The sequence below is a fragment of the Canis lupus genome, chromosome 26 (genome assembly GCF_003254725.2).
Source record: "Canis lupus dingo isolate Sandy chromosome 26, ASM325472v2, whole genome shotgun sequence".
In the NCBI taxonomy this organism is placed as follows: Eukaryota; Metazoa; Chordata; class Mammalia; order Carnivora; family Canidae; genus Canis; species Canis lupus.
In genome coordinates, this window is record NC_064268.1 from 22,886,187 (window position 1) to 23,025,092 (window position 138,906).

At 49.6% G+C, this 138,906-nt stretch overlaps 7 protein-coding genes and 1 non-coding gene across 27 annotated transcripts; 5 read left to right on the top strand and 3 right to left on the bottom strand.

Annotated features, from left to right (window-relative positions):
• Window positions 1-5,350: 5,350 nt before the first annotated feature.
• Window positions 5,351-10,902, top strand: GAS2L1 (growth arrest specific 2 like 1). 3 transcript variants are annotated; one of them, XM_035706245.2, is made up of 7 exons: window positions 5,351-5,496; window positions 5,931-6,043; window positions 6,225-7,074; window positions 8,443-8,550; window positions 8,646-8,742; window positions 8,834-9,005; window positions 9,573-10,902. In XM_035706245.2, the coding sequence occupies exons 3-7, from the start codon at window positions 6,331-6,333 to the stop codon at window positions 10,606-10,608; spliced, it is 2,157 nt and encodes a 718-aa protein (XP_035562138.2). In that variant the 5' UTR covers window positions 5,351-5,496; window positions 5,931-6,043; window positions 6,225-6,330; the 3' UTR covers window positions 10,609-10,902. The 3 variants fall into 3 exon arrangements, with proteins under 3 accessions (XP_035562138.2, XP_035562140.2, XP_025330239.3); XM_035706247.2 differs by lacking the exon at window positions 5,931-6,043 and having other exon boundaries at window positions 5,364-5,496; XM_025474454.3 differs by lacking the exon at window positions 5,351-5,496 and having other exon boundaries at window positions 5,731-6,043.
• A 147-nt stretch (window positions 10,903-11,049) lies between these two features.
• RASL10A (RAS like family 10 member A) lies at window positions 11,050-13,370 on the bottom strand. The gene is made up of 3 exons (XM_025474455.3): window positions 13,086-13,370; window positions 11,936-12,060; window positions 11,050-11,694 (listed from the first exon to the last, which is right to left on the bottom strand). Exons 1-3 carry the CDS (start codon window positions 13,302-13,304, stop codon window positions 11,427-11,429), a joined length of 612 nt encoding a protein of 203 aa, XP_025330240.1. The 5' UTR covers window positions 13,305-13,370; the 3' UTR covers window positions 11,050-11,426.
• Window positions 11,668-14,985, top strand: LOC125753766 (translation initiation factor IF-2-like). Its single transcript, XM_049102132.1, has 3 exons — window positions 11,668-11,758; window positions 13,033-13,588; window positions 14,635-14,985. Exons 1-3 carry the CDS (start codon window positions 11,668-11,670, stop codon window positions 14,738-14,740), a joined length of 753 nt encoding a protein of 250 aa, XP_048958089.1. The 3' UTR covers window positions 14,741-14,985.
• An 8,241-nt stretch (window positions 14,986-23,226) lies between these two features.
• AP1B1 (adaptor related protein complex 1 subunit beta 1) lies at window positions 23,227-105,789 on the bottom strand. 7 transcript variants are annotated; one of them, XM_049102065.1, is made up of 22 exons: window positions 105,700-105,789; window positions 59,309-59,371; window positions 56,145-56,250; window positions 53,578-53,713; window positions 52,176-52,421; window positions 50,772-50,962; window positions 49,561-49,782; window positions 46,774-46,894; window positions 46,211-46,306; window positions 45,096-45,211; window positions 44,590-44,755; window positions 38,703-38,801; window positions 37,906-38,165; window positions 36,850-37,051; window positions 36,061-36,081; window positions 35,368-35,511; window positions 29,586-29,731; window positions 27,273-27,402; window positions 26,895-26,979; window positions 26,079-26,165; window positions 25,818-25,991; window positions 23,227-24,249 (listed from the first exon to the last, which is right to left on the bottom strand). In XM_049102065.1, the coding sequence occupies exons 2-22, from the start codon at window positions 59,343-59,345 to the stop codon at window positions 24,134-24,136; spliced, it is 2,901 nt and encodes a 966-aa protein (XP_048958022.1). In that variant the 5' UTR covers window positions 59,346-59,371; window positions 105,700-105,789; the 3' UTR covers window positions 23,227-24,133. The 7 variants fall into 7 exon arrangements, with proteins under 7 accessions (XP_048958022.1, XP_025330254.1, XP_048958021.1 ...); XM_025474469.3 differs by lacking the exon at window positions 105,700-105,789 and adding an exon at window positions 80,120-80,282 and having other exon boundaries at window positions 25,818-25,972; XM_049102064.1 differs by lacking the exon at window positions 105,700-105,789 and adding an exon at window positions 80,120-80,282.
• On the bottom strand, window positions 28,891-28,987 carry LOC112677067 (small nucleolar RNA SNORD125). The gene has a single exon (XR_003146835.1). It is a non-coding gene; the product is annotated as a small nucleolar RNA SNORD125 (small nucleolar RNA).
• On the top strand, window positions 33,247-34,714 carry LOC112676786 (40S ribosomal protein S27-like). Its single transcript, XM_049102069.1, has one exon. The coding sequence runs from the start codon at window positions 34,392-34,394 to the stop codon at window positions 34,644-34,646; it is 255 nt and encodes an 84-aa protein (XP_048958026.1). The 5' UTR covers window positions 33,247-34,391; the 3' UTR covers window positions 34,647-34,714.
• An 11,015-nt stretch (window positions 105,790-116,804) lies between the features above and the next one.
• NEFH (neurofilament heavy chain) lies at window positions 116,805-125,386 on the top strand. 12 transcript variants are annotated; one of them, XM_049102063.1, is made up of 6 exons: window positions 116,805-117,754; window positions 119,602-119,801; window positions 120,828-120,952; window positions 122,570-123,197; window positions 123,342-123,383; window positions 123,840-125,386. In XM_049102063.1, exons 1-6 carry the CDS (start codon window positions 116,881-116,883, stop codon window positions 124,776-124,778), a joined length of 2,808 nt encoding a protein of 935 aa, XP_048958020.1. In that variant the 5' UTR covers window positions 116,805-116,880; the 3' UTR covers window positions 124,779-125,386. The 12 variants fall into 12 exon arrangements, with proteins under 12 accessions (XP_048958020.1, XP_048958012.1, XP_048958014.1 ...); XM_049102055.1 differs by having other exon boundaries at window positions 122,570-123,695; window positions 123,756-125,386; XM_049102057.1 differs by having other exon boundaries at window positions 122,570-123,695; window positions 123,798-125,386.
• Window positions 125,387-131,070: 5,684 nt separating this feature from the next.
• LOC112676329 (coiled-coil-helix-coiled-coil-helix domain-containing protein 7-like) lies at window positions 131,071-131,295 on the top strand. The gene has a single exon (XM_035706433.1). It carries the CDS (start codon window positions 131,071-131,073, stop codon window positions 131,293-131,295), a length of 225 nt encoding a protein of 74 aa, XP_035562326.1.
• The last annotated feature ends 7,611 nt before the right edge of the window (window positions 131,296-138,906 follow it).

Below are 138,906 nucleotides of genomic sequence, written 5' to 3' on the forward strand. Positions count from 1 at the left end.
CCTCCCTGCTCACGGCAGCCCTGCTGTACCCAAGGTTTGCACACACACACCCCTGCACACTCTCCAGCCCTCCTGGACGTACACCCACACCTCTGGCCTCATCTTCTTATATTAGTAATAGGCCTTGTTCTCCCACCTTGGGGAAGCCCCTCATCAGCCCTTCTAGATGCCAGCTCATTTTTCTGTTCCCCGACTGCCCACCTCTCCCTTTCTAGAACCCACTTCTGTCTTGCTTCTACTGATACGGTAGCTCTCAAAGTCCCCAGTGACCACAGTGCCAAATCAGTGGTTCGCCCTCAGTCCTGCGGTGGCTCCTGACCCTCACTGCCCGGCTGACCTCCCAGGTACCAGCTCCTCCTCAGCGTCTGAGGGGCTCACAGAGGGCTGGTGCCGGCCCCTTCCTGCACCCCAGCTCAGCCAATGGGAGCACTTCCCACCTCGCCCGGAAAGTCCTAGAACCTTACAGGGTCCTTTTCACCTCCTCCTGTTGGCCCAACCCTCCCACACGCTCTCTTCAAAGTACAAAATAGGGCGCCTGGGTGGCTCAGCGGTTGAGCGGTTGAGCGTCTGCTTTGGCTCAGGTCGCGATCCGGGGTCCTGGGATTAAGTCTCGCATCAGGCTCCCCCACAGGGAGCCTGCTTCTCCCTCTGCCTGTGTCTCTGCCTCTCTCTCCGCATCTCTCATGAATAAGTAAATAAAATCTTTAAGAAAGAAAAGTACAAAATAAATCACCAGCGCCTCCCACCTCTCGCCTGGCTCCCCGCTTCCCTCGGCCTCTCCAGCCCTAGCCCCACAGAGGCCAGAGTGACTTCTTGACACCTTAAGTCACTGCAATTCTCAAAACTGTCCCAGGGCTTCCTCCACACTTGCCACGACCCGCAAGGCCCTACTTGCTCTGGCCCCACAGGCCCCCGTGACCTCAGCCGCCCCGTCAGCCTTGCTCACTGCAGCCCAGTCACACAGGCCAGTGCTGCTCCTCCAGGGGCCCGGGAGGCTCCCGCCTCAGCCTTGGCAGGTGTCGGAGGCGTCAGAGCCGGGGTGCACACCCCGAGGCCCAAACCTAAGCAGCACATCAGGGCTCTTGCATGGTGCCAGGCCCGCCTCACCACTTGTACTTCCTGAGAAGTCTTTGAGGTAGGCGTCTACCCGCCGCCCACCCCATCTCCGGGGAGGTAAGGGCAGTCTCCCCGCGGAGGCTGTGCTCCCCACAGAGGGACAGGCCCGGGGCTCTGGCAGCAGTGCTCAGCAGTGCCGAGGGATGACAGGCCACTGCCGCTGGGAGCTGCTGCATTACTTGGCTCCTGCCTGGAGCTTGAGGCTGCCCCGGGAGTAGCCTGTGTCCCTCCCCAGAGGGGCTCGTCACCAGCACTAGACAGTCCCGCAAGAGGTGTTTATGTCCTAGGTGCCGAGGCCTGGGTGGAAGCATGTATGCCAGAAGGCCCGATTTCTCTCCGCCAAAAGAAACGTCTGGACTGACTGTCCTCAGAGGACCTGAGGCAGCGTGAGTTCCACCGCCTGTCTCAAAGGGCTGCATGAAGCTGGTCGGTGCCCCTGGATGTGGACGGGGAGGAGGGGGAGGAGGGGAGGAGGGGAGGAGGGGAGGAGGGGAGGAGGGGCCCCCCCGGCAGCCAGGAGCAGGAGCAGGAGCAGTAGGAGGGAGAAGTCGGAGAAGAAGTCTCGCTTACTTTCCACACCCTGGTCCAAACTCTCCAAGAGCTCTGGGTCGGTCACGCTGAGAAAAACAATGTCCATCACGGCCTCGTGGTCCCACAAGGCTACATGCTAGAGTCCTGGGCAAAGGCCGTGGAGTCCGCGCGGAGACGGATCTGAGCCCTCCCTACACACGAACAGTCGGCAGCGAGTGGCTCACCTGCTCCATGGGAAGGAACGTGGGGCCAAGGACCGTGCAGTGGCCGCTGCAACCGGAGCCAAGTCCCCAGACACCCAGACAGCAGGGCCAACCGCTGGCTCTTGAGGCCGAGCTGCCAGGCACAGGCCAAAGCACAAGCGGTGGGAGGGAGGCAGGCTGGAAAGCAGGCCCTCTTGGGCTTCCTGGTTTTGGTCCCTCTAGCGGAGGGCACAGGAGGCAGCTCGGGAAGCTTAGGGTCACTTGTTCACCCACTCAACCAGGGCTGTGCCCATAGGCTCAGTCTAACCCGGCTGCCCTGTACCTGGGCCGAGTCCCGCCCAGAAGGGCTTTACCTGAATACTCCATGGCCATCGTCTGACCTCCACCTGCAAGCACCCGGTTCCCTGGCACCCAGCCATGCAGGCAAGAAATCTGGCCATGTGCCCCCTGGCCATGGGCAAGACCATGCCTGCGCTGGAGGCACAGCATCCTGTACACCGAGGTGCCCTCTGGGGCTGTGGGAATGGGTTCAGGACAACCATAGCCCAAACCTCCTGTCCCTCCAGCAGTTTCCGAACTTCCCTTGGTCCTGCAAGGAACAGGAGAGGTCACCATACAACGGAGGAGGTCAAAGCTGAGGCCCTCCACAGCCTGGGCCAGGAGTCTGGCCATACCAGTCAACCCTCTGCCTGCCACCTGTCATCAGAATGTCGGAGCCCGTGGTCTGGAGTGGGCCTCTGTGACGGCAGGCCACAGCCCCTTGTGCCCTCTTCCTCAGAGGAATAGTAGACACCTGTCCCGACTGCTAACTAATACCATTTTCACAACTCTATGATGAGACTGCTACTGTTGTCCCACTTCACACATAGTACAACTGAGGCACAGATAGCTTAACCATCTCATCCAATGACCAAGAGCATGGCCTGGGTTCAATCTAACCTCTCTTATGTCTAGAGCCCTGTAGTTCAGCAAGGTAGATATAAGCAGGAATCAAATTCCTGCAGCTGCTGACCACACACATCCCTTGCCCTTTCTGGGCCTCAGTGTCCCCAAATGGTAAAATGAGAACACAGAAGGCCATCATACCTCATGGGATTATTTTGAAGACTAAATTACTTCGTCTCCACACCTTGTTCTTTTTTTTATATATATATTTTATTTATTTACTCATGAGACAGAGAGAGAGAGAGAGAGAGAGAGAGAGAGGCAGAGACACAGGCAGAGGGAGGAGCAGGCTCCATGCAGGGAGCCCGACATGGGACTCAATCCCGGGTCTCCAGGATCACACCCTGGGCCCAAGGCAGCGCTAAACCGCTGAGCCACCCGGGCTGCCCAGACACCTTGTTCTTTCCCCTGAAACCTGAGTTCCCTTGCCACATCTCCAGCAGCTCCCTTCTCCCCAGGAAGCAGCAGTCCCAGATCTGAGTCATTCTTTTTTTTTTTTTTTTAATTTTTTAAAAGATTATTTATTTATTTATTCATGAGAGACACACAGAGAGAGAGGCAGAGACACAGGCAGAGGGAGAAGCAGGCTCCATGCAGGGAGCCCTATGTGGGACTCGATCTGGGGTCTCCAGGATCACTCCCTGGGCCGAAGGCGGTGCTAAACTGCTGAGCCACCCAGGGATCCCCGATCTGAGTCATTCTTGACTTTGTTCTCACATTCACACCCAATTCACCAGCACATCCCATCAGCTCTCCCCTCAAATACAGGCCAGAATCCACCATCCTCCACCATCCCCACTGGCACCACCTGGTCTCCTCTGGGTTCCTGCCCTGCCCGCCACAGCAACCACAGGGAACCTGGTAAGACCTAAGGCCACCCCTCTCCCTTGCTCTAAATCCCTCCATGGCTCCCATGTCCCTCCGAAGAGGCAGGCCCACAAAGCCCTACTCCTTCTGCCCCCAATCTCTCTATCCTCATCCCTCCCTCCATCCCAGTCTCACAGGCCTCCTTACTCTTTCTTGATCACACCAACCACATGCTGACCTCAGGGCCTATACACTGGCTGTTCCCTTTACATGAAATACTCTCCTTCTAGCCATCCACACGTTCCTGCCCTTAGCTCCTTTCCTGACCACTGATTTATAGCTGCAGGCTCATCCCACCCCACACTCCCAAGCCCTCACCTGGTTCCATCACTAGTCCTTCACCCCTGTTTCAGCCCAGGGGCTGCCTTCCTACCACACTGTGAGCCCCTGAGAGCTGGCTCTGTTTCCTTCCCCACTTTTTGCTCTCGGTTCCCAGTGCCAGAAGAGACCCAGCACACAGTAGGTGCCATGTAAGTGTCAGCCAATACTATTACTAGTTACCAGCCTTCCTCACTGGTAGGGGTGCTGTAGGGGAGGGTAGATCAGAACCCGTACCACTTGGGTATCTAGGACATGGGCTGTGAGCCCACTGAATACTGAGGGCTCAGGAGGTGTACGTGATCAGCCTGGCACCAGAAGGACTAGCACACAGTAGGTACTCAACAGATGCCCCTGATCCTCGAATGTGGATATTCCCATAATAGCCATGTTCAAACCCTGAGTCCACCAGCTGCTCTCTTGAGCCCTAGTGGGCAAAAGATAGTCCCTCATAGAGGTGACTAGGTGACTAGTTTAGGTCAAGGGCACAGAGCAGGCCTGGCACACAGCAGGCGCTTTAGTAGAGCACAGACTTGGCTATTGGTGGTCGCGCTTCCCCCAGGCGCCGCCCTGGCCTGGGAGGCTGCACCGCGGCCAGGCCCAGCCTCCCCGCCCAGCCAGCAGCAGGGGGCAGAATTTCCCGCGGATCCCAGCCAGCTCCCTCCTCTGCAGTTTGAAAAGAAACGAGCAGTGATTAACCCTCCCGAGCCAAACTGACCCATTCAGCTTCTAGTCCTCCTTTCCCCTTAATTCTCTGCGCGACCTGGGCAGCCTCCCCCAAGGGCGGGGGCCAAGGTGTCCGATCCGCAGGTCTTAGCCACCTGCCGACCCCGCTGGGCCTCAGCGTCCTCAGCACAGAACCGGGCTCCCCAAGCCTCAAGGTTAAAGGCGAGCATTCAGCGAGGAGTGGCCCGTCCGGTGGGCCTAAGGCCATCTCCCCCTCCCCGGGCCCGCACTGCAGGTCGGAAGCTCGCACCCGAGTCACGCGGGCCTCCTTTATCTGCCCTAGGACGGTTCGCTCCAGACGGAGGTGACTCTGCAGCCCGCGGCCCTATCGCTTCCTGAGTCTTCTGGGGACCAGGCCGGGCCGCCTTCCCGAAGGGGCAGCTATCCGGGCAGGGGGCGCAATTAAAAGCGCCCAGAGCTCTCCCCAAGAGACCAGGGAGGTTTGGAAGGAGCCTCAGGGACGGGCCGGGCGGGCAGGGCGCGTCGGGGCCGACGGGGTCGCCCGGGGGCCCCAGTCCCGCCCCCCCGCCGGGACGCCCAGCCCCTCCCTCCGTCCGCGCGGCCGGCCCGGGAGCGGCGCTGCCCCTTTAAGAGCGCGCGGCCCCGCCCGCCCCCCGGCCGGATCCGAATTCCAGGGAGGCGGCGCGGAGACGGCGGGCGGGCGGGGCGGGCGGGCGGAGGCCTGAGCCGCGGGGCCGGATCGCCGGGCTCGGGCGGCGCCTCCCTGCGGCGGCGCGGCCCCGCTCGGCCCCGCCGCGGCGATGCTCCCCGAGGCCGCAGGATGAGCCAGGTGAGCGCGGGACCCCAGCCCCCTGCCTGGCGCGCACCCCCGGCCCCGGCCGCCGCGGCCTCCGCTCTCCGGGCTGTGTGACCCCGGGCGGCCCCGCACCCTCTCTGGGCCGGAGCCCCGGGCCCGCCCGAGGCCCCTGCGAGCCCCGGCCCGCGGGCGCCCGGCCTGCGGCGCCGGGGAGGCTCCGCGGAGGAGGCGGGGCCTGGCTCCGGCCCGCGGGCTGGGGCTGCCCGAGGCTCTGGGACCCGCCGCGCCGCGCCGCTCCGCCGGCCTGGCTCTGCCTCCCGCTGCCCCGCGACCTTGAGCGAGCGCTTACCCTCCTGCGCCTCAGTTTCCTCATCTGTTAAATGGCACTAATCTCACCGACACTCCGCCTTGGGCAGGGCCACTGTGGCTACTGTCGCTGCTAGTATGTCGTTGTTGTGATGACACAGCCCTTAGGGAAGGGGAGCGGAGGGAGCACCCAGGAGCTTCGCGGAGGAGGCGGGCCGGGCACCAGCCCCGAGCGATGGAGCTAACCGTTCCTGCCGCGGGGACCCGGATGCCTGTGAGTCCGCAGCTCTGGGCCCATCTCCGGGGCTCCGCTCTTCACCTGCCACATGGGGCAGTGAGGATGTGCGTGCCTGGGAGGGAGGGAGGACTCAGCCAAGTGGCCCGTCGCCCGCCCATCTCCCAGAGGGAACTAGCGAACACTTACACTGAGTCCTTCCTACAAATTATCTCACTAGGTCCTGCGAGGAAGGTACTATTATTGCACCCATTTCACAGACGAGGGGACTGACGTTCGGTGAAGTTCCCCACAGCCAGCACGCAAAAGCAGGCACCTGGCCTGAGATGACAGGCGACCTGCAGGTGGTCAGCGGCCTGGTCGGTACCGAGCACTTCCTGGGTCCTCACCGCAATCCTGTGTCCCTGCCCACCCACAGTGACTTGGCTGGCCCGGGCATGGCGGACCCAGTAGCGGGCATCGCGGGCTCGGCCGCCAAGAGCGTGCGGCCGTTCCGCTCAAGTGAGGCCTACGTGGAGGCCATGAAAGAGGACCTGGCCGAGTGGCTGAACGCCTTGTATGGCCTGGGTCTGCCCAGCGGTGGTGATGGCTTCCTGACGGGGCTGGCCACGGGCACCACCCTGTGCCAACATGCCAATGCTGTCACCGAGGCCGCCCGCGCTTTGGCTGCTGCCCGCCCGGCCCGCGGTGTGGCCTTCCAGGCGCACAGCGTGGCGCCTGGCTCTTTCATGGCCCGCGACAACGTGGCCACTTTCATCGGCTGGTGCCGAACAGAGCTGGGTGTGCCTGAAGTGCTCATGTTTGAGACCGAGGACCTGGTGCTTCGAAAGAACGAGAAAAGTGTGGTGCTGTGCCTGCTGGAGGTGGCGAGGCGTGGGGCCCGCCTTGGCCTGCTCGCCCCTCGCCTCGTGCAATTTGAACAGGAGATTGAGCGGGAGCTACGCGCTGCACCCCCGGCCCCCAATGCACCCACAGTGGAAGAGGGCACCACCGAAACTACCACTGCAGCAGGGGCTCCCTCCCGCGGCCCCCGCATGACACCCAGTGACCTGCGCAACCTCGATGAGCTGGTGAGTCCGCCAATGAGTGCGCGCGCCCACCGCACTGCTTACGCCCCCACTGTGTGCGGGGGATGGAACAGCCTGCCCCATGGAGTGTGTCTATGTTGAGCATCAAGTGTATACCTGGCCCCAGAGAGATGAGCGGACCCAGAGAGGGAGAGGTGCTGGGTGAGGTCACAGGGCCCAGCTGGGCCTGGGAGAAAATCTGAGCTCCCCTGCATGATCTCCCCACTTCCTTTAAGGGCTGCGCGTGCAGACAAGTGCTGTATGCTCCTTCATCCAGGGGGCCGCATGATTTGGCCCCTTCTGTATCGAGTGCTAGACGGCTGCATCCACGACACCGCAGAGCTCGAGGTTGGGTGGGTGCCGGTGACGCTTGGCTCTGAGCAAGGTGCCTGGCACACAGGAGGCTCTCCGTGAGTGCCTAGGGAAGCTCCCAAGGGCTCTACAGGCCCACCCACTCCCCAGGGCTCTGCGCATATCACTTATCTGGGAAGCCAGGCCCAGAGCTGCTGCAGCTGCTGCTGCTAGGAGCCAGAAGTCCTCTTAGGAGGACAGGATTAGCTCGACTGTGAGCATAGAAGGTGCCAGACCCGGCCCCCAGCTCCCTCCTCCTTTTCCCAGGACCTAGGTATTCCTGACACCCCCGCAGCCTGGCCAAGAGTTTCCTTCTTATCAGGAGGTTAGGACCATGATGTGCCTATCTCGGGGGTGGGGGGTAGCCTGGATGGCCATGGGCAGAGGCTGCCACCCCACCCCTGTCTTGGGCCAGGGTCACCCGAGGCTCCACCTGCTGCTCATTTCCTCTGGCTCCACTGTGGGCTGGGAGGCGGGCAGGGCTGCCCACATAGCCAGCCTGGCAGCTCCTGGCCTGGGGGCGGGGACCATGTGGGCGGATGTGTGCTCCCTGGGCCTACAGCCTGTGTGTGCATATTGGGGTAGTGTGTGTGTGCATCCTACGTGTCCGTGGCACGGATGTGGTGTGGGTCCCCTGCACCCGTGTCCCATGGCCTGCCTCCTCCCAGGACCTGGCCTCCCTGTGGGCCTCAGCTTTTGTCTGTGAAGTAGGTGAAGGGGGAGTGAGGACAGGTTCCAGACTCAGGGGCTGGAGGGATGTGCTTTGCTGGGGTCCCAAGCCCTGGCCTGACCACAGAGCCACCACCCTTTCCTGGTCAGCTCCCTGACCTCTGATAGCCAAAGAGGAAGGGGAGCTGCTGAAAGGTCAAATGTCGAGCCTGCACCCAAGTCTGGGGCAAGCTAATCTGTGTCCCCTCTGCCCGGAAGGACCTGCTTCCTCCTCAGCCTGGAGCTGCTGACATCAGGCCCCAGGAGGAGGGACTTGATCCCTGACCTCCAGCCTCTCCTCTCTGGCCTCAGGTGAGGGAGATCTTGGGCTACTGCACCTGCCCAGACCAGTTTCCCATGATCAAAGTCTCGGAGGGGAAGTACCGCGTGGGAGACTCCAGTCTCCTCATCTTTGTGCGGGTAAGAGCTGGGGGCTGCCCTGCAAGCAGCAGCCCACAGTGGGCGTCCTGGCCCACCGGACCGGCTGTGACTCGCCCCACGCTGGGCTCCCACAGGTGCTGAGGAGCCACGTGATGGTGCGTGTGGGTGGTGGCTGGGACACTCTGGAGCACTATCTGGACAAGCATGATCCCTGCCGCTGCTCCTCCTCAGGTCAGTACCCGTGGCAGGGGGGCGGGCGGGCAGGGCACGCCTGTGTCCGTGGCACCACCCTTCACCTGCCACCTGTTCTCTCACCCTGCAGCCCACCGCCCGCCCCAGCCCAGGGCGCGCACCTTCTCCCCGCAGAGGGTGTCGCCCACCCCCAGCCCCCGTGCTGGCAGCCCAGCCCCTGGGGGCGAGCGGCGGAGTTCCCGCCAGGAAGTGACGCCCATTAGCTTACGGGGCTCAAAGGAGGGGACTGAGACGCCCCTCAGGTGAGAGGCAGGAGGACCTGGGGGTGAGGGGTCTAGAGGGTGGGGGTGGGGGTGGGGGTCGTCCACCCTGGTCCGCCCTGGCCTGGATGACGAAGGAGCCTGTGCTCCAGAGTGACTCACACCCTGGGAAAAGTTCCCGTGGGTGGGGGCAGGCCTGGCTTCCTATCTCCATGACAACCCAAGCAACCGAACAACACAGCTGGGGCAGGCCCTGAGGGCTGGGCAGCTGCCAGTCCTCCCCGCTTCCCTCTGGCCTGCCCAGGAAGCTGGAGGCCTGGGAGGGGGAGCTCGGAGCCGGCTCCTTCCGCTGCCTTGAGGGCGGGGGGCAGGGGGGGGGGCGCCCTGGCTGACGGAAGCTGCAGCCGAGTCCTGAACTTCTCTCTGGAAGTCCCCAGGACTGACCGGAGCCCTTGACGGTCCCCACCACCAGCACCCACCAGCACCCACCACCACCACAGGTGTCTTCCCCGCCCCCGACCGCTTGGCTGCTTGTTCCTTCCTCTCGCTGCCCCTGCAGCCTGCCGGCCTGGCTCGCGTTGTCCCATCTCTGTCGTTCCCCTGCCCCAGGGCCCGGGACCAGCTGCCACCGCACCCCCGATCCCGCCGCCACTCCGGGGACAGCGACTCCTCCGCCTCCTCAGCCCAGAGCGGCCCCCTCGGTGTCCGCAGTGAAGATTCAGGCACTGGTTCCCGGAGGGAGCGGCCCAGCCGGCGGTTGACCACAGGCACCCCGGCCTCGCCAAGACGGCCCCCCGCCCCCCGCAGCCAGTCCCGAGACCGACTGGATCGGGGGCGGCCCCGCGGGGCCCCGGCAGGCAGGGGAGCCCAGCTGTCGGCCCCCAGCCCCGCCCGGCGGGCCCGGAGCCAGAGCCGCGAGGAGCAGGCGGTGCTGCTGGTGCGCAGGGACCGAGACGGCCAGCACTCCTGGGTGCCCCGGGCCAGGGTCGGTGGGGGCTCAGGCAGGAGCAGCCCCCAGACCCCCCGGGCTCGCAGCCCTGCGGCCCCCCGGCCTCTCCGGGTCTCCAGCCCCAGTCCCGAGTTGGGCACCACACCGGCCAGTGTTTTCCGCACCCCCTTGCAGCTTGACCCGAAGCAGGAGCAGCAACTGTTCCGGCGCTTGGAAGAGGAGTTCTTGGCCAATGCCCGAGCCCTTGAGGCTGCTGCTGGTGGGACCCCTCCTGGACCGGCCTCTGACCCAGCTCGGGCCCCAGACCCTCCGGCTCCTGACTCCGCCTACTGCTCCTCCAGCTCCTCCTCTTCATCCCTCAGTGTCCTGGGTGGCAAGGGTGGCCAACCCGGGGACTCTGGCCGGATGGCCAATGGGCTGCCTGGGCCCCGAGGCCCGGCCCTGTCCAGCTCTTCCGATGAAGGCAGCCCCTGCCCCGGTGTGGGGGGCCTGCCAGAGGCACCTGGGAGCCCGCTGGCCGGCCTGGAGCTCCCGAGAACCTGGGCACGGGGCCGGATGGACACACAGCCAGACCGAAAACCCTCACGCATCCCCACGCCGCGGGGCCCTCGCCGCCCGTCTGGACCCACAGAGCCTGGGTCCTGGCATGCCCTGCACTCAGTGAGCCCAAGGGCAGAGCCGGATTCCTGGATGTGATGAACCAGCCCAGCTGCCCCCAGGCCCCCTTCCTTCCCTTCCTTTTCCTTTGTGGCCTTAACCCCTCTGCATCAGGGAGCCCCCCCACCCCTGCCTCTCGGGTACCAGACCTCATGGGACCAGACCCCTTGGGACCACATGGCACAATGGGACCTCTGTTGTACATTCCGGTTGGGGGATGAGCGTTGCTATTTAATTACTAATATTATTGAATGCCTTAGAGGAGGCCAATGAGGACCCCTCCTGAGGTCCTGTGGCCCTGCAGAGCCTGACAGTAAAGTATTGTTCCAGCCACTTGTGTCCACTTCTTGGGGCCATCACACCTTTCGGGGGACCCTTATTACATGGGGATTCTGGCATTAACTGCCTGGGAGCAACGCCCGCCGGCTCCAAGCTCTGGGGCTTCTGACCACGCTGTGAACCCAAGAAACTCGAGGTGCGTGCGAATTGTTCTCCCCCTTTATTACCTCCTGAGAGGAGGCGACTTAAGAGTTTGTCCAGTGAAGCCGCAGGAGCCACCTGACAGCTTCCAGTCGTGGCCAAGTCCCTTCCATCCAATGGGAGTGTAACCCCATGAGGTCCCAGAAACGACTGCTCGAGCCGGATGTAGCTTGGGGCCTGGCTGGGTCCACTGAGGCTCAGAGAGAGTCCTGTCGCCCAGGAGACTGAGTGGGCGGCTTCCTCGTCCCATCAGGGAGGAGACTGTGTCCTGCCCAATCCGAGACAAGTCGGGCAGCTTCGTCCAATCCAGGTACCCGGTTGTTCCAATCAAACTGGGCCCCTCCCGCCGCCGGCCTCGGCGTCGCGGTCCAGTTCAGTCACATGAGGCTGCAGCGGGCCGGGTGCAGCGCCCCCTGCAGGCGCAGGGCCGGGTGCGCAGGGCGCGCGCGCACCAAAGCGCAGCGCAGCAGCTCGCGGAAGAGACGCAGCACGTGCCAGTTGTACTTGGCGGAGCACTCGAGGTAGCCGCAGCGCCAGCCCCTGCGCACCAGCGCGGCCAGCGCGCGCCGAGGCCCGAAGCGCAGCCGCTGCCGGTCCCTCTTGTTGCCGACCACCAGGATGGGGGCCTCGGGGGCGCCCGCCGGCCTGCGGGCCAGATGGGAGGAGGGCTGCCGTGCCGCGCGCCCCACGGCCGGCCACTCCGCCCTCCGTGGGGCTGGACGCTCCTGTGGCCAGAGTCCCAGGAGACGCCGGACCTCTGTGGCCCAGGGACCGAGGCCGGCCAGGCCCGGGGAAGAACCCACCCACTCCCCTCGGGCCAAGGCCCGGCCAGTCTGGCCAAAGCCCCCCCGCCTCGGCCCACGCACACCTGCGGCCGCGGCCCCACCTGGTCTCCGAGATGCGCTGCCGTAGCGCCTTCACGTAGTCGAAGCTGTCCGGGCTGCAGATGTCGTAGACGAGCACGAAGGCGTCCGTGTCCTGCAAGCTCCAGTCCTTGGAGTCCGGCCACTCCTGGGGCGGGAGGCCAGAGTTTGCCAGAGACCCTTTCTCACCCTCCGAGCCTCTGAAGGGTCTCGACGCTAAACCCACAGTTCATCCTCCGGCCTCGGCCCCTGTGTGCCATCTCCCCCGAGCGCCCCCGGCCCACTGTCCTCACGGTGGCCAGCTAACACTTTGTAACCGGTGCCTGAAGCCTGTCTGCTCCCAGCCCTCCTTCACCTTCAGCCTCCCCTCTGCCCACCCCTAGCTTCCTCCTTCCCCTTCCAAAGCTCACCTGGGGGCAGGCCCCTCCCTCCCTCCCTCCCTGGTTACTACAGCTGCCTCTAGGACAAATGTCAAAGCACTGGACTCAGGGACTATTGATTGTGGGCAGCTGTACCCCATAAGCAGGCCTCCCGGCCTACGCACACTCTGTTCTTTCCACCTGCAAGGCGTTTGCCACTTCTTTCAATCAAAACTTCACTCATCCTTCCGAGGTCACCCCAAATGTCACCCCCTCCAGGAAGCCCCGCTTAATCTTGCATCCTCTTTCCTCTTCACCTCTCTGAGCCACCCAGCTCCAAGAATTCAGAGTCTGTCCTGGTCTTTGCACGAATTGCTAAAGGAGTCTTTGCCCCACGTCACAGGCATAAGGGAGCAAAGAATGATCGCCCTAGAACATACACCCCTGTGTCTGGCCCCGTCCTCCCCCACTGAGGCTCTGCTTGGGGCCCCCAAGTGTCCCACGCTCACCCTCAGGGAGGCACAACCGTGCCGGCCATGCACTGATCAGAACCACCAGCGGAGGCAGGCAAATAACACAGGCACTTAGGTGAATGAGAAAAACCCGCTTTTCCAAATCGCTGGGCCTGGGGCCTGATCTTGGGCCACCGCAGGCCGGCAAGGAGAGGGAGACCCGCAAACCACCGGGACACGTTCCTCCTTCAACCCAGGAGCGCAGCCGGCACCGGGGCTGGCCGGGCTGATGCGCACGTGTGCACCCAGCACCCCCGCCCCCCGCGCGCTGTCACACGCCCCTGCCCGCCCCCCGCCGCTACCTCCGGTGCCCCGGGGTTGTGACCCGGGCGGGCGCCGTCGCCGTCGCGGATGCTCAGGTCGTAGACCGCGCCGTCGAGCAGCACCGCGGGCCGGTAGAGGCGTGGCCCGTCCGTGGGCCGGTGGCGCTCGGGGTAGTCGCCGAACAGGAACTGGCGGATGATGGCCGTCTTGCCCACGCCCGGGGCGCCCAGCACGGCCACCCGCAGGCTGCCCCCCATGGCCCGCGCGCCCTGCCGCGCCCCGCGCCGGAAAGCCTCATGGGCCAGCCGCGCGCCCTGCCCCGCGCGCCCTGCCCCGCGCGCCCTGCCCCGGCGCCCGGAGAGGCCAGGCCGGAGGGCGGCGAGCGGCGCGGGCAGGTGCGGGGCCGGGAGAGGAGCGGCGCCTCCGCCGCGGCGCCTCCGTCCCGCGGTCGCTCCGTCCCGCGGTCTCCGCCGCCGATCGCCGCCCCAGCCCGCGGAGCCGAGCGAGCGAGCGAGCCGAGCCTCCCGGAGGCGGCGATGAGGTAACCGCCGGCCCGCCCCTGCCGCCCCTCCCGCCTCCCCCCACCCGCCGGCCGCTCCTCCCGAGGGGTCGCGGGAAGGTGACTGGGCGCGGGGCGCCGGCGAGGGACCCCGCGCCCCCGCCCCGCGCTCCTCTCCTCGGCTCCAAAACAGAAGCGCCCCCGCGCGCCCACCCGCCCGCGCCCCCGCCCGCGCCCCCGCCCGCGCCCCCGCCCGCGCCCCCGCCCGCGCCCCCGCGCTGCACACAGACCCGCCGGCGGGCTCCGGGCTCCGGCCGCTCGGGGTCGGATGTGGCCCCGCCGTGTGACCTTGGGCGAGTCGCCGCGCTGCTCTGGCTCCTTTCCCGAGACCCTACTACGGCCGGGCGCTTTACTGGCTGTTGCCTAGCGGTCACGGAACCTGCAGCCCTATCCTGGGTATCTGCGATTCAGAGAAGAAAGCAGGCGGGAGAGGGGACTCTTCAGGGCTGGGGGGCAGTGGGTGGCCCCCGACGCCCGGCCTGTGGTCGCCTGTGAGGAGCCCTCCCACCGCTGTCCCGTGCACAGAGGTAAATGTCCAGCATTAAAGAACATCAAATGGAGGTCATCCAGGTGGAGCTGGACAGAGTGTGCTGAGTCTGGTACACACTGGGTCACAATCCCCTGTCCCAACAAGGCTGAAAGATCCAGAAATTTGGTCAACACCGCCTCCGTCACTGCTAAGGCCAAGTTTTGCGCCCAAGCCTCCACCTGTAGCCTCCTTCACAGCCCCAATGCCCCTCTTCCTGGAGTTGGTAAGAAGCTCCACCAGCACTACAGCTGCACAAGTCTGCGTGTGCCGGGTCCTCTGCTTCTCCTGGGCTCCCCCCTGCAGAGGGGAGCTCTCCCACTTCTCCGGCCAGATGCCCGGCTGCTGGGGGGGTGCACAGACACGTCCGTGCTTCTGCCTGCATCTGCCAGGTGTTCCAAGTCTTCAAGCCCAGGGAGAGGGGACTCCGGGTTTCATCTTCCTTTCCTGCCAGAATTCTTTCCCTTCACTTACCTTCCCCACTCCCTTTGTAACATTTCAGGCTTCTGGGTTTTGTGAGCTGCCTCGATTCCCTTGGGGGAACAAAGCTGAGCATAAATCAGCTAAGCCCCCCTTCCCTTTTGGCATTCGGGAGGGTGCAGAGCTGACATCAGGATAGTCTTCCTTATGGCCCTGGCTGGGACGCACATCTCTGACTGGAGCACCCTGTCTTCTTGCTCCTTGGCAGTAAGCCCACCCTTGGGAGCTAGTTCTGGGTGTCCTTCCTCTGGAAAAGCTTCCTTGCTTCACTTTCCAAGAGAGTGCCCTCTTGGGCAAGGCTTCTTCAGGACCAGCAAATGGAGCTCTGGGGGGGAGGGGGGTGCAGAGGGGCATTTCTGAGTCCCATTTTGCTTTCTCAGGTCATGGTTTGGGAATGATGGAGGACACTCTGGACAGGGAGTGTCCTAAAGCTCCTACAAAGCCCTGCAGACCACACGGGGGTGACCCCTTTCCCAGGAAGCGTGTGCATCAGCACCCTAGCAGCAGTCCCCGTTTAGCAACGGCCTGTGAGGTGCCACGTCCTGACCCATGGCTGCATTGCATCTTGAGGCCCAGCAATGGGATGCAAAGGTTTGCTTGATGGGCAGCCCCGGTGGCGCAGTGGTTTAGCGCCGCCTGCGGCCTAGGGCCTGATCCTGGAGACCCAGGATCGAGTCCCATGTCAGGCTCTCTGCATGGAGCCTGCTTCTCCCTCTGCCTGTGTCTCTGCCTCTGTGTGTGTGTGTGTGTGTGTCTCTATGAATAAATAAATAAATCTTTAAAAAAAAAAGAAAGGTTTGCTTGAGATTGCCCCGCAGGAAGGTGGCAGCATAAGTACTGGAACTCAGGACACTGGGTCAAGTCTGAGTTTCTTAGCAGCCCAATTTTATCTGAGCCCAGGGACGAGATGGCCTTCGGGAGAAAATCAGCTAGAGGCTGTAGCCCTGTGGGGAGGGACTTTGAGGAAGCCCCTGTCATCCGTGTAGACTGAGCTGAAGCTGAGCTATGACAGGTGTGGGCTGCCCAGTTGCCAGGCTTCCCGAAGACTAGCAAGCCAGAGAACTTGGGCTGGGATGTGAATTTCAAAGTTTCCCTCATAGGTCCCCTCATTCCTTCCCCAAGGAGAGGCAGCCAGGGTGCTGTCTGCTGCACCACGGCTCCCAGGCTCCTTACATGCTTCCATCTGGTGCTCCAGAGAGGACTTGTCAGGCCTCCATACATCTGTTCCTGTGGCACATGGGACCTGGTGCTGGGCACACAGTGGCCGAGCTGTTCCTACCTGCCCTCTGTGGCTTGTGAAGGAGCCAGGCAGGCAACCAGACAGACATATGGAAAGAGGAGCTCTGGGCTGGTTTAGGCCTGAGGGCTGAGGGGACCTTGGAGGGGAGGGCACCCACCTACCAAGGCTGCGGGCTCAGGAAAGGCCTGATGCCACACCTAAGCTGAGCCCCAAAGGGGTAAGCCACAGAAAACGGGGTGGGCTGAGAGGCTATTGAGAGGCCCCTGGCAGGGGCAAGCACTGGGTGGAGAATCCTGAGCCCACAGCCTCCCAGTGCCAGCCCGCCGAGCACACCCTTCCTGACACCTGTGCCCACATAGCTTCTTCCCAGCTGGCCCAATTCCAGCCCTTCCCTGGGGTCAAGCACCCTGGACTGCATCTACTCTCAGGGGCATTTGCTCTGAGTCCCACCTCAACCTTGAATCGTGGTCTGTCCTGTTAATCACAGCACCATACCACTTGTCCCAACAGTGACTCACCACCATGCCCCCAGCCCTGGATAGGGGGTGCCCACTTCTCAAATGCTTGGTCATCATTATAACATCACCCATTGAGTGTAGTGGTCAGCCTCTTGAAGGCCTTCAGGACACAAGGAGGCAGGACAGAGCGGCACTCCCAGGCCTCTTGAGTTTGGAGGTCTCCTCCTAAGAGTATGTAATCTGCACGATAAACTCCCTAAGCCTCAGTTTCCCTCTCTGTAATGGCATAACAATGGTCTTGACTTTACACAGTTGTGAGAGGAGATGAGATAAAATGGAGAGAAAAACAAGACAATTTAGTAAGGTGAGGGGGATAAGATTTGTACATATAAAACAATTTCATTTTTATATGCAAATAGCTATGGTTACAAAACAATGGAGGGACATGTGTGTCTACATGGCTAAGTCTGCACACAGTTATTTCCTAGCTCTGTCTGCTGAGAGGGCCTAGAAATGGCCACCCCAGGGCAACAAACATACCTAGCACCTAGGTCTTGGTTTCTTTCTTTTCTTTCTTTTTTTTTTTTTTTTGGTAGGTCTTGGTTTCTAAGGCCACTCGCCAGTGAAAGCAACCATGCTCCTTGGAGAAATAGCTGATGCTAGGGTTGGGACAGGACAAATACAGGAGCATCTTGTCATGCTGGAAAGTAAGGAGGTCGCAAAGTAATGCGAGGATGGGCCACAGCAAAGGGACATAAAGGCTACCCAAGAGAGCTCCCAATGGCCAAAATGGAACAATTTAAACAAAAAAATATATAATGTACTTTTGGATTAAATCCAAATTGCAAAATAAATATGCATGAGTCTAGACTGCTATAAATGCCTGAATTAATAAATAAATATGGGAGGAGAAACCAACTCTTTCCTACAGAAGAATTTCAAATAATTATGTAGCTACTCCCTGCCCCCACAATCTTTCCAGAGTGTAGGCTGTACTTAGTGACTTGCTTCTAAAGATTTTTTTTTAATTTATTCATGAGAAACACAGAGAGAGAGGCAGAGACAAAAGCAGAGGGAGAAGCAGGCTCTCTGCAGGAAGCCCGGTGCAGGAATCCATCCCGGACCCCGGGATCGTGCCGCTGAGCCAGCCAGGTGTCCCTAGTGACTTCCTTCTAAAGAACAGACTAGGGAAAGGGGAAAAGAGTAACTCTACAATGAAAAAGCTGAAACACTACCTTGGCCAAGTGATCCAGGCTAGCATGACCGTGATAGACTCATACTGATGTAGTGTGCCCCTGATCCGATGTAACAAGAAGGGCAACTCTCTGGTCTTCTTCCTAAAAACCCACAGCCCCAGTCTAACCACGAGAAAAACATCAGACAGACCGAAATTGAGAGATAGTCTACAACATCCCTGACCAGTACTCCTTGAAGTTGTCAAGGTCATGAAAAACAAAGTCTGAGTAACTGTCATAGATTAGAGGAGCCTGAGGAGACATGACAACCACATGGAATGTGGGTTCCAGGAACAGAATGAGGACATGAGTGGGAAAACTAGTCAAATCTGAATAAAGTCTGGAGTTTAGTTTAAAAATTATGTATTACATAATTTATGTTATTTTATAAATAATATATTATTCTATTTATACATTAAACATGTATTCACATCATAAATATATATATATATATGAAAGGAAAAGAGTCCATTTGTAAAAAGGAACAAAAAATACTCATGAATCTATGTAAGAATAAATGTGCATGGAAGAACTTTTAAATGATGAAAAAATATTACAGAGATTGGGCATCTGGCCGGCTCAGTTGGTGGAGCATATGACTTTCAATCTTGGGGATGTTGGTTCAGGCCCCACATTAGGTATAGAGATTACTTAAAAACAAAAATATTGTTTAGAAATTTTATGTATGTATGTATGTATGTATGTATGTATGTATGTATGTATTTATTATTTAGAGAGAACACAAGCAGGGGGAGTGGCAGAGGGAGAGGGAGAAGCAGGATCCTCACCAAGCAGGAAGTCTGATGATGTGGGGCTCTATCCCAGGACCCTGGGATCACAACCTGAGCCGAAGGCAGACCCTTAACAGACTGAGCTACCCAGGTGCTCCAAAAATAAAAGTATTTTAAAAATATTACAGAGACATAAAAGAAAGCATGAACTGGTGGAGAAGCATCTACTCCTATATTTGGATATAAAAATAAATATTATTATTATCTTTAAAGATTTTATTTATTCACAAGAGACACAGAGAGAGAGAGAGAGAGAGAGAGAGAGAGAGAGGCAGAGACACAGGACAGAGGGCGAAGCAGGTTCCATGCAGGAGGCCCGACGTGGGACTCGATCCCAAGACTCCAGGACCATGCCCTGGGCCTAAGGCAGGTGCTAAACCGCTGAGCCACCCAGGGATCCCCCATAAATGTTATTATTGATACCATGATAAGAACATTAGCTCTCTGTAGGTTAGTGTAAACATTTATTTGGTGTGATCCAAATAATAATAATAGTCGATTTTTTTAAAGATGAACTAGTTTTAATGTTCAGCTGGGACGAAGAGGGTGGATAAGAGGATACTATAAATATGGAAATATAAAGGTACAATGCTTAAAAAAAAAGCACAGTGGCCAATGAAGAGACAAAATTCTGTTGCAGAACAGGGTCCAGAAAAGAACTCATATACATATGGAAATGTAGTACATGTTACAAATGACATTTCAGCTCTGTAGGGAAAAGATGAATTACTCAGTGAATGGTGTGGAGACAACTGGGTAACCATCTGCGAAAAGAGAAAGTTGGATCCCTCCCTGTCCCCAACATAAAGCCCAGATGGAACAGGATTGAAATGCACAAAGATCAGACAAGCACTAGATCAGGCAAGTATAGAAGAGATTAAAGAGATAAAGAGATTAAAACCAATGTCGGCACAGTAAAGTAAAAGACAGTAGCAAAATGGAGAGAAATAATGACAAGACAGTAAGAAGAGGACCAATAAGTATACAAATGGGCAAAAAATACAAAATGTGAATATGAATATGAAGCAGCTCACAGAATAGGACATGCAGGGTCCCTGGGTGGCTCAGTCATTTAAACATCTCTTGATTTCAGGGATGCCTGGGTGGCTCAACAGTTGAATATCTGCCTTTGGCTCAGGGCGTGATCCCGGAGTTCCAAGATCGAGTCCCGTATTGGGCTCCCTGCATGGATCCTGCTTCTCCCTCTGCCTGTGTCTCTGCCTCTCTCTCTGTCTCTCATGAATAAATAAAATCCTTTAACCACCCCCCTCAAATAAAAATAAACATCTCTTGATTTCAGCTCAGGTCATAATCTCAGGGTCATGATATTGAGCCCCTGTGGGGCTCTCATTCAGCAGAATTGGCTTGAGATTCTTTCTCCCTCTGCCTCTCCACCCTCGCCCATGCATGCACACACTCTCTCAAATAAGTTGGTAAATATATACAATCTTAAAAAAAAAAAAGGATATGCAATGGCTTGCAAACACATGAACAGAGGCACATTGAACACACAGGTACCACTTTTCACCATCAGTTTGGCACACATCTATACACTGGGTTCTCTGAGGGTATGGGAGACGCAGGCATCTGATTTCTGGCTGGCAAGAATGTAAACTGGAGAATTTTTAGCAACAGTGATCAAAATTATGAGCGCACCTACCTTTGACCTGGCAACTCGTGCCTGCAGAATTTATCCATGTATAAAAGTGAATATTCTTTGCAGTATCACTTGTAGTAGCTATACTACTAGACCAACTCAGTGGGGCTTCTGGTTCGGGACATTATCTCCATTCGATGGAAAAATCAGTCATTATAAAAAGGCCTGAGGACTCCGTCTGTAATGGGCTGATAATAGAAAAGTCTCCAAGATAGAAGTATGGTACATATCCAGTGTATTCCATGCTACCCATTGTGTATAAAAGGGGAAAAAGCCATATTAAACATCTTTGAGTCCCTTTGGAAGGTAACATTGGTTCCTTTGCAGAGAGGAACAAGGAGTAGGATTTTTCACTTATTTTTTTGCCTTTCCGATTTTGAGCGATGTGAATACATTGCCTTCTCAAAACAAGAAGTACAATTTTAAACAGAAAATGCTATACCCTCTGGTCTTGCAATTCTGGAGCTAGATCCTACAGCTACATCTGTGCCCACGAGCGGGGATGTATGTGGGCAGATATTTACTGCACTGTTGCTTGGACTCACAGAAGATGGAAACCGTCTGAATGTCCGACAGCAGGCACCATCTAATGGCAGCCCGTTCACAGAAGAAATTCTGAGGTGGGTCTGTTTGTACTGATAGGTAGGAAAAGCAAAGTGCTGGTAGTATCTGGAATGTGCTGCCATTTGTTTAGTAAATATCTCTATGTGCTTTTTAAAAAAATTTTAATTTATTTATGATAGTCACACACACACAGAGAGAGAGGCAGAGACACAGGCAGAGGGAGAAGCAGGCTCCATGCACCGGGAGCCCGACGTGGGACTCGATCCCAGGTCTCCAGGATCACGCCGTGGGCCAAAGGCAGGCGCTAAGGCCAAAGGCAGGCGCTAAACCGCTGGGCCACCCAGGGATCCCTCTCTATGTGCTTCTAATCATGCACAGAATATTCCTGAAAGAAACAAAAACAAAAACAAAAAACACCCAAATCTAGCAACAAAGTTTGCCTCTAGGGAGAAAAACTAAGAACTGAGGAAGGGTGGGAAGGATCTTTTGTGTGGCTTATCTTTAACCATAGTCCAGAATCTAGCCCTCTCCATAGAAAAACATTTTAAAAAGCAAACCACTAGCTGAAGATAAAGTAAAATGAGGTCACTTGCAGTCCTTAGGACAGTGTCTGGAACACAGAGAACCCATCGGACCCCGGGGCAGTTGTTGGACACTCTAGAAATAACTGGATTGTGGCTGAATTCCCTGGGAATTGTGGCTGACCAGTTGGGAAGGTTCATAATCTTCTGCAGGATACTTCCCGAGAAGTGTCAGGCCCTGAGAGGGAACAAGCCCGAGCCCATCAGGACCCGGCAGTGCCACGTGAGGAGGGTGAAGAGGCAAGCCATGGGCCCTCAGGAAGGTGGGGGGAGACGGGGAAGCCGAGCTGGCACTTGGCTATCCCCTAAAGCCCCCGCCTTTTTGTTAAGAATTTTTTTTTTTTTTTTTTTTTTTTTTATGATAGACATAGAGAGATTGAGAGAGAGGCAGAGACACAGGCAGAGGGATAAGCAGACTCCATGCCAGGAGCCTGACATGGGACTCGATCCTGAGACTCCAGGCCAGGCAGGCGCTAAACCGCTGAGCCACCTAGGGATGCCCCCTAAAGCCCTTCTAAAAGCCTGGCTCCCAGTGATGGTCCCAGGTGCTTTTCTGATGCATGATGTGTTAAGGCCCAGGGTTGGGGCACTGGGAGTAAGCATGCTCTCTGCCTCGGTTTCTCCCTGCAAATGTTAAGACCTGCTGGGTCCCATTGTGCCAGGTGCCACGTCAGTGGGTGAAAGGCACAGTCATGGTTAGGTCCTGCCCACAGTGGTCTGAGGCCTGAGCACAGCTTTATTTAGAAGGGCAAACCCCAGGTGTTTGAGGATGGTCCTGGGTGCTCCCTTTGAGCAGACCAGCCTTTCTCACCGCCTCAGGTACCTGATCCTGGATCTCCTCACCCATCAGCCCCATACTGTGGACAGCTACCCTGCACTTCAGATCTGCCCTCAGTGGCAGAAGGGTGGGAGCCATGACCCAGGCAGTTCATGCACAGAAATCCTGGGTGGGAGCATGGACCCCTCGGTCAGGGGCAGCAGACAACATCGCAGGCCCAGCTGAGTCTCATCAAGGGCTCCAAGCCCTTCCCCAGTCCACAGCTGGGGGTATGCCACCTGCATCGGCGTAGGGTCTTCTGAGCCCTGGACTTTCAGGTAAATGGAGAACTGGATTGTGCCATTAAGGAATTTGGTCGTCAGAAGTGGGGCAGTGGAGGGCTGGGTACTCCTGCTGACGCTCTCTTCTCTCAGCTCCCCAGTGCCAGGAAGGCAGCACTGGGTCAGAAGTAGGCAGTACAGGGAGTGCCTGGGCTGAGATGGGGCAAGGGCACCAGGCTGCTCCTCCCTTAGAAACAGGCTGAAGGCCCCCAGGCAGCTTTGCCATCAGGGCCCTGCCCAGGGTCTGGCTGCTGTCCCCTGGGATCCTGGCCAATGCCAGCACTGGGACCACATGGGACGTCCCTGGTGGCACCTGAGCAGGTGCCAGCTTAGTACCCACCCCCCTCCCTCGGAGCCAGCCGCAGATGCAGGGTGGGGTAGAGCCTGCCCAGACAGGCCTGGTGCCTGGCCTACCCAACCACTCCCTCTCTCTGGCAACTGCTCCCCATCAGAGTACCTCCCCACTGCTCCTGGGAGCCTTCGTGATGGCAGGGAGCTGAGGAAAACCAAAACAAAAGTCAGCCCTCTTGGCCAACATCAAAAGGCGAGACGGCTGGGTGGAGTTAGATCAAGGGCAGGAGTGGTGCCAGGGAGACCCGCAGACCTCAGAGGTCTGTTTTTAAGGACAGGGTAGAGGGAAAGGCGCTGTCCCAAGAGTGCTGGGGGAGGGGCTAGGCACACAGCTTGAGCCCTTGATCCTGGACCCAGGACCCCACCCAGAAGAGCCTCAGGACCTGACACACCGGCCAGGAACACACTCAATGTCATAATTTTTATTCACTTTCTCTTTTTGAAAATAAGAGTAAACATACATTATGTATATGTGTGTGTGTATTGTGCTATGTATACTATAGTATATGTATCTGTATATACACATATGTCAACAATGTATATTATAGTTACTGCAGGGGTCAGAAAACCATCCTCAACCACTTGGAGGCAATTTTTAATTCTGACATTTAGTGGAGGGGGGGAAAAAAGTGTCCGTGATTGCCAAAAGCAGAATCTTTCTTTATTATTAAACAGCAGTACAGGAAAACCTAATGCTCTGTCAGACACAACTGAAATTTGGGAGGCCAGGGGGAGGGTAGCAGACACTAAGGAGAAACCCCAAAGAAACCCCAGATGGGAAGTACCCTGCTCACCCACGTGCCCCATCCCTCAGTCCTATCTCTGCTCCAGAAACACAGGGGACGCCAAGGACTATATCATAGGCAGTCACTGTGCTCAGGGACAAGAGAAGGAGTGGGGTGAGGGGTGAGAGGGTATGTGCAACTGCCAGGGAGTAGGAGCTTGGGCTGGGGCCCTGGGCGTTTCTGCCCAGTCTTGCCCATGTGGGTCAGTGTTCAGGAGGCTATGGGCCAACTAGTACAACCACAGGGTCCCAGCCTGGGCAGATACAGACAGGGAGAGTAGGGGTGTAGGCCCTCGGAGCCCCAGACCCCTGAGAGAGGAGCTCTCCTGGTACCAGGGGACCCTCCACACACACCAGGACAGCCTGGCATGAGAGCAGGCAACGGGGAGGATCTCTAACACTGATCCAAGAGAGACTGGGGGGTAGGGGGCTTCCTGAGCCAGGACCCCAACAAAGGAGCAACACACTCGCCCTTTAGACCCTGGCCAGGAAAGAGAAGAGAAAAAACCTGGGTCTGCTGACCAGCTTCTGTGGCCCCTCTGGCTCTGTTTCCTGGTCCCCTCCTCACCTGACCCTGTCAGCAGCAACAGAAGAGGGGAGTCCCCGAGCACAGGAGTACACTATGATTTCACTCCAGGAGGAATGCTGCCCTGCCCTGAGGACCCAGGTGGGCCTGGTAGTCAGGACCAGGGAACTCCGTGGTGGCCAGAAACCTTGCTCAGCCTCTCTAGGAAGGAAGTGCTGCCATTTCCAGGGGGCTCCTCAGGGCTGGCAAAAGGTTGGGGTGGGCACTGGATGGGAGCTCAGTTCTTGAGAATGGTCTCGTAGGCCTGGTACACGTGTTGGGACACCTCTGGCGCTCGACATTTCAGTGACAGCTACAGGGGGAAAGAAAGTGCTCAGTCAGGGGAGGGAGAGTGCTCAGAATTCCCCAGGCTCCTCTCTGAGGCTGGGAAGGAAGGCAGGGAGGGAAGAGAGAGTGAGAACCAGATGGAAGAGTGCGGTGCGCGCATGTGGCCTGGTGGCAGCGTGGCCGGGGCAGATGTGTAGTAAAGCGGAGGGGGTGGCTGCTGCAGCCAGCTGGGTGCAGACCAAATATACTTGCAGCCCACACACCTGCTGTCAGCTCAGCCACCACAGCCCTAGCGGTGAGCAGCTAGTGGTGAGCAGCGTGAATCATGAGCTGGGGGCTGTCGGGGAGTGCCTGGCCCCCACCCCACAGAGCTGCCTGTGAAGGGCTGGGGTCTCTGAGGAGGTATGGTCTGGGAGGAAGCAGGTCTCTGCTTGGAGAGATGGGGGTTGGGGGCACCGGGGATTCTTCCTGGGTTCCGGTACAGGAAGCTTTGTCACAGTGTGAGCTGGAGAGTAGGCAGCGGAGAAACAATTGCCACCACCCCTTCTGCCAAAATCACTGCTTCTAAAGGGTGCGATTAGGGGAGGAGCAAATGGAGCTCTGGAAGCCAGTAGTGGGGAGCCTATGGGGCCCTGATCTTCTCTGAAGGGCTCCGTGCATACTGGGCATGTTGGGAAGTTGGGGTACCAGTTCCTCAATCGGGTTCACCTGGTTGGGAAGCTTTGGGGTGCCCTGTGCCTGCAACCTGCATGCATGTCTGCTTGGCTTTGGGGGTGCAGCAGGGTGAGGTGAGGCTAGGAGAGGCAGGGCGCTCTGGAGCCAGGCCAGGAGACGGGCTGTGCAAGGTGTGGCTGGGGAGAATGGAGGGGAAAGAGGAAGAGAAAAGCAATCTGCTAACCTCCAAATCCTGCACCACGGGCACCAGCAGGGAAGGTGGGCATGCAGCAACCGAACACAGGGAGACGGAAATTACTACCCCCGAAGCCACTGCCGCAGCCCCCGCCCGACCACAGTGCCAGCACCGCCAGCAGGGCCCAGGGAGCAACATCTGGAGGCCCATGCCTGCCAGAGACTAGGGTGCAGGGGGAGAAGCAAAGCCTGGAGCTCTCTAGGGCCTGGAACAGCAGCACGGCCTCCAGGACAACCACGCACTCCATGGAAGCCATGTCCTCACTGGGGTCTGACACAAAGGCCAGGAAGACAAGATGCTCACAAACAGCATCCTCCCAGGTGGGCCCTCAGGCAGGAAAGAGTAGGAGGGCCAGGGCCTGGGCCCAGCAGTGCCATTTCCCAGTCAGGTGGGCCTTGGGCCAACTGCACCACCTCAGAGGGCCCAATTTTATAGAATCTTCTAGTTCAACTCACTGTTTGGTGACAGTTTGGTGGTGTCTTATCTGGGTAACCTGGTGGGACTGAGTTGGAGGCTAGGGTCAGAATTCTGATGCTCATTCATGTCAGGTTCAGAGGGACTGGGCTAGAGCACACCCCATCAGAACTGACCCCTGGTCTGAGAAGGAGTGAGGGAAGGAGAGGCTGCCTGGAATATGGAGTTAGACACCCCAGGGGTGGCAGGGCAGGAGCGGGGACCCTCACCGTGAAGCTGGGGTTGCCTGGCTGGATACGCAGCTCTGCCAGCACCCAGATGCCGTTGGTGAGCTTCAGGGACTGGTAGAGCATATCCTGGCCTTCCACGTTCCTCTTGGCGACTGTGAAGATGTTGCTGCTCTGTAGCCTGCTGCTCACAGCCTCTGAGAGCGAGGAGGGCCCCTGGTCAGCGATGGGAGGGGGCTGGGGGTATTGGTGAGGGGCAGTGTGCACTGGGTGGGAAGGTGGGGGAGGGCTGCAAAATCCTACCTGCATTTAGGGGGCAGTCTCTGATCTGGAACTGGGCTTCATTTTCATTGGGAATGTCCTTCCATGTGGCCAGGAACATCTGCCGGTCTGGAGGGTGAGGGACAAGGTAGAGGATGGGACCCTGATAAACCTGGGGCCCTACTCAATGACATCCAACAGGAAATGGGTATTTTGGGGGTGCCAGCTTGAAGCTAAAGACAGGCACCAGCTCTGTGACAGCACCCTCCTGCTTCCATGAGCAAACCTTCAGGTCTGTCCAAGTGGCTACTAGTGCTGCTCCCAAAGACCCTGGGCTTTCCACCTTGGGGCCTTAAATCTCTCCTTCCCAGCACCCACATATGCACTCCCCTCCTGCTCTGGCTCCAAGTAGCCTGCTCGTTAATCACAGCCTGTGTCACAGGGTTTCTGTGGTGACCGAGAGATGATGTAGGCAAAGTCCTCTGCTCATCTGTGAGCTGGCAGTGAGCCTTCCCATCATGGGGATGAGTCTTCTCAGGGGTTCCAGCCAGGGCACAGGAGATGGACATCAGGTGTGACATGGTCTAGGGTCCTCACCTTGGGAGGCCATGGGAAGACTGTCTAGAGACTAAAGGCAAGGCTGAGGGGCAGGTGGGAGCAGGAGAATAGAATGAGACAGTCCCTGCATGGCATGGCCCCCATTGCAGGACAAAGCTGGCCAAACAACGTCCAGGGGTTCTTGATGGAAGCGTGACTCTCGCCTCAGGCTCTGCAGAGGGGCCGGTGACTCACGGACTCCATCGTGGGGCAAAGCCAATCATTATATTCCAGGGACTCTGGGACACCTTCAGGACTCACCCATCTTTCCATCCTCCACAAAGAGGATGTGCAGTGGGTACAAAGTGCTGAAGTAGAAGACATCAATGTTGTTCTTCACAGCCACCTAGGAACAAGACCTCAATCAGTCCCTGATGCCTGATATCACCTGAGGCCTCAGGAAGGGCATACTCCCTGTGCCTCCACCTGAGCAGGCTCCCTCACACACCTTCCCTGGTAACCACGTCCCTTCATCCTTTTGGATCGGGCCTCCCCTGACAGATCTTTGGCGAAGAGCACAACTTCACAGACACACCCCTTTGCCAACAAAGGCCAGGCCCCAGATCTTTCCACTAGGTTCCTCCCCTGTGGTGGGTGGGCAGGTAAGGAGTAGGGTGCTTAGCTCTGCCTGGAACACACCTGGAGATTGTTCAGAGGCTCCATCTTCATGACCGAGCCCACCGTGTTGAGAGGCAGGGATATCTCCACGGTCTGGTTGGGGCTGAGTGGTGCGTGGACCTGGAGGGGGGCAGCAGGGGCCAGGCCGAAGCTGGGGAGAGAGAAGCCCCCGCGGGAATGGCAGGGGGAATAGGTGCTGATGTGGGATGAGTGGGTTCCTCCGGCTCCAGAACTAGGGCAGCATTGGCAAAAAGGCTCTCTAGTATACTAGCCAGCCTCACCTCAGCTGGCCCAGGACAGATGGACAAGTTCCTGACCCCCATGCTCAATGGCTGTGTGGACAGGGGGAATGAGCCCTTGGCCAGTTGCAGGCCTAAAGCCCATCTCTGCTCCACTTTCTGTTCTGGGCTATGCACTGAACAGGCTCTGGTGAACATGGCCTTGCTCTGTTCTGCACTTGAGGAGCTCCATCTAACACCAGGGACCTGAACTATAAGCTGCTTTTTTTTTCTTCAGTTTCTTGTAATTTTATTTTTTTATTTTTATTTTTTAATAATAAATTTATTTTTCATTGGTGTTCAATTTTATAAGCTGCTTCTAACTGAAGACTGTCCAAGTTTCTGCTACCAATTCGCATCTTTCAGGAGGGATGTGACTATCCCAGGCAAGAAACCAGGCTTTACTTTCTGGGCTAGAACTGGCCAAAGAGAGATTCAGGAAAGCCCTACTTCTCGGTAAAGCAACATGTGGGTAAATCAGGAGGGGAGGATCCCCATGAGTGTCAGATACAGGACCATGAACCGACAGCTCACTGTGCCTAGGCTGGCCATTTGATATTATACCAACTCCTACCCTCATAAAAACAGTGAGAGATATATATTCTCTCATATTCCAAGTCATGAAAACTCAGGGAGGGGCAGGCCTGTGCTCAGACCCTATGGGATGAGTAGCACTGCTGAGATCTTGAGCTTGAGCTGCTTCACTTTGCCTGCATTCTGCCCACGATGGCAATCAGGCCTGTGTGGGACATGGTGGGAGATGATGTGGGGAACCGTAGGCCTCTGTGCTAGCCTGGCTCTTCAGGCTTTCCTGGAACTCCCCCACTGCCTCCTGCCTGCCCACTAGGGCAAAAGCACTAGTCCTCTCTGAACCCAGGTGTCATTATCTACTGAAAGGGGAACAACGGGGAATGCCTGGGTGGGTCAGTGGTTGAGCGCCTGCCTTTGGCCCAGGGTGTGATCCTGGAGTCCTGGGATCGAGTCCCATGTCGGGCTCTGCGTGGACCCTGCTTCTCTCTCTGCCTATGTCTCTGCCTCTCTTTCTCTGTGTCTCCCATGAATAAATAAATAAAATCTTTATTTAAAAAATTTTTTTAAATAAAATCTTTAAAAAAAAAGAAAGGGGGACAATGGTATTGACCTCATTGGGCTGTCAAGTAGCTCAAAGAAAGATAATACTTTTAAAATCCTCAGCACAGGGCCTGCCACCCAGGGAGTTGTCAGCACCCTCTAAGTCTATTATGAGCAATCATTGGGACTTCCCCTTGGAACCTGGAGTGCTTCTATGGCCTCTAGGGCCATCTAAGGATAAGTAGCAGAGCTGACGGAGGATCAGGACCCACTGGCCTGTGGCTCTCCCTGAGGAAGCAGCCCCTTCAGTCAACTTCTTAGAGGCTCAGTTTGCTCATCACTAGAGCCACTCAGGAAGAAGAATCATCAGGAGAGGCTGCTTGGCTCCCCAGAGAGCCCTGGCCTAGCTGGCCTGGCCCGTGCAGACCCTGCTGGTGCCAGGGAGGAAACCTTCCCCAGGACTGCCAGTGCTGGGGACCCAGAGGGGTGAAGAGCCCAGAGCAGCCACCACTCCCAGAGGACCCGTCTGATAGGTTAAACCTATCAGGGTTTAACCACCAAACACCACAAGGGGTTGGTGGGCAGGCAGGGCCATTCCCAGTCAGCCTTCTTAGAGCTGGGCCCTGAGGTGGCAGCAACTTAGGCCTGGAGAGGAGGCTCCCTCCTATTGTGTGGGGTGTTTGCCAAAGGCAGGCTCCTAGTCTGGAGCTGGGGGTTTTTATCAGCAAACACTCTTTGAGCAGTGGAGGAAGGCAAAAATAAGGAGACATACCCTAACCCTCTGCCAAATACTTTAGAGTCTACATAAAGAGGTCATGAGGAAGGGAAAAAAAAAAAATCATTGCTTTAGACAGTTTTGGTCTGAGATGCAGCTGTGAGGAATATCCACCTTCCCCAGAAAAGAGGCACCAGACCCCTCAGAGCTCTTGGCTCCTGCCTGCAGTCACCAGCAAGGGCTCTCATCACACTGGCCTTGGGAGCTCACCTGTTGCGGTTAAACTGGATGGCAAAGTCGGTCATGACCTGGAGGGCCTTGTTGGTCAGCTGCAGATCCATGGAAATGGAGCCCACCTGGCGGGTGAAGGTACCTGAAATCTCCAACCCCTTGGCCTTCATAGCCGGGAGCCATACCTACAGGGAAGACAGTGGAGGGGAGGCTCGTGTTTACCACTTCCCTAAAAGTCAACAGCAGCCCACCTGAGCACCATTCCCCGCTTCTCCTTCACCATCCCTCTCTCCCCCACTCTTCATCAGGGCCCTCCCAGATTGAGGCCCACACCTGCCTTTACCATTAGGAGACGACCATGTGGATCTTGGGATGAGAGGAACAATCCTGCATGGCCCATCCAAGGCCACCACCACAGTGTGGCTCTGTATCAGAGCAGCCTGGGGTAGAGAGGGGCTTGGTATGCCCAAGGGTTGACCTGAATCTTTAAAGGTCCAAGAAGTAACACTCAGTAAGTAGTACTGAGAAAGGAGATGAGACATGTGGACCCTGCCAGCCTCTAGAGGAGTCAAGTAGAGTCAAGAGCCCAATGGCATCTGGGGCCTCAGCCAGAGCCTGAGGCCTTCCTGGCTGTCACAGTCTGTCCTTCCTCACAGAAGGCAGGGCTGGCCTTTTAATCATGGAAACTGGGCTGTCCAAGGACAGTACCTAAGAGGACCTCTTGCCTGGCAGGCCCTCTGCTGCTTGGCTGTCATGGGAGCCTCAGCTCAAGAGCCGCCTCCTCTGGGAAGCCCACACCTAGATTCCTTCCTTGCATCCATACTACCATGACAATTTAGCAGATAAATGTGAGCCTGTGTATCTGTATCCCCTGTACCCAGTCAGCTCTTTGAAGGAAGGGCTCTGCTTCTTTACTTATTTATTATTTATTTTGCTTTTTTTTTCTTTACATCCTTGGCTTGGAGCTTGCTCTAAGCCAGTCACAAGAGAGGCATGTTGGCAGACTGAAATATCTTGAATTAAAGCCCCAACCGTGAAGGACATCAGCAGGCATCATCCATGGCCATGTAAATGCCTTTCAAGTCTTTGTTCTCTCAGATCCCTCACAGGCCCCCTCCAATGTCAAAAGGTCCAGGCCTCCTCGAGAGTTTCCCCAAGGGGCCCTGTGTTGGTGAACGTCTTAGTCTCTCAAGGTGCTGACACCAGGAACTTCAGTGTCGTCTGGGTCCCCACTCTCAGCCAACCCCAAGCCCCATACCACAGTCATGCAGATTGGGTCCTGTCACCATTACCTCCTCCATCTGCCACCAGGGCCTCTACTTCCCTCAGCAGGCAGCACCTGCATCTGAGCCACCGTCAGAGTCCACCAGGTAAGACAGAAGCCCTTGGGGTACCCCAATACCTGCTCTCCACAGCAGCTAAGGTCATCTTTTTTTTTATTATTATTTTTTTATTTATTCATAGAGACACAGAGAGAGAGAGGCAGAGACACAGGCAGAGGGAGAAGCAGGCTCCATGCAGGGAGCCTGATGTGGGACTTGATCTTGGGTCTCCAGGATCACACCTTGGGCTGCAGGGGGCGCTAAACTGCTGTGCCACTAGGGCTGCCCTCAGGTCTTCTAAAATGCAAATGTGGGGGCACCTGACTCTTGAGCTCAGTATCATGAGTTTGAGCTCCATGTGGGGCATAGAGATTACTTAAATAAAACTTAACTCCTCCAATGCTGTGACACTTTAACTGCCCAGAGCCTCCATGTCCTGGCTGCCCCCTCTGTCAGGCTCGACTGAACCTGCTCCTCCTCCCCAACCCTGCACTGTCCTCTGAAAAGTGCTTCCGTAGGTCCACCCACATGGTACTCACTAGCCTGATCATCCTTTGTTTTCCTGGGACAAAGGTGTGAGGGTGGAATCACAGGGCTTCAGCTTCAGCTGAGACAGGCAAACAGAGAGCTATGAGGACCCCCACTCCCAGCACAGCTGCTTGGCCCCTGGCCCCTCCAGCGGGCTACTTCTCACAGTTCTTGCAGAACTGCCTCTGTCACTGGGACTGACTGCTGACAGTGGGGACCTCATTTCTCTTGGTCACCGTGGCTTCAGGAGTCTAGCATAGGTCCTACCACAGAACTAACCCTCAACATTTACTGAAAAACCCAAAGAAACATCACCACCCACTGGTCCAAATGCTTGAGGAACTCCCAAGTTCTTATGCCAAGAAAACCTCATTCCCTTGGCCAAGAAGGTTGGAGAACGTATTTACCCCCACCAGTGTGGTGGGGAGAATGAACATGGGACAAACCATTCTAGGTAGTCACAGTACTGTTAGGAAAACATAGATGACATCCCTACTGCTTCTGAAGGAAGAATGCACCTCCACTCCAGAAATTCCTGTGTCTAAGATAATGGGGAAATGGTATTGTAAGGACTCCTCTTCTAAGCAGATTGCCCTAAATTCCTCTGACCAGGTGATCCTCTATCCTCTCATTTCTCGCATTCACTGTTGGTACGCCCATCTGGCCCTCCACTAAGAAAAAGCAGTAATAATATCCATTAAAATGAACACACAAGCAGAGGGCCAGCTCCCCTGGGGCCAGTTCCGGACTTTATATTCCTGGCAGCTCTGCATCCTGGCAAGGCCTGGCATGCACAGGACTGCAGGAGTCTTTGCTGTTCTTGTCATTTGGTCCCGCCTTATGCCTGTTACACTGGGCTTTTAACATGTATCCATCGGCCTCATGCATTGAGGTAGCCCATCTGGGTAGTAATTAGTGATTCTGACAATCAATGACGCTCAGGCACATAGGATGTTCTCAAACACTGTGGGGCATGATCATGTAGGGATCAGGAATGGGGGCTTTGGTGCCACTCTGCATTCAGTTTCACACTCTGTCACTTACCTGCTAGGTGACCTTAGGCAAAAGCACTCAGATTTCTCAACCTCAGAACAAGAGTAATAACCCCGTCAGGCTTCTGGCAGGATTTAGTGGGGTGGGGGCTGTGCAGTCCACAGCATGGAAGTGTGCAGCTGCTAGCACTAGACTTGCTATCTGCCATGGGCCCTGATCATACCTGGGGGCTCTGGTCACCACTGCTGCAGGTACAGCTGGCATACCCAGTGAGGCCAGGGCAGGGCAGGTGCTGGCTCACAACTCCCCAGTCACAAGAGAGATATCACCTTGCCCCTAAAGCCCAGCTCTATTCTGCTCTGGGGAGGGAGCCTTGGAAGAGAGAGAGAGAGAGAGGCTCTCACTGAGAACTAAGTGGCAGACATCGTGTCTGACCTGAGTGTGGTGGGGAGATCAGGCCAGGTCCATCCCCTCTGGCAGCTTCCTCGATGCTGAGGGTGTGGCCCACACCACACTCTTCTTAGCGCCAGGCCCCCATGTTCTTGACTCCTAAACTCAGCTCTCCTTTCTTTCCTTGCCATTTTGGCAAATGGCACCTCCATTCCACTGCCTGAGCCAGCATCCATCCCTCCTTGCCAGCCCCCACACCCTGCCAGGCCCACCTCCCAGTGCAGTCTACTGCCTCCAGCCTCAAAGGCGCCCTTCTTGTCCAGGCGCCATCAGCACACATCAATTCCTATTGGCCTCCTCACTGGGTACGTCACTTCTATCCTACCCCTTCCAATCTGCCTCCACAGTGTAGGCAAAGCAATCTCTCTTCAGTATAAATGTTTCACTTCTGCTTAAAACCCTTTTTTTTTTTTTTAAAGATTTATTTATTTACTTATGAGAGAGAGAGAGAGAGAGAGAGAGAGACAGGCAGAGGGAGAAGCAGGCTCCATGCTGGGAGCCAGACACGGGACTCGATCCTGTACTCTAGGATCGTGCCCTGGGCCAAAGGCAGACGCCAAACCACTGAGCCACCCAGGGATACCCCCCACTCCCTTTTTAAAAATATTTTATTTATTTATTCATGAGAAACACAGAGAGAGAGAGGAGAGAGGGAAAGCGGGGGAGAGAGAGAGAGAGAGAGAGAGGCAGAGACACAGGCAGGGGAGAAGCAGGCTCCATGCAGGGAGCCTGAAGTGGGACTCGAGATCCCGGGATTCCTGGATCATACCCAGGGCCGAAGGCAGGTGCTAAATAAACCACTGAGCCACCAAGGGATCCCCTGCTTAAACCCTTTTAATGGTTTCATTGCACCAGGACTGGGGGAAACCCTCACAGCCTGGCGATGCTTATTTTGCCAGCTTCTTCCCTCCTTAATCTATAGTCTAGGTGGGAGTCATGGTGAGTACTAGCTCTAGGTAGCACAGTGGGATCTGGATCTGGATGGCATATATGGGCATCTTCAGGTGGCACAATGGCAAGGAGGCATGACACTTAATGGGCCAGGGTCAGGGATGCTGGACATGTTGCTGGGAGGACAACAGTCCCATCACTGAGCCATTGTCCTGCATCCCTTTGAGTATGTCTTGCATGGTTTCAATATATCCTGAAATTGGTGGGAACCCAACTATGGGGAAACTAAAAAAAAAAAAAAAAGCTTATTCTCTGTTTTGTTTTATTGGAACTTCACTGGGAGTCAGTCACCATTTCAGGAACTAAGGGCACCACCAGCCACATCGTTTATAGCTATAGTTTATAGCACTCGAGCTACGAACACTATGTGTGGCCATCGTGTGGACTCTAATGTGCATACACCTGACGACACCAGATCTTTCAGGGTGGGTATACCCAAGCCTTTACAGTGGAAATATAGAAGTATATTCCTCTTTCATGAAGTGATAGTATCTTTCTGATTCTGAAGTGATAAGTATAGGTAGGCTGCAAAGTCCACAAATCTCCTTCAAGAATTGGAAATAAAGGTCCTTTCCGGCGGTGACGACCTCCCCACGAGAACATGCCCCTTGCAAAGGATCTCCCGCACCCGTCCCTGGAAGAGGAGAAGAGGAAGCACAAGAAGAAGCGCCTGGTGCAGAGCCCCAACTCCTACTTCATGGACGTGAAGTGCCCGGGATGCTACAAAATCACCACCGTCTTCAGCCATGCACAGACGGTAGTTCTGTGTGTCGGCTGTTCTACCGTCCTCTGCCAGCCCACGGGAGGAAAAGCAAGGCTTACAGAAGGATGCTCCTTCAGGCGGAAGCAGCACTAAAAGCTCCCTGAATCAAGATGAGTGGGACACTATCCCAATAAACAGATTTTGGATTAAAAAAAAAAAAATTGGAAATAAAGGATGTGTTAGACTATGTCTATCATCCATGACGGGGGGGGCACTGGGCAGGACAGCCCCCAGAACTGCTGCTCTTACACGGGGCCTCTGTCAGTTCTCTGGGAGGGGTGGGCTCTCCCTTGCCTCCAGGCCTTTCCACAGGCTGTTACCTCCACTTGGAGCCTTCTCTCCACTTTTGCCTAATTCTTTTTTTTTTTTTAAGATTTTATTTATTTGACAGAGATATAGAGCGTGAGAACAAGAAGGCGAGCGGCTGAGGGAGAGGGAGAAGCAGACTCCCTGCAGAGCAGGGAGCCCAACACAGGGTTTCATCCCAGGACCCTGAGATCACGACCAGAGCTGAAGGCAGACACTTAACCAACTGAGCCACCCAAGTGCCCCTTACCAAATTCTGACTTGATCTACAGGCCTGAGCTCTGCTCTGGGAGATGATTCCAGGCCCCCAGGCCCAGCCTAGCATCTCTTCCCTGTGCTCCCACGGCCCCTGGCTGCCCTCAGCATCGGGTTGGCAAACTATTGCTCCTGGAGCCCATCTTTGTTGGCCTGAGCAGATTCCACGGAACAGGTCATTTAAGGAACCCAGACATCAGTGTCTAACTGCTGTCCCTCTGGCTCCTGCCATGAAAGGAGGTGTGGTACTTACTGCTTTGGGGGCCACATACGACCCTGACAGCGTGCCCACGCCACTTGTCAGGTCGAAAAGGTCACTCAGGCCACTGCCCATGGTTGCTCCTAGGTTGGCTGGGACTGCTGCTGCTGGGGGTGCCACAAAGTTGGGGCCCCCGATCTGGAAAGGAAGGGAAAGGGGTCAGAGGCAGGCTTTAGAGATGGGGACATCAGAGGCCCAGCATGAGAGGCGCAACCTGGCACTCTAGAAAATGGGACGGGGCAGGAGGGGGGCTGCAGGGCTGCTGTCATACCAACTCTAAGTTGCAGAGACAAGACAGGGTGAGGGGAGTAGAGAAGAGAGATTGTGCCTTCCCATGACCTGTAAGCCTCCAGCCTAAGGGGTGACCTCTGGGAAAGGGCTTGGGATACTCATAAACTAACCTGCAGCCCACAGATAAAAGGAGTACCCAAGACGACTGCTGTGAGGCTAAGTGGACAGAAACACACTCTCCAGGATGTCACGGAGAGCCCTTGGAAACTGAGAGTGCGGCTGATCCACAGGGTGACAAGGCAACTTTGTCTCAGGGTACTGAGGATGGGACACTAGATAGAAGGCCACAGCTCAGCAGGGAGGGACTGCTTTGACATCATCCACCCCTTGGGATGCTGGGCCAGCACTCAGGAAGAGCAGGGACAAAGGCTTGATGGCACAAGGGTTGAACCGTACCCCTTCAGGCTCATCCCCCATCTCCAAGCAGAAGCAGGCAGGGTGAAGAGAACAGGCAGCCACATGCAGAGAGAAAAGCCAGGAAAGACGACAGAGAGACAAGAGAGAGAGGGAAAGAGGGAAAAGATTAGTCACTGTTGCTCCATTGAGAGGGGTCTGAGGCAAGACAGTACCAGGCTTAAGAGGGGGCCCAGGCTATTTCTATGAAGGACACTGCTTTTGGGGCTTCACTCTACCACCCACGTCTTCTGGCATGACCCTTCCTACCCTTTCTTGTGTGATGCCTAGGGGACCTGAGCCAGACATGGCCAAGTGACAGGGGCTCTGCTACCCTCTCCTCCCAGCTCTACCAGCTACCTGAAGAAGTCCCAGGGAGATACCCAGTCCAGTCTTACCATACCCTTTCTACAGAGGGGGACTGTCCCTGACTTCTCATGGGCCTCTTGGGCCTGTTGGGATGTTGCCCCACGCTGGTGCAGGATGTGGGGGTAAGTGGACACTGGTCTGGCTCCTCTAGCCTTACAGGCCCCAAATCTGTTGGGGCTCAGTGGCTTGGCTTGGCAAGAGGCTAAGTCCCGTATCTGCCACATACTATGCGCTGTTGGAAGGAAGATCACCTGAACTCTTGAAGCCTCAGTTTTCTCCCCTCTAAGTAGGGAGTGACATAGTCACCTTCACAAATAGGTGTACCTGAGGCCCTTGGTTGGTGAATGGCACAGATGGGATGTTCAATGATTGCTCCTCTGAAGGTCATTATCAAGATCATCCAGAGGGGGCCCCAGGACATACCAGGCTGTCAAGGCCTCCACCAAGAAGGTCCACGGCTCCCATCTGCACTGAGGAGGTGGCCAGAGGTGGGCCGCTCACCGGGGGGCCGAGGTCCAGGTTGAGGAGGTCACCCAGTAGGTCGCCCTGGGTGGGAATGACATCTGGCTGCTCACCAGAGGGTGCTCCGGCAGGGGCCGTCTCAGGGCTTTCTGTGCTCTCGTTCCTGTGAGGACACAGGAGGGAGAGGGTCAGTGGGGTGGGCCCTGGGCTGTCTCAGGGAGATCAGAGTCCTCAGTCTGTAGTATCCTCTCCCAGGACAGGCACCTGGGTCTCCTCACTGTTCCAGAAGGGCTGTCTATATGCCCCCTCCCCTTCCCCTTTCCTATGACTGATACATCTTTTTGGCTCTCCAAGAGATCCAGCTTCATGGGGGTGAGTGAAGGGAGGGGCCCTCTGTATTTCCACTACTTAGCACATTCTAAAGACTAATGTCTGCTCTGGAGGACTGGGCACCAAAGCCAAACCAACCACCAGGGGGTGGCAGAGGAGGGTGAGAAGAACAGGGCTCTGGAATTAGAATTGGGGCTGTGACTAGCTATGCTGGTTGTGGGATGCTGCACCAGGCCCTCAAGCTCTCTGTCCTACTGTCCTCGTCTGTTAAATGGGGAGACCTCTTAGAGCTATTGTTAAGGATCAAATGAAATCATCCTGGTATGTAGTAAACATTCATTAAAAAGACATTAGAATGGGGGCACCTGGGTGGCTCAGTAGAATGGGGGTGCCTGTGTGGCTCAACTCTTAGTTTCAGCTCAAGTCTTAATCTCAGGTTGTGGGATCGATTGAGCTCAAGAGGAATCTGCTTGAGAGTCTCTCTCTCGCCCCCTCCACCCCACCCCACATTTTCTCTCTTTCTATCAAATAAATAAATTGATTAATTATAAAAAAAAGTCACTAGAATGGTAATTTCCTTGATTCCAGCCTTGCCACGGGTTATCGCATCAGGCCTGAGTGCCTGGGTTAATGAACCGCAAAACCAGGTGGGGATGCTTAGCCTAGAGACTGGCCCACTTCACTCACGAGGCAGTGCGAGGTGGCAGGCTCTTGTGCACAACGCCCCGGCCCCCCTCCACAAAGGCGCTGGGAGGCTTATGGTAGACGGAAGCCAGGGTGCCAATGTAGCAGATGAGCTCATCCAGCAGTGTGGGCTCAATGAGGTCTGTCTCTTCAGAGATGAGTGGCTTTTCAGCCAATACCACCTCCTTGGCAGCCACTGGGTCCGTGGAGAGCAGACGCCAGTAGATGTAGCCACGGTCCCGCAAGTCTGGGTTATCAGAGTCCTTAAGCAGTAGAAGAGGTGATGAGAAGCCTATTAAACTTGGAACAGAGCAACCAGCTGGAGAGAAGGAAGGAGCCCCTCCCCAAGCCCCATGACCGAGGCATGGTCATAGTGCTGGCCAACAGCAGTGATCCTGAGCAGTCCCACATTACCTGTCCCTAAACATGGCCTGGCCCCTTGATTTCCCACTCTAGCCCAGTATTAAATAGGCCAGTCCTGCTCCTGTCCCCACTCCTCACTCCTCTCCAAAATCTGTCTTCCCTGTCATACAAACCCTCTGGTTCTCCCAGACCTCCCTCTCCTCTTCTGTTTACAGTCTATCTCAACTTCACCACCTGACCCACTCCATCGTGATTTATCTGTGACTGAGCTTCCTGAGCAGGGATGCTGGATTACTCTAGGGCCAACCCCCCAGTGGTGCCAGTCTTAGGAACAGGACCTTGGCAGGAAGGTCTGGCAGGCTCCTTGGACCCAAGCACCCCCTGTGGAGTGAGACCTGCTGGTCTCAGGCCACAGCAGAGAGGCGGGGGGCACTGACCTGAGTAGCCAAGCTGAGAACCTGCTGTACCAGTTCCTGGGTCTCTGTCGGCTTCTTCAGGAAAAGTTTCACGATGGCCGTCAGTAGCTGCAGCTGGACCTGTGGGAAGACAGAGAGGTGACAAGTAAGAATAAGCAAGGGCTTCATTTGAGGATAGAAGAAAACAAAATGAGGGCCTCAGAAAGGGGAAAGGCTGTTGTTCAAAGGCCTTGGAAGCTGAGGAGAGCTTTCCCAGGTTTGGAGTAGGTCACAGAATGCAGACTAAGGCCCGGGAGCTGGTCATGCTAAGTAGCCTAGACCTTGGCATTACCACTCAGGAAGGAGATAGCCCTATTTGGCAGCCCAACACTAGGGTCCTAGAAACCTGTCAGGGCTCCCAGCCTCATGGTGCCTTAAGGAGTTCGCAGCTTAAAAAGGCAACATATGTAGCTGGTGTGCTTCTTAAAGGGACCATATGTCAACAGCAGAGATGATGCCAGCGAGGCCCCAGGGACTGGGCCAGCAGGGCCCAGAGAGGCAGCCTGTCATCAAGGAGCTGGGCTTCTACCAGAAGGTAGGAACCATTCCTGCCCAGCCCTCTCTCAGCCCCCGTATCTCACCCTGCTGCTGCCTTCACCAGATCATGCCCCCTGCTGCCCTCGCCTGGCCAACATCTTCTCATCCCTTAGGGCTCATGCTGCCCCCAGCACCCCCACACTTCTGCACCCCCTCATCAGCACTGCCCCACAGTATTAGAAATGCTTTCCAGCCATCAGGCTGTCCTGTGGAGACAGCCCTTTGACAGCAGAGATGATGACTGTATATCTGGTTGTATCTCTGGTTATTGCTCTACTGAATGTCCAGTGCATAGCAAGCACTTAAGAAATGGTCCATGTCTGGAATCAAGTGATCCAGAGTCCTTATGATTTGGTTACACATGGGCCAACAGTAGAGGAGCAGTGGGCTGCCAAGGTAGGAGGTAGCCCAGGAACAGGCTTCTAGGACTTGGGTACAGCCCCTGGCCAGGTAGTCCAGGGGAAGCCATTTATCCTCATTTGGTGGGGAGATGGGTGCCTGCTTCAGGGGATTCTCATGAACTCTGAAAATCATAATTTATGACAGCTGATTTTTTTTTTAAGATTTTATTTATTTATTCATGATAGACATAGAGAGAGGAGAGAGGCAGAGACACAGGCAGAGGGAGAAGCAAGCTCCATGCCAGGAGCCTGACGCAGGACTCAATCCCGGGACTCCAGGATCGCGCCCTGGGCCAAAGGCAAGCACCAAACTGCTGAGCCACCCAGGGATCCCCATATGACAGCTGATTTTGAAGCTAGAGTTACATCACACCTCAGTTTATGACAAAGTCATACAACTTCTCTGATTCCATTTCATTTATAATGTCTATATAGGGATCCCTGGGTGGCGCAGCGGTTTAGCGCCTGCCTTTGGCCCAGGGCGCGATCCTGGAGACCCAGGATCGAATCCCACGTCAGGCTCCCGGTGCATGGAGCCTGCTTCTCCATCTGCCTGTGTCTCTGCCTCTCTCTCTCTCTCTCACTGTGTGCCTATCATAAATAAATAAAATTAAAAAAAAAATAATGTCTATATAAATACCTCACAGGATTAATGGAAGAGTCCATAAAACAAGAAATGTAAAAAAAAAAAAAAAAAAAAAAAAGAAATGTAAAGAACTTATCGTCTATTCTGCTCAATATACAACAGCTGTCACAATGATCATCAATATCACTGCAGCCAGCACATGGGAATTCTTTACCAAGTTCTCCTCAACCTAGGTCAGCTGGCTGCTTGGCATCATTCATCACTGTCAGGTGTGCTACATGCCTAGGAACTCTGGCCACTAGCGCAATTCCTCCCACCTCTCACCAACACACTGACACCCCCGCATGTTAGCCTGCATATTTAGGGCAACCTATCTGCAATGATATCTCTGCTTCAGCTACTATCCAAACAGGGGCAAGAGGCAGACTGGACTGACATACCACCTCAGCCAAGACTTTCTGAGCTCCCTGTCCATGGCTGGAGAGGCCTAAGAGCTCAGAGCAAGGAGTCTTAAAGAGACAATCTAAAATAAGTTCCCTGGGGTGCCTGGGTGGCTCAGTCAGTTCAGCATACAACTCTTGATCTCCACTCAGGTCTTGATCTCAGGGTCCTAAATTCAAGCCCTGTGTTTGGCTCCACGCTGGGCCAAATAAATAAATAAGTAGGTAAGTTAGTTACTTAATTCCCAAACTGTTAAGCACTAAACAAGTATTCTTATAAAAGCTTTGAATGGTATTGTGAACCCAGGAGGCAAAGGGAGCTGGCCACTTAATTAAAACCACCACCACCAGCACCACCCAGCTACAGTGTGCAGAGTACTGGAGTGGCCAGTTTATACACATCATCCAATAAGCTTTGCAGGAACCCTGCACTGGAGACAAAGAAACAGGCTTGGCAAGTTTAACTTGCTCCAGGCCACTCAACAGGGGAGGAACATAGATTAGATTGTTTCCTCAAGCCAAGTTCCTGCTCAAGCTTTCCCTTGTCCAAATTTTCTAAGCTTGGGCTCTTCAGCAGGCTTTAAGAAGGCAGAAGTGGCCACAAGATTTACTTTAATATATGGACAGAAACACCCCCCAGAGGATACCTTCTGCAGTAATCCCAGACAGGACTTGATTGCAGGGCAGAAGGGATCCCAAGCCAGGCTCTGCTTCTCTCAGAGACAAGCAAGTTAAGGCGGCTAGTAGGTGGTGAAAGTAAAAGCGGCCTGAGGCAGGCTGACCTGGGACTTGGCACATGACAGTGGGACCGGGTGATGGTAGGAGTTACTACTATTATTTTGTGATGGACATCTGTTGTTTTTGCCCACCTAGCACCTAGTCTGTCTTCTGGTAACAGAAATGCTGTCTTTTCTTCAGAGAATCACCCTCCTCTGTTTCAATCTATGGAACCTGGAATAGGAATCTGACAGACCTGGCCAACTGGAATCATGGCAATTAGCTCAGGGTAATGCAAACAGGCCTGGACTGCTGCTGGAACTACCAAGGGATTAGGGCACTTGCTGTACAGTAAGGACACAGCCTGGAACCACTGACCCCACATAGGCCATACTCCTGGGAGCCTTCCTAAAGGAGAAGCCGCCTGAGGGAGACAGACACAACTCTGATGTCACCATCTGGGCACCCTCACCTAAGCATGCTTGAAGAGAACACACTCCTGGATCTTATTAGCTACAGGAACCAGTAGGTCTCCTTTGTTGCCGGACCAGTTTACTTTTAAATCAATTCTGATCAACACCAATACTACCATTCATGAGTGCTTATCATGGGCTGGGTGCACGACAAGGACATTACACAAAGCATCCCATTTAACTTACAGAGCAACAGGATGAGGCAGAGCCTTATCACCCTCTTTTTATAAATGAGGACACTAAGGCTCAGAAAGGCAGAGAGTTAGTGTACAGCCACCAAGCCAGGAAGGGGCAGAAGAGGGATTCGGAGTTTGGGGTCTCCTATTCTAAGGCTCATGCTCTGACCCAATAGGTTACACTCCCCAGTTGGGAAACAAATATTTCTGTGCTTACAAACCCGTTTTAAAAGCCGTCTTGCATGAGCAGACAGTGCCTGGTTCACAGAAAAGGGAATACAAATGAAAGATGCTCAACTCCACACAACAGAAATGCAAACAAAACCAATCAAGGTACATCTTGTTGTTTATCAGATTGGCAAAAACAGTTTGAGAATATACTACGTTGGCAGGGAGGTAAAGGGAGGGCTATGCTACCTCTGAGACTGGAATGTAAATGAGAACAATTTCCATACCAAAAGAAATATGGAATATTTCCCCACATCTCCAAGCACAGGCCCTTTTACCAGAAAGAATTTACCTAACAGTTTATCCTCCAGCTATACTTACAGATGTGCCCTACATAGGTTATTCATAGCAGTACTGATTAAAAGAGAAGACTGACACCTACATATCCATCAGGGGAGGCTAGTTAAATAAACATGGCACTATGCAGCCATAAAGAGTCCCATAAATTATAACAGCAGAAACTTCAGATATATTTTTAAGAGAAAAGGGCAAAGTGCTGTACAATTTCGTTTTTTTTTTTTTTTTAAGATTTTATTTATTCATGAGAGACAGAGAAAGAGAGAGCGAGAGAGAGGCAGAGACACAGGCAGAGGGAGAAGCAGGCTCCATGCAGGGAGCCCGACATGGGACTCGATCCCAGGTCTCTAGGATCAGGCCCTGGACCGAAGGCGGCGCTAAACCACTGAGCCATCTGGACTGCCCAGTAGTGTTTATTTTTAAGTAATCTCTATACCTAACATTGAGCTCAAACTCACAACTATGAGATCAAGAGCTGCATGCTCTACCAACAGAGCCACTTAGGTGCCCCACAGTAGTGTTTAAAAATAAAGGAGAGGTGGGGTGCCTGGGTGGCTCAGTCAGTTGAATGTTCAACTCTTGATCTCAACTCAGGTCTCAATCTTAGGGTCATGAGTTCAAGCCCTGTATTGGACTCCATGTTGTGTGGAAACTAGTAGGTATGTATGTGCGTATGTACGTATGAATTAATGAATAAATGGTAACATATACACAGTGGATCCTTATTATCTGCAGAGCCCATATTTCAAATTTGCCCATTTCCTAACATGTATTTATAACCCCCAAATCAATGTTTGGGGAGCTTTCATGGTCTTTCACAACTAAGTGCAGAGCAGTGAAAAGTTCAAGTCACCTGAGGTACATGCTCCCAGCTGAGGTCAAAGGAGATGACGCTCTGCCTAGTTTCAGCTTATACTATAAACAAGTGTTCTTTTCATAATCTATTTAGGGCTACGTCTTTCAAATTTTGCTTTTTGTTGGTGATTTCATGTTTAAATAGGCCCCCAAGTATAATGTTGAAGTGCTGTCTAGTGTTCTGAAGCATGAAGAAGTTGTGATTTGCCTTACGGAAAAAAATGTGTGTCAGATCAGCTTCGTACAGGCGTGAGTTACAGTGCTGGGAGCTATGAGTTCAATACAAATGAATCAATAATATATATTAAATAAGGTGTCCCATGGGCAGCCCAGGTGGCTCAGTGGTTTAGCACCGCCTTCAGCCCAGGGTGTGATCCTGGAGTCCCGGGATCAAGTCCCGCGTCGGGCTCTCTGCATGGAGCCTGCTTCTCCCTCTGCCAGTATCTCTCTCCCTCTCTCCTCTCTGTGTATTCTCATGAATAAATGAAATCTTAAAAAAAAATAAAAATAAAAAGAAAGTGTCCCTAAACAGAAACACATAAAAAACAAGATTAAATACTGATTGACAAAAATGTGATCAGAGGCTTATAGGAACAATGGTTTAGTACTTGCTAGTTCAGTATTTGCAGTGACTTTATAAAACTTAAGTATCACAAATAACAAAAACCAACTATATATGTGTTTGTTTACTCGTATGTAGGAGTATGTATTCCTATACTGTCTTTGGAAGTACCTCGAAGAAACCAAGAAATGACACTGATGATCTCCATGATCAGAACTGAGTTGCCAGAAAAGTGGTAGGAAGGAGACTTTTCATCATGCATCCATTCATATTTTTTTTCAATTTTGAACCAAGTCAAAGAATTACCTATCCGAAGATAAATATAAAATTAAACCTCCAAATTTCTACTTGCCGTCAGTGTGCACCATCATAGACTGCGCCCATAGTCCCCCTTAGGTACTGGAGTATGAGAGCAAAAGGGGCCATCCCTGTCAGCCCTACATCACTTATCTGTCCACACCATCAATGCTGTATCATGAAGGGCAGAGCCCCAAGGACTACTGAGGGGAGGATTTCAGAGTGGGATGGACTGCAGTGGTACCAAGCTGCCAGTCATGACCCACATCCCGGCCCAAGTCACCACACCTGATGGCTCACCTGGGTGCTCTCATCATGGAAGCCTTCAAGGAAGCTCTCTAGCAGCTCATCAGCATTGTCAATTCGCTCAGCATACTCGCCTACAATCCAAATCATGGCAGCCCGGGCCTCAGGCTCATCCAGGGAGTCCAGGTTCTCACATAGTGTGGCGATCACACTCTCATACCTAAGAGACAAGCACACAGTGAGCATGTGAGCAATGAAGGAACCCACACAACCCAGAGGAGGCCCAGCAGAGTCCAAGAGAGACAGGAAGCTGCCCCACAAGATCCTGAGAGGGTGGTGAGTAATGGGATTTGAGTTTATCTGCTACATTTTAGTGCTTATTTGGTTTGGGGAGTGGAGGAGGGGCGACTCAGAAGTAAGAAAAAACAATAGGTTTCTTTTGAGAATGCCATTTATGGCAGAGAAGGAAGAGGGGAGAGGCTCCTGTTGCTTCCCCTCCCCTCCATGCCTGTCCCCAGGACAGCCACATCACCCTTACACTAAGAGTGGTAGGCACATACTTGTTGGGATACTTGCGAAAGATGTCCTTGATGACCACAATGGCTTCCTGGACCACATAGTTGACCTTGGTCTGGATGAGATCGAGCAGTGTGCTCACACAACGTTCTGCAGATTGCTGTGGGAAGAGTAATGTGGGCAAGGCCTTTGTACCCACTTCCAACAGAACCTCTGATGACCATGCCTCAGCCAAGGGCTCAGTCACGTCTTGCCCCCTTTCTTGTCACAGTGGGAAAACAAGAGAACACTTTCTCCAGATAACCAGTGGGAGAATGAGTACAAAATGACAACCTGGGGATGGCTGGGACCTAGAGAGTTAGACTAAGAAAGCCAGTAGATCTCCTGAGAGTGGGGAGGGTATTTGAAGTACTTCCAGGCCGAGGCAGTGACTGTGTTCCAGCCTGACACCACCTCACTTCTACTTGTTTCCCAAAACAGGACCCTATGACCAAAAATAGAAAGTCCCTACTTGAAGCCCCTCCAACCCCTTATTCCAATATGTTACACTAATGCCCTTATGGGAGAGATTCTCAGAATGCCATCATTAGCAGCAAGGGGAAAATGCCTCAAGGGGCTGGGGTGACTAGCTGTCCCAGGATCTCCCAGTCCCCAACGAACTAACTTAAAGAGTCAGCTCAGTGGTTAAGGAAGGTCACCATAGGCAGAGAATATAAGGGATGAAATGCCAGGACACAGAGGTCTGGACAGCCCTTGAGAGCCTGGAGAAAACGGCATATGGTTAGTTGAATCATGATTAACGCTAAAATGTTCAGCAGGCAGAGAACCCTGCCCCAAAACTCATAAAGTGAAAGCTAAGTCTACCAGGGGCACCACCAGCTGGGGATGCCTCACCCTCTTAGCTAATGCTGTGGGAGAACCCATGGTTACCGATGTGTTTGTTTCATCTGCAACAACTTGAATGCCTAAAGGTGATCACAGAGAGAGAAGGAGCCCAATCAGATCTGCACAATGGATGCTTTGGGGCCTCCAGTGGTGACCCTCAGGCCTTCCTGGACCATGAGGAGCCGGCAGATTCTTCTAGAATCAGACTAGTTTTTCTGGTTTCAGCTTCCTTTCCTTCCCTCTCCTGCTAAAGGGCAGAGTCCCAGAGTCTCACCTCCACCTTGATGGCACAGCGCCCAATGGCTCGTACAGCCTTCCGTACAAAGTCCACATCCACCTCTGTTGCATACTCTTTCAGCTCTGCCAGGACCTATGGCCCAAAGAGAAAAGATGAAGTTGGGGGTGGGAACTTCCGGGGAACCCACATCCCTGGACAACAGGTATGCAGAGACTGCTAGAAAGATGGCATTCTGCCTCCTGCTCAAGAAGGGCCAAGGGGAAGGAGAGAGCTACCAGATGTCCGAAGAGGAAAGCAGGGAAGAACTAGTTGGCAGGACTGGACAACCCTTGTTTAGGTTGAGCTAGCTAACAGAGCCACCAGACTACCACTTTTCAAAGGATGGATAAGTAATAGTAGGGAGAACAAATGTTTTAATCACAAAAATACCTTTAAGATTTGTTGAGTGCTTGCTTACAGAGCCTTGTTAAGCACTCTTCATGAGATGAACTGTTAATGATGAGCTGTGGTCTCTGGCAGCCCACTCAGAGACCACAGCCTGGTGGTGGTGTTGCTGTCAACATCAAAGTTCATGCCCCTAGCTACAGCCCTCTGCTAACCTGGGCGATGTTGGCCTGGGAGGCCAGACGGATCATGATGTCCAGCTTCTCCAGCTTCACGTAGATGGGGTCATTGTATTTCACAAAGAAGACCTTCATTTCATGCTTCAGGATCTCAGGCCTGGTGGCAAGACAGGATTGCCCAAAGAGTAAAAAGCAAGGCATAAGCCCTGTGAGAAAACCCCTTTCATGTTTACTGGGGTATTTCTGCGGTCTGAGGTAGATCCTAACATCAGTGAAGACAGTCACTGTCACGGCTGCACAGTTCCTGAGTGAGAGTCCAGTGAAGGCCTGCAGAAGGTTCTGATTGGCCACTGTATGTCCAACATTATTCCAGGAAGGGAAGAGGGAATATGAGCAAGAGTTAGTTCGTATTTGAGAGTAGCAGGCAGCAGGTATGGGAATCAGACCTCAGTGCCAATCCCAGCTGGGACCTGAGGCCTCTGCTTCCTCACTCACAAAATCAGAATGACACCGTTAGCACTGCAGGCCTCAGTCTCCAGCCTTAGAAAGGTCTGGCATCAGGGAACTCAGTTTTTGGGAGTGTTCTCACTGTTCCCTAAATGATAAAGGTGGCTAACCATGCCTATAATGTTTGTATAAACAATATGATTTATGCTGAATATCTGCTTTCCTTCTGGGCATTTGAAATTTTGGTAGGTGACCATGTGACCAGCCCCCAATAAAAACCCAGGGTGCTGAGTCTCCAATAAGTTCCCATGAGTCCTTCTAGAGAATCTCTAAACATCAGAGTGGTCCCAGGGACCCCAACAGACACCCACATCACAGAGCTCTTGTGAGAGTTAGACAGGAAGCATTTAGCATGATCAATGCCTACTTCAGAGATGCACTTGCTATGTGTTGCTGCTCCTCCCTCAACTGGTACCACCCACCTCTTTTTTCTTAGATGAGGAAATCTGAAAGGTGGGGGCTTGCACCAGGTGTATCTAGTGCTAATAAGGGTAGAATCAAGAGTCACCATCCTCAGCTCTTATTTCTATGCCCTTTCCAGAACTGAAGAAAGAAGGAAAAAGAATGAGGACAGATGGTGAAGAGGGGAGAAGACACAGCAGAGAGAAAGGAGGGACTCTAGGTAATACTCCGTGCTTCTGTGCAAGCTGCAGAAGCCTTTGTCGTGCCTGGTGGGAGAGACAGGATCCCAAGCTTGGGGTGGGGAGAGGAGGAAGACATGATTTCTGCAATCAGGACTTGGCAAAAGCTGCCTGACCCAATGTGGGGACTAGGCCAGATGGTGCCTGGGCAACCTGGTCAACTTCTTAAGAGATTTGCCATGTTAAATATAGCACAGGGAGCCCTTCACGCTGATCGTGATCTTTAGGTTGCTATATCTTACTAAATCCTACACTGCAACTACGAATGAATCCCTAGTCTCTTAGCTCTGTTTAGGCACTTAAAATGCTTTCCCAAATTTACCTCTCAATCTTCACAACTGCCATAATTCTACTGATATCTCTGGACCGTCAAGAGTGTTCTAAGAAGGGCAGCCTGGGTGGCTCAGTGGTTTAGTGCTGCCTTCAGCCCAGGGTGTGACCCTGGAGACCCGGGATCGAGTCCCAGTCAGGCTCCCTGCGAGGAGCCTACTTCTCCCTCTGCTTGTGTCTCTGCCTCTCTTTCTCTCTGTGTCTCTCATGAATAAATAAATAAAATCTTAAAAAAAAAAAAAAAAAGTGTTCTAAGAACCAGAATGATGCTACAAGGACAGGGAGATATGCTGTCTTCCAAGAAAGAATGTCTACAAGAAACCCTTGTTTTCACATAGCCCTGTTTCCAGCAAGGGGACTACTGTAAAACATGGATGCTCACGAGTTAGTAACTGAGCGAGCCATTTGACCAAAAAGGCTGGGAGGATAACTCCAGAGACAAGCCCTACTGTTTTCTGGATTGTTCCAGAGAACCCCTCCTATTCTGGGCCCCTCGGACACTGCTAATTATTTTTAAGCTCTACCCATCCTAGGTATCAGGCACCTTCTCTTTGAGGCAGTGGCTTACAGTTGTGGTCATTCCCATGGGGCCAACAGAAATGAGCTTCTTTTTTAAAGTAGGCTCCACATCCAATATGGAGCCCAACATGGGGCTTGAACTCATGACCCTGAGATCAAGGCCTGAGCTGAGATCAAGAGTGCCTGATGCTTAACTGACTAAGCCACCCAAGCGTCGCCAGATATGGGCATCTGAGTGATTCTCATATACCCCACCTCAGGCCCTAGGCTGATGCAAAGTCCATAGTACCTTGCCACTTTGGAGTCCTCCAACCTCAGAGAATTTGACTAATGCTATAGACTCTATCCCCAGGAAAAATACAGACAGAATCTTATATCTTGTTTCAGGAGGGTTCTGTGAATTATGGAGCCATCCATTTTTTGTGGTTAAAAAGCACCATGCTGGTCTATACTTGACCTGCTACCTGATTAGGTTAAGCCAGGGTTTCTCACTCTCAGCACTACTGACATTTTGGGCTGGCCAGTTCTCTGGGGGAGGGGAGGCTGTCCTGTGTACTGTAGAGTGTTGAGCAGCATCCTTGGCCTCTACCCACTAGGTGCCAGTAAAGTCCCCTGAAGTCTGACAACCAAAAATGTCTCCAGACATTTCCAAATGTCCCGTGGAGGACAAAGCTGTCTATGGCTAAGGCTCCTGGATTAAGCTTTTGAGATTTCCTACAGAGCTATAGGTCAGTTTCCCTTTAGGGTCCTGTTCCCAGGAAGAAATATCCCTCCCCTCTACCCCCAATCCCAGGTACACACTGCACATATGCAGTAGTCTGGGTACCTTTTCTGTACGATGAGGTTGATGTTGCGCAGGGCCACATACTGCAGCTCAGGCTCAGCTGACAGTAGCGTGACCAGGGGTGGGGCCAGCTTCTTGAGCAGTGTGCCATAGTAGTCCAGATCCTTGGACAACATTTCCATGAACTTCATCAGCACCTTCACAGCAGACAACACCACAGCAGAGTTGGCGTGGGACAGTCTGGGGGTGACCCGCTCACAGATGCTGGGGTCCGTTCCAAGGGGGGTAAACAGGAGAGACAGACAAGGGAAATACCCTGTTTTTAGTTATTAAGAGAACATGTTTTCCGTAGGAGGATCTAGATCTTGTTTCTGGTGCTCACTAACTGACCCCAACAGGTTAAAACCACTGAGTTTGTTTCCTCATCTAGAAAATGGAGATGATGGTACCATCTTCCCAGGGATGCTGAAGGCTTCCATGAAACAACGCACATAAAGCCCTATGCAGGGATCCCTGGGTGGCACAGCGGTTTGGCGCCTGCCTTTGGCCCAGGGCGCGATCCTGGGGACCCGGGATCGAGTCCCACATCGGGCTCCCGGTGCATGGAGCCTGCTTCTCCCTCTGCCTGTGTCTCTGCCTCTCTCTCTCTAACTATCATAAATAAATAAAAATTAAAAAAAATAAAAAAAAAAAAGCCCTATGCATAGTAGTTAATAAACACTGGGTGTCAAATCCTTCCCTTCTCCCACTGCAAAAGGGTTCGTTCAAAACGGGCAAGATATCATGTTGGTTATGACCAAACATCAGGGTAGACCCAGCTGGGTGAACTGTAGGATTTCTTCCACCTTCTGAGCCAGTGTTTCCTTACCTGTAAAATGTGGACAAAGATGGGGCACCTTTCACAGAGATGCTTTAAGGAGCATCTAATGCATAGGAAGCACTCGGCAGAGCCCCAGCCACCCAGAAAGAATCCAACGAATGGTGACTCTGGTGCTATCTACCTCCTTTACTCAGCCCAAGGTGATCAGGGTCTCTGTCAACAATCAGATCAGGCGCTGGCCTTGGTTCTGGCTGTTTCATGCTGAGTAGGGAGCTGACTGCCTGGCTCTGGCCTCCCTTGAGACGTGCCTGAGGATAGTCTGTGGGGCAAGGACCTGGCAAAGGGCCCAGCAGAGGTCTGAGGCCCAGTTCACGGCTGAAGCCCCGCCAAGGACCAGGTCACTGGGCTGGCAAGCAAGGGGAAACCTGCTCACCTCTGGGCCTCCCGGTCATCCTTAGGCGTATAGTTGGCCAGGCAGTCCAGGATGAAGATCTGGCCCCACTCGGTGCACTCGTTCAGGGCTGTCAGCAGCTTATTAATGGACTGCGGGTTCAGGTCAAGCAGGTTGCTGCTGGGATGAGACTCAGCAATCTCTGAGAGGGCAGCCACTGCGTTTGCCACCACCTGGTTGAGAGGGTAGGAGGGGCAGAGGCTGGGGGTGCTGCTTGGGCCAAGCCACATTGGAGCTAATCATGCTCGCTGGTGAGGGCCTGAATACCCTGAAAGGAACAGGACCTGATGGGCAGGGTTTGCAGCATGGTGACCCACTCTGAGCACTCACCCTACTGACTCCCCTGTAAACCAGAACAAATGTTAAGTGCCCTCACCAATGAAAAAAAAGAAAGAAAACAAACAAAAGAAAGATCCAGCTCTAAATGCCTGGCAGCAGAAAACATTCCTAGCTATCTAGCATGCAGCCCCTGCCTACCAGCTACAACAGCTCACTTCAGGGGATGTCAAGTGTGCTTCTTGGAGTTAGAAGATTCCTCTAGAACCCCTCAGAGCTACTGGTAACAGATGGGGGGCAAGAATCCAAAGGGGTTGCCAGGTGAAGCACTGGGCTCTCAACCCATTTCTACCAGAGCAGTTGTTTTTATGTGTATTCTGCAGGGTTTTCAACTTTTCCCTGTAACAAACAGTGTTCCAATGGCCAATGCTGTACTGGCCTTTCAGTGCCCTTATGTGACCAGTGTTTCCATAGGACAGAGTGGGATGGCTAGGCTGAGGAGCTTGTGTATTTCACTCCAAACAGGGTCTGCTGAACTGTCCTCCAAACTGGAAGGAGAGGAGCTCCCCTCCCAGCCACATCCTGGTGCACTCTCCTCCAGGCTATGCTACTTCAAGGGTGACCCTCTGCAACGCTGTAACCCAAAGACGTGCGGAAAGAGAACCTCACATTCAGAGCTCACTGATATCTTGGTGAGTAGACAGTGACAATGACAGTGGCTGTTAGGGTAAGGAGTACACTAGTCTTGGTTGCACCACTGTGTGCCAGGCCATGCTAGGTACATTACCTTCAAAGCTTAAGCCTCACAACACTCCTGCCAGCCAGTGGAGAATTAGATCCATCTTACTGATGAAGAAAAGGTGGTTCTGGAAGGCTGGGCAGTCTGCCCAAGGTCACACAGCTCATGTTAAAGAAGGGGCAGAGAAGGGAATACAGGTCTAGCTCCCTCCAAAGACGGTGCCTGAACCACTGCAGGCATGAGAACAATTAGCCTACCCAGCAAGACTCTGACTTCCAAGAACTGGGGAGTGTTTGGTAGAGGGTGGAGCCAAGATGTTCCCAAGCAGCCCAGGAGGTAGTGAAGTGGCACGGTGAGTGGCAATGGCTTACCATGGGGTTAGAGTCAGAGATTAGGTCTTTAAGGGTGTCCAGGAAGCCCTGGTCCTCTACCAGCTGGGCGTTGATGTCATGGAGCTTGGCTACACAGACAGCTGCTGTTTTGCGCACGTATGGGTCCTCATCCTTCAGGCACTTCCGGAGTGGCTCACACAGGTACTCTGTGATCTTGTCAACGCGGATGCAGCCCATGGTCCGCACAGCCAGGGCCCGGATCAGGGGATTGGGATCCTCACAGTCCTGAGGGGAACCAGTCATTGGCCGGCAGCAGAGGCAAGCTCAGCAACATCAGATACTGCTATGGGATCTCCCACTAACTGTGGCCATCAGTGCCAAAAGTCAGTGTCATGTATGGGCATCAAGCATTTGCCACATATTATGCTTGGGCTTTGTGCATTGTTGACTCCTGATGCTCACAGCAGACATATAATACTGTTCCCATTTGACAGATGAAGCAGCTGAGCCTCCCAGGAAGACTGGGAGCTCATCCAGTCACAGAGCAGAGCCATGATTCAAACCTATATCCATCAGGTACCATAACCCAAAGAACCCATCATGTGTCCGTATCTGAGCACTGACAGGGTAAGGGGAGCTAGGAAGGCTCTAAAGGTAGACAGAACTGACACTTCGGGGATGCCTGGGTGACTCAGTGGTTGAGTGTCTGCCTTTGGCTCAGGGCATGATCCTGGGGTCCCAGGATCGAGGCCCCACATCGGGCTTCCTACAGGGAACCTGCTTCTCACTCTACCTCTGTCTCTCATGAATAAATAAATAAAATCTTAAAAACAAAAACAAAACAAAAAAACCCCTGGCACTTCAAGTCCCCATTTGCCTTTTTTTTTTTTTTTTTTTTTTTTATTCAGAGAGAGAGAGAGGCAGAGACACAGGCAGAGGGAGAAGCAGGCTCCATGCAGGGAGCCCGTCATGGGACTCGATCCTGGGTCTCTGGGATCACACCTCCGGCTGCAGGCGGCACTAAACCACTGCACCACTGAGGCTGCCCCCCCCCCCCCGCGTGCCCCCCCCCCGTTTGCTCCTTAATCTAAGTGGAAAACACAGAAAGGGGCAAAGTCTAAAATGGGAACACAGGAGCTCTGAGATGCTGAATTCTGCCCTGGCAACGGATGTAGGGCATTGGTGCACCCCAGGGGGATATGAGGATCAATAAAGGCCTTAGGCTACCTCACACAGAATGAGTTAACAGGGTCTATAGTAACTGATTTTTCTGAGAGTGGGAGCCCTCTGCTGGAGGACTAAGTGGCCCTCAGGCTGGGAGTCAGAGGGACTAGAAAGGAGCCTGAGTGTTTTTACTCAGGGCCATAGTGTCCCACCCCAAGAGATGGAGGGAAGAGGGAGCAGTGAACACCCATGCCTTTCCTCCCACCAAGCTATTTACCTTCACAAAGGTGTTGACAGCCATGATGGCCATGTCCGGCTGACTCTTGGCGTAGTTCATCAAATACAAGTACACCAGCTTCTTCAGCTCCAGGTTGTCTGTCTGCATACAGTTCACCACGTCAGGAAAGAGGGCACTGAAAAGTCAAAATGGCATGAGCGTAGTTAAGGCTGGAGAAAGAAGAAGGTTTTTCAGAGAGCTAATGGGGGGTCTGGGAGGTGGGGTGGGGGCGCAGAGATAGTGGATGGGAGAGAAAGAAAAAGATAACAGGACTTCCTAGTAAAAGGGAGGACATCAGCTATGCTCTGTTAACCATGAACACTTATTGGTAGTAATGGAATCGAAAAGGTGATTTGAAAAGCAAAGTCCTCTGTTCTTTTCACGGGATTCATTCATATACAAGCTCTACAGCCTATCAGACCTGGCTCAAAACCAGCTCTGTCTCCTTCATCCCCCCACAAGTTTGTTCACCTCCAGGGAAGGTGTAAAAAAACCCCATTACACAGGGCCCTGTAATATTTAAAGAGGGCACCATACTCCAGATATCTGGTCTTTGACATCCGAGAGGTGCTAAATAGATGAAAACAATTGTTTTCTTTCCCTGAAACTTAATGCGGCCCCCTTATATTGGGCTGCTGGTTCCAGATGGTTGTAGGGAAGTGGGAATAGGCATGTTCCTTTCACCAGAAGGGCCAGCTCAGATGCCCACTAAAAACTAGCTCAGCATGTATGGAGCATTTGCTCTATGCCGGGCTTTGTATGTGTGATCTCATTTAACAACCCCAAGAAGCCAGTGTGTTATCTTCATTTTACAGAAGACAATATTACGGCTCATAAATGTCAAATAACCTGCCTGAGGAGCCAGCTCTGGTTCTAAAGCCCATGCCCAGGACTGCTGTTATTCTGGGTGGAACCCCTCCCAACACGGTACCCCAGAGTCCCAAACCCCCTGAGATGTGAAATATGCTTAGAGGTCAATTTCCTTCCTCTCTCTGGCATCATTACCTCCCCTCTCAAGGCTTGTGACTTAATGGTCGAGGACACAGTAACAGAGACTTAAGAGGTCAAAGTGAGCTCCCTGGACTCCCTTAGAAGGGAACCCAGTTGATAATGCTGACCTTGATGCATCACCTTGGAAGATGAAGAACCAAGAAGAAAGAGGAAGGTGAAGAGGAGAAACAGCTGATGGGCCTGTCACATCAGCACAACAAGTTCGCTTGAGACAGAAGAACAAAGGTGCTTCCTCTGTGAGGAGGTGACAGCAATGTTCTAGTTGAAGGAGAATGGCTTTGTCCTGGAAGGATGTGACTTGGAAGGAGGCCTAATTTTCCAGCAAACGCCTGATCCTTTTGCCACTCTGTCTACAGCAGGTCTCTCTGCAGAACTGTTTCTACTGTGGTACTGTTAGGAGGTCCCTTGCTGAGGTGGCAATAGGATAAGGCAATCCACAGAGAAGTCTGGAGAAGTGTGATCCTGATGTGGGATCCAGATGAGGAGCTGCTCCACATCAGTGCCCAGGCCTATGAGTCAGGAACTGGGCACCATGAGGGCATAGAGGAGAGGGTATGGGTGGAAATGCCCTGGATTTCGATTTCAGAAGAGCTGGGCCTGAGTCCTAGTTCTATTAACCACGTGACTGCTGGGCAGCCACTAGACCCTTTCTTTACCTGGTTTCCTTGGCAGTAAACACATCATTACCTGCAATATAGGAATTGTAAAGAACTGCTAGAGAACCTATCTGAAAGTTTTCTGCTTACTCTCAAATACTGTGCAACTCTTAAGTTGTTGCAAAATCCAATCCTCCTCCTTGGGGACTGTATGACATGGTGGGCAGGTAAACACAAGTACACATAATAAAAGGACAGTCAAGAATTAGTGCCAGGTGATAGGAACACAGAACAAATGCTGCACACTCAGGGGGGTGGGCTGGGGTGACGAGTGAAGGCAACAGAGACACCGTGAATGGGGTTTAAGAGATGGGAAAACATGCTGGTAAATGTAAAAGGGGAAAGGGACATTCTACACAGGGCAAAAGTGTGAGCAAAGGTGAGGCAGCATTCTACATATGATTTGCTCTGGCAATCAGATGCAAAGCAGAGGCTGCAAACTAGTGATAAATTCGATAAATTCCATCTGCAGGTGTGTGTTACTGTTACTACAGTATTTGTTTAATATCATCTTGGAAACCTAAAATAAAGAGATTTAAAATGAAAAATCCTGATTTCTTATTTTTTAAAAAAAAAACCAGACCTGCCCAGACTGGGTTCATTCTCCCCAGCTGGCAGCAATCCTTTGGAATCTCTGACAGGGTTCTGCTACATCCACTTCATTTGCTTGTTACCTTTTTGACCTTGCCCACTTCACTTACTCTCCTGCCACTTCACCCCAGCAGCATGTGAGCATAGGACCCCTCTGTAAACAAAACCTTCTGTTTGGAAAGGTGGTTCATGAAGGGAGCTATAACAAGGGGAGACACAGGTACCTAGAGATAATGTCAATGAGAGATCTGAACTAGACCCAAGCTTTGGAGCCCCGCTCCTGCTGCCACCCGGCCTACGCCTGCACACCTGACATCTTTGCCCACGGTCATTGACGCAATCACTTTCTTTACCGCCTCCTTCTTCTTCTCCTTCTTGTCACTGTTGAGCTCTGCCTTCAGCTCGAAGATCTCCCCTAAAAAAGGAGGCAGGTATGAGTGATCCACCCCCACCCTACCAGGGGGTCATTCTCAATCCCCAAATTCCAAAGGATGGGAGGGCAGAGGCAGGTAAGACATTCTGTGCTACCAGCTGAGGGCAGCTTTAGGTCCTTGGCCTTCATGACAGAGGCAGTAGAGAGGGACAATTCTGAGGAGAGGAATCATCAAGAGGGAAGCCTGGAGGATATGCTAGACTGAACAGAGAGAACTGTGGAAGCTACAAAGGTTTAGAGGGAGGCAAAAAGTGTGAGGATAGGTCGTGGTCAGCCACAGTTAAAAATATTCAGAGGAAAGCAAAATTCTCCTCAGCTACCACGCTCACCCAAAGTCCTCAAGGCAGTGTGTGATGGAATCTGGGGACTGAAGATTTGAAGGGAGAGGATAGGATTTGCTCGATTCCCACACTTGGCTTTCCTGTTTTCCTAGAACCTCCAGTTAAAAACAGTGCACTCAGGGTTTCACTTCCTAAGCCACAAGTGGTTGCTCAGCTCTGAAAATGGGAATTCACTTGCTCCATAAGAGCTTGAGCACATAATAAGCTATTCTTAAGAACTCAATCTGGAAAAAAAAAAACAAATGAGGAAATAGGATTGTTCAGGGCCCAGATAACCTCAATGACAGGTTATAAGGGCAGACTTTGGAATTAGACAGGCCTCCTGCCCTCAAAACAGCAGCCGCCAGGATTTCCTGAACCTTTTTCTAAGGCAGGTGCCATACTTTTCTCCATTTCTTACTTCATCCTCATGACAACTCTGCATCATACCTCCACCCCCGTTTTACAGATGAGCAAATGGAGGTTGTGACTTGCCCAAGAACACACCACCAGTAGCAGGTAGGGCCAACATTCAAAACTGGGTCTTGCAACTCCAAAGCCCATATGCTCAGGCCAACTAAGGATATCACTTTGCTTCTCTGAGTCAGTTTCCTTTGCCTGTACTCGTTCTACTTTGACTGGAGCAGTGAATTCTCTCATTTAACACTCAGATATAAAATACTCATCTCAGTGGCTGGCACTCAGTGGCCTGCATTAAAGGTGACTACTATTGTTATTAATTTGCCATGTGACCCTTGACTTGGATTCCTTTTTTGTGGGAGAGCCCTGGGCTCCCTCTCAAGTTACTGAGGGTCAGAATAAAGCAGACTGTCACGTGGGGGGAAGTGCCGAAGAAGTTCTAGATGGATATACAGTGAGAAAAAGAAAACTTGCAGGTTTTTATCATGATTGAACAATGTGGTGCTCAGGGAAAGAACTTGAGATGACAGACAGCAAACAAAGTTAATTAAGAACAATCACAAAGCATGGCCCAGGGCAGGGCCTCACTGAGGATATTGCTCAACAGAGCCAGTAGGAATCTGCAGACCTTGCAGTTCAGACTCGACTTCCTTAGGACAAAAGGAACACATGCCCTTCCCCTCCAAGAGACTGAGGGGACCATATCTCCCTGCTGCAGGATCCAACAGACCATGATGACTTTGATCCTCCTCCGTCATGTTGCAGGACCACCCGGGCTTTGCTCAAAGTGCTCGGTCAGATTCAATACAACTGGCCATCAACTAATGGATCTAGGCCTGAGTCACTTCAATTCTAAGAAGGCTGATGAGGTAAACTTGGGATCTGCCTGTTTCCAAAACATCTCTTTCCTCTAATGGGCCCGAAATCCAATTAGCCACCAAACCTACCTCCTCAATCATATACAAGGCATCGGATTCTCTCTACCCACAATGCTGCACCCTACCCCACCCCCTGGGCTCAGGTACAATCATCTCTCATGGAAGCTGTGGTACTGTTCCCCTTGCCTCTCCCTAATATCATCCCCTTCACTTCTTTATTAGAAGCTGCCTTGGACCTTCTGTTGCTTAAAACTATAACTGATGTCTGACTTGGACCTAGGCATCCCTTTATGGACATTCCTCTCAAAGGAAAACCAGCAAAAACTCAACCACTGACACCCTAATACACTCAGCACTATGTTCACCCCCTCTAGCCCTGCACATCTCTCCAACTCTCCTTTCATCCCACTTCAGTAACTTGTGCCCAGGTGCTTTCTTTTCCCCGAAGGTACCCTGGGGAAAGCAAGTGCTCTGCTCTGCTCCTCTCCCCTCCCCCTTACCTAGTTAGCTCCACCCAAGGTCCACACAGCTCCCTGCACTTCCCCTTAGCACAGACCTACCACCTTTAGCGTGATTACTATTTAATAGTCTGTCTTCTCTGCTTAACTGCAAGTAAAGCCAGGTCAGAGACTCCAATCTGACTCCATGGCACATGGAGGGGGCTCAGTAAAAACTGGCTAGACCAATGAAGAAGTGCTCCATAAGGGGCAGACTACAGGTCCTGGCTCAGCTGCATCAACAACAAGACTCTTTTCATCTGGTCAGCAGGTGTGTGTCAATCATGCTTGGAAACAAGGAAGGAGGAAGGAAGGGTCAGTCCGAAAGATGCTTACAGGGTTAAAGCACATTCGTCAGCCACTATAACCATCTGTTTTCCAGAGAGCAGAAACAACCACAATACCCTACAACATAAGACCAGCTTAGCAAATTTCAGTGCAGCAACTCAGCAGACTAACATTGAGTAGTTAGAACTGTGGGGAAATGTTTAAGATAATGTCAGATGAAAAACAGGATATAAATTCTGACTTCAACCACGTAAAACATGTGCCCATGGAAAAAGACCAGACACACACACACACATATCACTGTGAGGTTACTGATAGGATTGTGCTTTCCTTCCTCCAGGAAAAAAAAAAAACATCATATTTAATAACATTAGGCCATTCAGAACAAAAGAGGGTGTCCCCCGCCCCCCCTCCAGAGAGAGTGCTCTTCCCTTCCTGAGTTCTAAAGGAAGTGGTCAATTTCTTACACTATCAACACTCCAATGTTCTGAATCCACAAGGTTAAAGATGCTCTGGGTAATTCCTGCCACTCGCTTCCAGGCCTCCACCCCTGCCCCAAAGCCCACCCTGGCAGAGAAGGCAGAAGGGTAGAGCAGGGAAAGAGTAGGAAAAGACCCCACAATGAAATAAACAGTACCTTTCTTGGTCGTGGTGAAATATTTTGAGTCAGTCATTTTGGTCCCTTATCTGTGGCCAGACTCTGCAAGACAGAAGAGAGGGGTGACTTTCTGTTGTGTCCACTCCATTTTCAATTAGAGCACAGGAGGAAGAAAGGATGCAGCACACACGTGGTATGGGAAGATAGCTTCTTATCTCTCCAAGGGGCAAATGAGCTGTTAGATAATGGCTGATCAGATTTTGGAAGGTAATTCTGAGGGATCTACCACATTTTTGAGTGTGCATATCCTTTTACCCAGCAATTCTACTTCTAGGACACTCACCCACAGAAATACCTGCACAGATGTAAGGGTTTTACCACAGCTCTGTCTGTAACAATACATCATTGGAAATAACTGAAATAGCCATCAACGAGGGAATGGCTAAATACTCTGAAGAGTCCACAGATGAAAAAGCACTTAGTCACAGCCACCCCTTTGTGGTCTCACTCTACCCAGCACTGTTCTAAGTGCTTTGGGCATGTTAACCCATTAAAGCTTCATCACAGCTTCATGGAGGTGCCATCATTACCCCATATAATCAAATGAGCTTGGAAAATGCCAAATTTGAAAAGCTACAGAGGTTTCTTCTCTCTCCAACTTTTCTGAACTTCTCTAACAGTGATATGTGCTATTTATCTCTAGAGAGAGCTAGAATCTATCTATATACTGTAGATTCTAGAGCATTCCCCAAATTTAACTGGCAAGTTTCCTCAAAGCATCTCTCAGGACACCTCCCAGGGCAAAAGTCACAGTGTGAAGTGCTGTTCTAAGGCAATAGAACAAAGTACCAAGGCTCCCTTGTTCATTCAACACTTACTGCATATCTACTATGTACCTTCAATGGTTCCCCTTGATCAACAGATGAAAGATTAAAGAAGCTACACAGTGGCCAAGTACCCTGGATACATGGCAGAGCCTTCTGGGGTTGTTCTAACATTTAAGAAGTTATCATTTACTGAGTCCCTATTACAACCAAGGGTTTTACACACATTATCTCATTTAGTTCTACCAATAAGATACCTGGCTTTAACCCTACGTTACAGCTGAGTAAACTGAGGCTCACGGTTAAGTAACTTGCCCAAAGTCACACGGCTTGTAAATGGTTAGACTGGGAGACCATCTTAAGGACTGCCTGAGCTCAGCAGCTGTATTCTATCAATGACAGAATTCTGCTTCTCCCATCCAAAAGGGAGGATGGAGCCCTGACAGTTGCTAAGGACTCAGTCCAAAAACCAGAAGACTTTCAATTACAACTATCCAGTCCTACTTACACGGTAAGTGTACAGAATGTTTAAGATAATGTCTTAAACATGAAATCCAATCAGTCAGTACAGAAAACCACACAATCAAAAAAACAGACATCTGAATGGAAAAAACAACTCACTTTTCACTTTGTCCCTTCTGTTGCCTCCATGGGAGAGACTGAAACATAGAACCCATCAAGGGCACTTGTGACCAGCACTAGGTTTTACATAAGTAATGATCATTAGATTCTACTCCTGAAACCAATATTACACTGTATGTTAACTAACTAGAATTTAAATAAAAACCTTAAACTAGGGATCCCTGGGTGGCGCAGCGGTTTGGCGCCTGCCTTTGGCCCAGGGCACGATCCTGGAGACCCAGGATCGAGTCCCACATTGGGCTCCCAGTGCATGGAGCCTGCTTCTCCCTCTGCCTATGTCTCTGCCTCTGTGTGTGTGTGTGTGTGTGTGATTATCATAAATAAATAAAAAAATTTTTAAAAACCCTGAAACTAATTAATTAACTAAAAAAAACAGAGCCTATTAACACCTTCTTTCAATGTATTACTATGTGGGAGCAAGATGGAGATTACTGGTGGGATGGATGTAGGGAGGTCAAGAATCATTTCAAAAGTCTCTGGAAACAGTGCTCGCTTCGGCAGCACATATACTAAAAAAAAAGTCTCTGGAAACAGGGATCCCTGGGTGGCGCAGCGGTTTGGTGCCTGCCTTTGGCCCAGGGCGCGATCCTGGAGACCCGGGATCGGATCCCACGTCAGGCTCCCGGTGCATGGAGCCTGCTTCTCCCTCTGCCTGTGTCTCTCCTCTCTCTCCTCTCTCTCTCTCATAAATAAATAAAAGTTTAAAAAAAAAAAAAAAGTCTCTGGAAATAAAGCTGACATAGCTACTCTCCAACCCAACTGAATTCTCCAGACTAAGCTGGTATTCATGGCAGGACGGCAATGAGGCTGCTCCCCAACTGAGGCACCCAATAGATTTGGTCTCGGTAAGCAATGGGGAACAAGTATGTGCTATCTTGGGGCTGCCTTAAATCCTCTGTGGATCCCATTAAAATAAAGGAATAAAGGCTTCACTGACAAAATAGTACAAAGGAAAAAACACAATTCTACCTTTCTTTTGCTTTGCAAGGTTGAAAAGGGATGATGGCACTTTTCTGTAGGAAGTGCAGGAAAGAGCAGAAGGGACTGCTGTGTCTGATAATGACAGACCCACAGTGGGGACTCTAACTTGCAGATCCTGGCAGCAGGAGTCAGGGCTGTGGACAGATCCACAAACAGAGGAGCCACATCAGCCTGGTCCATGGCTCTGTCCATCTCCCCCTTCATAACCGGCCCAGGGTTCTGCATATGGTCAGTGTTGAGTTGGTAGTTGTTAAAAGAAATGAAAAGGGGCCAATGAACATCCTGGGGAGCCTTGGCTTGCTCTTTTGACAAATCTGTTATGTAACTATTTAGCATTTGTTTCCTAAAGGAGTTTACTTACAGTGAAAACAATTTTCTTTTGAGCATAAATAAAGCCATTTTCTCAGAGAAATCTCACCAATTTAGAGGTTCTTTATGGAGTGCTGAGAATGAGCAGGTAAACAAGAGAACAGGATGTCTACCACACAACAAAGGGCTGTGTGAGTTCAAAAGTCACAGGTGTGAGCACAACCGACAGAAGTATCCAAAATAGAAGTACCTCATTTCTCAAAGTTAGGTTTAGTCTAAGAAGAGGGATTGATGAAAGCAAAGGGGCTAAAAATTAAAGAAAAGAATCACAATAACATATAAACCCCTCCACTGTTAAATCTAGAAGGAAACCGAAGTGAACAAAAAGCAAAAACTACCTTAGATGTCTAACTTCATCACTGTCCCGAAATTCTTCCTTTTCCAGTAGAGGAGGCTGTTGGAGGCTTTCCCCTTATCTGTAGGCACAACACAATATCTGGGGGCCCTAAGTTCTGAGAACACAACTTCCTGGGGAAGATTTGTGTTGTATGCAACTGCCCAGGTGGAGGAGAGATTGGGAAGCTTCTTTTGGGGAGGGGGGGTTAAAAAAAGCAACAGAGTCACTAGGTCAGCTAATTTAGACCACCACCACAGGTGCTGATACCCCAATAGCATTAAGCTTTGATGACACGCTTCCTTTTACAGGTGCTAAGTAACTACTCACAACTTAAAATGTTATCCAGGGATCCCTGGGTGGCGCAGTGGTTTAGCGCCTGCCTTTGGCCCAGGGCGCGATCCTAGAGACCTGGGATCGAATCCCATGTCGGGCTCCCGGTGCATGGAGCCTGCTTCTCCCTCTGCCTCTCTCTCTCTCTTTCTCTGTGTGACTATCATAAATAAATAAAAATTTAAAAAAATAAAATAAAATGTTATCCAGTGTGAGTGCTGGCTCCTTTTCTCTGCAGTATCTATTTCGCATATCCCTCTGCAAAGGGCCCAATGGGACTGATGATGCAGAAATCGTATCTCTCTGAAGTTGTTTTCACATAAAGGAAATTAAAGTGAAAGAGGAAGGGAAAGTAGAGAGAAGTGAAAATGTTTCTGCAAAGCCACCCAGAGCACAGATTTTAAAAACCTCATTTCACTGTGGAAGATCAATTGCACCTTGTTGATCTGCTAAGGGTGGCTATCTCCTGTGTCCTTCCTCTGCAGTTACCTCTTAGATGTTAGTGCAAGAGATTTTTCATTATCTCTGCAGGAATGGAAAAAACCCTACAGTTCAGTTTAAAGGATCAGACTTGTGGATGTCACAGGAAAGACGGATTTCCCTGGTATTGCTCACCTACTGCCATATACTGCATGCCTACTAATGGAGGCCCCAGGGGCTAAGACTTTGTTTGATGGATCTGATTGTATACATGAGCCACAACTAAAAGCAAGCAGCCAATTCAGGCAAGAAAAAGCTTACAATTCGGTCTTTGGAAGTGACAGGACACTCTTTAAAAAACAGTAATTGAGCAGCCCCGCCTGCAGCCCAGGGCATGATCCTGGAGCCTGGGGATCAAGTCCCAAGTCGGGCTCCCTGCATGGAGCCTGCTTTCCCTCTGCCTATCTCTCTGCCTCTTTCTCTCTCTCTCTGTTTCTCATGAATAAATAAATAAAATCTTAAAACAAAACAATTGGGGGAATTTTTGGTTTGGAAAAATTGCTATGGCCAGTGTGATGAGTCACACTGCATTTACAGGCTAAGGGAGGGGAGGGAAAGTCAAAATTAAAGAGGGGCACACCTGGAAGGACTGGTTTTGTCTGTGAGGAACCATGGATGCTGTCCTTACCTTAAATCTACCTTCCCACTTTGATCCTATAACACCAGAACCAGTCCCTGTTCATCTTACTTAAAAAAAAAAAAAAAAAAAAAAAATCCTCCTGACGCTCGCTCCTATTTTCCCTTACCTCTAGGCTTAAAACAAAGAAATTGAGTAACAGCTGGCCCGTTGAATGCGTGCGGGACAGGTGGCTTCTTCCGGCTGGCCACAGGTTAGCTGCGTACGTTGAAGGACACAACCAGTGGAATTGCTACCTTTTGCAAGACTGAAATCACGGCAGGTCCAGAAACTGATGCCTAGTTCCATTTCACTGGCATCAAAAAATATTTCAACTCTTATACTCTCAAGGTAGAATGAATTGTGTTTTGGCCACATATAGAGGCATTGCTTTGAGCATTTTATACTTCAAATTAAGGTCTAAAAAAACACCAGCTGTGAAAGCAATATAAATGGACTTTAACTTGGACCTCATCTGTTAACTTCCCATGCTTGGAGAAGCTAATGTCAACTTACCATGTGATACTCAATTTGTACAATAAATTATGAACCTGGGGGAAAAAATTGAGTAACAAAGCCTGAAATAGAGTAGTTTTATGTTTTCTAGAACTATAAAGAAGTCCTTGGTGAGAATCACTGACACACTGGTTAGGACAAAGATGTATTGTAATCTAAGAGTGGAACTGAGGACCTAGAGAGAAAATGGAAGGGGGAAAAATCATAAAAATATTCCCAGCTAAAGACTTTGAATTTTAGCCACTGGATTTTTAGGTTTAAGGAAAAAAAGGTCCTCAACACTTTTTAAATTTGTGAAGTCTTCACATCTTTTTTTTTTAAATTTTTATTTGTTTATAATGGTCACACACACACACACACACACAGAGAGAGAGAGAGAGAGAGAGAGAGGCAGAGACATAGGCAGAGGGAGAAGCAGGCTCCATGCACCGGGAGCCCGACGTGGGATTCGATCCCCGGTCTCCAGGATCGCGCCCTGGGCCAAAGGCAGGTGCCAAACTGCTGCGCCACCCAGGGATCCCAGTCTTCACATATCTAAACGTAGTTTTATAAACAAGAGCTAAAGAATCTGAGTTTTAAGCTAATAAAATGAATTTAAATCTATAAAAATACATTAAGAAAATAAATCCTGGGGATGCCTAGGTGGCTCAGTGGTTTAGCGCCTGGCTTCGGCCCAGGGCGTGATCCTGGAGTCCCAGAATCAAGTCCCACATCAGGCTCCCTATATGGAGCCTGTTTCTCCCTCTGCCTGTGTCTCTGCCTCTCTCTCTGTGTGTCTCTCATGAATAAATAATAATAAAAATCTTAAAAAAATAAAAGAAACCCTGAATATATTTCAACTTTTCTCCAAGATCTCAAATTTGCTAAAGATAACAATAATTATTTTATTTTTATCATTATTTTTTAAGTAGGCTTCATGCCCAACACAGGGCTTGAACTCATGACCCTGTGATGAAGAGTCATGTGCTCTACCAACTGAGCTGACCAGGTACCTCAACAATAATTATTTTATTTTATTTTATTTTATTTATTTATTTTAATAATAATTTTAAAAGAAAGAATTCTAAACTGATGTTAATTTACTTCATCTCTATGATCCAATTCCTCTCTTGAAAATGGAGACAGCAGCACTTGCTGTTTTACTTAGTTCGCGCATTTCTTCTGATAGGTAACCATGAAGGAATAAAAGTACACTGACAAGCATAAATATCGTGGGGTTCCACTTACATGAAATTCTAGATAAGAGGCGAAACTAACTTACGGTGGTAGAAGTCAGATTATTGGATGTTTCTAGCTGAGAAGGACTGTCTTGAATGGGGCACAAAAGAACTCTAGGGGTGATGGAAATGATCTGTATCTTGATGCAGATACTGGCCAAACGGTACACTTAAGAACTGACATTTCCGGCAGCCCAAGTGGCTTCAGCAGTTTGACGCCTGCTTTTGATTCAGGGTATGATCTCAGAGTCCCAGGATCGAGTCCTGCATTGGGATTCCTGCATGAGGCCTGCTTCTCCCTCTGCCTGTGTCTCTGCTTCTCTCTTTCTCTCTCTCTGTGTCTATCATGAATAAATAAATAAAATCTTAAAAAAAAAAAAAAAAACAACTGACATTTCATTTGGTGTAAATCACACAAATATTGAATTTTTAAAAAATAGCAAAACCCAACGCTGAAGAAGAAAAATGGAAGACTGTATAATCTAGAGGAAACAAAGCCTGAGTATGACATTAAATAAAGAAGTCTTAAAAGACTATGAGTTAAAAAAAAAAAAAGACTATGAGTTCGATTACATAAAAATTAAGTTTTCCTGCATGGCCAAAAACATAATAAAAAACAAAAACATATGATAATCACACACTCATAAATTTCTTTTTTTTTTCATTTTTTATAGTCACACAGAGAGAGAGAGAGAGGCAGAGACACAGGCAGAGGGAGAAGCAAGCTCCATGCACCGGAAGCCCGACGTGGGATTCGATCCTGGGTCTCCAGGATCGCGCCCTGGGCCAAAGGCAGGCGCCAAACCGCTGCGCCACCCAGGGATCCCCCACACATAAATTTCTATCACATCCCAGACAAAAGTCTATTTTCCTTAATACGTAAAAAGTACCTAAAAATAGGAGAATAGCAAAGAACATGGTGAGTTCACAGGAAGTGAAGAATAATGGTTTAAGCTTACTTATAAGAGAAACTGAAGCTACAATGAAATATCATCCAGTAACTACTGGACTGGTAAAGACCCAAAAGTCTGATAACATCCCATGTTGGTGCTGATGTGGGAAAACAGATATTCTTAATGCTAATGAGAGTCTAAATTGCTACAATTTCTACACCAATTTGGCAACAACTATCAAAATTGCAAAGATGCTGACCCTTGATCCAGTAAATCTGCCTCTAGGAATTTATTCTTTTTTTTTTTTTTTTTTAGATTTTATCTATTTATTTATTTGAGAGAGAGAAAGTGCAGGAGCAGCAGATGAGAGAGAGAAAGAGAGAGAGAATCTCAAGCAGACTTGGTGCTGACTGCAAAGTCCGACCTGGGGCTTGATCCGCCATGAGACCATGACCTGAGCTGAAACCAAGAGTCAGAGGCTTAACCAATTTAGCCACCCAGGCACTGCTAGGAATTTATTCTATATGTACAAAAGCTATGTATATACAGTTATTCATGTAGCACCCTTCTTAAAATAGCAAACTATTATAAACACCTTAAATGTCCTTCCATAGAGGGTTTTTTTAAAAAAAATTATGGCATAACAGGGGTACCTGGCTGGCTCAGTCAGTAAAGCATATGAACCTTGATCTCAAGGTCATGAGTTCAAGCCCCATGTTGAGCAGAGAGATTACTTATTTTTTAAAAAAAGAAATTTGGGGCACTAAAGTTGATTGAGCATCCGACTCTTGATTTTGGCTCAGGTCATGATCAGGTCATGATCAGGTCATGAGATTGAACCCACTGAGCTCTGCACTCAGCACGGAGTCTAACTGTCCCTCTGCTCCTCCCCCCACTTGTATGCTCTCTCTCTCTCTCAGATAAATAAAACCTTAAAAAAAAAGGGTAAACAAGAAAAGTTAACAATCTTTTCCTCCAGAAAAGAAGCTGGATTGCCAAGGGATGGGGTGAGAGACTGGTCCTTCATCACTCACCAGCTTACATCTTGGGAATTTTATATCCCATGCATGTATCACCTCTTTCAAATATAATAGTTTAGGAAACAATGGGACATCTATTCAAAAACTCTGTTCCTTGGCCCATGCTTATCCTTAGTCTCAGCTCAAACACTGCTGCCACATAGAAGCTTTCTCCAGACCCACAGGGGCAGAGGCCTCCCTGATATCTGACTCAGTCACATCATGATTTCTCCACAGCCCTCCTCATGACTCTAATTTGGGATCTGTCCTGTTTACTGCTGTCAACCCAATGGCATTATGCCTGGCACATTCCAGGAGCTCATCAAATGTGTGCTGACAAAATTAATGAAAAGACAGGCTCCCAGAGAAACTACAAAACCAGAGGCCTATAAAAGATCAAGATAATAGGACTCTCTGATGGGGCGCCTGGGTGGCTCAGTTAAGCATCTGCCTTCAGCTCAGGTCAGGATTCCAGGGTCCTGGGGACAAGCCTCACTTCAGGCCGCCTGCTCAGTCAGAGTCTGCTTCTTCCTCTTCCTCTGCCCCTCCTCCTGCTTACACTTGTACCCGCACTCTCCCTCTCTCAAATAAACATCTAAAAAAAAAAAAGAGGACTCCCTGTTCCCTGATGAGACCAGAGTGACAATGGGACAGACTAGAGACATAAGCCTTTGTAGTTAACTTTCAACCAACAAGGTAAGGATGATCCAATGCCAAGATGGCTTGCCAGGAAATCTAGCTTTGCTACCAAGAGTTGTATGACCCTGGGCAAATGCCTCCATCTCTGGGCCTTATTTTTCCCAATTGTCAAACAAGAGAATTCAACCAGACCAATGGCTTTTCAAGCCCCTTCTTGCTTTTAAACTGTTTAAAACAAAAATAGAGTTGTTCTGGTTAAGAGTGGGGGACCTAGAACCCAGCTCATTCCACTATGTCCAACTCCCCTTCTTCACCAGGGGCCCTTTAGACAACTTACAGTTCCACAGGACAACAGTTTCAGTCTATTAAATGACAGATAAACTCCATCCCACATCTCAGGTATCACCATTCTCTGCTAGATGAGAAATCCATTTCCTCTCCAATGAGTGTTCTCCCAAGATATCAAACAAGAAGAAATGGAGCACTATCATTCTCAGAGCATGACAGAAGATGTTTCCAAGTTACAAGAGTAAACAGATTCAGAATGCAGCCAGTGCCACCAAACCTTATTAGGTCTTCAGTAGTCTTCCTTTCCTTCAGTAAGGAAAACAATAACAAGTCAAATGATTCCCCAAATGGCCTCCCAATGGCCAAGGAAAGGACTTTTCTAGTCTCAGGGTAGTGATTCATGCCAGAGCAACCCATGCTCTGCAAACAGGTGAGAAGCATCAAGTTGGTAGCACTAGAACAATGCAATGCATACCATGGGCCCTCAGTGAATTAACAAGAGAGACAGTATTGTGAAATTAGCCAGAGAAGCGGCTTCAGAAAAGGGAGAGGGGAAAGGAAAGGAGATACTTGGCAAGGTCTGATCCAACTGCCAAGACTCATCTCTGAATTCAAGGATATTTGGGCAGAGAAAAATGATCCCTGGAAGTCTGTGTTGGTGGCTTCCAACTTCAGTGCTGTTTAAAACAGTTACTGTTAATCCCTTGCCTGATGAAGAGAGGTTCAGAAACATGCTCCAGGCACATGTTAGCTCAAGGACAGTCAAGACTACGCTAGGAAGAATAAATAAAAGGGAATAGCATGGTGCTACTTTTTCTTCTTCACTTAGAACAGAAAAGCCAAACTTTTATTTATTTATGATAGTCACACACAGAGAGAGAGAGAGAGAGAGAGGCAGAGACATAGGCAGAGGGAGAAGCAGGCTCCTTGCACCGGGAGCCCGACGTGGGATTCCATCCCGGGTCTCCAGGATCGCGCCCTGGGCCAAAGGCAGGCGCTAAACCGCTGCGCCACCCAGGGATCCCAGAAAAGCCAAACTTTAATTATCCCCATGTGTGGCTGTTTCAGTTCTGTTTCAAAGGTACAGGTTAATTCATTCAAAATATTCCCTTACTCTGTGCCATTCTCTGGATTGTGTTCCTGCCCTATGAAGCCTAGAGTTTGTAATAAAGACAATGATTCTACTCACCACCCAGCAATTATTCATGGCTGCTCATCAGTCTAAGTCTCCTTTTAAAAAGGAAAAGGTCCTCACAGGAAAGTCTTAAAGTTCATTTTATAGACAAGGAAACAGGTAAGGCCACCTTGAAGATTAAAAGGGTGACTCAGCAGTAGAGAAACCAGATTTCAGACTTTCTCTCTCAGATGCGGTCACCAAACTCAGGCTCTTTCAAGTCGATTTAATAACTGAGAAAATAAGCTGTGCTTTTCTTTGGGCTTGGTGTGAAATTCAGAACAAACGCAGCAATGGTAGTAGTGATGGCAAACAGATGTGCTCTATGGGCCAGACACTACATAAAGATTTTCACATTTAATCTTCACAATAATCTGTGGAAAAAGTACTGATCATATCACAAGTTTACAGATGAGGAAAGTGAAGCCCAGAGAGACCAAGGTATTTATTTGTCTGGAGTCACACAGCTAGAAAATGGTAGTATTGATACTCTCTACCCTTGCCCCATAATGAGGTCCCAGAGGTCCCACTCTACCCAGCAAGTCAACTTCTCTTTGAATGAAGTCCTGGCAGAAACACACACACACACACACACACACACACACACACACACACACTCCAAGCTAAAAGATACATGAAATATGTTGCCACATATCCCTTCAGAGTCTCTCAAACGTTGAATTACAGGTTATTTAAGAGCCAGCCCATCCAGTTTGGACAACAGGAATGTCAAGTTTGTTAACGTGCCTAGTGAAAGCCTGTCTGGATGAAGTTGCCGAGTTATGGGTCTCTTGGGATTTGGACGAAGCGTGGGTAGCCAAAATCAATCTCCTCAGACCCACTAGCAATTAAAGCCTCAAAATGAAAAGGAAGTAAAGGCACACACATGCCACATGCAAATTTTCTTATATTAGCACTGAGTAGAATTCTGTGCCAGTTCTCAACAATCTACAGACAGTAATGCTTGAAAAGATCTGCTGTCAAGAAAAAGTAAAGTTCATGGGGCACCTGGGTGGCTCAGTGGTTGAGTGTCTGCTTTTGGCTCAGGGCATAATCCTGGGATCTTGGGATCGAGTCCTGCATCAGGCTCCCTGTGGGGAGCCTGTTTCTCCATCTGCCTATGTCCCTGCATCTTTCTCTGTGTCTCTCATGAAAAAATACAAAAAATCTTTAAGAAAGGAAAAGAAAAGTTCCTTTGACTTGAAAAAGAAACAGGGGCTTCTTCTGAATAATACTTAATCAAGAAGAAGAGAAAGAGGCCAAAAACTATAGAACGAGGTCCCTTTAAATCTCAGTTTTTGCATCTACACAACAGGAACACTTTCTGAAGATCTGTCAAGTGTAGAGTCATCCACTCAGCACGTGTAACAGCATGGGTCACTGTCAGCTCTGAGACTGACATTGTGCCCCATACAGGAGCATGTACATAAGCAGACCAAGGAGAGTTCTCCCGTTGAGCTCTTACAGATGCAGAGCCCAAGTAAAGGACTGCAGGTGAATAGCAGAGCAATCATGCTTTCCATACAAGTACCACCACTCTTCAGAGGAGGGTTCTGAGACTGGGACAACATGTAGGGAAGCCCTCTTAGATGAAGAAGGGCTTGCTGGGACAGAAAAAGATGGGTCACATTTGGAAAGGGAGGGCTGAGGGTAACCTGGAGAAGACCCACAAGATGTCAGCATAACTGAGACTAAATCACCAGCAACACTGACTGGGGTGTGGGCTTTGTGCTAAATGGTTTATAGCCCTTCTCTCATTTAATTCTCAAGGTAATCCATTTACAAATAAAGAATTAAAGATGCTGAGAGAGGAGCAACTTATCCAAACCCAAAACAAGCATGTGTGTTCAGGAATTTATGAGAACCCCTGCCTGGTTGAAGGCAAGGACTTGGAAGGGAAAGGAGATGAGGTTAGGCAAGGAAGGATGAGATTCAAGGATGGTCTTGGATGCTAGTGCATATTAGATCCTGCTGGCAAAAGGTGCATGGTCCTGTCAGATGACAAGTCTCATACAGAAGAGCATTTGACATTGCTTATCGCTCCTTGAATACTCTGAAACACTTTCTTTCCCTGGATTCCAGGATGCCATGCACTCTGCCTTTCCCTCTACCCCACTGCCTGCTCCTTCTCAGTCTCCTTTGTTGGTTCTTCCTCCTCTTCCTCTTCATCCATCAGAGGGCCCACAGGTCAGGCCTAGTACCTCTCTTTCCTTCCCTACCAATGCTATCTTGCCTCCTTGGTGAGCTCATCCAGTGTCAAGGCTTTAAGTGTCATCTACATGCTGACAACCCACAAGTGTATGTCCCCAGGCCCTTACGTCCCCAGGCCCAATTTCTCTAGTGAACTCCCAGCTCATATATCCAAACTGCCTAATCAACACTTGAACTTGAATATCTATATAGCTAACAGGCAGATCAAACTTAACATGATAAAAACTGACTTCCTGGACTGTGGGCCACCAGGGTCGGTGAAGGATCTCAAGATGGCTGGGTGAAAACTTGCTCTAAAAACCACTGACTGGGACACCTGGGTGGCTCAGTGGCCTCCCTTTGGCCCAGGGCATGATGCTGGAGTCCCAGGATTGAGGCCCACATTGGGCTCCCTGCATGGAGCCTGCTTCTCCCTCTGCCTGTGTCTCTGCCTCTCTGTGTGTCTCCCATGAATAAATTAATAAAATATTTAAAAAAAATAAAAATAAAAAATAAAAACCACTGACTGGGTAGCTTTTGGGGAGATCATACCCCGAAACCAGAAGGCCATTGCCAACTCCCTGAAATCCTGGAATGAGATGCTTACCTCCAGGTTAGCTACTCTTCCTGAGAAACCACCTGCTACTGACTGGGCTTACTACAAGGCCAAGTGGCAAAGGCTGGCTTGGTAGATGACTTTGAGAAGAAGTTTAATGCCCTGAAGGTTCTTGTGCCAGAGGATAAATACACTGTCCAGGTGGATGCTGAGGAAAAAGAAGATGTGAAAAGCTGTGCTGAGTTTTTGTTTCTCTCAAAGGCCAGGATTGAAGAATATGAAAAAGAGCTGGAGAAGATGAAGATGTGAAAAGCTGTGCTGAGTTTTTGTCTCTCTCAAAGGCCAGGATTGAAGAATATGAAAAAGAGCTGGAGAAGATGAAGAACATAATTCCATTTGATCAGATGGCCATTGAGGACCTGAATGAAGTCTTCCCAGAAACCAAATTAGACAAGAAGTATCTCTATTGGCCTCACAAGCCAATTGAAAATTTATAAACTTGAGTTGAGGAGAAAGCCCTGGCCCTCATATTATAAACGTTGGACTTAAAAATTAAAAAATAATAAATAAATAAAAATTTAAAAACCTGACTTCCTGCTTCTCCCCATCCCTCAACTGGCTCATCTGCAGTTTTCATTATCTAGTTACTGCCAACATCTTTAGCAGGGTCTCAGGCCAAAAATCTCAGTTATCTTTGACAACACACACTCTCATATCCTACATCTAATCTATCAGCAAATGCTACTGGGGTCTACCTTCAAAATGAATCCAGAATCCATAAGGCGGCTTTCACCAGCTCCAAGACACCATCACTTTTTATTGGGATTGCTACCAAAACTGCTTCCACACCGCTCTCAACAACCTACTTCAGCACCAGGCAGAATGATCCCATTAGAGTCTAAGTCAGTAGTACTCCTCTGTCCAAAATCCTCCAATGGTTCCCTGTCTCAGAGTAAAAGCCAAAATCTCATACAGAAGAGTCCATAATACCATGGCATTATGGACTATAGGTCCATATGAGACACATATCCTTTCTGGTTCTCTCTCACACACATACACACCATTCATCATTACTTCTTTGAACTTTTCTCCCATTGTTTTCTCCATCATTTCCTCGATTCTAGCCATATGGGGTCCTCTTTGATGATCCTTGAACACAAGAAGCATGTTTCTACAATGTTTGTACATATGGTACAATTGCCAGGGAGGGAGGCTCTTTCTCCAGATAGCATCATGGTTCAGTCCCTCATCTCTTTCAAATCTCACTCAGATGTCACTTTCTCTGACCACTTTAATATCGTACACATCCAGGACGCCTGGGTACCTCAGTGATTGAGCATCAGCCTTTGGCTCAGGGCGTGATCCCCAGGTCCAGGGACTGAGTCCTGCATCAGGCTCCCTGTGGGGTGCCTGCTTCTCCCTCTGCCTATGTCTCTGCCTCTCTCTGTGTCTTTCATGAATAAATAAATAAAATCTAAAAAAAAAATTGTACATCCTCCCCAACCAATCCCCCTAACTCCCTATCCTTCTTTCCTCCTTTTGTATTTCTTCAAGGTACTTATCACCAACATACTATAAAATATATTTATATCATCTATTTTTTTCTCCCTCCATAATGTGCTCCATAAGGACAAAGACTGTCCATTTTATTCACTACTGTATCCCTACCTCCTAGACTATTACTTGGCAAATAGTAGGTGCTCAATAAACATCTGAATGATTAGTGCTCAACTCTCTTCTCAGGGAAATTTCAAGTTTTGTAAACCAATCTCAGCTTCCCCATGTTCCACTCACAGGGTGTGCCAGCATCAGACATGCATCTGCTCTGGTTGTCAAGTTATTTTGATAAAACTAAAGTTGAAAATGCCAAATCCCTTAGCTCATTTTAAAGCCGATAAATGGAAAACAAGTAAATAAAGAAAAGAGAGAAGAAAGAGCAAAGGGCAGAAGACCAGGTGGCAAGAGCTCTGATGGGAGAAATGTCCAGGCCACCTCCCCATCCTCTGCTCCCACAAGCATCAGTTGAAAGAGACTAGAGGGATCCCTGGGTGGCGCAGCGGTTTGGCGCCTGCCTTTGGCCCAGGGCGCGATCCTGGAGACCCGGGATCGAATCCCACATCGGGCTCCCGGTGCATGCAGCCTGCTTCTCCCTCTGCCTTTGTCTCTGCTTCTCTCTCTCTCTCTGTGACAATCATAAACAAATAAAAAAAAAATTAAAAAAAAAAAAAGAAAGAGACTAGAGCTGCTGGAGGAGGGGATGCAAATGCTGGTGGCAGAGGGCTCTGACACGGCTATGATGTGAACACAGGCAGGCCCTTCCCTCTCTATATAACCCTCTAGGCCCACAGGCCTTCTGTGTTCTTTTGTCAAGCTCTTCACTGCTTTTGTACTTGCTGAGCCTTCTGCCTGGATTATCCTCTCCAGCTTCTAGAGTGGCTGCTCCAACTTATCTTTCAAATCTCGGCTTAAATGACATCACTTCAAAGATACTGACCCTGCACTCACTAAGTACATATTTTCTTGTCCTTACCCCCACCCCCATTCCTATTCATGTTTGCTGAGCACCTTTCACATGCCATAAACAGGTCTACACGCTAGGGATACAGCAGTGAGTAAGTCAGACAAAAATCCTTCCCTTCATGGTGCATATATCTCAGTGGCAGACAGGGACCACAACAAGCAAGACAAATAAGTACAATATATACTATCTGATGTAGCAACAAATGCTATGGAAAAAGAGAAAACAGGAAGGTGGATAGGGAGTGTGGAGGAAGGGGAGGAAAGGAGGTTGAAATTTAACCAGCTGGCCACCTTGAGAAGGTGACAGGTGGCACTGTCTGGGGAAAGAGACTTCCAGGCTTAAGACAGTGAAAAGTGGGAGCATCCCTGGCTTGTCTGAGGAATAGCAGGAAAGCTGAGTGAGCAATGAGGAGGGTAGTGGGTTATGAGGTCAAAGGAGAATGGAGGGGGCTTCCAGGTCAAGGTTAGAACCCTGGCTTTTACTCTGAGTCAGGTGGAAGCCGCTAAAGGGTCTTGAGTAGATCTGACTTACACTTCAACATGCGTTGGCTACTATGCCTGTTTCTCTCATGGATTATCAGTTTTTCTAATTATTACATTTGTTTTCTATTTCTTCTGTTTCCTCCCAATCCCTACCTCATTAGAATGTAGTAAGTAACCCAAGGGCAGAAACTGGCTTGTTTACCTATCATCACGCTTAGCCCAGTGCCAGGTATCCACTTGGGCTCAATAAATACTGAATGAATAAATGTATGAAGGCTCTGTCCTCAGTGTCTCAACATCCAGCCACTCAGCTTCATTCAGAGAATGGAGACCACAGAAGCAGACTCACCAGCTAATGAAATTTTGTCATTCCTCTCAATATGCGTAAGACCCTAAAAGCAATTAGGTATGGCAAAAAGTATGTCACCCGTCCATTCCTTTACAGAGCTCTATATTAATGAATGTTTTTAGTGCTAAAAATGAACGATGAAGGACTGGTTTTATTTAAAAACATTTTTTTAAAAGATTTTATTTATTTAAAAAAAAGATTTTATTTATTCACAAGTGACGGGGGGGGGGGGGGGGGGACAGAGACACAGGCAGAGGCAGAAGCAGGCTCCTGTGCAGGGAGCCCGATTTGGGACTTGATCCCGGGACTCCAGGATCATGCCTTGGGCCAAAGGCAGACACTCAACTGCTGAACCACCCAGGAGTCCCATGAAGGACTGGTTTTAAAGCTTTGAGACCTGACTTCCAAATCTTCCAGCTCAAGTTCACAGAGGAGATGGCAAACCTGGGAGAGCAGTCACTAAGGCAGGCATCCTGGCTGCTGATCGAACTCTGGGAATTCTGACACAACCAGCCTCTTACCTTAACTAGAAGAGGTCTCCCAACTTTGGGGAGACCCTCTTAATAAAGATCAGAGGTCAAGCCCAAGGCTAAAGACTGAAAAAACATGAGGCTTGAAAGTCTAAAACCACAGGCAAGCCCCTCCTCAGCTCCATTAAATAACAGGAGACCATCTAAGAACAAGGAGTAGGGAAAGGAAAGGTGGCCACAGCAGGTTTGACAAGGGCTCTCCAGGAGTCTACACAACTTAACAGGTACAAGCATACCACCACTGTAAAATGAGAGCTGCAATGTCACATACATGAGGGATTTGTGAGGTTAAAACAGGTCAATACATATAAAGCCTTCAGTCGTGCCCAGCCCACCAAGTGCTTGATGAATGCTGGCCACTATTACTACAATGGGAAAGTGGTTACCACTAGCACCTCTGTGCTGCTCCCCAACTCCAGGTCTCTGGAGGCCCTGAAACACTCTAGTGGCTGACTGGGTGGTAGCAACAGTAGCCTGAGAGTAGTTAATACTATCACTGATCAGACTTCTCCCTATCCCCCTGGAGTGATATGAAGATGGACAGATCATCTGGAAAGTGCTTTGAATTCCTTAGGAATCAAGAAATCCTAACAAGTCAATGCAATATTCATCCATTCACTGACACTAAGAACATATGTGCCAGACATTTCACTAAGTGCTAGAGACACAGACTGTTAAAACACATCCCCCCCGCAAGGATTAAGGGCTGTTTACTTAGAAGACAGGCAAGTGAACATGACAACCCATCATGAGCAGTGCCACAGGACACTGAGGAGGTTCAGGCCTGCAAGGTCGGAGAGATGATCAGATGGGAAGCTCCAACTAGTGGCCCAGCAAAGAAAGAGGCATGTGTGACAAGAAATGGTGTCCAGGCAGTAAGGAGAACACAAGGTAAGGACACAGAGGTAAAAAGAGTTAGGAGTTGCAGAAGTGGCAAGTAGCTGAATTTGACAGGAGCCTGGGAAGAGACAGAAGTGGCGAGTGGGGGCAACCCCAGTGGCTCAGCGGTTTAGCGCCGCCTTCAGCCCAGGGTGTGATCCTGGAGACCCAGGATCGAGTCCCACATCGGGCTCCCTGCATGGAGCCTGCTTCTCTCTCTGCCTGTGTCTCTGCCTCTCTCTCTCTCTCTCTCTCTCTCTGTCTCTCATGAATAAATAAAATCTTAAAAAAAAAAAAAAAAAAAAAAAGAAGTGGGGAGTGGGAGAGATAAGGCAGGAGAGCCAAGCAGGAGTTAGCCCAAAAGGCCTTGAAGGCGACGATAAAGACTATGAATTTTAGCCTAAGAGCAATAAGGACTCATTGATGGATATTCAAGCAGTATTATTTTTTTAAGGATTCCCCAAGTCACGTTTTCTCTCTGGTGTTATTTGTTTGTCTCTGTGTGAAGAGAAAAACAAAACACGAAAAATATTTCTGGGCTATGATCATGTATCAGTGACCTGACTCAGGCAAAAAAAAAAAAAACAAACCAAACCAACAACAACAAAAAAAACCTGTTCAGTAAAAGAAACATCTACATGTAACAGACACCCTCTCAAGCTTTCATAATTGCACCAAAATGCAAAACCCATATTCAAGCCATGTTTGCTCACTGTCAGCATGTCCAGCTTTGGTGCCAGGCATGGGGGTTTTCTAGGAAGTGAGTAGTCAAGACATGCAACAGTTTCAGAGGATGACCAGAAAAAGATGAAAGCCCAAGCCCAAAGCCAGAAGGACCAACAAACTAAACTTGTTCTGAAACACTTTTAGGAAGTGAAACAAGAAGGGGGGTAGCAGTGTTGTGTATGTAAAGGTCTCTGTTTGCAGAAGGAAGTAATACCCCACAGACGAGGGTTCACAGCCTTCCTCAGAAAAAGGCCCCCAGTAGGCATCAACTGCCTAGGATCAAAGCACCCAACCACTAACAGTCTCTGCACAAATTTCCTTATCTAATCCCCCCACACACCAGTGGGGCAGGAGGTGGGGGATGGGGAGTGGCGGGATGAGAAGGTGGTAGTCACTATTATTTTAAAACTGAAGTAAAGGAGGCCCAGACTAAGTAAGCTGTCCAGGTCACACTACCAGGAAGCTGGTGAGCTGCTGAGCTGGGGTCAGAACCAAGGGTTAACTGAGGGAGTTAGGCAGTGTTTTTTCATTACACCTCCTAGCCCTTCAGGCTGCTCAGGATGAAGCCTCTGCTCAAACCATACTCAACAGATAATTTCTCCACAACCTCTGAGGGATCTGACTCTTTGAGAACTACTGAGGCTACTTTTTTATGACAGTTTTTAAGAGGCCGGAGAAGGCTGGTGGGCTCAACTCAGGACAGGGAGCCAGATGCTGAGCTCTGCTCATGTTCCTACCATCTGTGACAAGTCGCTTCATCTCAAATCCTCCCTTGGAAGGATGGGGATAAGGTAACAATATTAAGTTTCTGCGAATTCAATGGAACTAGGAAAACAGATCATAGAGTTAAAAAAAAAAAGTACTACAGTAATATTTATATCTCAGCTTTCTTCAGAAGCATATGGAAACCTTAGCAGGTTCATTAAGGTTTGTAACACCCAGGAGTGGATAGGACGGCAGCAGGTCTTCCTTGTGCTGCTGTCAGGGAAACTGAGGCAGAAGTGAAGCAAGTCAATGTCTGCAAAGGAATAAGGTTTCAGACTCACAGTCTAGTCCTCCAGCCATCAAATGACCTCACCATTCCCAGGAAAGATGTGGCTCCCCAGCCAGGAAGCCAAGGAGCCTGCACTTTTCTCAGAGAGACAGAGACCCTCCCCTTGAGAATGTTCTTCAAGAACCTAGGGTCAAGAGATCCCTAGGGGTCATGTGCTTCCTCTCTTTTTTTTCAAAAGGAATGTAGCTCAACCACTGACAGGATCTGAATATTCTTAAATTAGCTTCATGAATAATTTGTTTTGAGTCTCACACTTCTCAATAGTCAAGAAAAACTTCCCTTTGACCCTGAAAGGTAGTCACTTATAGCAGTAGCCTGCAGAATTGTTTCATCCTAAACACGTAAATCAAATGTCCCTTACGAAAATTAGATTCAAAGTATTAAGGCTACATCTTTACAGAGCTTCGAATAAATACAATGGCAGCTAAAGATATTAAATACCCCCTACACCCCAACCTTGCTCCAGCCTCTTTTGTCTCTGCACTTTGCAGGTCCCTGAGAGCCTGGGTAGGAACCCAGACTCTGCCTGCACCACAGGATTGACCTTATATGTGTGGTTCAAGTTCTCTGTGCCTCAGTTTCTTCGTGGATAAAATGGGGATATCAACAACAGCTACCTCGCAAGGGCTGTTGAGAAGTTACATGTGGCATCGTACCTACTGTGCTTAGCACAGCGCATGAAACACAGTAGGAGCTCAATAAATAGTAGGTAGCATTTCGTATTTTTAGCATGATTACAGGTGTCCCCAGATAACCTGTCCATGAAACGCCAACGGATAGACCAAGCCCAAGCCTACCGCCGGGCAGGCGGCACAGAGCCGGTTCTTGATTTCTTTTCTTTCTTTCTTTTTTTTTTTTCCCTTTTTAAACTCTAGCAAAGAGATAAGGCCCTGAATGACTGGGAGGCCTCAGGATGTGAAGGGGGAAACCAGGACTCAGAGCGGAGTTTCCCCTCTGGCCAGGGGCGGACTCCTCCGGGCCTAAGTCTAGGAGTCTCTCCGGAGGACGCCCCAAGAGGGGATGCGGGCTGGGGCGCCTGGGATTCAGGCCGGCGGCCAAGTGAGCGTGAATGAATGAACCCGCAGTCCTTCTGCCGCGTCGGGGCTCGGGAAGCCACTCTCGCCCCTCTAGCGTCCGGTCCTCTCCGTGACCTCTGACCCCACAAACCCCCTCACCTCAGACCACCGCCTCCCCGCCCCACTCCTTCTCCTGCCTCTCCGGACTCCCCGCTTCCTCACCCGCAGGTCCGAACGGCTCCCGGCGCCACGGCACGGCTTGGCTCGCCAGCAAAATGTCCGCGGCCTCGTCCTCCCGCTCCCCCGGTGCGTCCGTGCCGCCGGCCGCTCGGAGCCCCACGGCTGTCACCTGCCGGGCGGAAGTGAGCTGCCCGCGCGTGGGCACTTCCGGTGGACGCACGGCCTGGGGGCGGGGTCAAGGGTGCAACCCGGGCGGGCGGTGGTGCCCGCGGGGCGGGGCCAGGAAGGGGCGGGGCCGAACGGCATTAACCCCTCCCCAGCCGCGGCCCAGCCTCGCCACTGCCTCCCGTAGAGTGCTAAAAAATTAGCGAGCTAATCGCTGAGTAACTTAAGGTGACGACTTTTAGAGCCATCTCTTCCTTTGGAAAACTGAGATTGAGAAAGGCAAGGTTTTGCTCAAGATCATTTACCTTATGAATGGAAGAGTCAGAACCAGAGCTGTAAATCCAGTCTAGCCCTTGCTGCCCTTCAGTGCAGCCCTTTGGGAATTCGGCTGGAAAGGTAAACCCATGTACCTCCAAGGAAATTGATCCAAGAGAAACTTCCTAATATCTCATTTTTCCTTTTGCTGGGTCTGCCAGGATGTCAGTTCCTATTATCACCTCACTCTCGATTCTGGTACTATTCACTTTCTCCTTATAATTTCCGATCATCCCCCTTAAAACCGTATTCTGTCCCTGCTCTTTAAAAATGTTTTACTAGAAATGAGTGTAACTATGACAAGCTCATATTCTGACTCTTACAGTATTTTCTTTTTGCCATGATAGTGATTTCATTAGATTTGGGCACATTTGTAATCAAGTACGAATGCCACCTCTGTCAAAGGTGTTTCAGCAAAGATAATAACTAAAGGTTTATAAACTAAACTTCAGATTGAGAAAAGAGCAGCTATTTTTTTTTTTAAGTGGCTTATCACTAGGGCAGCCTGACTGGTTCAGTGGGTAGAGTGTATGATTCTTGATCTTGGGGTTGTGAGTTCAATCTCCACCGTTGGGTGTAGAGGTTACTGAAAAATACAATCTTTTTTTTTTTAGATTTTAAATTTATTTGTTAAGAAGAGGGTGCACAAGCTGGGGGAGCAGTAGGCAGAGGGGGAACCAGGCTCCTCAGTGAGCAGGGAACCCAATGTGGAACTCCATCCCAGGACTCAAGATGATAACCCCAGCTGAAGCAGATGCTTAACCAACTGAGCCACCCAGGCATCCCAAAATAAAATCTTAAAAAAAAAAAAAATAGAGGTTGCTTATTACCACATTATGAGACTGTTAATGTTAAAGGAGCCAGGCTGAAACACAAGTCAGTTAAAATGATTTAGAAATCTAAAGTCACATTTCCCTGTTTCGTATATGTAAAGGTGACTTTACTGCTTCCTGATTTCTTTACAGGAAAAATAAAGAACATCTTGGGATTTTTTTTTTTTTTTTTTTTTTTTGGTGGAGGAAGAGATTATTTCAATTATGAACTATAAACATATATAACTGGAGAGTATTATTTCTCATGTTTTAAACCACTCAGGTTAGCTAAAGATATATTTGTGTTGTTTTTGAGTACTTGTGTAGGTTTTTTGTTTTTTTTATATAATAATAAATTTGTTTTTTATTGGTGTTCAATTTGCCAACATACAGAATAACACCCAGTGCTCATCCTGTCAAGTGCCCCCCTCAGTGCCCGTCACCCATTCACCCCACTCCCCGCCCTCCTCCCCTTCGACCACCCCTAGTTCGTTTCCCAGAGTTAGGAGTCTTTATGTTCTGTCTCCCTTTCTGTTATTTCCCACACATTTCTTCTCCATTCCCTTCTATTCCCTTTCACTATTATTTATATTCCCCAAATGAATGAGAACATATAGGGTTTTTTTTTGTAACTATACATTAAGTGAGTGCTTCATATGTATAAGGCACTATTTTCACATGCATTGCAGCATTAAACAAATGAGTTTGGTTTCATGCTTTCTTGCATTATTCAGATAAGTATTAGAAAACATTGCTTTTAGATACATTACTATTACCAGGTTACAAAACAAATATAAATAAGAAAAGGAATTAGTTTCATCCTCTAGATTGTATAAGTAAAAGGTTAGCATTTGAAATATGTGTTAATTCAACTCTGGGGGAAGGATGAAGTCAAACATTACCCTTATGAAAAATTTTTGCTAGTGAAAATATGAAAACCTCCTGAAGACAGGGCACCTGGCTGGCTCAGTCAGTTAAGCGTCTGCCTTTGGCTCTGGTCATGATCCCAGGGTCCTAGGATCTAGCCGCACATCCACCTCCCTGCTCAGCAGGAAGCCTGTTTGTCCCTCTGCCTCTGCACTTCCACACCCCTCCTGCTCATGCTTGCTCTCCATCACTCTCAAATAAATAAAATCTTAAAAAAAAATGGAAAGAAAATATGAAAACTTGAACAATGGCAATGTTTATTTGCTTTGCCTTTACTTATGTTTTTCACACTGCTTAAATACTAGATATTAAAAAGCTAATCGTGGGTTCCTTTGTACCTCCACTAACATGATTTCTTAAGGTATGTTCGACCTTTGTTTTGCTTATCTTTGTGGCACACAGCCTAATTAACAAGGTGATAGTAAAAGATACCTTTCTTTCTTTCTTTCTTTCTTTCTTTCTTTCTTTCTTTCTTTCTTTCTTTCCTTCCTTCCTTCCTTCCTTCCTTCCTTCCTTCCTTCCTTCCTTCCTTCCTTCCTTTTTTCTTTCTTTCTTTCTTTCTTTCTTTCTTTCTTTCTTTCTTTCTTTCTTTCTTTCTTTCTTTCTTTCTTTCTTTCTTTCTTATTTTTTTTAGATTTTAAAGTAATCTCTACACCCAACATAGTACTCAAACTCACAACCTTGAGATCAAGAGTTGCATACTCAGGCAGCCCAGGTGGCTCAGTACTTTAGCGCGGCCTTCTCTGCAGGGCATGATCCTGGAGACCCACATTGGGCTCCCTGCATGGAGCCTGCTCCTCCCTCTTCCTGTGTCTCTGCCTCTTTCTGTGTGTGTCTCTCATGAATAAATAAATAAAATCTTAAAAAAAAAAAAAAAAAAAAAAGAGTTGCATGCTCTATCAACTGAGCCAGCCAGGTGCCCCAAAGATACATTTTTAAAAATTCGATCAGATAAAGGCTTTTGAGTCTCTGTTTTGCTAACCCAAGCTGCTAAGTTACCTGAAACTTTAGTCAAGACCAGAGAGAAGTATATGGCAAATGTGTAGTTTGCTTCTTTATAATTTGATTGGCCTGTTTGTAAATTGAATCATTACTTAAGAATCATCACTTCCAGGGGTTCCTGACTGGCTCAGTCAGGGGAACATGCACCTCTTGATCTGGGGGTCATGAGTTCAAGGCCCACATTGTGTGTAGAGATGATTTTAAATAAATATTTTTTTAAAAAAAGAATTATCCAAATAAAATCGTTAAAAATAAATAAATAAATAAATAAATAAATAAATAAATAAATAAATAAATAGATGCCTGGGTTGCTCAGCGGTTGAACATCTGCCTTCGGCTTAGGGTGTGATCCTGGGGTCCTGGGATCAAGTTCTGTGTCGGGCTTCCTGCGAGGAACCTGACTCTTCCTCTCCATGTCTCTCACGAATAAATAAATAAAATCTTAAAAAAAAAAAAAAGAATTATCACTCCCAGCAGATAGTAAGGTAAAACTGAATATGATATTTTCTAATATTCCCTTAGATCTCCCTAATTTACCAAAGGGGGAAAAATATTTACCTGAGGCTCTTCTAAGGAATGATGATACCGAAGGTGTGAGGGTGGTTAGTTTCTTTGTCTTTTTCAAAAGACCAACATTTTTATTTGGAATGATTATTGTGAAGAGCAGAATATCTTTTTTATCCAAGAACTTGAAGCATATCTGGAATTTACCGATGTACATGCCCATTTTAGAATGTTGCTTCTTAACGTAATCCACTAATGCTTTGAATATTTTTATTATTTGGTTTCTCTTTCTGCTAAAGAACAATTAAACCCTAATTTGGCATAGGATCCCTTTGAGTTGAAATCTATATGAGGCCAATAGAAATTAAACAGGTTGTTTTTTGTTTTGTTTTTTTTGTTTTGTTTTGTTTTGTTTTTTTAGATTTTATTTATTTATTCATGAGAGACACAGAGAGAGAGAGAGGCAGAGACATAGGCAGGAGAAGTAGGCTTCCTGCGGGGACCCTGATGGGGGACTCAATCCCAGGACCCCGGGATCACTCCCTGAGACCAAGGCAGACACTTAACCACTAATCAGTTCTTTAACTTCTCCCCAACCCCTGTACCAACACCTAGCAAGACACCAAACTCTTATAATACATCTTATTAGAAATTCACGGTCTGCCCTGCCTAGATGACTTCTGCTGTTTAATCATTTTTTAAAAAGATTTTATTTATTTATTCATGAGAGACACAGAGAGGGAGAGAGAGTCAGAGACACAGGCAGAGGGAGAAGCAGGCTCCATGCAGGGAGCCTGATGTGAGTCTCAATCTGGGGACTCTAGGATCATGCCCTGGTCTGAAGGCAGGCACTAAACTGCAGAGGCACCCAGGGATCCCCTGTTTAATCATTTTAAAAGGTGGCTGGACATGCAGGTTTCTTGCTATATAACCTATCTGGTAAGAAAGATAAACTTTGGTAGCACTTTATGGTAGTTCTGGATGGTTTTGTTACTTATGAGGAACTAATTGCAGCTCTCTTAGACTCAGCTGAGACATAGAATAGGAGCTATTATTATTATTTTTTTTTTTTGAAGGCCAAATAGATCATAGGAGATTCTAGGAAACTCTGGAGAAGGCAGTGTATATTTGCCATCATCAAAATACTTACTTGGGGATGCCTCGGTGGCTCCACAGTTGAGCGTCTGCCTTCGGCTCAGGTCATGATCCCGGGGTCCTGGGATCGAGTTCCATGTCAGGCTCCCTGTGAGGAGCCTGCTTCTCCCTCTGCCTATGTCTCTGCTTCTCTACCTGTGTCTCTCATGAGTAAGTAAATAAAATCTTTAAAAAAATACTTATTTGTATTTATGGAATGTGTGTTGGTTTTTTTTCCCCATGGATTAAAACAAAACAAAACAAAACAAAACACCACCCAACCTGGGGAGGCTTTAATAAAATGACATTTTCTGGGATGCCTGGGTGGCTCAGTGGTTGAGTTTCTGCCTTAGGCTTGAGTAGTAATCCCCATTTGGGGATCAAGTCCTGCATTGGGCTCCCTGAGAGGAGCCTGCTTTTCCTTCTGCCTATGTCTCTGCCTCTCTGTGTCTCTCATGAATAAATAAAATCTTTAAAATAATAATAATAAATAAATAAAAATAAGTAAATGAAATGACACCTTCCTTTTGCATTAAATTCTTATTCTAACTTCTAAAAATCTTTTCACATATTTCACATCTTCAAAACAACCCAGTGATTTAGGCAGAGTGGACTTCATTATCTCCTTTCTTACATATAAGGATATTTTAAAAGGTTATGTTACTCAGCCAAAGTAACATTTGCTAGTAGTTAGTAGTAAGCTAAGGCTATAATATGGTTTTATTAATTCTAAGCCCAACAGTTTCTCTATTAGCTCTGATCCTTTTTTGAAAAGATTTTATTTTGCGGCAACCCCAGTGGCTCAGCGGTTTAGCGCCGCCTTCGACCCAGGGCCTGATACTGGAGACCTGGGATCGAGTCCCATATTGGGCTCCCCGCATGGAGACTGCTTCTCCCTCTGCCTGTGTCTCTGCCTCTCTCTGTGGGTGTCTCTCATGAATAAATAAATAAAATCTTAAAAAAAAAAAAAAAGATTTAATTTTGTGCACTCACCCTTGCTCTCAAATAAATAAATAAAATCTTAAAAAAAAAAAATTTCCAGGGGGGCAGGGGCTCCTGGGTGGCTCAAGTCTATTAAGTGTCCAACTCTCAATTTCAGCCCAGATCATGATCTCAGGGGTGTGAGATTAAGCCCCATGTCAGGTTCCGTGCTGTGTGTGGAGCCTGCTTGGGATTTTCTCTCTTTTCCTCTGCTCCTCCCCCTGTTTGCTCTCTCTCTCTCTCTCAAAATAAATAAATATTAAAAAGAAAAAGATTTCCAAGAAGACAGAAGTCACAGTGTTTGTTCAGGAAGGACATCCGAGAGATGGTGGCATTTGTGCTAGGCCTCGCCCAATGAGAACAGAGTCTCACAGGCTGAGATGAAAGGAAAAGGCAACCCAGGGACAACAGTGCAAAGGCAGGAAGTCAAGAGAGTCAAGCATCTGGGTCCTTCAGAAAGCATTTCACAAGTCCCTACTGTGAGCCAGGCCCTGGGCTAGGTGTTATATTGTCACATGGATGAGGCAAAGGCCCTGCTTTGGCTGAACCAGCAGTCTGTCTGGGGATGACAGAGCAGCAGCCCCAAAAGTGATTGGTGCTGTAATAGGGGATGCCCTAGAGGCTATGGGAGTCCAGAGCAGGAGCTGAAGCTCCCTGGAGTTGGAGGGTCCAGGGGAGGCCTGGACGAGTGGAGGGCCTATAATCTGGAAGCGTGGAAAACAATGAATGTTTATGGAGCACCTATGGTGTGCCAGATGGTATGTAGAGGGTTTCATTTGTCTCTCACACCATCCCAGGGGTGGGAGGGGATGTAACTCCAAGAGCTTAAATCAAACAGTGTGTGAGTGGCACAGCTAAGGGCCTGGTCCTAGAGCCCCAGGATACATGGTCTTTTTTTTTTTTTTTTTTTTTTTAAGATTTTATTCATTTATTTATTTGACAGAGAGAGAAAGAGAGAGAGTGAGCACAAGCAGGGGGAGCAGCAGGCAGAGGGAGAGGGAGAAGCAAACTCCCTGCTAAGCAGGGAGCCTGACTCGGGACTCAATCCCAAGACCCTGGGATCAGGACCTGAGCCGGAGGCAGATGCTTAACCAACTGGGCCACCCAGGAACCCCAGGATACATGCTCTTATAAATCCCACTCATTCACCTAAAATTTATTTGTCACTCCTGCCTGAGCCAGCCATAAGGGGGCTACAACATGAACCAGAGCTGGGCTACTCCTTGGGCTACTGTTGAGTGTGGGAGAGACACAAATTAAGGGACAATCATAACACAGCCCAGAAGGACTGGGAATGCACAGGAGACTCAGGCAGCAAACTCACCCTAGGAAAGTCAGGGAAGACTTTCTGGAGGAGGTGACATTCAGCCCAACCTGTGAAGGATGACATTACTACCATCAATAGTTGCCACGAACCAGGCACTGTGCTAGGCTCTTCCACGTATTTAGTCACTGGACTCTCCCAACAATTTGAGTTTCCATGACTGTCCCCAGGTAAAACGGAGAAAACAGGCCAGTGGGCACACTTGCCTGTGGGCCTGGGTCTCCTCTCCCACAGCTCAGTATAAAAACACAGTACTAATGAGGAGACACAGCTTATTGTCAAAGGCTGGATATTTACGGCTTGCAGAGGTGACAGCCAGAAGTAAAGGAGGGTCTCTCAGGGAGGTTCCCTCTCCACCCCCTCCACCACCAAACCCAGCTGGCCACTCTGAGTCCCACTCACCTTCAAACACTAACAACTGGGTCTAGAAAAGTCACACCTGGGTCTTGTGCATCTCACCCAGCCCTCTGAGACCCCAGGCCCAGGAGGAGCCCCTTGCTTCAAGAGGGTGGAGCAGAGCCTATGATGGCCAAGCCTACCTGGATAGAGAACTAACTTCTCCCAACAAATACACCATCACTAAAAAGAACAGCACCTCCTGGTTGGAAGAGATCGTTTTTCTCCAAGTCCTGTTCACTTTCTCCCCTGCCCTGCGGATGTACATGATGCAGGACTGACCTGTCTACCTCTTTAAGCCTCACTTTCTCCTCGAGAAGAGGACTCTTTGTGGGCCAAGTGCCATCACAAGCCCTTGACACCCATTCATTCATGTAACCTTCACCATTCTCAAGAGGTGGAGGCTATATAATAACCTTCACTTTACAGGTGAGCATGCTGAGGCCTTTAGAAACTGAGGAACTTTCTTACTTTCTCAAGGCAACAATGGACTGAGCTGGGAGTGCAGGCTGGTGACTGCAGGACCTGCCTCACCGGGTTTCATCCAATCAGAGGGAGCGTGGGAATTCTTGGGGTGTTGGGAAATGACCCAGGACCTGCTGCTGGCGCTGTGTGCTCTTCAACAAGTCCTTTCCTATTTCTGATTTACAGAATTGCCAGGACGCATCCTAGCCCACCTGTCTGGCCACAGTCATGCATAATAAATAGATGTTGCGCAAATTAAGAATTATTTCCGTCTATGCCCACTAGAGGGCCCCCAAGTGACACTAACTGCCACCCTCCCTTTTCTGTGTAATTGTTACAGGCAGCCTCAAGGCATCCCTGTCCTAAACTTCTTTCTAGATTCTTCTTCCTATGTGATTCCTATTCCTCTGCTTCAATTTGTTTGCTCGCTGTTTTTATTATTTTTACCCTAGAAATTACTAAAAGTTACCTCAGATCCTTTCTGGAAGGAGGCAAGAGGCGGCTTTTGTCCGAAGTGTCACAACGCCCGCACTGCACCTGCTGATGGATTGGATGGCTCACTTTGTTGGCATAAGGCTGATGCAGACTGGCCAGGTCTAAAGACCCAGACAGCGGGGGGGAAGAGGGGGTGGGGAGGGAGAGGCAGGTCCCCGCAGGACCAGCCAAGAGGGTCCTTGGCTTCTCACAGGATAGAAGTCAAATGCGAGCCAAGAAGTGAGAGCAGAGTTTATTAAAGATATAGAGAGAGTGGAGATACACACAGAGCATCCACAAGACTCAGACAGGAAAGAAGAGTGAGTCTCATCTTTGCTTAGGGTCTGGGGTTTTAATTGAGAATTGTGGTCCCATGCACGTGCCTTCTCAGACATCCATGAATAAAGATGGGTGTTTAGGTGTCCTCCATAAGTCACTTATGCCCTGGAGCCAGGGGTCTTGGTGAATCCGTGGTCTTGGAAAATGTTCATGGCCCTTCCCGGTCACTCCTTTGATGCTATCTGTTGCGCTGGAAGCATCCAAAGAAATCAACTCCTTGCCTTTACAGGGAGGACATACATTACCTGTACGAGAGGCATGTGTGTGTGGGGGGTGCATGTCCTAGTGAGACTAGAAGCAGGAAAAAGAGCCAAGAAACAGTTTTTCAGGAGGTCCCTTCAGTTTTCCTGTCTCAAGGAAGTGGCCAGTCTACAACTGCCCTACTACCCTGGGATTGGCATTCGGCTTTGATTCCTGCTAAGCCACAGTTTAGATTTGTGAGAAGGGCCCTGGATTCTTCAGAAGCCCCAGGTACACCATCAAGATTGGCAGCACTAACGATTCCAGTCTGCCCATGTGGGTTCCACCTCATTTCTGTGGACCCCAGAATGTTCTTGTCCTCCCCTATATGATAACCCTCTGCCCTTCCTGACAGTGTACTCTGTGTCTGTAAGCTCCAGCCCAGACTCAATGACAACATCCTTCCTTCCAGAGATTGCTTAAGCATCTCCCATTACCACCCAAGTTCAAATGCCTGGGACAAATCCCTTCCTCTCCATGGTCTGGTGTTTCTGCTTGGACCCTGACTGAATCCGAGGAGGGACACCGGTTCAGAGCAGGCAGGTTCTTAGAGCCCAGGGCCTCCAAAGGCCATCAGCGTGAGGTCCTCCTAACAGACCCACTCAGAGAGAGTCCAACTTTCCATAACTTCCCCGTTAGCTATCTGTGGCTGGAGGAAGACACACTTTTGCCAAGCTGGCACGACAACAAAAAGCTTCAATTATCTTCCATCCCATGGGCCAAGCAAAACAAAGGAAACTCAGAATCCTACATAAAAACCAGATCCTCTGTATCACCAAGGGGTACTGTGGTAAGTGGGTATCCCAGAACTGGGACACCCTGAGGACAAATGGGTGATGAGAGTCTGTGGATGGGTATTAACACGCCCCCAACCAGGATTAAGTCCTGTGCTCCCTAGAAGCAGAGTCTGGACCTCAATATTCAGGTTGGGACACTGCTCTAGACCTCAGTTGGGCACATGTGAGCTGGGCTCCTGTCTGGGGCTGAGCTGGACTTCCATGATGCCCAGACTCTGCAGCTCGAGTCCTGGATGGCCACCAGAGGGCTTTAAAGCCATGTCCAGGGAGGCAGTGACATCCCTAGACTGTGAGGTAGAAGAAGAATCCAGGATAGAGGAGTGGGCAAATCCCTGTGCAAGGCAGCCAGCCACATGTGTAGGAACTCTTGGTGCTCTAGCTCATCTGATCCACCTTGGGTAGCTGTGGGTACATACATACACCTTGGGACCCCCATTGGGCTACACTCATGGAAAGGCCTGAGGCTATCATCATGCAAGGCGGAGAGGCTGGAGGGACAGTTCTTAGACTCATGAGGCTTTCTTTTCTTCTTTCTTTCTTTCTTTCTTTCTTTCTTTCTTTCTTTCTTTCTTTCTTTCTCTTTAGATTTTATTTATTTGAGAGAGAGCAGAGTGTAGGTGAGGAGAGGCAGAAGGAGAGGGAGCAGCAGACTTCCCGCTGAGCAGGGAGCCTGATGTGGGGCTTGATCCCAGATCCCAGGATCCCAGGATCATAACCTGAGCCGAAGGCAGATGCTTAACTGACTGAGCCACCCAGGCGCCCAACTCCTGAGGATTTCTGATATTCCCTTCACTGCTCACCAACTGTGAGATCCACCACCCCCTTTTTGACCTCAGTTTCCTCATCTGTACAATGACGAGGCTGGATCAGATGATCATTCGGTGGCTTTCAGTCCACCAGTAATAATGATGATGATGGTGGCAATGATGATAACAGTGCCATTTGCCAAGAACTTGTTATGTGCCAGATTCCACACAAAACTCATTTAATTAGACTATCTCCCTTAATCTGCAAGATAACCCCAGGAGTAGGCACAATTATTTCCCCTATTTCATAGGGGGGAAACACAGAGGCTTATACAGATGAAAAAGAATTGGCCTAGGAGAGAGATAATACAGCTGGGAAGAGCCCAGCCCGGAATCATATGGACCTGGGCTTGGACTCAGGTTCCACTGTTTCTAGCTGTGTGACCCTGAACAAGTTACCCTCTCTGGGCCTGGGCCTCCTCTGTTGCTCACTCCACAGGGCTGCCATGAGGACCAAAAGCAGTAATGCCAAACGCCTGGCATTCAGGGAGCACGCCACATCCATCGCGGTTCCATATTAAATGCATTATCATCTGTGGCTGGGATGTGAACCACAATCCACTTGGTCCCACAGCACTGGCTCTCCACCCTTTGGGTAAATCCCTGCTGAAGGAGGAGGTGAAATGCTGCCTGGGTTGAGGACTCAGATTTCGTGACAGGCTCAGATCACCACAGCTGCACAGCAGGCTTGCCAGGTGCCCAGAAAGCTGCCCAGCCCCACTCTCGAGCCAGACGGGGCTGCCCCCAGGGGAGCTACACAAGCATTTTTGCTCACCTGGCCAGCAGCCTCTGCCACCCCATTCTGGCAGGCCCACACCCACCCTCTGCCCCCAGGGGCTTCCCATTTGCTCCTCACCAAACTCTGAGTCTCTCCTGCAAATCTCACTCATTAGATAATGGAATACCTCATAACCTCCCATGGACTGCCCTTTGGAAGCCATCGCTTCACTGTCCCCCACCCCCACCCCCAGTTGGCTTCCTGCCTGATCCCTTTACCTAGTAACCCCCAAGCTGGCTGATTCCCTTGCCCCCGACTAGATCACTTGCCTAAGTACTAAACAGATGCTGTTCTTGAAGAGGACATTACGGGTACCTGCCATCAAGGGATGGAGCTGGCAGTGTTCCTGGTCTCCTGGGTCCTACCATCTGGTTTCTTTTTTTTAAAGAACATTTTTAAAAAATTTTTATTTACTTATGATAGTCATAGAGAGAGAGAGAGGCAGAGACACAGGCAGAGAGAGAAGCAGGCTCCATACACCGGGACCCGACGTGGGATTCAATCCCGGGTCTCCAGGATCACGCCCTGGGCCAAAGGCAGGCACCAAACCGCTGCACCACCCAGGGATCCCTACCATCTGGTTTCTACTAAAGCTGTTGTTCAATGCACACAGGGTAGTACCCTGGGAGTGGAGGGACTGCTGCCCCTCAGTGCCTGACAGAGCCAGGCACACAGTGGGGCTCATGAGAATGTGAATGAACGAACGAACAAATCAAGTGAAAGAATAAACGATGCAGGGCTAAGTTTGGTCTTTGGATTTAGAGGACCCAGGAGCTCTCAATGGCACTAGGAACCCTAGATCTGGGTCCTGGCTCTGTCTGCCACCAGTCTGCAGCTCTGGGACTTTGGACAAAGTTCTCAACCATCTTTTTTTTTTTTTTTTTTTTTTTTTTAAGATTTTATTTATTTATTCATGACAAGCAGAGGGAGAAGCAGGCTCCATGCAGGGAGCCGGATGTGGGACTCAATCCCAGGACCCTGGGATCAGGCCCTGAGCCAAAGGCAGACACTCAACCACTGAGCCACCCAGGGGTCCCACTTCTCAACCATCTTAAGCCTGTTCCTCCTCTGTAAACCAGGGAGAGTCATAGTCCCTACCTTCTGGAGCCAATGTGGAGATACCATGGAGAAAAGCCTGGTACTGTTATGATTACTCACCCTATGAATGCCCACCTTCCTGAACTATCTGGGAGCTAGAGGTGGGCTTGGAGGTGCAGGGGTGATGCTCGGCTGGTCACAAGGATGCTGGCATGAAACCATGGTGAGGAGTTTCTGTTGGTCCAGCAGGGGCAGGACCTGGGGCAGCAAAGGTGTGAGCCCCTTTGGCTGGCTCAGTGGTCCAGCCCTGTTTACACTCCCCCTAGTGTGGCACGTGGCTAATGGCAGTTGCCTCCTCATCATCCTCCCATTCCTAGCTTCCTCCAATCCAGCCTCCAGACGAGCCTCCAGATATTGCATCTGATACATGGTCAGCCCCTGCCTGAGCCCTTCTCAGGAACTTCCCTGGTCCAACTCCCTCTAACACACGATGCCACGATGCTCCTAGTCTCTCCCTTCTCCTCCCTCACCCTTAGGCTCTGAACTCCAGCCATCTGGACCCCCTAACAAATTCCTCATGTCATTCTACCTGTGCTGGTCACTCTGTCCTTTGCCCCTTCTCCTTCTAGTAACTTCTTGTTTACTAGTATAGTAACAAGAATCTGGCCAGGCGCTGTGCTCAGCATCCATTGTCTCCAGGGTTGGGGTCCCAACATCAACTGGATAGGAGTCAGGGGCGTCTGATCCCAGTGGTGCCCTCCAATCCTACCCCTTGTCCATCCCCATGCTCCAGGGCTGCTCTCTGGAGGACTTTCCAGAGCCTGGAGGAGCCAGGCCTGACCAGAAGCCGGCCCACTGCAGGCACTGCAGGCAGCATCCTCCCCAAGCGCTGCACCAGACTCTCTGTAACCTCAAGCTCCTGGTGGCTGTAAATCTTCTCCTGGCAGGGACTGCAGGAGTCTCAGGCAAGGCTGACTCCCTCACCCTCCTCTGGCTCTGCATGCAGGGTGCAGTTCCTCTCGGGGCCAGGGCAGGATGCCCAGGACCACACACTGCAGCATCCTCGTTGTCCCCATTGAAGGCCATCGGAGGTGCTGGGCTCCCCACTCACCTACACTTCCCCTCTCAGCCTCACTTTCTCCATTGGGAAAACAAGGGGCTTGGGTCTGAGTCTTTTTGAAAATTCTGATGACACTCATAATCACTATCCCTCAACAGTGTTCACACACACAACATACAATTTTGCACAAAACTTTGCCAAAGGCTTTCTCCACCAGATCTGCCACAAATCTGCCCCCTTGGGAACCTTTGCATTTCAAGAGCTGCTCTTATTTGCAAAAAGTAAGCTTCAAAACAGAATGTATAATCTTTAAACATAAATATCAGGGGTGCCCAGCTGGTTCAGTCAGTGAGCGTACAACTCCTGATCTCGGGGTTGTGAGTCCCATGTTAGGTGTAAACATTACTTAAAAATAAAATCCTTAAAAAAAAAAAAAAAAAAAAAAAAATAAATCCTTAGTAAAATCTAAAAAAAAAAAAAAAAAATCTTTTTGAGACTCCTGGGTGGCTCAGTGGTTGAGTGTCTATCTTTGGCTTAGGGCATGATCTCAGGCTCCTAAGATCTCCTAAGATCGAGTTCTGCATTGGGCTCCCTGGGAGGAGCCTGCTTTTCCCTCTGCCTATGTCTCTGCCTCTCTCTATGTCTCTCATGAATAAATAAACAAAATCTTAAAAAAAATAAATTAAAAAAGCCATAAACATTAACATTTACTTGTAAATGCATAAAAGGGTCTAGAAGAGTATATATCCTAAATGGTTCCAGAGCTTATCTCTGGAGAGTAGGGTTACAGAGGTTTTCACTGTCTACTTCAGACATTTTTGTAACTGAATATTTTTTTAACAAGTGCATGCTACTTTGAGGGATTTCCTTCCCCATCTAAAACATAATCCTATAAGATTATTGCCAACAATTTCAAATTCTCCAGACCATTGATCCTTCTGTTGAGCAGAATAATAATAAGGATTCAGGTTTTTGAAGTCTGAGTGACAATAGATCAACAGGATTAAGACCATGACTTGACACATAACTACTGGGTTCCTCTGAGCAAGGTAATTAACCTATCTAGGCCTCGCTTTATTCTAAAAAATGGGGTTAGTAGTAACTCCTACACCTCAGAGGATTTCTTACATTGGCAAGAAGAAAAATTATAACAATGTCTTTTTTTTTTTTTTTTAATGTAAAGATTCTTTAGTGAGGCAGACTCTTAAGACCCTGCCTAGGTCTCCAGTGGAGGTGTCACATCTTACAACCGCTTTTATTGGCCCTGGCCATCATCTTCCCAGCTGTTGGGTCTCACACTGGACCCCTGGAAGTTCTCCTCAGGACCAGGAGCCCACAGGACAAATGTGGCTAATGGAATCTGGCCTGGACTCTTATGTCTGGCACCAGTTCAGCAACGAGGATATAAAAAACCCAGACATCACCTCATCGCTGTTTCATCAAAAAAAGGAGACTTTCTCCCTGCACATCTCTGCAGAGGACAAATTCTTGCTGTCTGTGTGGCCTGGGAGGGAGCAGGAAGAGGACAAGAGGGAATCTGGGAAGTTTTCCCCATCTTGGGGTTCAGAGGGCAGCCTGGGTCATTGTTATAGGCATGGGACTGTCTCCTTGGTAACCATGACAAACAACTCCACTCCCAGGCACTGGGTGGGGCCCTGACAAGCATAAACCCCTTTAGCCCTCCCCACACCCAGTGAGGGATGTACTGGATCCTCTCCTAAAAGGGGTGAGGGGCCTTGGCCCAGGTCACTGAGCTACTGCCAGGATTTGCCCCCAGTCCAACGGACTCCAGAGCCAGTGCTCTCAGCTTCCCAGGAGCCAAGATGCCTGTGGCATAAGCACAGCTCTACTCAATGTCACCTGTGACCTTGGACAGGTCTGAGAACCTTCCTGAACAGCCCCTCAGGGATCTTCAGAGGCAAACTTCAGGCCATCCAGCCACTTCCTCCAGGATAGTTCTGCCAAGAGTTTATGCACTGGGCTTTCCTGGAAGATTTGGTCTGAACACAGGGTTTGACAGCCTTAGAAAGAAAAATAAAATAAAAAGCAAACAATCAAAACCTTTGCAGGACCAGAGAGTCTCCAAGAGCTAGGACAGGAAGGTTCCCATGGTTCTGGAGACCCAGTGTGCTCTTTCTAGAGGCCAATCCAGTCCCTCCAGCTCCCCAGGCCCTGCCTGCCCTGTCCACCTCGCTCAGGGTCCTCATGGCTTCCCCTGTGTCCCTGCTCCAGAGGACCTGGGGTCTCCTCATGCCTCACCAAGTGCCAGTCAGAACACTGGAGACCTTGTAGGCTTCTCAGGACTCCTCCGCATGCATGCCCAAGGCCAGTGCCCCAGCACAATTAGGCAGAGGTGGGCCTCACTGACCCCGCCCTGTCTTCCTTTCCTTTCTCAGTCTCCAGGGTCATTGCAAGGTCAGGGGCCCAAGGGTGTTTCGCGAAAAGCTGTGAATCCAGATTTTTATGTCGAATCACCCAGCTTTTAAATGTTGACAACTGTACAGTCATTTGCTCTGTGATCTCAGACCCGTTCCCTGCCCTTCCTCTGCTTCGCTTGGCATCCCAGGTATTCAATCCTGTGAACTACATTTCCCAGGCTCCTCTGCCAACTGACTCTAGTTAGAGTCAGCCAATGGGAGGCGCTGAAGAAAGACTGGCAGGTGGGAAGAGGCCGGGCTATTTCTCATCTCTCTGCGCATGCCCGGGTCTCCTCCAAAGCTTCAGTGCCTTCAGCCGGCCCATCCTCCATGGGTCCCGCTCACAACTTTGGGTAACCACCTTCCTGTTTGGCCTTTCAAAATTGTCCATATTGGGATCCCTGGGTGGCTCAGCGGTTTAGCGCCTGCCTTAGGCTCAGGGCGTGATCCTGGAGTCCTGAGATCGAGTCCCGCATCGGTTTCCCTGCGTGGAGCCTGCTTCTCCCTCTGCCTGTGTCTCTGCCTCTCTCTCTTTCTCTGTCTCTCCCATGAATAAATAAATAAAATCTTAAAAAAAAATTGTCCATATTAACTCCTCTAAAGTGGGCTCTGTTATTCTGATATGGCAATTAATTCAAATACGCTTTTTCCTTTTTAAGATTTATTTATTTGACGGGGGGGGGGGTGGGGGGGGGAAGAAAGAGCACAAGTAGGGGGAGCTACAGAGGGAGAGGGAGAAATAGACTACCCGCTGAGCAGGGAGCCCAATGTGTGGCTTGATCCCAGAACCCAGAGAACATGACCTAAACCAAGGCACCCCCCAAATCCTCTTTTTTTTCTGCACATATTTTTTTTATCATAGTAAAATATATATAACATAAAATTTACCATTTCTAAGTGTACAATTAGCAGCTGTGCAACATGACTGTGATCTTTGCTTTACAGGTGCAAATATTCTCTCCTGTAGTTCCTTGCCTGAGCATCGCGAATCCCACGATGTTAATGGGAGAGGACAGATGACCCCCATTCCACAGAGGAAACTGGAGCTCAGCCAGGCATGGCTACTGACCCAGACACCGGATTCCCAGCCCTGTGCTCTGTCCTGAACTCCAGCCAGCTCCCTGTTTGCCCCCTTCCCCCAATCTTCAAACCTGCGCATACACCTCCTGCTGCTCTGCCCCCCCCCCCCCCCCCCGCAAAGTGAACTCCTGCCACAGGGCTCCCCTTAGAGTGTCACCTGGGGAGTGGGGTAGGGGTGAGGGGCTTTGGAGTCTATATACCAGGTAGGAGTAATAATAATGCCAACAACAACAATACAACCTTATGTTTATTAGCATTCAGTTCCTTCTGCATGTGGGAAGGAATTGCTGAGGGTCTTGCATCTCTGCTTTCCAGGAGTCAGATGGAAGTTTGGAAAAGCTCAGAGCAGAGGTCTTCATAATTAAAACAAGCCAACGACCAACCTCTGGAGATGGCAGGGGGCGGGGGGCTACTACAGCTTCAGGTCCTTTGTCCCTTAATCCTCCAATATCCTGAGAAAACAGAGGCTCCTGAAGGAGGTCCTTCTGGTTCCATAGCAGTAAGGGGTGGAACCGGGACTCAGACCCAAGTCTCCTTGTGCACAAAGACCAAGGGACCTGTGTAGCCCCTGTGCTCACTCTGGCTTCCTTGCCTTTGCCTGGGCTGTTCCTTCACGCTGGGCTGCCTCCATGAGGGATAATAAAATGGGTATCAGACTGGGCTGAAGAGGTCCCCCAGAGCCTGCTGCAGCCCTTCCCCCATTGCTGGGCAGGGCCCTGGATGACAGCCCAGGCTCTGCTGCAGAGTAGAGCCAGGCAGGCACTCAGCCATCTGCTGAAGAGGCACAATGGCGGTAGGGAGAGGGGCCTGGGGCAGAGGACAAAGGCTTTTGGTGGCCTCATATCTCTGCCAGAGCATGGTGAGCACTCTGTGTCAAGCCCTGAGCTTCAGTGGGTAATGGGGCACCTCAGAGGTATGGGTTTAAACATGGCTCTCAATAACACAAGCCCAGATTTGTCTGTGAACACACAAACCTGCTCAGAAGGACACTTGAGATTACCTCCAGGGGAGGAGCTGGGTGGCTGGCGACAGAAGAGAGGAAAGGAGACTGCTTTGTCTACCCTTTGGCCCTTTGGACTTTTAACCATTAAAAAATCATTTGAAAAGTTTAAACTCTGGTTTGGTAAATCATTGCTGTGTGACCTTGAGCAAGTCACTTAACCTCTCTGAGCTTCTATTTCCCCAACTACAAAATAGGGTTAATCATAGCACTTCATAGAGAAAGAGTAAAGTGTAAATGAAAGTATTCACACAGCGTGCTTAAGCATGGGGCCCGAGGAGCAGTAAAAGCTCTTGAAATGGGATAGCTATTTGATTATTAATACTATTATTATTATTATTTTTATTTTTATTATTGATGATTGTCTGTCAGACCCCAAGTAAGGGCTACTATCACAGTCCTCTGACACCTTCCAAGATCTCTTCCTGAAGACTGAGGCCATTCCAGCAAATGCCAGCTCTGTTACTACTAGGTCTGTGATTTTCATAGATCAAGTCATCTCTCTGTCTATGCCTCAGTTTCTTCCTCTGTGAAACAGAGACACTAGAACTTGCCCACTATTCACAAGATTATTAACAATTAAGACTTAGTCAGGGGTGGCTCAGTGGTTAAGGGTCTGCCTTTAGCTCAGGTAGTGATCCCGGTGTCCTGGGATCGAGTCCCACACTGGGCTCCGCAGAGGGAGCCTGCTTCTCCCTCTGCCTATGTCTCTGCCTCTCTCTTGTGTCTCTCATGAATGAATAAATAAAATCTTTTTAAAAAAAACTTAGTCATTCAATATTTCCCAGTAATCTCTGTATCACATATGGTGGCAGGCACGGCAGGTGCCAAGGTGAGGGCAAGGAGCTCACAGTCTGCTGGGAGGCAGCTAAGTTAACAAATACTTGCAACAAGAGAAAGAAGTGGTAGATGGGGGAGCTAAGACAGCAGAGGAGCCTAAGCCAGCCAGGAGTTGAAAAGGGCATCATGGAAGCCTTCCTGGAAGAGGTGGTGCCACAGCTGAGCACTGAGAGATGACTATGGGCTGGTCAGTCAGAGGAGAAAGAGGATCAGAAAATACGCTGCAGGCAAGGACAGCAGTAACAACAAGGGCTAGAGGGCTGAGATCCAGTGGGTTGGTTGTTCTAGAAGAAGCAGGAAGTGAAGTCAGCCCCAGTGAGGGCAGTGGGAAGAGGAGTGAGGAGACTGACCTTTTGTCACTGACCTTAGAGGACTGCCTGGTTTCAGACATCAGGCCGACCACCTATCTGCTGTGTAACTTAGGCAAGTTACTTAACCTCTCTGTGGCAAATGAGAACAGTGCTTATCCCACTCTGGTGTTGTGAGGATAAAAGTAAGTTAATCCACATAAGGTGCTTAGAACAGGGGCTGGCACACAGCCTGGTTCTGTTCTGTCCTCACAGGCCCAGGTGCGCCATGGCCCTAGGGAGGTGATGCTGACCAAATGTGTGCTGAGTGTGAACAAGTGAGCAAACAGGGCGCCAAACTCTTGGACAGCTCTGTGCCCCCACCTGCCGACCTCCAGGAGCCTGCTCTGGCCTCCCCACCTTCTGTTCACCACTGAGCTGGGATCACACACATGGCCTGGAGGCAGCAATGCCCCCACCTTCCTGCCTGACCCCAGGAACCATCTTGGCCACAAAATGCCTGTCGCTAGTTCATCCCCCACCCCTGACACTGTCTGCAGGGACCTCGACTTGACAGCCCCAGGCTTGGGAGGCTAGGCTGGACCTCGCAGGGGAAGGAGGCCCCTGTTGATAGGCACCTGCTAGTGCTGTGTCTGACACAGGGGTCCCCGTCCAATAACTCGGGTCTGAAACTCCCGATTTTATGGATGAAGAGACTGAGGGGCAGGGAGGTAAGGCCTGGCCTGCGGGGGAAGGGGTGTCCTGCCCAAGGTTGCAGGCTCCAGAGCTGGGCTTCTCCACTGCACCATCACCCATCCTATCTTAGCTCTCTCCTGTTTGCCTGGACTGGTTGCTGAGGCCCCTGCTCAGACACACAGGAGACCCAGCTCCAAGGTGAAAGAGTCAAGGTCAGGGGGAGATAAAGAGAAACCAGAAGGATGGATTCTAGTGCTGATACCTTCAAGATCATCGACACCATACAAATGGGGGAACTGAGACCCAGGGAGATTCCATAAGGCACTCTGGGCTGCCCAGCCCATTCGTGGCAGGGGTGTAGTGGGACCTTATTCTTCCTCTCAATGCACAACACGCCCCGGTACCACAGGTGCCCAGGGAAGCCCAGCAAGCTGGGGCCTGAGACAACCATGCTGCCTGCAAATGGGAACCAGGAAAAAAGGGGGAAGAAGGAGTGGCTGGCAGGCAGTTTGTGTGGAGAGAGCTCTGAGGGAGCTGCAGGGCAGGCAGTGGGGGTCTAGAGCGGGGATTACCACCCATCAGGCGAACGCACACCCCTCTGCCCCCACGGCAACAGGGGTGCTGCGGTCATGGCTGCGGCCCTGGCTGAGTCCCCAGCCTGGCTCCCCGCTCTGCAGAGGGAGACATGTGGGAGGAGATGCTGAGTCGGACTCAGCCTGTTCTAGCTCCAGCTCCAGCCGCAGTGAGAGCAGAATGCCCAGAAAAGCCCGCTGGGGGGTGGCCTGGTGACCTTCCCCAGCGGCTGGGCGGAAGGAGAGGGCGGGAGCCGGCCTTCAGTTCCCTGCTCAGCCAGACCTGCAGGCCCAGAGAAAGGGGGCGAGAAGGGGGCTTGGGGCTGCACAGAGGAGAAGCTTCTTCAGGCCCCAGGGCTGGGTCTGAGAAGGGCAGTGCCAGGAAGGGGCATCCAGGCTCTGCCCTGGGAGAAGCTGATGGTCTGGGAAGGGGATGGTGAGATGGAGCCCTGACACAATTCACTGTGTGACAAGGTAGCTGAGAGGGAGTGACAACAGGCTTTGGATGATTGTGAAATTAATGAAAACAATAGAAACAGTACTGTTTGTACTGTATGTATGAAGTATAGGTACCGGACCAGTCACTGCGAGCCTCAGTTCAGCCCCTCCTGGAGGACACTATTTTTCCCTAGTTCACACCTGACAGCAAGACAACTCACTCCAGCTTCGCCCTGAAATGCAATCTGCGCTCAGTACTCAAGATCAGAGGATGCGCCGAGCCAGCCCCACCCTGGGCAGAGAGGGAACATCCAACCTCCCTGCCCTTCTCCCTATAAGTGGAGACGCATCCAACCTTGCATCCATACCAGCAAAACCCAGAGTCTAACCTGAGCTTCACAGTGTCTCAAGAGAAGGCCAAGGCCTGGAAAATCACCCCCCTTTCACAGATGAGAAAACTGAGGCTCATCGAGGTGACACACCTTGCTTGGGGCCCCCAGCCAGCCAGGGGTGGGCCAGGGTCCCTCCCCTCTTCCAGGAGCCTGTCAACTCTCTCTGAGGGAGAGTTGGACTTGGTGCTGGGAGGGAATTAACAATGCCAGTGAGGGCAAACATTCAGGCAGCACTTAACAATGTGCTGCCATGTGGCAGCTCCAGATCCTCCCAACAATCTTTTGTTTTTTGGTGACAGTCTACTGAGATGTAATTCGCGTACCATCCATACAATGCAACCACTTGAAGTGTACAATGTCTTCCAGTATATTCAGAGCTGTGCAGCCACCACTAGTCAATTTTAGGACATTTTCATCCCCACAAAAAAGAAACCCCATGCTCCTTACCTACCATGCCTCGTTCCTCTCATCCCTTCAGCTCTAAGGCAACCACGAACCCACTTTCTTCTCCGTAGATTTGCTTGTTCTGGATATTTCCTACAACTGGCATCATATAGTATCCAACAACCTTTTGAATGGGTTGTTACTTTACCCCCATTTCCCAGACAGCAGTAACTGAGACTTAGGAAGAAAATCTTACTGAGAGCTTGCATTGATTGATTGATTGATAGATTTATTCATTTGAGAGAGAGAGAGAGAGAGAGAGAGCGCGCGCGCGCGCGCGCGCGCGCGCGCACGTAAGTGCTGAGTAGGAAACCTGACGCAGGGCTCCATCTCAGGACCCTGAGATCATGACCTGAGCCAAAGGCCAGACTTAGCAGACTGAGCCACCCAGCCATCCCAGCCCTGCCCCCAGGGCCTTTAATGAAGCAATGATGGGTAGGTTTGAAACCCAGGCCCTTCTGACCCAGAGACCGGCTCTTCGTCATTAACTCCACCAGTTAGTGAGTGCTAGGGCTCAAGGGCTACCCCACTCCTCCCCTCCCTTCTACCTGCCCAGGGCCTCACCCCCGTTCCTCCATCACACCCAAGGGTTCTGCAGCGATCCCTCTCCATTCTCTCATGATGCCTGCTCTCCATCTTTCAGGCCCTGGCTATGCCACCTCCTTTGACAAGCTCTCCCTGATTGCTCACCTTTCTTGGAGCTTCCACTGCCCCTGTGCATTTGCCCATGGAAAACTGGGCAGCCAGGCTCCCTGTGTGGGTAGGAAACAGGCCCTGGGAAGGTGTCTGGGGTCACCCAGTGAGATGAGGCAGAGAGGGGACTGGGGCCAGATCCCTGACTCCCACACCAATTCTCTTCCCCCTGTCCTATTCCAAAGGGGAATCCTTTATCTCCTCCATCCTTACCCCATCCTGAAAGTGGCACCATGCAGCCTATGGGAAAGAGAGGGAAACTGAGGCTCAGAAAGGCTAGCGATCTGCCCAAGGCTACAGACACTGAAAAAGGACTCACCTGCTGACTCCCTAACTTTTCCCCCAATGCATGCTGGGTCAGGAGGCCCAATCTGTAACTCCCACAGGCCCTGGACTTGCCCTTCTATCAGCCCTTATAAAACTGGCTCCTTATTTGTTCATGGTAAGAGGAGCTGGGACTCCCATCTCTGTGGCTGTATCCCCAGTGCAGGCCCAGGCCTGGAACAGGTCTCAAGAAATGTTTGTTGAGGGACACCTGGGTGGCTTAGCGGTTGAGCATCTGACTTAGACTCAGGGTGTGATCCTGGGGTCCTGGATCGAGTCCTACATCAGGCTCCTGCAGGGAGCCTGCTTCTTCCTCTGCCTATGTCTCTGCCTCTCTCTGTGTCACTCATGAATAAATAAAATCTTAAAAAAAAAAAAAAAGAAACGTTTGTTGACTGGATAATGAAAGAAGGGAAGGAAGGAAGGGGGCTACAAGGGTGGGGGTGGCCGGTTCAGCCACCAGCCATCACACAATGCCATTTTCTAGCATCAGGGTGTCTTATACCAGTTCTTCTGACTCCTCAGTCTAGAACTCCTGACATTCTGGGATCTTGCACCTCTTAGAGAATCACTCATACAATCCTGCACACAGTTTTGAGGACTTCTGACCCCCTCCCTGCAGCTCACCCACAGGCACCCAGGAGTAGAGTCTCTGCACTGCAGATGGAAAATCCCATCCTGTGTCGCACAGTCCTGTCCTGGGGACACAACAGATGTGAATGCACTTCATAAAAGCCTGGAACACAGCAAGCACTTCAGCTGTCTCATCTTGAACCACGAGCCTCCACCTAGCTGCAGCCCCTGGCACACAAAGCAGGACTCTTGACACAATTCCTGTGCCTTTTCTGTCCTCAGATGGCCTCTGCCCCACCCCAGGGGCTGCGTCCAGCCAGCGATGTGCAGGAATGCCCGTTAATGCTACTTCAGCCACCATCAGGCCTGGCAGCCTACACCAGCAGCCTCAGGGGTGGGGGCGGCCTGTCCTTTTACGTGGGTTCCCTGATGACTCAGCAGGGCCCTGCTTCTCCTCCCTCACTCCTAACACCACCGTGGTCCCAAGGGGCAAAGGGTGGCAGGGTCCAAAGCTCAGGAACTCTCCTAATTCCCAGGATGGCACCACAGACATTATATCAATACCAGTTGTGTTTATTGAGGGGTTTCTAGACCAGAAATAGTGTTAGGTTTTTTGCATGTTTTCCACCAAATCTTAAATGAAGCTGGTATTATCAGCACCTCCATTTTACAGATGTAGATACTGAGGCACAGAAAGGAGAAGTCACTTGCTCCAGGTACCCTGCTGGGAAGTGGGGGTGCTGGCACTCAGCCTTGGGTTGGTCTGACCTGAGCGGTGGGCTGGAACCATTGCAGGAGTAAGCCTCCCCCAGCAGTTACTGCTGAGTATCTGGAGGCTGCTGCTCCCCTTCACCCATGGAGAGTACCTGTCCTTGGAAGCCTACCACCAGGGATGCTCTGAGTGAGGTAGCAGATTCACATTCATTAGAAATTCTCTGGGGTTGCAAGGTTTGCAGAATCTCAACTTGTCTCTTCATCTGCAGTCATAAAATATTAAAGCCAGAAGGTGCCATCGCAATGAGGATCATTTCATCTATACATTTTGTGAAGGGGGATATCGAGGCTCAGAGATGCAGGGGACTTGGCCAAGGCATTCCCAAGTCACGGATAATTGGGAACACACCCAGGACTCCAGATGTCATGTCAATGCTACCTAAAAATCAAAGAATGTGAGCTCAGGAAACAATGTTCATTTTTTGGCCCAAGCCTCCCCTTTTACAGAAGGGGAAGCTCAGAGAAGAGTGGGGTCTTCCTTTCATTTTTTTTTTTTTTTTTTTAAGAGTGGGGTCTTCCTAAGAGCGATAAATAGGCAGGCAGAGTGCACCACTGATGAATCCAGTTTTTTAGCAGCAGTGTGACCTGAGACATAGAGGTGACCTCTATGAGCCTTCTCTGTGAAGGAGAAATAACAAAACCTAGAAGTGTACAGTCACTGTCAGCAGTAAAAAGGATGTTGGCCCTTAGTCCAGCACCCAACACATATTCAGTACTCAATTCATGGTATGTATTATTAACATTGGTAGGCCCTTGTCATTTTCCCTGCCATTCTGCTTTCCAGGTCAAACATTTCTCAGAACAGTATAATGGGGAAGGCTGTGGACTGCTGCTTCAACCACTTGTTAGCTGGGAAATCTTCGACTGGTTATTATTCTGTGATTCTGGGCCTCAAACACCTCCTCAGTCAACTGGGGATGGCGAGAACAGTACCTACCAGGTATCGTTGCGGTGAGGTGGAAATAACACATGTGATAGGCCTCATGTAAAGCCAGGTACACAGTAAGTGCTCAATAAATCTGAGCTGGCACTGTTACTTGCGTGGCTATGTCTCCTGTCTGTCACATCCTAGATTGCAGAAGGCCTGGTCCGTCAGGAAGGGGCTAGTCCCCAGCCTCTAGGGCTCTCCAGGCTCAGGAGTTCTAATGCAGCAAGAGGAGATCCCAGAGCTCTGCACGTCCACACGGGAGAACCTGACCCAGCTCTGATTTCTCAGCCCCTGCCTGGGGGCGGGAATTCTGAAAATGCTGGACGAAATCCCGATTTTTTTTGTGGTGATGGAAGTGTCGCGAGCCCCCATTTTACAGGTGCAGAAACTGAGGCCTAAGGAGGGGGAGGGTGCTGCTCACAGGCGCACGCACCCAAGCCCGGGGCTTGCTGCACGGACGGCGTCCTCGCTCGCTCGCTCGGGGCACTGTCCCCCAGGGAAGAGCCACTGCCGCAGGAGCCCCTCCCAGAGCCCCGCCTCCTCCGCGCCAGGGTGGGCGTCTGGCCCCTCCCGGGTGCCCCGCGGCCTCTGTCGCGGCGTTACTCACGACGAAGGAGACGACGGCAGCGAGGGCCGCCTCCACCTTCCCGCGGTCCCCGGGGACGCCTCTGACCCGATGCCGCGGCGACAGGGCGGCGGGGAAGTGGGGTCCGGGCTGAACGCCGTGCGCCCGGCTTCTCCGAGCCCGGACCGCTGGAGGAGCGCTCGGGAATCTCCGGCGGCCGTGGGAGCGTTCGGGCGTTTCCGGCGCCGAGGGGCGGGGCTGACCGCGACGCGGGCGTGGCCGCCGCCGCCTACAGGGAGCGCTGTTGCCAGCGCGATTCGTTCAAGTCGGATCGCCGGCCAAGCAATCTGGAGGCGCGGGAATCGGCTCCGTAGTCCTGGGGCCTCGGTTTCCTGCCCCGGAAAATGGGTTTGATGACAGGTTTGGTCAGGCTTCAGTGGAAACTGGATACACTTATGCAAGGAACTAGAAGGCACCTTGATAAATTTGCAGTTCCTACCTTGCATCAGTTTGTTCATCTGTATATGGGGATAATTGTACCTGCCTTCCCTGTGTATATTGTGAGTTGCCAACTGTGGGAAAAATGCATGTAAAGGGGTTGGCACCTTGTAAGCACTCAGTAAATGACAATATTTGTGATAATAGGCAAATCGCCCTGCTAAGCCAGGAAATAATGTCCAAGTCTTGGTTCCTGCCCTTGAGGAGCTCCAGCTGCAGAACCAGAAACAGCAGCTGGGAGCTACAGTGAAACCACTGGCTGGGAGTCAGACTTGCCACTGACGACTTGGGCCTCACTTTCTTCCTCCTTTCTTTGAGGCCATTTAGCTTGGCTTCCCAGGGTTCTGGCGTGTGAAATGCAGTCCAAGGTGGATTATAATTAGATGCATAAGGTGGAGTAGAGACCATAGGAAGTCACCATCCATTGGCATTTATTCATACAACAAACTTCACTGAGCTACTACTCTGGTACCGGATCTTTGGGAAGCAACATTAAGAGATGACTCAGGGCGCCTGGGTGGCTCAGTCAGTTAAGCATCTGCCTTCAGCTCAGGTCATGATCCCGGGGTCCTGGGATAGAGCCCCGCATCGTGCTCCCTGCTCAGTGGGGAGTCTGCTTCTCCCTCTCCCTCTGTGTGCTCATGCTCTCCTCCCATAAACAAACAAACAAAGTAACAAACAAACAACTTTGAATAAGAGATGGCTCCGGCAGCCCTGGTGGCTCAGTGGTTTGGCGGCGCCTTCAGCCTAGGGCGTGATCCTGGAGACCCAGGATCGAGTCTCACGTTGGGCTCCCTGCATGGAGCCTGCTTCTCCCTCTGCCTGTGTCTCTGCCTCTCTCTCTCTCTCTCTGTGTCTCTCATGAATAAATAAAATCTTTAAAAAAGAGAGAGAGAGAGAGAGATGGCTCTTCCCCTTGTAGGAACTCACAGTTCCGTTAGGAGCAAATAACCCTTTAGAATGTGGTAGGGCTAGAATGTCAGAAGGACAGAGAGGCTGTAGGAGTCCAAAGGAATTGGCTATCAGAACTTTGAGGGTTAGGAAAAGTCCCTGAAGGAGTAGGTAACATGAAGTAGCTGAAGGATAGAAAAGAGTTAAACGAGGCAGGGGTAGAGAGTGAATCCTGGAGTGAGGGAAAGGGTTTCAGACAAGTAGCTCAGGGTGAAAGAGAATATGGCATAATCAAGAACTCCCTGGAGGCGGCCCTGGACAGCAGAAGAGATTTGGGCAGAGCGGGATGTGGGCAGGGGAGTGCATACCAGTTCCCTTTGCCCATTCCATCCACTCCTGACCCCTCCAAAGCCACCACCAGGGCACATCCTTGTGTCCTGCCATCTGCCTCACGTGTTTATGTCCCCACGGTTGGTTCACCTGCGACACACATCCTGGGCCCCAGATGCAAAGACCATTCCCTGCATCCACAGCTCAAAAGGCACAGGCACCAAGGACTCTAGCACATGCCATTATCTAAGACCCTGACATACGCTTAAGTAATGAGCAGGGCACAAGGCATATGGAGAAGGAGGAAGGTTCAGATTGGAGAGATGAAGCAGGAAGGCATTCCTAGGAGAGATTCAGTCGTGAGCAAAGATAGAAAGGAGACAGGGTGGCTTTCTAGAGACAGGCTTCAAAGTTTGGTGCCTGGTGAGTGATTTAACCTCTCCAGGCCTCAATTTTCTTACCAGAGCTTCTTACACTGGATGGTGACACCTCGATGAGAGAATGTGTGTAAAAGGCAAGAGTAGGAGCTCAGTCAGTAAACTTGGAAGATTGGCTGAGAACACACCTGAAGGCAGTTCTGCTCTAGGGACACTGGCTCAGAATGCACATCCCCAGGCTCCTCCACCAGAGATTCTGACTTGAGGATTTGGCTGAGCCTGGGAGTATGTATTGGTGACCAGCACTGAGGCAGAATTATTTTTTAAATTTTAATAAAAAGCACATTATCTCCATTAACTCCCCTCTAAGACAGCAAAGACTTCAAAGTCAGCTCTGTCTCCTCCTTCCCCCACCACTAACCTCTCCAGAAGCCAGAAAGCAGTCAGGCACCCAGCAGAGCTTTTACTGAGTCCCCAGTCCAGATCTTGTCTGGGCTTCCACAGTGTTCTGTCAATGGCAGGCGCCTGGCTCAGGGCTGAGGAAGAGGTTTCAGAAACTTTCCTGGCATGCTTCCTCCCTGCTGGCATTTGCTGCTTTTGGGTGGTTCCTGTGTGTCTTCATGCAGCCTGACTGCAGACGGATGGGCCAGGGTGTTGCTGCCCCCAAGTAAGGCAAGTTTCATGTTCACCAAGCCCAGGGCCATGCCCACTTGCAGGAGCCTCTTTTAAAGCCCAGCAATGCCTCATTTATCTGCCAACACTGACCATCAGGAAGGATCTTTTATCCAACTGATAGTTCTTCCCTCAAGCCCATACCCCCAACTTAAGTTCATTGGCATATAATCTTCTAAAATTATCTGTGTACCGATGTACTGCCCTCTTCACTGGAATAAAGATATAAAACATCACTGAACTTTTTTCCCCCTGAGAACCATTGTGGAAACTGGGAAAAGTACAAGAGGCCTATGTGTAAGCCACAGCCCCTCCACTACCTTGCTCTGTGACCTTGGCAGGCCACTCTCTTTGTATGACCTAGATGTTCTACTCTGTATTATAGGATACCCTGCAGACCTAGTGGAGTTGTTGCGGACACCACATATGTAGGTGGCCACCACAGAGCAGGCAGGTGCTCACCACATGGAGGTTGCCAAAATTGTTCTCCGGATGACTCAAGATCTATACTGTGAACATCAATCATGGTTCCACGTCTGCTTTCTACTTATCAGTCTCTCCTGAGGTCAGGTCATCCAGAAAGCTGAGTTGGCTGTCATTTTAACTTCCTGACTGTACTGCCTGGGAAGCCTGCTCCCCTAGGGACAATGCCAGTTCTCAATACCCCTTGCTTCCACCACGGTGACAGAAGGAACCCCCAGAGCAAAGCCCCAACCAGCTGTGATGGCATTGGGAAAGTGTTGGGTCCACTTCTAAAGCAGTGTTCCTATGTGGTCCTATAGGAACCTAGTTCAGTATACCTACAAACCTATAGTTTAGTATACCTGCTGCAATGGAATCTATTAGACCTGAGTTCAAATCTCAGCTCCACTACTTTCTAGGGGTGTATCCTGGGGCAAGTCACTCAGCCTCTCTGAGCCTCCAGTGCCCAGACTATGGAGACAGTAATAGTATCTATCTACATCATAGGGTTACAGGAATAAGCAAGGCCAGGGGTGAAATCAAAGGCACTTCTTCCCTCTTTAGCTGAGATTCCTTCATTCCTACTGTCGGGTAGCTTCTGGCTCTAGGTAACAAGAATATGGCAGCTCTGGAGCATGTGTCACACAGCAAACCTGACTGAGCTGCTAGAACTGGTCCCTTAGGAAAGACCACCTTTCCTCACTGAGGAATCACCTCACTCCTGGTCTCAGGAACCAGAACCCCAAATCATTCATTCATTATTATCCACAAAGGGAACTGGAGATAGAGTGGATCAGTAAATCCACCCACCAGCCCATGATCTTTGCTGCAGAATTCAGCTTCCCAACTGGTGCCACCCCAGGGCACAGACAAGTGGGCAGGCAGGCAGGCAGGCAGGCCTGCTGCAGGCTTTCATCAGTTGTGAGCCAGTTCCCTGGTGGTTAACCTGTGGGTGGACACTAGGAGAAAGAAGCTTATGCAAAACTGCACGTAGTTCAGTTCAAAACTGAACTACGTGCAGTTTTGCTGTTTCTTTCAAAAAGGAAGTAGGGGAAGGGAGGCTACCTCCCTTTACTATAAATCAAGCCTGCAAAAAATAGGACATCCCTAAGGAGGGAGAGGAGGAGGGGAGAGATAAAGAGGACAGAGAAATTGTGGGGAAAGGAGGAGGGATGTGATGCAGGGAAAAGGAAGGAGAGAGGAAGGGGAAAGGAGTGGACAAAGGACAGGGCCAGGAGAGTCTGAGAATGTGGGGCACAGTTTAGGGGAAGAGAGATAAGGAGAAAGAGAAATGCTCAGTTCTTTATAGATAGGTACATTTGATCTTAGCCAAAAAGCTGAGAAGTAACCTTCATAGATATATACAAATAATTGCTGAAATCAAAAAGGAAGGAAAGAATACTGGGGGAGTCTGCAAGCAACGGAGTGGACAGGGCTATAGCCCCAGCAAAAGTGACCACATAATTGGGGTGGAGAGGCTCCAAGCTTGGGTGTATGTGTGTGGGGGGGGGGTGGTGCGGAACACTTTCAAGCCTTTCCCAGTCGTCCTGCGAGGCCTCCCTCCTAGGGCCCCGGCGGCTGGGAGCTGTCCAGATATCTGGTGCTGAAATGTCCAGACGCTCACTGGCCCGCAGGACTGCTCAGCCATCCGACAACTACTTGTTAGACACCTACCATTTGCCAGCCATTTTTTCCAAGTGCCGAGGAAAGCAGCAGAGAATAAAATAGACAAATATCAGGCCCTTATGAAGCTTACAATCTCTGGGAGAAGAAAATATAAGAGAGAGAAGAACTATCCATGTTAGAAAAGGTCACTTTGTTTTTTTTGAAAGTTTCAATGTTATAAATTATTTTATTTTTTTAAAAGATTTCATTTATTTATTCATGAGAGACACAGAGAGAGAGGCAGAGATATAGGCAGAGGGAGAAGCAGACTTCCTGCTGAGCAGGGAGCCTGAAGCGGGAATTGATCTGGGCCACCCAGACGTCCCATAAATTGTTATTTTCAAGCAAGAGTCATTTAATACAATGCAACCCTAGTTAAATAATAGCTGGTAATGGACTTTACATCCCATGCCACCATATACATACATACACACATATACAAAAATATAAACTGAAGACACAGAATGTTCTATGATTTATCATTTCAATTTTTTAAAGATTTTTTAAAATTTATTCATGAGATACAGATAGGCAGAGACACAGGCAGAGGGAGAAGCAGGCTTCATACAGGGAGCCTAACATGGGACTCAATCCCGGGTCTCTAGGATCATGCCTTGGGCTGAAGGCGGTGCTAAACCATTGAGCCACCGGGGCTGCCCTATTATTTCACTTTTAACAAAATGCTAAATCAGTCACAGTTTTCATACAATATTTAACATGAGAAAAGGTCACATTTTGTGGAGGAAAATAAAGCAGGAAGAGAACGAAGAGTTCAGCAAATGCACCCCTAAACAGTGATCACATGCTCTTACCCAGTAAGGAGACACAATGATGACAAGTCTGGGGGTGAGCCCTTACATAAAGGATATGCTGACATTGGGTCACAAGTCACAGGGACTCTCAGTTGAATGACCCATCAGGGGCACCTGGGTGGCTCGGTTGGTTAAGTGTCTGCCTTCAGCTCAGGGCATAATCTCAGGGTCCTGGCATCCAGCACCACATTGGGCTCCCTGCTCAGCGGGGAGTCTGCTTCTCCCTCTCCCACTGCCCCTACCCCTCACTCCTGCTCTCTCAAATAAATAAAATCTTAAAAAAAAAAAAAAAAGGATGACCCATCCCCAGCCTGTTCCCTCTCTGGGTGCATCCCATTCCTCCAGTCTTAGGCCATCTGGATCCACTGGGCCAGAGAAATGAGTTTCCACCTTGTATGTCCAACACCAGTTTAGTCCTGGATGATTTGAGACACTTCTGCTTTATCACTGGGTTAATTCAGGCAACCTACTTCCTCAGTTTACCCATCTATAAAATAGCAACAATAATCCTTGCCTAGTGAAGAAGGTTTGAGGAGGTACCAAGGAGAAAGTGGTAGCTGAGTTCTCTCTGCTGTATACATGCCGGGATGGGGGGCAGGGGAGGGCAGAGAGGGGAGGATTTCCCCGCATTGGGGTCTCATTCTTTAGAGTCTCCAGTGCTCAACACAGGTTCTAATCCCACAGATGTGGAGCGAATGAAGTAAGTGCCAGCAATGTTCAGCTGATGTTAATGGAGAGCTGTACTGCTTTATCCTTCACATCGCAGTCCTGTTCCTGAAGAGCACTAACCTTGGGGTTCACAGGGGTTCTAGATAGTTTTGCCATAAGCTTATTTGCCGCAAGCATTTTCACCATATAACTAATTGGCTGTGAGGCAATTTTTCCTTAAAAGATTAAAAAAAATAACTGGTTGATAGTTTGGTTTGATAGTTTAGTTTCATCAACTAGTTGACAGTTTTTAAAAAATTTTTTATTTATTTATGATAGTCACACAGAGAGAAAGAGAGAGAGGCAGAGACATAGGCAGAGGGAGAAGCAGTCTCCATGCACTGGGAGCCCGACGTGGGATTCGATCCCGGGTCTCCAGGATCGCACCCTGGGCCATAGGCAGGCGCTAAACCGCTGCACCACCCAGGGATCCCAACTAGTTGACAGTTTGATTTCATTTTTCCATTTTCTCCAGTGCTCCCATTTATATATAATATAAACTGTAGCCATTATGATGGTCTATACAGTGGTACAGAATTTTGAACCGACATTTCCCAGAGAACTTTGGAATGTCTATCAAGACATGTGACAATATACCAAGAACAAGCAACAGCGTAGAGAAGGCTTTCACAATGCAATACAAAACTCAGTTACAAATAAGTATTCTAGTATTTGGGAATGTATACCTCTCTTTAAAAAAAAGATTTTTTTTTGAGATAGTGAAAGAAAGAGAGAGAGAGGGAGAGGGGGAGAGAGAGAGAGAAAGAGAGAGAGAGAATGAGAAGGGGGGAGGGGCAGAGGGAGAGGGAGAAGCAAGCTCCTGGAGATGTGGGCTTGATGTGGGGCTGGATCCCAGGACCCCAGGATCACAACCAGAGCCCAAAGGCAGATGCTTAACCACTGAGCCACCCAGGTGGGGGAATGGATATCTCTCTCAATGAAGGAAGGAATTTTAGCATAAAAAAAGAAAAAAATGTGATGCTAAGTGAGATGAATCAGCAAGCCAAAAAAATGTGTAAGACTATGAACAATGACTTTGAGACAAGTGTAAGTACAATCTACAAAATAAAATCAGTTATTTGCACAGTAGTGCCATGAATCTACACATAGTTAAAATGTACTCAAGTATTTTATATTTTTCAATAGTCTTTAAAATTTTGTTATTCAGGGGTGCCTGGCTGGATCAGTCAGGAGAGCATGTGACTTTTGATCTTGGGGTCATGTAAGCCCCATGTTGCACGTAGAGCTTACTTAAAATTGTTATTCAATTTTCTAGTTTCATTATAGCCTTTTTAATGAATGTCTTTCATTTCTTTCTTTCTTTCTTTCATTTTTCATGATTTTGTCTCTTATGAAGAAAAACAGACATGATCCACAGGAGCTCAGATAGCAGGCCAGGGAAAACACAGGCTAGAGCCCAATTCGAGTAGGTCCTTCAATGTGAGTCATCATGAGAAACACTTAGAGGCAAGAAAGGCCTACGATCAAACAAGTTTAGACAACACAACACACTCCACTCACCTTTGGGGGATTTTCAGTGTTCACTGCAAAGTCCAGGCTACAAGCATTGCTTCAAGAGCCCCACTTAACTCTCTTTTACCCATGAAACCCCTCTCTTCTTCTCATTTTTAAAGGAACACTTACTATCCTCAAGAAGGTGCCTTGGGAAATAGTGGACTAGGATTTGGGAAGGACTTAAGAATCCTTATTCCAAGGAGACAATTTTAGAGGTTTACGGGATTCTGTAACCTCAGTGTTTTGTGTGTGCCTATCACATAGCATGTGCTCAGTAAACATGTAATGGATGGATGGATGGGTGGTGAATGAACATGTTATTCTATGAATGAATGAATGAATGAATGAATGAATATGTTATTCTACTCATTTCCAAATGGTAAGAATTGAGAGGAGGAAGGTGAAAGTGATTTGAGACCCAAAGACTCAGGACAGAACCATTTTTAGTTCCCTCCAGACCACAAGTTTGGCTTGAGAACTGATGGAATTTATTCATCCATCCATTCATTCAACCAATGATGCCCCGGAGTGGTTAAATGCAGTGTGGTGGATTAGCACTAGAGACCTTGGAGGGGATAATTAACTAAATACGGAAGTAAAGGAGGCCAGAAATGGCTTCCTGGAAGTGAGTCAGAAGGGCCCTTTGGGAGAATGAACTCAGGGTTCCCATCCTCATGTCATTTTTCCAGCCATACAAATCATGTTTAGGATTTCTTGGTCGGAGTCCACAGGGAGCTATGATCCCTTGGTTGTGCACCCCCCCAACCTTGACAGAATTCATCTTAGCCTCCTGGCCCCCTCCCCTCTTTTACTGAGCACTTCTCACCACTCTATTACTGTTAGCTGCCTACCAGCCATCCTACACCCAGAGGATGTATCTGCATTATGCAGATGACTGAAAAGATCCAAAGGAACAAGGTTCTCCTGGCAAAATGCCAAGCCGAATGACAAGTAAATGGGGAGCCACAGGAGAGCATGGAGACCCTGCCTAAGCCCCCCTAGATCCCATTCTCAGAAGTCTCAGACCAGTCACTCACCTCCATCCTCCCAGCACTGACTGCAAACCAGCCCCTCTGCCCCTTGCAAACTGGCTCATGACTGGATCTTTAAGTGGGGGGAAAAATGCTTCATCATGTTCTGCTTCTCCATTCAGAACCAGAAATTCCCTTCCCCCTCCTTCCTTCTCCCAGCACACTCTCCTTCCCGTAAAACGTGGTTAAAGGGACAGCACCATCACTTCCTCATCTCTGAGGGTCTGTTTAGAATCTGGGGTCTGGGAATGAGGCAGAGGGCTAGAAGAAACAAACTGGCAGAGGTCTTTTCTGGGGTGATCTGTCAGTCCCCATCCTGGGAATCCCACAGAAGGAAAACCAGTGTAAACTGGAAGTGCAGTGGGGGTTGAGATAACTGCCTGAGGGAGGCTCAGATCTGAGAGAGAAGTCTCAAGACTCCCTCCCAGAAAAACACTGTGGGGGTCCTTTCATCTCCCGAAGGAGGAGCAGAGTGTGTATGTGGGAGAATTTCATACAAAACAGGGAAATGGACCCCTTACCAGAAGGTTGAGAGGCTGGGTTCCCGGCTCCCAGAGTAACCCTGCAGGATCATTCATCGCCCCTCCTCAGTTCTTATACTTAGCACACTTGCCTACCTCCTTCCTCTCTCCCTCCAAGGTAAAGGCAGAGATTAACCCCTCTCTCTCCACAAAGAGCAGGCCCTGTCCTTGGTGCTGAAGCACCAGACCAGCCCCCCCCCCCCCCCCCGGCATTTCACAGGAGAATGAAAGCCCCCCCCCCCCAAAAAAAGAAGTCGTATAACACCAGCAGTTGTAGGGCACCTCAAATCACAGGGACCCTTTTTCTATCTGACCCTCCATAAGGGATTTGGGTGCCCTGAAAGCATCCCACTACTTCACTGGGGGTTAGAAAGAATGCCTATCGCTGCATCCACTTCTCTGTTCTGGGGGTGGGGGAGAGATGACAAGTCAAAGTGGAGGAAATAAGGAGGAAAGGGGGAGAAAGACGGACTTCCTAGTTGTGGGAAAGCGGCTGCCACATCCATGGACAGTATATGGGTTCTCCTTCCCTAGTTCAGCCAGAGACTCCTCCAAAGCAGAAGCTGCCAGGGGAGGGGGAGAGCAGGGCGGGTGGGTGGTGGGTGGGGGTGTCTCTAGTTGCAGCCTATCCCAGGGCAAGGCCCCCTCTTGGTACAGATGGGAAAAACAGGGATGGGGTCCGCAACTCATCCAAGGTCATTTGGCCAGCAAACTGTGGAGCTGACCTCAGAGTGTATAGACCCTGGCCTGAATGACTCCTAGGACACCTGTCACTCCCCCCACCCCACACAGGTGCTAGCTTCCCCAGCTTCATGCCCAGTCCCCACAGGACCCCCACTCTGGGTTCTCTGACCCTCACACAGCCCACGTTCCTCCTGCTTATTCAGGGGGCCCCTCTGCCTCTTTCACTGAGGGCCCTCCCTGCTGGGGCCAGCTGCAGGGTCTCCCTCCTTCTATACTACAGAGACCACTGACTTCCCTCTTTTCCTTCTCTGAGGTGTCTCCCATACCCCAATTCAGGGCAGCCTTGCTGCCCTTCCCAACTCCAAGTCCCCCTCTCCTATTCTGCAGCCAGCTGCAGTTCTCTCCTGGTGGCTTCCTAGCTATGAGGGAAAGAGTGTACTTCCAGTCACCTTCTGTAGCATCCGCCATGAGTCTATTTAGGATAACTTTGCTCCCTCCCCTATTCCGGGCCAGCTCCAAACACGCTGCACCCCTTATCCTGAGGTCCTCTCTAACTCTCAGGAAAATCTCGTGCCCCCTCTCATTCAGGGGTCCCCTCAATCTGACTACAGTCACCTATCGCTCCATCCCAAAGACACTCTGTCCCTATTCCCACGGAGATTCCTTGCCCTCTCCCCGTTTTAGGCCCTTTCTCTATTTCCAAACACAGTAGCAAAGTCTTCCGACTCGCACCCAGGGGTCCCAGCCGTTCCACTCCAGGAGTGCACCCCGCTAACCCGACCTCGGGGTGCTCCACCGACGCCGCGTCGATTCCCCTTCACTCCTGAGTCCCCCTGCCCCGCCCCTCTCACTGCGGCGGAGCGGAGCGGCCCGGCCCGGGCAGCCGGGGAGGAGGCAGAGAGGGCGGGGCCCTCCTCCCCCGCCCCCCCAACTGCCGAGGGGCTGGACCCGACCGGGCTGCTATAAAAAGCCCGGCATCCCCGTGCTGCCGCAGTGCCGCCCGCCCCGTCCCGGCCTCGGGTGTCCCCCTCCGCCGGCGGCCACACCTGCTCCGGCCATGATGAGCTTCAGCGGCGCGGACGCGCTGCTGGGCGCCCCGTTCGCGCCGCTCCATGGAGGCGGCAGCCTGCACTACGCGTTGGCCCGCAAGGGCGGAACGCGCTCTACCGCCGGCTCATCCAGTGGCTTCCACTCCTGGGCGCGGACATCCGTGAGCTCCGTGTCGGCCTCCCCGAGCCGCTTCCGTGGCGCAGCAGCCACCTCAAGCACCGACTCCCTAGACACGCTGAGTAACGGACCGGAGGGCTGCGTGGTGGCAGCAGCCGCGGCCCGCAGCGAGAAGGAGCAGCTGCAGGCGCTGAATGACCGCTTCGCGGGCTACATCGACAAGGTACGGCAGCTCGAGGCTCACAACCGCAGCCTGGAAGGCGAGGCGGCGGCCCTGCGGCAGCAGCACGCTGGCCGCGCCGCCATGGGCGAGCTGTACGAGCGAGAGGTGCGCGAGATGCGCGGCGCTGTGCTGCGCCTGGGCGCGGCGCGCGGCCAGCTGCGCCTGGAGCAGGAGCACCTGCTCGAAGACATTGCGCACGTGCGCCAGCGCCTAGACGACGAGGCCCGGCAGCGGGAAGAAGCCGAGGCGGCGGCGCGCGCACTCGCGCGCTTTGCGCAAGAGGCCGAGGCGGCGCGCGTCGAGCTGCAGAAGAAGGCGCAAGCGCTGCAGGAAGAGTGCGGCTACCTGCGGCGTCACCACCAGGAGGAGGTGGGCGAGCTGCTCGGCCAGATCCAGGGCTGCGGCGCCGCGCAGGCGCAGGCGCAGGCCGAGGCGCGCGACGCCCTGAAGTGCGACGTGACGTCGGCGCTGCGCGAGATCCGCGCGCAACTTGAAGGCCACGCGGTGCAGAGCACTCTGCAGTCGGAGGAGTGGTTCCGAGGTTCGTAGGCGCGTGGGGGAGGGGGCGCCCCCTGCTGGTCGGGCCGGGCGCACTCCGAAGGCGGTGGGGCTGGAGGGCGTGCTGCTCAGCTTCCTCCCGCAAAGAACATTCCCCTTCGTTAAATAACAGTTTCACTCTGGGTGTCTGGAGAAATCCTTCAACTCAGGGTTGTCCTTTGGCTGCCCTACTCCAGGGTCCTTCTATCTGTCCTGCAACTTTGGGTCCCCTCTGTTCCCCCTGCCCAGTATTAGATAACCCCACTCTGAGCCCCTTTCCATCAGGTTCCTTCTACAGTTCCAGAGCGGTGCCAGCTTCTAATTACAGGCACGGGGGACCCTTTGCCCTTCAAAGTAACATACCTTCCCTGCCCAACCCTGCTCATCCCCTTGCCTGCACTCTGCAGAGGACCCCTTTGTCTGGACCCCTATCAGCTTCCTCCCCAGTGGGGGATTCTCACATCCTTCCTCCCCTAGAGGGATCATCACCCCAGCCAATGGGTGCATGAGGTTGGGGTGGCCCCCACAATGTCCTCTCTCCCCTTGAGAAGCTAGAAGCTTCTCAAGTTCCCCCCTCCTCCAACTCCATGCTGCCCTGAGTCAGCTAGATTGCAGCTGCAGCAGCTCTGAAGCTATGCCTAGCAGCTTCGGGGTGACCTTGGCCAAAGCTTGCCTTCTTTGGTTTTCATTTTGGGGGGCTGAAAGGGTCGGGGTTTGACCAGCTGAGCCTCTTATTAGGGGTGGGGAGAGGGAGAGCTACGTGATCCTTCCTAAAACTGTGTATAACTTGCATTTTCCTTGGGAGAGTGTGCAGAGGCTCCAGGGATTTTTAAACAGGTCTGTGGTCCCCATGGGTAAGAATCCTCACCCACTTTGGTGGTTTCTAAGTTTTTGCCAACACGAGTAGGGCAAGCCAGGAAAGCTGAGACTTGGATGCATGGTTTTTCCCATTACTTTTCCTCTCCTTTGCAGTAGCAAAACCTTTCCTCCCTCATCCCTGCAGCAAGACTTCTCCCAGAGCAAACCTCTCTGCTCTCTTGGGCTTTGCCCTTTACATAGATAAGCCATCCCAGGACTTCTGGCCCACCCAGCTGGCTTCCCTTCTCCCCACCTCACCCTCCCAAGACTCAGGTCCTGGGTTTTACTATCTTGGGATTCAGGACCCTCACTTTCAGGAGATGTAGACTAGTCTCTAGACCTCTGCTGGTCCCAGAATGTCTTCTGGGACCATGTCTCCATTGCTCACATGGTCCAGGGTGTGGCTGCTGTTGACACAAAGACTCCTGTGCTAGAGAATGCGCAGCTAGGTGGGGGAAGGGACAGAAAAGTTGGCACGTGGGTCCCAGACTCTGCAGTGACCTTGGACTCTGCATAGCCAAAGCCTGCAAGGAAGGGGCTATGGCTACATAGTGGCTCAGAGCACCTTCATCCCTCCAGAGGTCACAGGCTCATTAACTTGTTCAGCCACAAGCTCAGAGTTAAGCCCTGTGAGCCAAGTTTCACATCTGAATTCTCAGCACTGCTAGCCCTTGCTGGGGAGCTAAACCAGGTATTAGGACCAGAAATGGGGGCTTCCTCTGCTCTGTGGGGCTTCAGATCCTGAACTGGTGGAGACAGTCTGATCTTTGGAACCAGTAGACTGCTAGATTTGAATCTACTGTTTATTACTAGTTGGCCTTGGGCGGTAGTAATTTGCCTATCATAAAGGAGAGGGTGGGTTAAGAATCCAAGATGGCAGCAGGTACTCAGTAGGTCTTCAACCCATGTATGTCACCTTTTGGATCTGGGCACTAGAATTTAAATCCAGATGTGGTTGTGTCTAACTCTGTGCCCTGTCCCCTTCTCCCCCAGTGAGGCTGGACCGACTATCAGAGGCAGCCAAGGTGAACACAGACGCCATGCGCTCAGCCCAGGAGGAGATAACAGAGTATCGCCGGCAGCTGCAGGCTAGGACCACAGAGCTGGAGGCACTCAAAGGCACCAAGGACTCACTAGAGAGGCAGCGCTCTGAACTGGAGGACCGTCATCAGGCTGACATCGCATCCTACCAGGTGGGCAGGGATGGGGCAGAGACCCAGACTACTTTCCCTGGTCGGGTGATCCTGGACAAGTCACTGCCCCTCTATCAGCAGGGTTGTGGTGGTGAAGACTGTGGGCTTTGCAGTCAGTCAGACATGCAAGGGGGACCAGTATGTCTTTCTAGCTTAGTGGCCCCAGAAATCTTAGTGGCCTCTCTGAATCTGAATTCCTTCAGTGCAATGGGGGAAATAAAAGTCCACCTTGCAGAGCTGTGAAGGTTAAAGAGATAGACAAACTTTTCATGGATGAGTGTGAGCCTGCTCTGCAGGGTCTGGTCATGGTGAACTTTTGGTAAACAATAACCAGTGTCTGTGAGCGTGGATAGCCTGGGGAAGGCCTCGGCAGAGTCCTTCCATTAAAGACAGTGGGCAAAAGAATATGACACTTTTAAAGAACTTATTATGCAAGTAATATGTGGTGATTGTGGGTAAATTAGGAAATGGAAAAAGCAAAAAGGAAGCAATAAAAGTCGGCCATAATGGTTACTGCTGCGTAATGGTTACTTTCAGCAGCATGAAGTGAGCCTGGGGACAGGGGAGAAGCTTCCACTGGTATTTAGCGTGCTTCTGTGTACGGCTACAGTCCTCAGCCTCAGGGGGTTTCCTTGGCCCTTACTGTGCGGCAGGTGCTTGGGAGCATCAGGAGTCAAAGCAGACAAGGCTCTGTTCTTGCTGAATGTTTTCTGTGCTTAAAGAGGTCTATAAAGAGATCTTTGCCCGTCATCCCACTGACCAGTGGTAGCCATTGTTGGTGGCTGGTGTGCTTCATTCCAAACCATTTCCCAGGCTGAGGTTGTATCCACACACAGCAGCATTTCTGCTCCAGGTAGTTTCCACATCCATGAATGAGGCTCCCACAGGGTGGGACAGGGTGGGTGTTGGCCCACATGGAGCCATAAATGGGGCTGCTTTGGGTTTGCATGGTGTACCCTAGCTCCTCTGGTGCTGAGGGCCAGGCACTGGCTGGCACATGACGTGTGTGTGACCTCTCCTCCCCAGGAGGCCATCCAGCAGCTGGACACTGAGCTGAGGAACACCAAGTGGGAGATGGCAGCCCAGCTCCGAGAGTACCAGGACCTGCTCAATGTCAAGATGGCTCTGGATATTGAGATTGCCGCTTACAGGTGATGTGGGCCAGGGGGCATTTGGGATGGTGGGGAGTCCTTGCACTCTTCTGAGAAGTTAAGCACTGAGTTTCAGATTCCCAGCAAGGTGGCTGCCTGTCTTAGAAACAAAAAAGAATTTTTTTTTTTTGGGTAAAATGTAGATGACATAAAATTTCCTATTTAAGTACAGTGGTATTAAGTGCATTTATATTTTTGTGCAACCATCAGCACCATTTATCTCTAGAACTTTTTTCATCTTCCCAAACTGAAACCCTGTGCTCATTAAAGAATTACTCCCCACTCCTCTTTCCTGTGGCCCTGGCAACCATCATTCTACTTTCTGAGAGACAGAAGTCTTAAGAGTGGCTTCTTTTCATTCTGCCAGTGATTTAGATAACAACATTCCTTACCCCTTCCGAAATCCAACCAGCTAGAGGCCTACTTTGGAGGGAAATGAGGCACCTGAGTTGTCAGGGGCCCTGACAACTCTCTTGGCTTTTTTTTTTTTTTTTTTTTTTTTTTTTTTTTTTTTAGCTCTCTGAGTTTTTCTTTCCTGGGGAAATAAAACGGAGATGATAACAGTACTCCTGTTATGGGGTTGTGGGAAGGAGGAGCCAATCCAGTTCCAGAGCAAATCTGGGTATGGCTGAGCTGTCATAGAGAAATCTCTCAGTAAATGGTAGCCAGGAGAAGGCCATGAGACCTCCCAGCTTAGCAATTTCTTGCTAAGGAGCAAGCTGACTCCATGAACACCCCTCCCAGTTACTGCCAAGTGACCCTTCACTTCCCAACTCTTGGATCTCTTGGGTCCAGTCTATAATCTTGGTCAGAATGTGGTCCATGAGCCAATTAGCAATTAGTACAATTAGCATCTTCCACAAACATGTTAGAAAGGCAGACTCTTGGGCCCCACCCCAGATCTACTGAATCAGAATCTGCATTTTAACCAGATCCCTGGGGATTTGTATGCTGTTAAATTTGCAAAGCACTGGTCTCTAGGGGTAACCCCTATACCTCCTATGAGGCTGGCACTGCCAGTTCCTTTTTATTCATTATCTCATTGAAACAACCCTCTCAGGTAGGGACTCTTATGATCCTCTTTTTGCTAAACTGAGGCTTGAAGAGTTTGAGTGAGTTGGCTGAAGTCACATACCAACTGAGTTGGAAAGAGTAGAAACTGCTGCCCTTACTCCTAAATCCCAAAGGATGAGAATATAAGGTGACTGGAGACCCTTGAAATTCCAATGGGAATATTCTAAGACCTATTAATCCCAAATTTATAAATGTGGAATTGTTTGCTGAGGCTCCTACCTTTTTCTTGAATGTTTTAGTTAAGGGACAATTGATGTAATTTTTGTTAATGCAGGTGTTCTCTCTTGAGGGCCATTTTGGGGTAGGGGAGTTGTATTATAATTTGCAGTTCTAGCCGCATAAAACAAGAGCAATGCCATTGGGGTGCAGATTCTGGGTGGACCCTGAGAAGATTTGCTAAAAGTGTCTACCATTCACATTCCTTCCTCCACCAAAGTCTATATCATTGTATTCCATGGGTCTTCAGGGTATTCAAGAAGACCCCCAACTCATCAGTCTGCTCTGAGCTAATAATAGTAATGTGTTCCATTATCCATTCTGCAGAAAACTCCTGGAGGGTGAAGAATGTCGGATTGGCTTTGGCCCCAGTCCTTTCTCCCTTCCAGAAGGACTCCCCAAAATTCCCTCTACATCCACTCACATAAAGGTCAAAAGTGAAGAGAAGATCAAAGTGGTAGAAAAGTCAGAGAAGGAAACCGTGATTTTGGAGGAACAGACAGAGGAGATCCAAGTGACTGAAGAAGTGACTGAAGAAGAAGAGAAAGAGGCCAAAGAGGAGAAAGGTGAGGAAGAGGAAGCAGAAGAGGGAGAAGAAGAAACAAAGTCTCCCCCAGCAGAAGAGGCTGCATCTCCAGAGAAGGAAGAGGCCAAGTCCCCAGAAAAGGCTAAGTCCCCCATGAAAGAAGAAGCAAAATCACCAGCTGAGGCCAAGTCCCCAGTGAAGGAAGAGGCCAAGTCTCCAGCTGAGGTGAAGTCCCCTGAGAAAGCTAAATCCCCCATGAAAGAAGAAGCAAAATCTCCAACGGAGGTGAAATCCCCAGAGAAGGCCAAGTCCCCAGCTAAGGAAGAAGCAAAGTCCCCTGTGGAGGCCAAGTCCCCCGAAAAGGCCAAGTCTCCAGTAAAGGAAGAGGCCAAGTCCCCTGAGAAGGCCAAGTCCCCAGTGAAGGAGGAGGCCAAGTCCCCAGAGAAGGCCAAGTCCCCGGTGAAGGAGGAGGCCAAGTCCCCTGAGAAGGCCAAGTCCCCAGAGAAGGCCAAGTCCCCGGTGAAGGAGGAGGCCAAGTCCCCTGAGAAGGCCAAGTCCCCGGTGAAGGAGGAGGCCAAGTCCCCAGAGAAGGCCAAGTCCCCAGTGAAGGAGGAGGCCAAGTCCCCCGAGAAGACCAAGTCCCCAGTGAAGGAGGAGGCCAAGTCCCCAGAGAAGGCCAAGTCCCCCGAGAAGGCCAAGTCTCCAGTGAAGGAGGAGGCCAAGTCCCCTGAGAAGGCCAAGTCTCCAGTGAAGGAGGAGGCCAAGTCCCCTGAGAAGGCCAAGTCCCCGGTGAAGGAGGAAGCCAAATCCCCAGAGAAGGCCAAGTCTCCAGTGAAGGAGGAGGCCAAGTCCCCTGAGAAGGCCAAATCCCCAGTGAAGGAGGAGGCCAAGTCCCCAGAGAAGCCCAAGTCCCCGGTGAAGGAGGAGGCCAAGTCCCCTGAAAAGGCCAAGTCCCCTGAGAAGGCCAAGTCCCCGGTGAAGGAGGAGGCCAAGTCCCCTGAGAAGGCCAAGTCCCCGGTGAAGGAGGAGGCCAAGTCCCCTGAGAAGGCCAAGTCCCCGGTGAAGGAGGAGGCCAAGTCCCCTGAGAAGGCCAAGTCCCCAGTGAAGGAGGAGGCCAAGTCCCCCGAGAAGGCCAAGTCCCCAGTGAAGGAGGAGGCCAAGTCCCCTGAAAAGGCCAAGTCCCCAGAGAAGGCCAAGTCCCCGGTGAAGGAGGAGGCCAAGTCCCCAGAGAAGGCCAAGTCCCCTGAGAAAGCCAAGTCCCCAGTGAAGGAGGAGGCCAAGTCCCCTGAGAAGGCCAAGTCCCCAGAGAAGGTCAAATCTCCTGTGAAAGAAGAGACCAAGGCTCCTGAGAAAGAGGTCACAAAGAAGGAAGAGGCAAAGTCCCCCATAAAGGAGGAAGAGAAACCCCAGGAAGTGAAAGTCAAAGAGCCCGCAAAGAAGGCAGAGGAAGAGAAAGCTCCAGCCACACCAAAAACTGAGGAGAAGAAGGACAGCAAGAAAGATGAGGTGCCAAAGAAGGAGGCTCCAAAGCCTGAGGTCCCCGAAAAGAAGGAGCCTGCTGTGGAGAAACCCAAAGAATCCAAAGTTGAAGCCAAGAAAGAGACTGAAGATAAGAAAAAAGCAGTGACCCCAGAGAAGGAGGTTCCTGCCAAGGTGAAGGAAGAAGCCAAACCCAAAGAGAAGGCTGAGGTGGCCAAGAAGGAGCAAGATGATGCCAAGGCCAAAGAACCCAGCAAAGCAGCAGAGAAGGAGCCAGAAAAGCCAAAGAAGGAAGGGACACCTGCAGCACCCGAGAAAAAAGATGTCAAGGAGGAGAAGACCCCAGAAGCCAAGAAATCTGAGGAGAAACCCAAAGCAGAGGCCCCAGCCAAAGAAGAGCCCAGCAAGGAGGCCCCCACACCTGGCAAAGCCAAGACAGAAAAGGCTGAGAAATCCTCTAGCACAGACCAAAAAGACAGCAGGCCTGCAGAGAAGGCCACAGAAGACAAGGCCTCCAAGGGGGAGAAGTAAGGCAGGGAGAAAGGACTATCCAGAACAGCCAAAGATACTCAGGAGGGCCCAGGAGCTCAAGGGTCGACATAACAAATTTTCATTTTTTCTCCCTTTTCTTGATATAAAAAGAAACTCTGCTTAGATGATGGGGCCCTCCTTCACCAAACAGGAATTTCTATTAGCAATATGTTAGCAAGAGAGGGTATTCCCAGTCCCCTGGCCCTACACCCCAAACCCTCCCCAGGCGATGGACAATTATGTTATGATAGCTTACGTAGCCGAATGTGATATATGCCGAATGCCACATGTAAACACTTGACTATAAAAACTGACCCCCTCCTTTCTAAATAAGTGCATTTATTACCTGTATGTGCAATTGACAGATGATCGCAATAATGAATGAGCAGTTAGAAACACATTATGCTTGAGATGTCTTAACCTATTCCTGAATGCCTTCTGTTTTCCAAAGGAGTGGCCGAGCCCTTGCCCAGAGCTCTCTATCCTGGAAGAGCTGGAGCAGGTGGGGCTGGGCACTGGCCACTGAATCATGCCAGGGCGCACTTTTCCACTGGAGTCCACTTTCAATTGCTTCTGTGCAATAAAACCAAGTGCTTATAAAATGAAAATGTTTCTGCTGTTATTTATTCTCTTTTCCTAGGCAGGCTGGGGGACAGGGCCAGGGGAAATCTAGATGGCACACTCAAGAGCGGAGGACTGAGTGAGCATCAGAGGTCTCAGAGTTAACGTGGCCTTTCTTGAGTTATTTCCTGGACACAAACCATGTGCCAGGCAATATGCTAGGTGCTTTATTTTTATGATTTTGCAGGTAGGTGGCCTGGTGCTTGGTTTCTCAGCATGGTCCATGGATCACCTATGTTAGCATCATCTGGGAGACATAGAGAAGTGTAGATTCTTTGATTCCATGCTGGATCATTGAATCAACCTGAGGGGATGGGGATCCCTGGGTGGCTCAGCGGTTTCGCGCCTGCCTTGGGCCCAGGATGTGATCTTGGAGTCCTGGGATCGAGTCCCACGTCGGGCTCCCTGCATGGAGCCTGCTTCTCCCTCTGCCTCTCTCTCTCTCTCTCTCTCTGTCTCTATGTGTCTCTCATGAATGAATAAATAAAATCTTTTTTTAAAAAAACTAAAAAAAAAAAAAAAAAAAAAACAACCTGAGGAGGTAGGCCTGGGAAAGTACATGCTTTACCAACTCCCACTTGATTCTGATGCACATTGAAGCCTGAGAACAGGTGAGGTCCTATGGATATTAGTCTATTTATAGAGTTCTACTTGTCATCTTTTGTGAGGAGGAATGACCCTTTTGAACCAGGGGCCATATGTTGCTTATGTACCTGTAGTGAAGACTATAGTTACCACCATTGGGAACAATCTGTTAGTAGTTACATAAGTGGACTCCAATATAACTTCTCCAGACACTATATGAAAGCTGTGTTGTTCTTGTGGATTTATGTAGGGTCTTTACTGTAAAATTCTTGTGTGGTTTCTAACTTTTTGTTTGCTTTTGGCACCTTTCCTGGGAATTGCTTCTTTCCCTGGCCCAACCAGGTGGTTCTCAGAGACACCATGTTTTCTAATTGCCCTATACCACTGGTCACTAGTAATTGGTCCAAGAATGGCCACCTGACCCCAGGTGAGCCAATGAGAACCCTTGCTGAGATTTCAAACTTGGGACCAGATTGGCTGGCAGTGTTCTTGTGAGAGGTAGGTGGACAAGGGAATCTAGGCCACCATTTTCCCAGCCTTGGGGAAAAGTTAGTCTGTGAGAAAGGGAGAGAGATCAACAGAGACAAGATACCTAGGGAGTCATTGTAGATTTCAGGTACTTGGTTCTGATAATCCTTTCCATGGCTTAATTGGCCATTCTTTGAGCTGATAAAGTTTTGCCAAAGCTCATTTAGGGTATGGCTTTGTCATATGCAACCCGAAGAATTCTAAATAATGTAGTGACTGAGGGGGAATAGTAACTATGTTAGAAACCAATTCTGCTTGGGACTCTTTCCGCCCCTCCGCTCCTCTTTTCTCTTTCAAATAAATCTTAGTAATAATAACAAAGCATTGAATACAGATTATACCAAAACTTAAGATAAATGTGAGGGAAAGATGGGGAAAGGGAAAATGGAGTGTATAATTGGTCAAAAACACTTATTTCTCATACCAGCCTGGAGAAAATGCTTAAAATTGATAAATCAAAAGACTGAGAAACCCCTGAGACTCCTCAGACTAGAGGAGACTAAGGAGACTAAAGAGACTCAGTGCAATGTGGCAACTTGCATTGGATCCTGGGACATTAGTGGAAAAAGCAATGAACTCCAAATGCAGTCATTCAATTAAGAGTAATGTACCAATATTAATGTCTTCATTCTGACAAATGTACCATGATCATGCAGATGTGAATATTACAAGGAATTGGGTGAGGGTATTTAGGAATTCACTATGCTGTCATTGCAACTTCTCAGTAAATTTAAAATTGCTTCTAAATATAAAATCTTAAATAAAGGAGGGGGGTGCACCTGGCTGGCTCAGTCAGTGGAGCATGCAACACTTGATCTTGGGCTTGTGAGTTCAAGGCCCATGTTGGGTAGAGACATCACTTAAAAATAAAATCTTAAAGAAATAATAAAATTACTTCAAAATAAAGTCTTTAAAAAATTGATATATCCATGGGGTGCCTGGGTGGCTAAGTCAGTTTAAGCATGTTTCAGCTCAGGTCATACATGATCACAGGGTCCTGGGATTGAGCCTGCTTTGGACTCTGCATTCAGCATGGAGTCTGCTGGAGATTGTATCCCTCTCCCTCTGCTCCTCCCACTGCTTGTGCTTTCTCTCTCTCTCAAATAAATAAAATATTTTAAAAAACATTTATTCATGAGAGACACAGAGAAAGAGGCAGAGACAGACATAGGCAGAGGGAGAAGCAGGGTCCCTGCTGGGAGCCTGATGTGGGACTCAATCCCAGGATGCTGGGATCCCAGGATGCCAGGATCACAACCTGAGCCAAAGGCAGACACTCAATCACTGAGCCACCCAGGTGCCCCTCAAATAAATAACATCTTTTAAAAATTGATATATCAAGAAATTGCATCGGACTAAAAACATAAAGGTAAATACCAGATGTCAGAACCTAAAACCTAGAGTTGAAGATAAAGTAGATGAGGGTCAGGGAGAGGCAAAGCCCTGTCTGCGTCATTATAAGCAGATTGCAACCAGTCAAAGCCAACAGGGCCCCAAACAGCTTCTAGCCCAATCTCTTGATTATATAGATGAGGAAACAGGTTAGTAGGGCAGGAGCCTGCCTAAGGCCAAGTTGGTAGCAGAGTTTTGCTTTCCTAGTCTATAGAGAAAATATGAATTACCTGGATATTAATTTTTTAAAGAGTCTAATTTTTTAAAAATTGCCCTCGGTGACTCTTATTTAGAAAATTTATACTTCGTTTTGAAATCACAAGGAAAACATAATAGGCATTAGAAATATAAGGTTCTTACAAATCATTGACTCGGCCAATGTCCACAGGAAACAAGAAGGGACTTGTCTAGATTAGAATCCAGGTCACCAGTTTTGGTACCATCATGATCACCACGTATTGAGCACTTTCCAAGAACTGGGTGCTGGGCATTCTATAACCCCAATCTAATAACAGCCTGATGAAGTGAGCACTCTTGAACCTGCATTTTTCAGTTGAGAAAACTGAGGCTGAGAAAAGTGACTTTATCCAAAGTCCCAGAGCCAGGAAGACATGGAGGCTGGATTTAAATTTGAGCCTGTCTGGAACACCTGGGTAGCTCAGTGGTTGAGGGTCTGCCTTTCGCTCAGGGTATGATCCCAGGCCCAGGATTGGAGGGCCTGCTCCTCCCTCTGCCTGTGTCTCTGCCTCTCTCTGTGTGTCTCTCATGAATAAATAAATAAAATCTTTTTAAAAATTGAGCTCAGGCTCTTCCTTTCTTTGCCATTCTGCCTCCTGACATATTACATGGCCACCTCAAAACAGATGCTGTAGGTATTTGGAATGCCAGAAGCTCCAGACTTCTTCAGTGATATCATTCTCATAGTGATCCCAAGTGGAACAGGCAGGGCAGAGGGATCTGACCTGGCCATTCCTCCTCTTTTGCCCTAAGTGCTCATGCTCCCAATGCTGTAGGTGGGATTAGCTGGCCAGATACCAACTAGGACTAACTTTAACCATCTGCCAAACAAAACAGTTCTTCCTCTGGAAGGATAACAAACTTTAGGAAAAAACTATAGAGTCAGTTTGCTAAGAAATTGCTTGTCAGATGTCAAGGGCCTGGGGGGATACAGAGGATACATGAAAAGGAGCTGATTGATGTGGATATGCCCTTCCTGCTGACTAGCTGTTGGCTCCACAAACATAGCTGGGCTGATGACAAACAAACATCCTTCATTTTTTCCCCAGGGGAATGGTTTCAGAAAGGCTAGGTTAGGCTCTGTCTGTGATAATGAACAACTACATCTCCGTAGCTTATTCCAAAGAGAGCATCTTTCTCACTCATGCTACACAACCAATGTGGATTGGCAGGGGTCCCTGTTCATAGTAGTCACTCAAGAACCAAGCTAATAGGGGAGCCTGGGGGGCTCAGTCAGTTAGGCATCTGCCTTCAGCTCAGGTCATGATCCCAGGGTCCTAGGATTGAGCCCACATCAGGCTTCCTGCTCATGCGGGGAGCCTGCTTCTCCCTCTCCCTCTGCCTGCCCCTCTCCATGCCTGTGTGCACACTCTCTGACAAATAAATAAAATCTTAAAAAAAAAAAAAGAACCAAGCTAATAGGTAATCCATCTAGACCCAGGGTTCCAAGTTCACTGAGGCAGGGGAGAGAGAATGTGGCAAACTGCACAGGCTCTTAAATGTCCTATATAGAAGTGATACAGGTCTATTTCGGCAACATTTCACTGGCCAAAGCAATCCAAACAGTTATATCTAAAATCAGAGATAGGCGGAGCAATCCTACTAAGTGCCAGAGAGAGAAAAGGACCTTTTTTGCAGCACTGATAACTCCACAGCAATGTTCCAGAGAATTTTGACCAATAGTTCCTGAGGGGATGCACTGGAGGTTTCCATATTCATCAGCATTATTTATGCTGCAAGTAGTCAAAACAAACTAGTTTAAGCAAAATACTATCACTACCGATAATTAATAATGATCAATAGGTCAGCTTATATAACCAAGGAGTTCAAGAAGGTTGACTTGCTTCAGATAAAGCAAGGTCCAGGGGGAATTCTCAAATGATGTTCCCCAAGATGCTACCACTCTTTCACCAGTTCTTGGCTATTTTCTTTTGTGTAGGCTTCATTCTCAGGCAGGACCTCTCCATGTGGTCTCCAGCTTCAAGGTTACATAACAACAGTTGAGTAAACTAAAGGGGGAAGAGAATTCTTGTTCAATATTTCAGGAAAAGTCCAGGGGTTGGTTCTCATTGGGCTGGTAAGGTCACATGCTCTTTGCTAGGTATGCACAGGACACTAATGAGCTAGGCTGTGGTCATTTGCCCATGCCTGGAGGTGGGGAAATATATCAGGCCCCTTAAACTGAAATTGAGAGTTTGGGAGGTGTGGTTCCCAAAGGATATGAGAGGTACTGTTATCAGAGAATGGATGCTAGGGCAGTAACAATGATAAATGTCCACAATGAATGGAGCAGAAGATCCAAAAAAGCAATAATACCCAGTGTCAGTGGGCATGCAGAGAAACCTGAATTTTCTGGAACTAATGGTTGGAGTGAAAATGGACAAAACCTTCTTGGAAGGCAATCTAATGAGATATATCAGAAGCTTAAAAGCTGAGATACTGTAACCAAAGTGTGCCACTTCGGTGAATGTATCCTAAATTAATAATCAGGTCTGTACAGAAATATTCAAATACAAAATATATTCACTTAAGTTTTGTTTCTATTTTGGAAAATACCCTGAATATACAATAATAGGAGAATGGCTAAATAAATTAAGTTACATAAGTTAGTATACATTTTGCAACAAAAAAGAAAACTAATTTTAATTTTTAAAATGTATTTATTTGGTAGAAAGAGAGAGGGAAAAATCACAAACAGGGAGAGCAGCAGAGAGAGAAGCAGACTCCCCACTGAGCAGGAGCCCAATGTTGGGCTCCATCCTGGGACTCTGGGATCATGACAGGAGCTGAAGGCAGACGCTTAACTGACTGAGCCACCCAGGTGCCCCAGAAAACTAGTTATTAATGTTAAAAAAATAATTTAGGTATTTGGAGCTGGAAATGGCCTGGGTTCTGGCAAAGCAGCTACCTGAGTAAGAAAACTGTTAGGATGCCCAAGGTAGCATGGAGGCTGAGAGAACATGACACAAATCCTTGCTTGTTGGAATCTGATGTTTCTACCAGAGGTAGGGATGAAAATAACTATGACAGGGAGAGGTGGTCCACTTACTTCTTAAACTACAAAAGCTGCCAGAAATTCTGGAATTCTATCATGGGTCCAGAGAAGACAGAATGGAGTAAAGTCATCTATGCCTACAGCAGGAGAAAGAGATGAGATTCTTGGGGGTAACGGGAAAGATGACTTACTGACTGCATTAAAATTGTTTATTTAATTTAAAAAATAATTTACATCAATGGGACCTAGCAGACATCTAAAGAAACTCCATGCAAGTGCACATGGAATGTTCTCCAGGACAGACCATATATTAAGCCAAAAACAAGCCTCAGCAAATTTAAAAAGACTGAAATAGGACAAAGTCTGTTCTCTGATCACAATGGAATAACATTAGAAATAACAAAGAAATTTGGAAAATTCACAAATACATGGAGCTTAAACAACACACTTCTAAATAACTAAAATATCAAAGAAGAAACCATGAGGAAAATTAGAAAATACTTTGAGATGAATGCAAATAAAGACACAACATATGGAAACTTATGAGATGCAGCTAATGCAATGCTTAGAGGAAAATTTATAGTAGAAAATGTCTACATTAAAAAAAAAAAGAAAATGTCTACATTTAAAAGGAAAAAAGTTTTTGAATTGATAACCTAATTTTCTACTTTAAGATTAATGATTAATAATAATTAAACTCAAAGCAGGATTAGAGTAGAACTTAATAACAAAAAATAAAAGAAAAATCACTGAAACTAAAAGTTGATTCTTTGAAAGATCCACCAAAGTGACAAAACTTTAGCTGGACTAATGAAGAAAAAAGAGCACACAAATTGCTAAAGTCAGGAATGAAAGAGAGGACATAAATACTAAACTTAGAGAAATAAAAAGGATTATAAGGGAATACTGTGAACAACTGCATGCCTAATAATTAGATAATTTAGATTAAATTTAGGCAAATTCCTAAAAAGACACAAACTACTGGAACTGACTCAAGAAAAAAAAAGAAAAAAGAGAATCTGAATAGATCTACCACAAATAGAGATTAAATTAGTAATCTCAAAACTACCCATAAAGAAAAATTCAGGCCTAGATGGCTTCACCAGTGAATTCTACCAAACATTTAGATAAGAATCAACACCAGTTCTTCTCAAATAATAATTTAAAAAAAGATAGAAGGGAACACTTCCTAACTCATTCTCAGAGGCCTGTATTACCCAAATACCAAAGCCAGACAAAGAACCCCACAACTAAACCACAGAATAATATCCCTATGGATACAGATGCAAAAATCCTCAACAAAATACTAGGCAAAGCCAATCCAACAATGTATTAACAAGATTATACACCATGATCAAGTAAGATTTATCCCGGTTCAACATAAGGAGAGTAATCAATCACTGAATGATTCGTTTTAAAATGGTTAATTTTATGTCGTGTGAAGTTCACCACAATAGACAAAAATTGTGGCAAAATATACAGAAAATTCACCACTGGTGATATTTAGTACCTTCATAATGTTGTATAATCATTACCACGATCTAGTTCCAGAAGGATACACCTTACCCATTAAGCAGTCTTTCCCATTCCTTCTACCCCTGCTCCTGATAACCACTACTCTGGTTTCTGTCTCTATGGATTTATGTATTCTGGACATTTCATATAAGTGGAATCATACAATATGTGACCTTTTGTGATTGGCTTCTTTCCAGGAATAGTCTATTCTGAAGATTAAAAAAAAATATTTTATTTTATTTATTATCACAATCTGAGCCAAGGCCAGACATTCAATCACTAAGCCACCAAGGTGCCCCTGTCCTGAAGATTGTAATACCAACCATGAGGGAGATATGGCGAAGGTGTTTTTTTGCTGCTTGGTTTTTGATAAAGCCTGAAGATTCTTTAACAATTATATATAAATGTCAGCTTTATAGAGTGCATTAATGATTATAAAAATAGCTTTCTGCCTTTCTCACTGTCCTAAATCTTTTACTTATTAAATTTAACATTTCACTTTAATCTTCTCCTAACAGTTTCTAAATTTCACGTATTAGTTCATTCAGTAAATATTTATTGATCTCCTTTTGTGCACCAACCTTGTGCAAAGCCCAGGGGATATAGAAGTGAGCAAAACAGAAGTGTGTTTGTGCCTTTTCTGGAGCACGCAGTCTAGTGGGAAAACAAATATTAAAGAGTAAAATACAAATGGTTGCTTTATAAAACTTGTTGTATGTTCCATCCTAGTGGGTATCCATCTGTTTTTGCCTCTCCAGCCTCTATTCTCTCTTTCTGATGAAAAGAGACACCACGTCTCCCCACTCACAGGCCACATAATAGGGTGAATAATGGTCCTCCAAAGATGTCCATGTTCTAATCCCTAGAATCTGTGAATGTTACCATATATGGCATAAAGGACTTTGTAGATGTGATTAAGTTAAGAATTTTAAGATAGGAGATTATTCTGGGTTATCCAGTTGGGCCCATTGTCATCACGTCTCCTTACTAGAGGGAGCAGGTTTCACAGTTGGAGGAGGAAGTGATGTGACGATAGAAGCAGAGGTTGAAGTGATGCACTTTCAAGATGGAGGAATGAACCACAGGCCAACTGTAGAAGTGGAAAGAGCAAAGAAATATTCTGTTCTTGAGCTTCCAGAAGGAATGAGCCCTACCAAAATCTTGACTTTAGCCCAGTAAAATTAATTTCAGACTTCTGGCCTCCAGAATAGTTAGGAGAATCAATTTGTGTTGTTTTACACCACCAAGTTTGTAGCAAATTGTTACACCACCCACAGAAACCTAATATAGGCCATGGGGTTTGGGTGCCCATTGTACCTAGACCAGATGTATGCATGTCAGGCATGGCCCATCATATACTGTCCTCTGGCCTCTGAGATTAGTTCATTGATTGAGTAATGTAAGTCTATCCAATGAAAGCCAATTCCAATACTGTGGTAGAAGATACTGGTGCAGAGAAGCTGTCAAAGGCTACCCTGAGGATAAACAGCAAAGAAAGCACCTTGGAATTACTACCAGTGTTTAAGTCCTGATGACACCATTTAAACTGCTGAATTGAGCTGTGCCTGCAGTCATCCAGTGAACTTCTTAGTTACCCAAGTCAATAATTCTGTTTAAAAAAAATGATATATATATATATCTGGATGCCTGGGTGGCTCAGTGGTTGAGTGTCTGCCTTTGGCTCAGGGCGTGATCCCAGGGTCCTGGAATCAAGTCCTGCATTGGGTTCCCCGTAGGGAGCCTGCTTCTCCCTCTGCCTGTGTCTTTGCCTCTCTCTGTATCTCTCATAAATAAATAAAATCTTAAAATATATATATATCAAAAAACAATTTTTAAGTTTTTGTAAAAGTGAAAATTTGATAATATTTTGATGAAGCTGTGGAGAAACTAGTTCATACATTGCTGGTAGGAACACAAGCTGATACAACCTTCATGGAGGAGAATTTGGAAGTATTTTTCAAAACTATGATTATATATATCCTTTACTCCAATATTTCTACTTTTGAAAACTTGACCTACAGATGTATTGACATACATATGAAATGACCATGTGCAAAAATGGATAACCAAATATCTATTAAAACTAATAAAATAAGGTACCTGGGTGACTCAGTCAGTTAAGTGTCTGCCTTTGGCTCAGGTCATGATCTCAGGGTCCTGGGATAGAGACCCACATTGGGCTCCCTGTTCAGCAAGGAGCCTGCTTCTCCCTCTCCCTCTGCTGCTCCCCCTGCTTGTATTCTCTGTCAAATAAATAAAGAAAATCTTTATTTATTTTTAAAGATTTTATTTGCTTATTCATGAGAGACACACAGAGAGAGGCAGAGACATAAGCAGAAGGAGAAGCAGGCTCCCTCCAAGGAGCCTGATGCAGGACTCGATCCTGGATCCCAGGATCAGGACCTGAGCCGAAGGCAGATGCTCAACCGCTGAGCCATCCAGGCATCCCAAGAAAATCTTTTAAAAAAGTATTAAGAAACTAATAAAATATGGTACATCCATTGAATGGAATACTGTGCTGCTATAAAGAATGAGGAAGCTCTTCATATCTCTGCACTGATATAGAATGATGTCTAAGATCTGAAAAAAATCAAGTATCAAAACAAATGTATGTAGTATAGCTTTTTGCACAAAAATGGAAAAATAATTTGCTTAAAGAATTTGAAAGGATACAAAAGAAAGTAATCAACTTTGTTGTTTAATTGTAAGAGAGATGGGAACTAGGCAGGTGGGGGATAAGGTTGACAGTAGAAGCTTTCACTGTACTTTCACTTCTTATGCTTTCTGGTTTCTGAATCCTGTGAGTGAATTATTCTAAATATCACATTAAGAATTTTGTATACTATGATCTTATTTTAGTAAGAAAACAAATAAATATAGAATACAAACCACTCAGTCCATAAGTGGTTATTCTGTATACAATAGGAAATAAATATTGTACTCATCCTGTAAAATTTGACTCAATGAAATAAGAAAAGAAATAGTATAATTTCAAAGTGTCTTCCAGTTCTCTGCATTGAAAGGGCAGATATCCCATCAGGCATTTTAAACCATTTGTTCACGTTTTAAAATTACCACATATTTTCACTCAAGCTGCTGTATCCCAGCACATGGGTGAGTGATTAGTTTTTAGGTCCTTCCTGTAGGACTTTGCATCTCAACTTGTTAGATTGGGTCCATCTTTAAAATATTTTGGGATGTCCCCATCTATTCACTCATTACACAAATGTACTCTGAGGGTCTTCTACCAGCCCCAGTGGGTAGGGTTGGAGTTTCTCAGTTTAGGTCATCTGTGGAGGTAGTGAGAAAACCAAGTTAGAAGAGGGTGTGTCAAGAGCCCAAGAAGTTGAGGTAACCCTCTTGGTGGGCCTTTGGCTCAGGGCATGATCCTGGAATCCTAGGATTGAGTCCCACATTGGGCTCCCTGCAGGGAGGCTGCTTCTCCCTCTGCCTCTCTCTCTCTCTGTCTCTCATGAATAAATAAATAAAATCTTAAAAAAAAAAACCCTCCCCTTTGCTGAGCAGTGATAGGTTTAGGGCACGGTGCTGCAAATTGATACTTAACGACTACAGCCACTCCCAGGTGTGGGAGGATGACAGAGAGGGATTACTCTCAGGGATGTGCCTCAAGGAAGGCCAAGGACAATTCTGGTTGAGGAGGAAGCTTCACAGTCCTATGCCAGGCCTTTCTCTTAATCTGCTGACTGGAAGCACAAATAGCTTTTAAGTAGCTCAAAGGCGCTGGACTGTCCTGGGCTTCTCACAAGTTTGAAAATACTTCTTACAGCCAAAGGATTTTGTTCAGCCAGCTTCCCTCTGAGGATGGAAAATCTCTTCTGGAGGGTGACAGGCTCTGACATTCCCTAAGAAGCAGAGCCTTCCCCAGTGCTCACAAGCTGTCTTTGCAACCTTGTCCCAGCTATCGGAGACAAGCTTTTGTGCTGAGTCAGTTTGGCTGCCTTCCAGCCAAGAACAGTGGAGACTGCAATGCAGGGGCCATTAAAGCAACTATTTTTAGGTCCCATTTCAATCTTATTCAGCACAGGCGGTGAGACGCAGGGCCTGAAGGTGGCCAGACCAAGGGGATGCTGGCAGGGACAGAGTCCAGGCAAGTAGGTCAGGGAAAAGACAAGGAGATTATGCTATGTGGAAAGAAGCACACGGAGGTTTACACTGCTGCCCAACATACCGAAGACAGAAGATGGGGAGTTGCCTGCAGAGAATCAAGCCCTGCATTACATGAGGAGTCCAGAAAAATGAGGAAAGGGAAGAAAGTACAGCCATTTCCAAAAAGAGACTAGGGCAACATGCACCTGGGGAGCTCGTTAAAAATATACTTCCTGGGCCTATCTTAGGTCAATGGAGTCCAAATATTAGAGTGAGGCATGGAAATCTTTGTTTCTAATCCCCTCCTAGGATGGGGGATTCACACACATTGAAGTTTAAGGATCGCAGGGCAAGAGAGTATTTACCTCTGAATTCAAAGGAATGATGTAGGCTGAGGAGGAGATGCACAAGTGGTGGCGGTCATTTAAACAGCCACCAAAGGTAACATTCTCCTTTCCTCAAGGGCTCAGGCTTCCATCTGTAAAACGAAGGGCCCTGGTAATGCCAGGAGTCTCCTAGTTCTTTCTCAGGAAATCCTTATTACTGGGATGTTCAGTGATCAGCTGAGAGAACAGGAAGAAACAGCTTTTTTTTTTTTTTTTAAGATTGTATTTATTTATTCATGAGAGAGAGAGAGAGAGGCAAAGACACAGGCAGAGGGAGATGCAGGCTCCATGCAGGGAGCCCGATGTGGGGGGACTCGATCCTGTGACTCCAAGATCACGCCCTGGGCCAAAGGCAGGCACTAAAACACTGAGTCACCCAGGGATCCCTGGAAACAGCTTTCATAGCAGAGGCCCATTATTATCCAAAGATAATAAAAGTCCACTGAGAATGAATACATGCATGATGGGGAATAAGGTTCAAAGTATGTCGTGGGAGAAAAAAAGCCACTTGATTGGGACTGTCACAAAAAATAAACTTTATGTATATTAGAAGTTGCTACAAGAGCAGATTTTCATCTTGTAGTTGTTTATAGATTATATATGCAAGTATGTAATAATTTTCTTTTTAAGTTTTTTGTTTTAGTAATCTCTATACCCAACGTGGGGCTCAAACTCATGACCCTGAGATCAAGAGTTGCATGCTCTTCTGACTGAGCTAGCCAGGTGCCCTCAGTATGTAATTTTTTTTTTTTTTAAGATTTTATTTATTAGACAGAGAGAGAGAGAGGCAGAGACACAGGCAGAGGGAGAAGCAGGCACCATGTAGGGAGCCCGACGCGGGACTCCAGGATCACACCCCAGGCCAAAGGCGGCGCTAAACCGCTAAGCCACCGGGGCTGCCCTGTAATAATAATTTTTTTATTTTTATTTTTTTTTTGCCCTGTAATAATTATTAAGTATTTTTCCAGCTTTATATCTTTTTTTTTTCTTTCTTTTTTAAAAAAATATTTATTTATTCATGATAGACATAAGAGAGAGAGAGAGAGAGAGAGAGAGAGGCAGAAACACAGGCAGAGGGAGAAGCAGGCTCCATGCCAGGAGCCCGACATGGAACTCGATCCCAGGACTCAAGGATCGCACCCTGGGCCAAAGGCAGGCGCCAAACCATTGAGCGACCCAGAGATCCCCTATATCTTATTTCTTAAACAAATAATGAACACTGATTTCTTTTTGAAAGGATAGGGAGTAACTTTTCTGACAAACCTGTCTTAAGAACACTTGATGCCATCCTTCACTTTGACTTTTGCATTATTATAAAGGTCGTCATTTTGCAAACATTTTAGAGGGTTTTATCTATTTCCCCAGGACTTCTCTTAATTCTTTGAGAGTCAAACTGTTATTTTTTTCAGGAACTTATCATACATATCCTCACCATGTCTCCTGGTTTCATTGCGCGAGAGCCTCACTGGATGGTAGCTCTACATGTGATTCTCCGACACCATTCTCATTGATGTCACAAAAACCTGCAATATTTACAATTATTCCTTGTATCTGTCTTCTCTTTGCACTGTACTGTCAGATGTTTATAAAATCCAATAATCAGAGAGAATCTGGCCAATGAAGGCACTGACAAAATTAGTGGAGGGAGTGAGGGGATGGGAAAGAAGAGCTTTTGTTTTTTGTGCTAGGCTCACTTGGGCTTTCCCTGCTACTTCCTAACAGCAGGGACTTAGGGTAATAAACACCAAAATAATGAGGCCCT

Bases quoted from the DNA above. Each gene is read 5' to 3' on its own strand.
- GAS2L1 (XM_035706245.2), top strand. From the start codon at position 6,331: ATGACAGGCGACCTGCAGGTGGTCAGCGGCCTGGTCGGTACCGAGCAC. The intron at 7,075-8,442 runs GTGAGTCCGCCA...CTCTGGCCTCAG, and splicing joins TGCGCAACCTCGATGAGCTG to GTGAGGGAGATCTTGGGCTA. The intron at 9,006-9,572 runs GTGAGAGGCAGG...CCCCTGCCCCAG, and splicing joins GGGACTGAGACGCCCCTCAG to GGCCCGGGACCAGCTGCCAC.
- AP1B1 (XM_049102065.1), bottom strand. From the start codon at position 59,345: ATGACTGACTCAAAATATTTCACCACGACCAAGAAAG. The intron at 49,783-50,771 runs GTGAGCAGGTTT...AACGGACCCCAG, and splicing joins GATGACCGGGAGGCCCAGAG to CATCTGTGAGCGGGTCACCC. The intron at 35,512-36,060 runs GTACGGTTCAAC...CTTCCTTTCCAG, and splicing joins TGGGGGATGAGCCTGAAGGG to ATCGGGGGCCCCAACTTTGT.
- LOC125753766 (XM_049102132.1), top strand. From the start codon at position 11,668: ATGGGGGCCTCGGGGGCGCCCGCCGGCCTGCGGGCCAGATGGGAGGAG. The intron at 11,759-13,032 runs GTGGGGCTGGAC...GTGTGCACCCAG, and splicing joins GGCCGGCCACTCCGCCCTCC to CACCCCCGCCCCCCGCGCGC. The intron at 13,589-14,634 runs GTAACCGCCGGC...GTAACATTTCAG, and splicing joins CTCCCGGAGGCGGCGATGAG to GCTTCTGGGTTTTGTGAGCT.
- NEFH (XM_025474456.3), top strand. From the start codon at position 116,881: ATGATGAGCTTCAGCGGCGCGGACGCGCTGCTGGGCGCCCCGTTCGCG. The intron at 117,755-119,601 runs GTTCGTAGGCGC...CTTCTCCCCCAG, and splicing joins GTCGGAGGAGTGGTTCCGAG to TGAGGCTGGACCGACTATCA. The intron at 119,802-120,827 runs GTGGGCAGGGAT...TCTCCTCCCCAG, and splicing joins CTGACATCGCATCCTACCAG to GAGGCCATCCAGCAGCTGGA.
- RASL10A (XM_025474455.3), bottom strand. From the start codon at position 13,304: ATGGGGGGCAGCCTGCGGGTGGCCGTGCTGGGCGCCCCGGGCGTGGGC. The intron at 12,061-13,085 runs GTAGCGGCGGGG...CTCCCGCCCCAG, and splicing joins ACAACCCCGGGGCACCGGAG to GAGTGGCCGGACTCCAAGGA. The intron at 11,695-11,935 runs GTGGGGCCGCGG...TCTGGCCCGCAG, and splicing joins CAGCGCATCTCGGAGACCAG to GCCGGCGGGCGCCCCCGAGG.
- LOC112676329 (XM_035706433.1), top strand. From the start codon at position 131,071: ATGCCCAAGGTAGCATGGAGGCTGAGAGAACATGACACAAATCCTTGC.
- LOC112676786 (XM_049102069.1), top strand. From the start codon at position 34,392: ATGCCCCTTGCAAAGGATCTCCCGCACCCGTCCCTGGAAGAGGAGAAG.